This window comes from Oryctolagus cuniculus, chromosome 6 (genome assembly GCF_964237555.1).
Source record: "Oryctolagus cuniculus chromosome 6, mOryCun1.1, whole genome shotgun sequence".
NCBI classification, from domain to species: domain Eukaryota; kingdom Metazoa; phylum Chordata; class Mammalia; order Lagomorpha; family Leporidae; genus Oryctolagus; species Oryctolagus cuniculus.
The window spans coordinates 98570994-98715172 of NC_091437.1; the positions used below are offsets into that span (position 1 = coordinate 98570994).

The 144179-nt window shown below is 43.1% G+C and overlaps 2 protein-coding genes and 1 long non-coding RNA gene across 8 annotated transcripts; 1 reads left to right on the forward strand and 2 right to left on the reverse strand.

Moving 5' to 3' along the window:
• Positions 1–13287: 13287 nt before the first annotated feature.
• TERF1 (telomeric repeat binding factor 1) lies at positions 13288–46706 on the forward strand. Of its 6 annotated transcripts, XR_007918625.2 has the most exons (11): positions 13288–13701; positions 17646–17741; positions 19870–19991; positions 21820–21906; positions 23997–24146; positions 25560–25672; positions 30013–30072; positions 32249–32337; positions 33605–33659; positions 39608–39714; positions 46251–46706. XR_007918625.2 is itself a non-coding variant. In XM_002710633.5 (10 exons), the coding sequence occupies exons 1-10, from the start codon at positions 13395–13397 to the stop codon at positions 46425–46427; spliced, it is 1308 nt and encodes a 435-aa protein (XP_002710679.2). In that variant the 5' UTR covers positions 13288–13394; the 3' UTR covers positions 46428–46706. The 6 variants fall into 6 exon arrangements, 4 of the variants coding, with proteins under 4 accessions (XP_002710679.2, XP_051699790.2, XP_017196884.2 ...); XR_007918626.2 differs by lacking the exon at positions 30013–30072; XM_002710633.5 differs by lacking the exon at positions 33605–33659.
• A 15322-nt stretch (positions 46707–62028) lies between these two features.
• On the reverse strand, positions 62029–90724 carry SBSPON (somatomedin B and thrombospondin type 1 domain containing). The gene is made up of 5 exons (XM_008255656.4): positions 90377–90724; positions 76032–76226; positions 67120–67210; positions 64667–64843; positions 62029–63684 (listed from the first exon to the last, which is right to left on the reverse strand). Exons 1-5 carry the CDS (start codon positions 90588–90590, stop codon positions 63567–63569), a joined length of 795 nt encoding a protein of 264 aa, XP_008253878.2. The 5' UTR covers positions 90591–90724; the 3' UTR covers positions 62029–63566.
• Positions 90725–91388: 664 nt separating this feature from the next.
• On the reverse strand, positions 91389–111363 carry LOC127490583 (uncharacterized). The gene is made up of 4 exons (XR_007918627.2): positions 111268–111363; positions 95957–96011; positions 94647–94798; positions 91389–91580 (listed from the first exon to the last, which is right to left on the reverse strand). It is a non-coding gene; the product is annotated as an uncharacterized lncRNA (long non-coding RNA).
• Positions 111364–144179: the final 32816 nt, after the last annotated feature.

A 144179-nucleotide genomic window follows, 5' to 3' on the forward strand; every position in this document is an offset into this window, starting at 1 on the left:
CCAAATATGCTATTTAGAATTGGTAAGGCCCAGGGCCAGTGCCATGGCGCAGTAGGTTAATCCTCTGCCTGCGGCACCGGCATCCCATATGGGTGCCAGTTCTAGTCCCAGCTGCTCCTCTTCCAATCCAGCTCTCTGCTATAGCCTGAGAAAGCAGTAGAAGATGGCCTAAGTCCTTGGACCTGCACCCCCCATGGGAGACTGGGAAGAAGAACCTGGCTCCTGGCTTCGGTTCTGCGCAGCTCTGATCTGTTGCGGCCAACTGGGGAGTGAACCAACAGAAGGTAGACCTTTCTGTGTCTCTCCCTCTCACTGTCTAACTCTAACTCTCAAATAAATAAATGAAATCTAAAAAAAAAAAAAATGGTAATGCCCAATCGTACTCTGAATATTTTTATTTTTAAAGCAGTTAAGTGAAACATTCTGAACTCATGAAGTGAACAATATTATACACACAAGTCTGCCACCAAACCTGCTTAAATCATAACATTCTATAATATTTACATCAAATCTTTTTTTTTAAGATGTATTTATTTATTTGAAAGGCAGAGTGAGAAAGAGAGAGAGAGAGAAACAGTTAGTTCCTCTATCTGTTGGTTCACTCCCCAAATGGCTGCAACAGCTGGAAGCTGGGCAAAGCCAAAGCCAAGAACTGGAAATTCAATCCATGTCCCCAATGTGGATATCAGAGACCCAAGTACTTGAGTGGTCTGCTGCTTCCAATGTGTATATTAGCAGGAAACTGGATTGGAAGCAGAACTAGGACTTGAACTCAGGTGTTCAAGTATGGGATGCACGCATCCTAAGTGGTTTCTTAACCACTGGCCCCCAATCATTTTCAAAGTCACGAATATGTCATCTCTCATGTCTCTAGTTTGGAAAATGGCTGTTGAGAGTGTGCAGAGAATTTCCACAAATGAAAGGTCCCCAAAAAGTTTGTGGAAAATGTGTATTATTATAAAACCATGTAAGGATTTCAAAATTTTCTTACACCAAAATAAATTCATCCTTTTTAAAGAGTCATTTAATTTATTTACAGAATGAGAGAGAGAGAGGGAAAGAGAGATCTTCCATCCACTGGTTCACTGCTCAAATGCTGGCAACAGGCCAGGCCGATGTCAGGGTCCTCCACATGGATGGCTGAAATTTATTTTTTTGAAAGGCAGAGGGACTGGAGGTGGAGATATGGGGAACTCCCATCCACTGGTTCACTCTCCCAAATGCCCACAATATCCAGGACTGGGCCAGGCTAAAACCAGGAGCCTGGAACTCCACCCAGATCTCCCATATGGGTGGCAGGGACCCAGGTGTTTGAACCATCACCTGCTGGGTACCCACCAGCAGGAAGCTGGAACAGAGTGCTGAGTCAGGATTCAAAACCAGGCACTCTGAAGCTGGATGCAGCTTGTCTGCTGTGCCAAGTGCCCATCCCCTCACTAATTTTTTATATTGATTACATATTTAAATAATAATATTTTAAATATATTGGATGAAGTAAACTAAGAAAGTGGAATAAATTTCACCCATTTCTTTTTACTTTTTTAAAATATACCTTCTAAGCTGGCGCCGCAGCTCACTAGGCTAATCTTCTGCCTGTGGCGCCGGCACCTCAGATTGGGGTGCCAGATTCTGTCCCAGTTGCTCCTCTTCCAGTCCAGCTCTCTGCTGTGGCCCAGGAAGGCAGTGGAGGATGGGCCAAGTGCTTGGGCCCTGCACCCGCATGGGAGACCAGGAGGAAACACCTGGCTCCTGGCTTCGGATCAGCACAGCGCGCCGGCCGCAGTGCGCCAGCCATAGTGGCCGTTTGCGGGGTGAACCAACAGAAAAAGGAAGACCTTTCTTTCTCTCTCTCTCTCTCTCTCTCTCTCAATGTCTAACTCTGCCTGTCAAAAAAAATTTTTTTAAATAAAATATACCTTCTAGAAAATTCAAAATAGCTTATGTGGTTCATGTACTGCTTTGTTAAGCGGAGGCTGTCCACAGTTTTATTTATTAGTGCTATTTTAGTCAAGGTCCCTGATTTTTCTGTATGAGGGTAAATATATCACCAGGATGCACTGCTTCATCAGAGGTTAGTATACTTCCAGGGGGTGAAAGATAGGGAGACAAGATTCTTCCCCCAGCTCCCCAGCTGTTTGCCATCATCTTCTTATACTCCCACACAATGCTTCATTTTTACTTTTGGCAGATGCATTTTATTAAAAATATTGACTAATCAGTGACTTATTAAAGGCATACACCAGAAGGTATTTTTCTTAAATAAAACAGTAAAATAAAATATTCATGGAGTCAGTAAGGACATTCTGGTCAATGATGAACCACGGAACAGTGTTCTCATAAAATTATAATGGAACCAAAAAATTCCCAACCTCCGGTGACATTGTGGCTCATGTGTTTGTGGTGATGCTGTAAACAGACCTACTATGCTTCCAGTAGTCTGAAAGAGCAGCACATACAATTAGGTAGAGTAGATAATACTTGATAGTGCTAATAAGCTGCTATGTATGATAACATGCTGACGGATGTATTTACTATGCTATACTTTTTACTATTATTTTAGAGTATACTCCTTCTACTTATCAAAGAATTACTGTGAAACTATTACACTGGCAGCAGCCTCATACATCCTGTTTATTGAGCCTCTCATTTTGTTAAATTTTTATTTATTTATTTTCTCTTATTTGAAGGGTAGAGAGACAGACAGAGGGAGAAGTTCCATCTGCTGATTTACTTCCCAAATGGCCAAAATAGCCAGGATTGCGTCAGGCTGAAGCCAGAAGCACAGAACTCCATCTGGGACTCCACCAGGGTGACAGGGACCCAAGTATTTGAGCCATCACCTGTTGCCTCCCAGAGTAAGCCTTAGTGGGAAGCCAGATCAGAAACAGAGCCAGGATACAATACATGCTCTCTGATATACAATGCAGGATCCCAGGTGTCCAAACCACCGTGTCAAAGGTCCACCCTACTATGTCTATTGATTACATCAAGAAACCATGCCAAGTGATTGATTTACACCCTCTAGGTTTGGGTAAGTATACTGCATGATATTCAAAGAATAATGAAATTGCCTCAAGACAAATTTCTCAGAGCCTGTCCCTGTCATTAAGCAATGCATGACTGTAACTGCATTTCCTTCCAGAGAGAACCAGAATAGTGCCTGTAATCTGTGAGAGCCATGTTACACGCTCATTGGGCAACATTTCCTTAAAAAATTTCAAGGGACAGGGTCAGCATTGTGTTGCAGCAAGTTAAGCAACTGCTTGCAATGCCGGCATCCCATATGAGGGCTGTTTTGAGACCCAGCTGCTCCACTTCTAATCCAGCTGTCTGCTGCTAATGATCCTGGGAAAGCAGCAGACTATGGCCCAAGTGTTTGGGCCCTTACCACCCACGCAGGAGACCCAGATGGATTCCAGGTTGCTGGCTTCACTTCAGCCTAGGCCAGGTCTGGCCATTGCAGCCATTTGAGGAATGAACCAGCAGATGAAATCTCCCTGCCCCCCGCCTTCTCTTTCTCTCTCTCTCTCTCTCTCTCTCTGTAACTCTTCTTTCAAATAAATAAATCTTTTTAAAAAACTATAAAAATACAAAGACCCACAAAAATTTTCTTTTAAATAGTTTAAAAGATATAAATGTTTACATTATCTAATATAATGTTTTCCATCCTGAAATCTGCCTCATTTTAATTCAAAACATTCCTTTAGTCCTGGTATCAAAACCAAGTTTTCAGCCCTAATGCCTTTGATTTGGACTTTATCAGGCCTCAGTCTCCCTCAGCTTGCAGTTCCTCTATTCCACTTTAATGTTTGTAAGTCAACTCCTTATTAAATTTAACTCACTAAATTAAAGGATTGGTACAAGGATTGCCTGGCAAGATCCTGAATTACAAAGACACAGAATTCAATGATCATCTCTGTAGTTAACATTCTAATGCTAGACTCTATTTTTAGAGGCTTCTCAAGAACTCCAAGTGATGATCAAAGACATAACCAACCTACCCGTAGACCCCAGACAGGCCAAAGTCTACTTGGCCATCACAGCATTTTCAGAGAAACTCACCTGCTTCTTATCACTGATCATTCAAAGGCTGGTCATGAGTATAGTGGACCAACCAGAGACTCTCACACAAGCTGATACCACACTGCTGTATCCTGAATTTAATCTGTAGGAGTCATCATCCTGATCCCTTGGGGAGCCTGGGAATTGAGCAATAGCTGCCTTCAGCTGCCCAGTTCCTTGCTCTGTGCATTGCAACATAAACTCCTGCTTTCCTATACCACTCCAATGTCAGTGATTCACTTGCTGAGTGTCAAGTTTTTGGCTTTTTTTTTTTTTTAATAAAGGCAGAGAGAAAGAGAGCACGTGCAGGCTCACATCTGCTGGTTCACTCCCCAAATGGTAGCAAAAGCCAAGACTGGGCCAGTCAGAAGCCAGGAGCTAGGAACTCCATCCCAGTCCCTGACCTGCGTGGCAGGGGCCCAAGCATTTCCCAGGCATATTAGCAGGGAGCTGTATCAGAAGCAGAGCAAGCAGGACTTGAACCTGACCTCCAATATGGGATACAAGCATCGCAAGCAACAGCGTAACTGGTTGTGCCACAGTGCTGGCCCTTAGATCCAGGGTTTTGTTCTTGCTAGGTTCTATAACAATGTTAGTTTATTGATTCTGAAAGGGGAAGAAATCTTCATATCTTTGTATTTATTTACCAATATATATTGTGTCCTTAAGTAAAACAGTTCTTCCTACCATGATCTCACAATACAGCACAGCTTCTATGACCAAAGCTATACAAGGTTTTCCCTACACACCAAGCCCCCAATACTAAAGCCACCAAGGTTATCTGGTGTCCTCTAGTTCAGTTCTGTCACTATCTGTCTGGAGATCGCATCATATACCACAGATTGAGGTTTCAAAATTGCTTCCTGTTCTAATGCCAATCATAAACACCAGGTTATTTTTTGTTTTACCTATGCTTCTGACCACCTGCCTGTAAATCGGGCTTCCCAGGACTCCCTCCTCACAAATAAAATAATTCACAGAACTCAGGGAAAATACATTTACTGGTTTATTGGAAAGGATTTTTAAAGGATACACATGAACAGCCAGGTGAACAGGTACATATGGGAAGATCTGGAAGGGTTGTAGAACACTCTCCAAAACTGTTGGAACAATTGTTATAGAACCCCTAGAACTGGGTCTGCTTAGCTGACTGCAGCAAGCTAGCTCTTGACAGCAAGGATGGTGGCAGTAAGCAGGGATTTATTTTCAATTCTCTGAGCAAGGAGACAGGCAGTGAAACTTACTGTTAAAGTAGGAGTTGAGGCCGGTGCCGTGGCTCACTAGACTAATCCTCTGCCTTGCGGCACCGGCACACCAGGTTCTAGTCCCGGTCAGGGCACCAGATTCTGTCCCGGTTGCCCCTCTTCCAGGCCAGCTCTCTGCTGTGGCCAGGGAGTGCAGTGGAGGATGGCCCAAGTCCTTGGGCCCTGCACCCCATGGGAGACCAGGAGAAGTACCTGGCTCCTGCCATCGGATCAGCGTGGTGCGCTGGCCACAGTGCGCCGGCCGCAGCGGCCATTGGAGCATGAACCAATGGCAAAGGAAGACCTTTCTCTCTGTCTCTCTCTCTGTCCACTCTGCCTTTCAATAAAAAAAAATAAAATAAAATAAGTAGGAGTTGAGCAGTGCATGCTGGACTTGTATGGGGCCTCTGGTTGGTCCACAGCGTATGTGGCCGTCCTCTGATTAGTCAGTGATTGGAGTCAGTACGTTTCTTTTGAGATGGCAAAGGTGGACTCTGGTCTATCTGGATCAAAGTAAATTGGGCATCTGCTTGATCAGCACTTGTAAGTTCCTGCAAAGCTATCAGAATAGAAGCCAGCATTGAGATGTTATCTATAGTGGCAATCTGAGTGTTTGTGACTGAGGGTCTTGGCTATGGATTTACCCTTGTATTACTCCCTTAATTTAATGTGTTACTCTTTACAAAGGAACTGAAAATTGAGGGAGAGGTATTGGGGTCTAATAAAGTCAACATTAAAGGCATTGAGGAGACCAGCGCTGAGGCATAGCAGATGAAGCCACCGCCTGCAGTGCCGACATCCCATATGGACACCGGTTTGTGTCCCGGCTGCTCCACTTCCTATCCAGCTCTCTGCTGTGGTCTGGGAAAGCAATAGAGGATGGCCCAGGTTCTTGGGCCCCTGCACCCATGTGGGAGATGTAGAGGAAACTCCTGGCTCCTGACTTCAGGTCAGCGTAGCTCTGGCCATTCTGGCCATTTGAGGAGTAAACCAACAGACAGAAGACTTCTCTCTCTCTGCCTCTGCCTCTGCCTCTGCCTCTGCCTCTGCCTCTGCCTGTGACTCGACCTTTCAAATAAATAAATAAATATTTTTTAAAAACAAAAAAAAAGGCATTGGGAAGAGGCTTCACTTCACAGAGATAGGGCATGTGTGCCACCTTCCCTGAAAATGGGATGTTCTCATTCATTTTCCTGGGAACCCCCCAAATGCAGGCCTTTTAGGTTTTTAGGAGGCTCCATTAAATAGGCATCATTGATTAGACCATCAATGAGCGACTTACCCTTCAGCCCCCTCTTCTCCCTGAAGACAGGCAATGGAGATGTGATTTCCCACCCTCAGAGCACTGGGTTGGTTCCCTTGGCTACCAGAGCTCCAGCCTGTGATAATCTGAGGACTTTCTAAGTATCCCCTCATAAATGCTTAACTCAAATGTGCTTGAAAGGAGCTTTCTATAAATTACAAAACACTGTATTTACTTTTCCTACTCCAGAGCTGCTTAGAGAAACAAAAACCAAGGCCAACTATATTTTAATAAAAAATACTCTTATTGGTCTAGTCATTGGTCATAGGAGCTTCAAGTGGGGAACACTGGGACAAAATCAAAATAATACACTGTATGTCACAACATCACAGTCCACATCTCAAAGTGGAATGGTTTGTTTCATATGAGTGATTTGGTAGCCAATAATTGTGGTTCTGTATTGAAATCATATAGAGAAGATTTGGAAAAAATAAAAAGATGTACTGGGGCTGGAGCTGGAGCATAGTAGGTTAAGTCTCTGCCTGTGGTGCCAGCATCCCTTATGGGCACCGGTTCATGTCCCGGCTGCTCTACTTCTGATCCAGGTCTCTGCTAATGGTCTGAGAAAGCAGTGGAAGATGGCCCAAGTGTTTGGGCCCCTGCACCCACTTGGGAGACCTAGAAGTGGCTCCTGGTACCTGGCTTCGGAATGGCCCAACTCCAGCCATTGCGGCCATTTAGGGAGTGAACCAGCAGATGGAAGACCTTTCTCTCTGTCTCTTAAAAAAAAGATTTATTTATTTATTTATTTATTTATTTATTTATTTTAAAATCAGAGTTACAGAGAGAGAGGAGTGGGGGCGAGGCAGAGAGATATTCCATCTGCTGCTTTACTTCCCAAATGTCTGCAATGACCAGGGCTGGGCCAAGCTGAAGCCAGGATCCAGGAGCTTCTTCCTGGTTTCTGACATTGGTGCAGGGGCCAGACATCTACTGTGGCTTTCCCAGGCACATTAGCAGGGAGCTGGATCAGAAGTGGAGCAGACAGGACTTGAACCTACATCCATATGGGATGTCAGAGTTGCAGGCATCTAGCCCACTACACCACAATGCCAGTCCCCGAGAAGTTTTTTTCAGGTCTTGCCACACAGAAATCTGAATTTTGTGAATATGAAGTTTACCTCAACCAGCTAAGAAAATCTGATGCACAGCCAAGGTTGAGAACTGTTTGGGAGGACAGAAAAACTTGTGTTTTAAGCCCTAACGATGTAGGCAGGGCAGGGAGTCCGGAAGGGATAAGGAGCTAAGAACTGCCAATACCCAGAGCATGTACACCACCCAAATCCCATCCTCTTCCATGTTGATTCAGCATGGCTGAAGACAGCACACCCACCCTTCATCATGCAGCTTAGCCGCTCTCCCTCATGCTCCAGACGCCATGACACCTTGCTGGAGCTGACCACGTGCCCTGCAGCTCCACCTTATATCCCGTCTGCTTTGGATCTTCAGTCAGGGTCTGACCTGGGTGAGCACCACTGCTTCCTTCCCAAGGGATGACCCCAGCCTGGGTGGGGGGCAATTGGAATGCCTGGAGATTGCCCACATCATGTCTTTCTGCCTTTCAATAAATCCTGCTCTTCTGTTCACCTCTACCTATAGCTGTTATATTTTTATACACGGAAAGACAAGAACATGGACTAAGTCTAGCTGGGGGCCTCTCCAAGCCCGGCCTAGGCTCTCCATCTCCATGCCATAATTTGGTGACCCCCATCTCCACAACAACTATAAAACTTTTTTACAAGTCAGTTCCCATGTAGGTCTCTTTGCTTAAACTTCACTGAAACCTCCTTGGTGTAGACTCCCTCCACCAAAATGCCTTTAAAGTTAATGTTAGCATTGCTCCTATTAGCCCAATATTTATATACAATGTGTGTGTGTGTGTGTGTTTCCTGTCTCCTGTATATCAAGAAATCATAAACAAGGTTAAAATGAAGCAAAGACAGTTTTACTCTGGTGATATAAGTTACATACTGCAAATCACAGGTTAGCTAGAGACTGATGGAGTACTCCACCTAGGGAAGGGACTTTGGGACTTTCACAACAAAGAGAAGTTAAGTTAGGAGCAGCTTAGCATTCTTCGGGGGAGATAAGCAGGTTTGAGACAAGTTCTGTGACCAGGGTGGTCATAAATTTTGTAAATCCACTGGAATGTCCAGGTGAGCAAACTGGTATTTTTCAAACTTGCAACATATTGCTAGATCATGGAAAATGTGTTCCTTCTTGTTCCCAAGATGAAGTGGGGGGGGGGGGGGGAGGGTGGATGGCACCATGGAGCAGTAGGTTAATCCTCCACCTGCGATGCCGGCATCCCATATGGGCACCAGTTCTAGTCATGGCTGCTCCTCTTTCAATGCAGGTCTCTGCTACGGCTTGGGAAAGCAGTAGAAGATATCCAAAGCACTTGGGCCCCTGCACCCATGTGGGAGACCAGGAAGAAGATTCTGGCTCCTGGCTTTGGATCGGCTCAGCTCCAGTCATTGCAGCCATTTGGGGAGTGAACCAGTAGATGGAAGACCTCTCTCTCTGTGTCTCTCCCTCTCACTGTCTGTAACTCTACCTCTCAAATAAATAAGGAAATCTTTTTTAAAAAAATGATGTGTGGCAATCTTCTTCCTGTCACAAATCTCCAAGGCCCAGAAAAGGACTTTTGCTTCTATCACTTCCCAACAGGACTGTAATTCCTCTTAAAATTTTTTACTTATCGTGCTTATTTGAAAGACAGAGAGACAGAAGGAGAGATAGACGGAGAGCTACCATCCATTGGCTCAATTTCCAAATGCCCACAACAGCTGGGGTTGGGCCAGGCCAAAGCTGGGAGCTGGGAACTCTATCTGGACCCCACCACTTGAGCCATTACCTGCTGCCTCCCAGTGTGTGCATTAGCAAAATACTGGAAAAGGGAGCTGAACTGGGACTTAGAACCCAGGAAAGGGCCAGCACTGTGGTGCAGTGGGTTAAAGCCCCAGCCTGCAGTGCCATATGGGTGCCGGTTCGAGTCCTGGCTGCTCCTCTTCCAATCCAGCTCTCTGCTAGTCACCTTGGGGCCCCTGCACCCATATATGGGAGACCTGGAAGAAGCGCCTGGCTCCTGGCTTCAGCTCAGCTCAGCTCTGGCCGTTGCAGTCGTTTTGGGGAGTGAACCAGCAGAATGGAAGACCTCTCTCCCTCTGGCTCTGCCTCTTTCTGTATCTCCGTCTTTCAAATAAATAATTCTAAAAAAGAAAGAAAGAAAGAAAGAAAGAAAGAAAGAAAGAAAGAAAGAAAGAAAGAAAGAAAGAAAGAAACAAACCAGGCATTCCAATATGGAATGTGGGAGTCCCAAGCAATTTTAACCTCTGCTCCAAACACCCACCCCAATATATGAATTTTGAAGATACACAGACATTCAGTCTATAACAGACACATTATAAATTTTTGCCAAAACACTTTTTTCACATTATATAATGTTTACTAATCATATAGAAGTCTTCTAGAAATGCCATATGTTTGATTCATCTACTGTATCTTTAAATTAAAACATGTAAGACCACAATGACATTGGGACTTTATGTATTCTAAGTTTTACTGTAACTGCTCTATACTTATGACAGTTGAATTTTCTGGTCAAAGGCATATTGAAGTATTATTTCAGAAGAATAAACCTGCCATCCATCTGGGCAGGCAGTTTTTAATAATTTTTTTTATTTTTTAATATTTTATTTATTTATTTGAGAGGTAGAGTTACAGACAGAGAGGGAGAGACAGAGAGAGAGAGGTCTTCCATCTGATGATTCACTTCCCAGTTGGCCACAACAGGCAGAGCTGTGCTGATCCGAAGCCAGGAGCCAGGAGCTTCTTTTGGGTCTCCGACTTGGGTGCAGGGGCCTAAGCATTTGGGCCATCTTCTTTTTTTTTTTTTTTGACAGGCAGAGTGGAGAGTGAGAGAGAGAGAGAGAGACAAAGAGAAAGGTCTTCCTTTTGCCATTGGTTCACCCCCCCCCCCCCAGTGGCCACTACGGTGCGCGTACCACCCTGATCCGAAGCCAGGAGCCAGGTGCTTCTCCTGGTCTCCCATGAGGGTACAGGGCCCAAGCACTTGGGCCATCCTCCACTGCACTCCCAGGCCACAGCAGAGAGCTGGACAGGAAGAGAAACCGGGACAGAATCCAGCGCCCTGACCAGGACTAGAACCCGGTGTGCCGGCACCACAGGCTGAGGATTAGCCTATTGAGCCGCGGCGCCGGCCTGGGCCATCTTCTACTGTTTTCCCAGGCCATAAGCAGAGAGCTGGATTGGAAAAGCAACAGCTGAGACTTGAACTGGCACCAGTATGGGATGCTGGTGCCACAAGGGGAGACTTAGCTTTCTATACCACAGCACAGGCTCCAAGAATTACTTTTTAATTTCACTTTTATGAGCTACCCCTCTTCTGTCCTGACCCACAACTCAATAAAACTGTATATTATTGATGACTAATCTGTGGGTATAGATTTTTGAAATAACTTTTGTTCCTCATGACCCTGCTAGGCCACTGAGTCTTAATTTTTCCTCATTTCCTCTATTTCCTCTTCAATACAGGAAGAGGACACAGAATGTAGCATGTAATCCCCAAACTGAAATTTTATTGAGGTTTTATTTATATTTTATATTTATTTATTATGATTTAGCCCTAATCAGAAATATACTTTTCACATACATTGTTTTCAATATACACAAAGGTTTACTGTGGGGAGCAACTGGGAGCAACTCGGACTAGACTAAGTTACTGGAATTAAGACTTATTCTATGCATCTGCTCTCCCACAATATGGCGCTGGGAGAGGAGGAAACAGCTTCTACACAGCTGCCTCCAGTTCAACCAATAAACAGTAGGAGCTGCTCCTGATTGGAGGAGAGCAGCATACTCGGCGTGTGGGTAGCAGAGTTGGGATTGGTGGAAGAGGACTATAAAGGAGGAGAGAGACAACATGCACCAGGAACATCTGAAGGAACACCTGTGCAGCCCCCGAGAGAGCCGGCCGGCGGTGTGCCGCTCCCCCGCGGAAGTGGGGAAAGTGGCAGGGGGAACCGCCCTTCCACGGAGGTGGAAAGGATGGTAGCCAACCCGGGAAGAACCAGCAGCAAACCCGGGGAGGGCCGAGCAGACAAAAGAACAGCACAGGGTCCTGTGTCGTTCCTACGCGAAGAAGGGGAGCGACATAATGGTGCCGTGACTTGGATATGAAGCCTAGGCAGGGTTTAGTGTCGTTCCTCCATGAAGAGGGGGAGCGACAGTTTACTTCCCTAAATCTCTCAGTAAATTGCCATGTCAGGAGAATGTGCTAAGCTTATTTTGTGACTTGGAATTGGTTGACGTACCTAAGAATAACTTCTGAAAACCATGCTGGGAAGAGGAGGATAGGCCTGAAAGAAAAAGAAAGGAAAGCCCCATTTGAGAACTTTGGAATGACACCCTCACCCGCACTCACCACCCCCCTCCATCCCCAAAGTAGCAGTCTGGAAACTTGGAGTTGCCTAGATGACTCAGCTCACCTGCTATAACAAACACACCATGGGCTAGGTGACTTAAACAAGGAACATTCATGGGGCCAGCGCTGTGAAATGGTAGGTTAAGCCTCCACCTGCAGCGCCAGTATCCCATAAGAGCGTTGCTTCGTGTCCTTGGCTGCTTCATCTTCCCACCCAGCTCTCTGCTTATGGCTGGGAAAGCGGTGGAAGATGGCCCAAGTGCTTGGGACCCTGCACCCACGGAGGAAGCTCCTGGCTTCTGGCTTTGGATCTGCCCAGCTCCAGCCATTAAGGACATGTGGGGAGTGAGCCAGTGGATGGAAGATGTATATGTGTGTGTGTGTGTAACTCTACCTCTTAAATAAATAAATAAAACCAAACATTTGTTTTTCAGGAGCAGATGCTGCAGGGCAGGAGAAGATCCCAGCACTAGCCCAGGCTCTGTGTCATCACAGACAGTCCTTTGTACATAATCTAGACCTGCAGAACAAACTGGGGGTGGAGTTCAGCAGTCCTGCTTTTTAAAAATTTTATTTATTTATTTGAAAGGCAGAGTTAGAGGGACAGGGGGAGAGAGAGGGAGAGAGAGGGAGAGGGAGAGAAAGCGAGCAGATTGTCCGCTGGTTCACTCCCCTAATGCAAGCAACGCCAGGCCAGAGCCAGGCCAAAGCCTGGAGCTCCACCTGGGTCTCCCACAAGGGTGCAGGGCCCCAAGCACTTGGGCCATCCTCCCTGCTTTCCCAGGCCTTCAGACGAAGTTGGCCGGGAAGTGGGGCAGCCGGGACTCCAACCAGCGCCAGCAAGCTGGGGGTCGCGTTTTAACAAGCCCCCAGCCCTGATTCTGAGGCACTGAAAGGCCGGAGTAGCAGGAGTATCAGTCCATCAGAACAGTCTGGGTTTAAGATCATGCAGTGTGTTGGGTGAATGTGAAGTTCTAAAAGTGCTACGCTTCAATTTCTCAAAATATGTTTCTATTATAACCACGTTGCTGTTCCAAGTCTCCCATTCGAAAAGGAGGAAACAGGAGCCCCGCGAGGTCCCAACCTCGGTCCGCACCCAGTGTGGAATATCCCGGTTTACCGACAGACTGCGAGCCTCAGCCTCCCTGGCGGGAAATTCAGAAGGAAGCCTGTCTCAGCCAATCATAAGTCAGGCTCCAGCCGCTAGTCCGTTCTGGCACTGTGATTGGTGGCTTCCCACCAGCGGAAGAGGCTCTCTCCAGCCGCGCCCCTTGCCCTCCTGCGCGAGCCAATCGTTGCTCTGCTGCCGTCGGGACCGAATCCGCGCGAGCGATTTAACATGGCGGAGGACGCCGCCTCTGGGGCTCCGAGCCCGCGGGGCCGTGCTGATGGGAAGGATGCCGACTCCCCGGAGAAGCGGATGACAGAAACTCCGAGAGACGACCAGGAGCAGTTCGTGTGTCAGGAACTGCTCGAATGCCAAGTGCAGGAGGAGACCCCGGAGGAGGAGGAGGACGCGGGCCTGGTGGCCGAGGCTGAGGCGGTGGCTGCCGGCTGGATGCTCGATTTCCTATGCCTGTCTCTTTGCCGGGCCTTCCGTGACGGCCGCTCTGAGGCCTTCCACCGGACCCGCGACAGCGCCGAGGGTGCGTGCGGGGCGCGCACTTGCCGGGGGACCGTGGCGGGCGGCAGAGGCCTGGTGTCCCCTGTTGTAACCTCCGCGGGGTCAGGGGACGGCTCGGCGGTGGGACTGGGACTCGGGCGAGCTGGGGTTCGAATCTCGGTTCTGTCTCTTGCCAGCTTCGCAGTTTTTCTCCTTGGTAAAGTGAAAAGAAGACCCCCGTTTAGGGTTGAGGCAGGGTTAAACGAGTTAAAAATGCTTGAAAATGCACGCAACCCCGTGGACAGTACCTTTTGTCTCCTTTGTCGCTTGTTTTGGGCTGTCCTTCCTATTCGAGGAGTACTGTGGTGATATTTATTCAGCAGCCCCTGTAGACGCCGGGGAACCCCAGGTATGAGTGTTTTGGGTTCACCCGTGAGTTATGTAAGCCTCATTTGGCCCCAGAATCAAAGTAACTCCCAGAAATCTGCTGTCTGTAATTGATGGATAAAAGACGGCCCCGGAGGGCAGATCCGCGTGGGCGTGTGGAAGATGACAGAAAGTTGGGGTGGTCCTTCGTTCCGAGTCAGCACTGAACTGAACCGTCTGGGTTAATACACCGGGGCTTCAAAAAGCACGTGGAACAGTGGAATTACCAGACAGTGAGGATTTTCCACCGGCTTTTTGACCGTTTGTATTTATAGCCTTAGGGGAGTTCATGGAAAATTGCAACTTTGTGATCATCTCGTGAGTTAGGCCAGTGATTTTAACTTGTAGAGGAGTGAGGTAGCTAATTTAAGGCAGTGTAAGTTAAAGCGGGGTGATCCAGGCCCTTTCCTCTGTATCGCAGATAATCCTGGAGCCATGGATAATAAACAATGATTAGAAAATTCAATTTTGTCATGAAGCACGTTTGCCATTGCTAGAATTGTTAAATAGTTCTCTTTGCCGAGTGGGGTAGAATTATCTGTGTGGTAATGGATTAGAGTTGGAGACATCAGGATGAACTCTTGACTAGCTGACAGAAGTAGAGATGCGTATAGCAACATTTATATATGATGTACAGACGTAGATTAGTATACACAAGTTTCCTTGCTCTATACATAAAAGGGCAAAGCAGCAACCAACTCTAGTAGCAATGAACACAGCAGATCTTGGTTTCTAATACCATTCTCCAACAAAAAAGAAATGGGCTGCTTTTCAAAAAATGACAGAATCTGGGACTGAGACAGAAAATCTGCAAGGTAACAAGATTCATCCTGTAGTGCTAGAAAATAAAAGTACTCAAAAAGAAAGGAAAAGAAAAAACCCACATTCTCAGTGGGGTTATAAAGGGACACCGGAGCTATCTGCAGGAGTTCCCAATGGCCAAAGCTGAAAGAAGAGTAAAAAAATAAACAAGTATTGGTTTATAACCCAGAGTAAGAATAAATGAATCCATACTGATGTAAATGCGTGGTTGATTTAGTAAATAAGGGAAGAGGCAAATCTTCCATGCAGAATTTAATACAATCATTCTATGCTAATGGATTGCACCTGGTGACTTTTCCAAAGAGTAATTTGATAGTAGAGAATCCTTACAAACACTACCTCACCTAGGTAAGTAAAGTCAGTATCAATTAAAAACTAGTCAGTAAGATAGTATATTTCAAAAAATAAAACTCTTTCAAGGTTCTAGCTCTAGACCTGAGGAGAAATAATTGGGCCACCCCTATTGTAATACTAAGGAACTTTTTTTCAAGTTACTGCTAATTCTTGGTGAATATGCAAATTTTGAACATTTTGTTGTCTCTCTTCCCATCTTTTGGGAACTTGTAAGGAAGTGAAGACTTAAAGGGTCTGACTTCCTTTCCTAGAATAGATTAGATCTTTCTTTTGTAAAATATTCCAATACTATGAAGTTGTCCCTGGCTTCCCTTATTCTTTGGTATCCTTGTGGACCTCCCTCTCCTGCTGTATTTTTTTAAACATTTTATTGAAATACAGTATACATATCAAGAAATGCACAAAATTATAAACATAAGTGACATTTTGTCCTCTGAGCACACTCATAACCAACACCCAAATTAAGAACAAAACATTCCTAGTACCCCAAGAGTTCTCTCCTGCCTTAGAAGACAGTATCTGTGCAAGCTGAAGTCCCTTACATAAAATGACCTAGTATATTCATGCTCTCCTGTACACATTAAATCTTCTCTAGATTATTTATAATACCTCATATATTGTAAGTGCAGTAGATAATTGTTACATTGTTCAGGGAATTATGACCCGCCCCCAAAGTCTGTACACATTAAGTACAGACAAATCCCACCCTCCCCCAATATCTTAAGTGTGAACTAGCAGGAACCCTGTGGATTCAGAAGGCCTTCTATACTTGTCCTTTGTGGCGCTCATTAAAATTTTATTCCCTTGCATTAATTTTCTAATAAGAGTCTTAGACTAAAACCTTCATAAGGGACAAGGACTCACTGCTGTCTTTGAGTCCTTTGTTCCTAACACTGGCCAGCAGTAGGTATTTAGTAAATATTGAATGCCTTGTGTTTAAATTTTATAGAAGTTTTATGATCTCTTTAAATCCCACTTAATTCCATTATGGCTATATCTGACCCAGATATTCTCTGTTACAGTTTAAGATTATGGTATTTTAGAATTAAGATTTTATAATTAAGGGCAAATATATTCATCTTACTTTTTTATTTTCTAGGTATTTAAGCTTTTTATATATACCACCCAAGCCCTTGTTGAGATACAGTGCTGTTAGTAAAATCTTCACGTCTTAGCTAAGAGATTTTTTCAGAAAAGCTTTCTCTAACAGCTGTTGCCCTGAAAAAATATTTAAGCATATTCCAAGTTTCCTTTCTTTTGTGCTTCCATGGCACTGTACTTTTCGGTTTTTCACCCATTTTTTACTTTAGTAGTTTAATCATTTGTCTCATTACTGTATAGTTATAAGATCGCTGAGGTGCAGAAGTTTAGTTTACTTACCATTATATGTATTCACCAGCTGGCATAACATCTGGATGAGTATTCAAATATTTGTGAGATTAATAGTAACAAATGCATTTTTAAAATATACCCTGTAAACTAAACAGACTCTCAATTGAAATCTTGACTGAAGTAATATATTTCCGATAAGGTAAAGTTCATAGTATCAAATGTTTCCAACTAGTGACTTGACACATAGTATAATTTTGAACTGAATGAAAGGAGCGGCCGAGAGCCGCCATAAAATGGCCTTAATAAAACAGTCCTGGGAAATGGGGAGTAAACTAAGTTCACAGAGAAAGCAGATAGCTACTAGCCAGAGATAAGGGCTACTACCCAGAGATAAGGGCTACTACCCAGAGATAAAGGCGACAGAACATCCTGGTATGCACCTAAGCCCCCTCCCCTGTGCTTGTTCAAGCTTAACAAAGAAACCGCGAGACACGTAGGGCACGTAGCCACCCCTTTCTGCTCTTCAAGGACCCCCTCCCCTTGTCCAAGCTTAGACACGTAGGGCACGTAGCCCCCGTTTCTGTTCTCTCCTCCTCCTCGACGACCTCCTCCCCTTGTAGTTACCCAATAAACTTACGCCACCCTATGGTATGTTAATTTTGTGGTTTTGCCCCTTAAAAGCTGTGTGAGATAGCTGCTCGGGGCTCCTCTCACTTGCTTGCTGCTTGCAGCAGTAGGGGGCCCATTTGTACAAATGAAATAAATTACCTCCTGTTCTATTGCATCGTCTGGTCCGGAGTCTGTGTTTCTGGGGTCGTCACAAGAGGACACCGCTTTTGGGGTCCTACACTGAATTTTCTTTTTCATTATTAAAAATGCCACCTGTGAAAGTAATTTTAAATATTTGTTATCCTACATGTGTATCAGTTACATTTAACTCTAATCTTGTGATAATTTCTATGAGGTCTTTGTAACCTATTAACAAACCACACAGTGGTACCACTGGATCAAGTTTCATTTTATTTTAATAAAATATACCTTTTTCTTTTTCAGCTATTATTCATGGACTATCCAATCTAACAGCATATCAGTTGAAAACAATATACATATGTCAGTTTTTGACAAGAATTGCAGCGGGAAAATCCCTGGGTAAATATGTGTTTTTATCTTACTTTGAAGCTGAAATCTAATAATAGCAATCTTTAAAATATCTTAGATTTATAAGAAGAAAGGTAGAAGAGTGAGAGGGTTAGGTTATGTCAGTCAAGAAAAACTTAGAGCCGGTGTTGTGGCTGTTTCACTTCTAAGCCTGCTTATGTACCTGGGAGAGCATTGGAAGATGGCCCAAGTGTTTGGACCTCTGCCACCCACATGGGAGACCCAGGTGGAGTTCCTGGCTCCTGGCTTCTACCTGACCCAACCCTGGCTGCTGTGGCCATTTGGGGAGTGATCCAGCAGATAGAACTTGACTCTGTCTCTGTCCTTCTGCCTTTTGAATAAAATGAAATAATTTTTTTAAAAAAAACTACTAAAAGCTAATGCACTGTTGAGTTATGTGGGTAAATACAACAAGGTAGGAATAAGAATACATGAGATTTAGAGATAGGAAATTTCCTAGTCTCTTAGCTGGCATATGGAAGCTATTCCAGAATGAAGTAGAGTTTGCATTATACCTGGAAGGATTGCTAGGTTTTGTCAGAAAGAATACAAAATGGGATTCTGGACAAAACAGAAACATTAGCATTATTTTGAAAATAACCTATAGTTTATCTGGTTAATGGATCTGTTGATTTCCATGCTCAGCTTCCTCAACCTGCTCTTCATCCAGACTTGCTGTGTTTGTAAAATCAGTGTCACTTATCTAGTTCTTAAAACCTGAGAATCCTCCATTTTTTTCCTCATACTGTGGTTCCAGTGCTTTAGCCAGCCTTGTTCTATATTCAAAATAAATTCCAAATCATACAACTAATTGTCTCTTATATCGTTTTTCTGATGGCATGCATCCAGCTTTCCCACAGTTCTGGCAAACTGACTTTTTTCCTGCCCTTTGGATGCCAAATTCTCATCAAGGACCTTTTTCTTCTAGATCATTGTATGACTCTTCTGCTTCACATTATGCTGGTCTCATTTCTCTCACTACCTCAGAAGCCTTTGCTTTTACATTATCTGAAGGAGCTTTCCCTTCCCTTACCAGTCTTGATTCTCAGTACTTCCTCCTTTTCTAACCCTTATTACTCTGAATTGTATTATTAATTTGCTTATTACTTAACCTCTCCCAGTAGCATGCAAGCATCATTAGATTAAGGACTTTGTCTTATTCTTTGAGATACTCTGTTTTTATGCAAGTACTTATATATAATGGATAGTCCATATATATTTATTGAATGATTTGTAGGTTACAGATGCAAGATATTTAAGACATACATAGTGAAGGTTCTTTTATATATATATTTGTTTGTTTGAAAGGTAGAGAAATAGAGAGTGTGGGAGAGACAGAGGAGACAGATAACTTTCATCTGCTGGTTCACTTCTTCAGATGCCTGTAACAGTCAGCTGGTCTAGGCTGAAGCAAGGATCCTGGAAGTCAATTCTGGTATCCCATGCAGGTGGCAGGAACATGAAAAGTTAGGCCATCATCTTTTACTTCCCACCAGCCATATCAGCTGGATTGGATGTGGAGTAGCTAGGATTCAATCCAGCCTCTCATGTGGGGAAGCATGCATCTCAAACGGTAGTGTGATCTGCTGTGCCATATTGCCTGCTTCTGGTGAAGGTTCTTGAGTATCATGTTGAGTTGTGTATAATTTGCTAATTGGTTACTGATGTCTTCATTCAGAATAACCTGATCAAAATTCTTCTTTAGCAAAGTTTAATAATAATATAAATATTCCTTTAATTAATATTTTATAAATCCTGTCCTGTGTTTAATGTAGTTAGACCTATAAACCATTTATAAAAATTCTGTTACTGTGGCACTTTATGTAAAAAAGTTTATTTTAACCCTTAATATCAGTATTTTAGTAAAGAAAAGTTTAAAATACTTTGTAGTCTCATCATGTTTTTCTCTTTTTAATATTGTTCTTAATGAATAAGTTAATATGGAAAATCAGATCACTTCCCTAAACTGGTATTTATGAGAGCCTTGTCTGGCATAAGAGTGTGTACTATTATGGAGTGTGTATTGAAAGTAGTATACACATTAAGGACTATAGAAAAACCTGACAAAGTAAGATTCTACTTAGCTTTTAAATTACGTACTTCTGTTGTTTTTTAAAAGATGCACAATTTGAAAATGATGAACGAATTACACCCTTAGAATCAGCCCTTATGATTTGGGCTTCAATTGAAAAGGAACATGACAAACTTCATGAAGAAATACAGAATTTAATTAAAATTCAGGTATGATTACTCTGTGCTTATAATGATTATTTTGTTAGAAAATGAATGCCTATTTAATTTAATATCTAAAAAAATTAAGAGGAACCTGATGGAAATAGGGCAGTAAATCCAAGTTTTAATGTAATTCATTTTTAGAAATTTGACCTTTGGTTTTTAGTCTTGGCATGAGCAAAAGAGGTTGGAACTTATAGATATGTGTTGCTCCTGTGTAGCAGAGAATGTACCACATCTATTTAAAGATCACCAGGCAACTTGAAAAATAGCATTTGTACTCTCCCAATTTCTGCTTACAGATTATAAATATGAAAAATACAAAAATTCCAAATCAATAAATTAAGGATTTTTGTGATTGAATATATTAAATTTTAATCATGTAATAGACCATTTAAGAATAAGAAGCCAGAAAAGTAATTCAAAGATGTGATAGCAGGGAAAAATATATTTTGCTGCCAGTCAAAGCAAATACTACATGTACAAGGTATGGCTTTTACTTTATTAGTGCCTGCTTTTAATTTGGTCTAAATTAGAGGTAGAATGGAGAGTATTTATTAGTATGAAAAATACTGGTGTGTAAGTGGTAGCTTAACCAGTTGCTTCACAACACCAGCCCCTCAAAAAATTTTATTTGATAACTATAGATAGGAGAGAAAATCCAGGTGGTTTTCCTCAGCTTTCTAAGAATTACTGTTGTGGCTATCAAGTAGAATTAGTCCCCTCTCTCCTCCCAAAAAAGAATTCAACTCAGGGAAAAGCGATTTGTCATATTACCCCAGTCTTTTCAGGCTCTAAAGGAAGCTGGCCTTTTTGTTAACATACTATTATTAAATTGAGTAGATGGGGTGGACATTGTGATGCAGTGGATTAAGCCTCAGCTTGACATACCTACATCCCATATCAGAGTGCCTAGTTCAAGAACTGGCAATTGAACTTCTTATCCAGCTTCTTGCTAATGCATCTAGGCAGGCAGCAAAATATGGTCCAAGTACTTGGGCCCCTGCCACCCACATGGGAGACGAAATAAACCAGCAGAAAATGTATGTATGTGTTTCTCTCCATAACTCTGCCTTTTGAATAAATATAAAATTTTTTTTAAAGATTTATTTGTTTGAAAGGCAGCAATAGAGAGAGGAGGAGGGAGAGAGAATGAGAGAAAGAGAGAGAGATCTTCTGTTCACTGGTTTACTCCCCAATGGCTGGGGCTGGGTCAGGCCAAAGCCAGGAGCGTCTTCCAGGTCTCCCATGCGGGTGTAAGGGCCCAAGCACCTGGGCCATCTTTTGCTGCTTTCTGAGGTGCATTAGAATGGAGCTGAATCAGAAGTAGAGTAGCTGGGACTTGATTTGACGCCCATATGCCACAGCATCAGCCCCAGTAAGTAAATATTTAAAAATAAATCATCCACCTTCCTAAGTTCCTATTACAGATTTTTCAGGAATTCAGCTGGCACATTTTAAATATCCTAAACATCACAAATACCATATACTTCTCTCTCATTTCCCTTTGGCTCAAAATTGGCAGTTAGGGGAGTCCTAAATACATGATACAGCCTCTTATTTATTGGTGACAGCCTCTTATTTATTGCTTTTAATTTTACCTAAATTAGAGATAAAAGGGTGAGCATTTATTAGTATATGTGCATAGGAATGAACATTTTTCATGTCTTTTCAAGCCACGTTTTATCTTTGAAAAAGTATTTTGTATCACTTATAAAATGAAAATTATTAAACTATGTAAAACGTTTAAATGAAGTGTTTTGGACTTACTGAGTTATTTAAACAACTGTTCAGTTTCTTGAAAAGCAGTGTAAGGTGTGTATTTCCTGTCTTTTAGGCTATAGCTGTTTGTATGGAAAATGGCAATTTTAAGGAAGCAGAGGAAGTGTTTGAAAGAATATTTGGTGATCCAAAATCTTATACGGTAACTGATTAAATTGAAATTATAGTATTTTAAAATTGTATAGATTTAAGAAAACTGACAGCAAATTGAAGGAGAAAAGAAATGCTTTATCTTTTAAACAGTATAGGATGACATTGTTCAGTAGAAACTATGCAAGTTACATACAAGTGTGGAATTTCAAGTTTTCTAGCCAGCCATGTTTAAAATAAGTAAAAGATGAAACTAATTTTAGTGGCATTTTAACTTAAAAAATCAGAAAACATTATTTTAATATTTAAATCAATAAAAATATTGAAATATTGCATGTTCTCTTTTTTATACTGCCTTTAAAATCCAATATATATTTTACATGTGCAAGTTCTATATTCAGACTAACCCCATTCAAGGGTTCATTATTTGTGTGTGGCCAGTAGGTACCCTATCAGACAATACAACTAAAGAAGGCAGTATAACTTGCTTATATTTTTTTCTAGAGGGTTCTTATTTGATCATTGGTTTTGTGTGTGTATATATAGCTATGTGTATTTATGTATAATGTTGAGGTAAGTAGGCCTCAATTTTTTAATATTAAAAAGTAACAAGTGAATTAACTTCATTCAAATAAAAAATGGTACATGTTTTAGTGAACTTTTTATTGAACAGCATACCTCTTGAAGAGTTCATGTGTCTTTGTATGTGTCTGTGTGTGTGTACACACACATCTTTTCACAAAAGGAATGCACTTATATGCCAAACCCCTAGATCAATTAATAGAACCTCATCAGTACCTTCCAATTACTTTAAGTGTTTACCTTTCTAAGAGTAACCACTGTCCAGACTTCACCACTGAAAATTAGTTTCAGTTCTTTCTGAACTTTATGTAATGGAATCATATTGCAAGTTTATATTTGTAAGATTGAAACCATATAACCATTGTGGCTTGTGCCAATAGTTTGCATACTACAATTGGTGGACATTTGAGTTATTTCCAATTTTTATTTCAGTATCTTTTTATGTTTTGTAGGATTAATGTATGTATTTGTTTTGAGTATACACTTAGGAATAGAATGGATGAATCATAGGATATAAGCATACTCAGTTTTATTCGATACCACCAAACTATTTTGCAAACTTAGGACAATTCCTCTAAAGTGTAGGAGAGTTCCTGTTGCTCCACAGACCTTATCTGAGATTATTAGCCATTCTGGCAGATAAGTAGTATTATCACAGTGGGTTTTAATTTCTGCTTCTCTGACAAGTAACTAATGAGGGACTAAGCCTAATTGGCGGTGGGTTGCAATTTTGCTAAAGCTTATTCTATCCAGATTGACCATGTTCCTAGCCTCCAGAAATTTCAGCTGATAGCCTGATGTGTGTCTTGTGTTTTCTTTCCCTATGCTTTCTCCTTATCATTGTTAGACTACTAAAAACTCCACTCTGCTTATATCTCACAACAGAGGAAAACTTACTGCCTGTAAGTTTTAAAGGTTAAAAGTCAGTGCTTAATCTCTTAAACTAGTATTTGTTATGAAGATAATACCAAACAATTCGTTAAAATATCATTTGCTGTCCTTCATAGTGGCAGCAGTACCAGCAGTTGGCTCAAACAGTAGAGAAGTGATCCTGCCTGCATAACTTCCTCTCTTAAGTAAATCGATGTTTAAACTTTGGAGAGTATCTTAGCAAAATTTGTAAGCATGCATTCCAGCAAATATCCTAGAATAGCTGTTTTCACTGTCACTGCACATTTTAAAAGCCCGGAAGCTTTAAGACAAAAATCCTAGATCTCATTACAACAGTTGACCTGGGATAGAGCCTGAGAATTTAAGTTTACAGCCAGCATTGGAAGAGTTACTTCTGAGAAAAACTTGTACTATGAACAAAAAGATATATAAAAAAATACTTAGCATTACAGTAATAGTCATATCTAAATCCTTCAACAGGCTGGAAGAATGGATGAATAAATGATTTTTTTGTCAATGTAATACTATACCAGTGGTGAAATTAAGTATTTCTGCAAATAGCACATCAGTGTGAATAATTGTCACAAACATAAACATTTAAAATGTTATGTTACAAAATTTTTTGTAATTTTGTGATTTATGTAACTACATTTTTTCTGTTTTCTTTAGTCTTTAGAAAGAAAGTTGCTTATGATAATATCTCAGAAAGACACATTCCATTCCTTTTTTCAACACTTCAGCTACAACCACATGATGGAGAAAATTAAGAGTTACGTGAATTGTGTGCTAAATGAAAAATCATCAGCCTTTCTAATGAAGGTATACATATTGTTGGAGAGATTCACACTATAGACTTAAGAGAAATTGTTATACTAAAGAAAGAATACTTTAAATAGAAATACTTGAAAACTAGTCAGAATTTTGTAAGGTGGTTTTGTAGAATGTGATAACAATTTATTAGTAGTGAATGTAATTACAGGGTTTATAAATGATCTTCAGCTTTTTTGTAAGTTTCAGAAAGAAAAGTTGAGTGGAAAATATCAGAATGAATTAAGAATGATAAGTGGAAACATACTTAGTTTTAATTTAAGTACTTTTTTTTTTTTAACAAAGATTTATTTATTTGAAAGAGTTATACAGAGAGAAGGAGACAGAGATCTTCATTTGCTAGTTCATTCCCAAAGTGGCCTCCACAGCTAGGGCTGAGGCAGGAGCCAGGAGCTTCATCCGGATCTCCCATGTGGGTGGCAGGGGTCTAAGCATTTGGGAGTTCACTTCTGCTGCTGCTTTCCTGTGTGCATTAGCAGGGAGCTGGATCGGAAGTGGAGCAGCTGGAACATGAACCAGCCCTCATATGGGATGCCAATGTCACAGGCAGCAGCTTTACCCACTATGACACAACGCCGGCCCCTTAAGTACATTTTAAACACATTTGGGGGGGTGGGGGATAAGATTAGTTTAAAGGAAAGCCTTTAAAGTTTTTTCTGAAGAATGTTGTATTCTGTCTTAGCCTCCAAAAGTGTTAGTATGTCATTAAAGTGGAACATCTTGATTAATTTTAATTAGTTTTATTTTGAGATATCCAAAATTTTAATTTATTTTTATTTATTTGAGAGACAGAGAGATTGAAAGATCAAGCTCTTCCATCTGCTGGTTCACTCCCCAAGTGCTCACAACAGCCAAGGCTGGGGAGGCCAAAGCAAGGAGCAGAGAGAGAGAGATAACATTGATCTTCATTCTCTTGGTTCACTCCACAAATGCCCACAATATGTATGGCTGAGCCATACTGAAGCCATGAATTTGGAATTGCATCCAGGTTTCCCACATGAGTGACAGTGACCCAGGTACCTGAGCCATCCAGGTTATATGTTAACAGGAATCTGGATCAGAAACAGAGCTGGGAGTAAAACTAATATGGGGTACAGTTATCTCAAGTGGCAACTTAAGCACTGTGCCACACACCTGGCCCTTTTATCTTAAAATTGTATGGAGAACATAGTATCTATGAAATGTAGGTACAAGAAAGACCATCATGGTATAAACCAGACAGATAGCTAAAGTAGCTGCCAGTGGTGTCATATTACTAAGGGGAAACTAACAACATGGCCTTTTACTGCCCTGTGACTACTTTGTTGCTATAACTATCAAACAGTTAAAAGATTTAATTTAATACTATTTCTTTAAAATGCCTTAATACATTCTTTTCCTCCTTCATACATATCCTTTTTTAAGGCAGCAGCAAAAGTAGTAGAAAGTAAAAGAGCAAGAACAATGACTTCTCAAGATAAATCTAATGGCAATGATGTTGAAATGGAAACTGAAACTAATTCGGATATAGGAAAAAGGTTTGTAAACTGATCAATTACATAATTTTTTGTCTTACGAATGTTCTATCTTTATGTAAAAGTGCAGTTAGTGAGCCATTACTATTAAAAATGTGTAATGGGTATATTGGAGTACTGTAGTTATTTTCTAACATATACAAATTATATATGCTAAGAAAAATACAGAGTGAGAAAATATTCCATTTTGAATAATGTAATTTCATTTGCCATTCTCAGTGAGGGTATGCTTAGGACTAGGGTAGAGATTGGAAACCCGAGTCATCTCTGCTCCTTACTAGCTCTTAGATACTACATGTCCTCAAGTGGTTCACGATGTTTCATTCTACTAGAAGTTATTCTGTATTTTAAAATAGTGTTGGCTGGCGCTGCGGCTCAACAGGCTAATCCTCCGCCTGCAGCGCCAGCACCCTGGATTCTAGTCCAGGTTGGGGCGCCGGATTCTGTCCTGGTTGCTCCTCTTTCAGTCCAGCTCTCTGCTGTGGCCCGGGAAGGCAGTGGAGGATGGCCCAAATGTTTGGGCCCTGCACCCACATGAGAGACCAGGAGGAAGCACCTGGCTCCTGGCTTTGGATTGGCACAGCGCACCAGCCGTAGCAGCTATTTGGGGTGTGAACAAACGGAAAGGAAGACCTTTCTCTCTGTCTCTCTCTCTCTCACTGTCTAAATCTGCCTGTCAAGAAAAAAAAAGTAGTGTTGATGTATCTTTAAGCATAAGCTAACTGCTTCATCTGGTGCTCAGCTAAAGAAATAGTGATTTGCTCCAGTGATGGAGAAAAATTGATGGTGTCAGTCCTGCATATTGAGAGACATTAGTTTTGCCTCCAAAATTGTTTTTTCTTTAGGATTTTCAAGGGTGATTTTTACTTTTCCTTTTTTTAGATTTTTTTATTAATTTATTTATTTGAGAAGTAGAGGTAGCAGAGAGAGGGAGAGAGAAAAGTCTTCTAGCCACTGGTTCACTTCCCAAATGGCCACAATGGCCAGAGCTAGGCCAGGAGTCAGGAGCTTCTTCTGCAAGGTCTCCCATGCAGGTGCAGGGGCCCAAGTACTTGGACCAACTTCTACTGCTTTTCCAGGCCATACCAGAGAGCTAGATCAGAAGAGAAGTAAGGACTAGAACTGGTGCCACAGGTGGAGGCTCAGTCCACTATACCACAGTGCTGGCCCCTACTTTTTTTTTTTTTTTTTTTTAAGATTTACTTATTTTTTACTTGAGAGTCAGAGTTACACAGAGAGGAAAGGCAGAGAGAGAGAGAGAGAGTGTCTTCCATCCGATGGTTCACTCCCTAATTGGCTGAGAACTGCTCTGATCCAAAGCCAGGAGCCAGGAGCTTCTTCCAGGTCTCCCACGTGGGTACAGGGGCCCAAGGACTTGGGCCATCTTCTACTGCTTTCCCAGGCCATAGCAGAGAGCTGGATCAGAAGAGGAGCAGCTGGGACTAGAACGGTGCCCATATGGGATGCCAGCACTTCAGGCCAGGGTTTTAACCCACTGCGCCACAGCGCCAGCCCGGCCCCTACTATTTCTTTAGAAACTAATGAGGAAGATGCAACTCTCCCTTATAAAGATCTTTTTTTCTGTTAAACTCCTGGTCTGTTATCTGTGTTCTTCCATCTTAATCCAAGGCCAGATAGTCAAATCCCTGTGATCCCTGAATAGATGTATTTGATAACAGATGTAATATACTGTTTTTTCTTCGTACCATTACTTAGGTGCTACATGGACCCCATCTTTTTATTTATTTGTTTCTTTGTTTATTTTAAGATTTATTTATTTGAAAGGCAGAATGACAGACTTTCTATCTACCACTTCACTCCCCAATTGCCTGCAACAACCAGGACTGGTCCAGGCCCAAGCCAGGAACCAGAAACTCAATTCACATCTCATGGGTGGCAGGGAACCAAGTACTTTTGCCATAAACTGCAACCTCCCTTGGTGTGCATTAACAGGAAGCTGGATCAGAAGAGGAAGTAGGCTAGAACACCTCAAGAGACAACTGCTGTGCCACAGTGCCCACTCCTGAGGCCCTATCTTAACTAATACTCTAGAGATGGGGATAGGGATGCAAACTGGATGTACAGTAGACCCCACACCTCAGGACTGAGGCTCAGTTTTCTTATAGTGGCCCATCCTTTTGTTTATCAGCATGGCCTGCCACTCATTATTTCATCTTCCCAAAAGCTGTAGTGAAGACTTAATTCTTCATTGACTTTTTTTTTTTCCTAAGATTTTGAGAGGTAAAGATTTAATTTGTATTGACCAATTATTATATTTTGTTTAGAAAATCAAACTGCAGAAGGTATGGCCATAGTGCCTGCTAAGTGCTTAGTTAAAACTCTCTGAAAGACATGAACAGAAAACATGTTCTGAGTTACAGAACCTTGTTGTACTGGAAATCATTGTCCATATAGTGGTCTCCCCTTATCTGTGGGAGACCTCTTCCAGGACCTCCAGTGGGTGCCAAAACCATAGAGAACTGATCTCTATAATTGAACGTGGTATATGGTTGCAGTAAGTTTTGTAGTTTGAGTTGCAACAGCAAAACTAACATGAGTTTCCTTTTCCTTCACAATTTCATAGAAGATGCATTCTTACCATAGGTCTTAGTAACCTCCACATCTGATTGATTTTCTTTCATTATTGAAATGTTTCACTTAAAGGAAGCACTTTATGACATTTTGCATATCCAAATTGCCAGCATCACTCTCTTGCACTTTAAAGCCATTATTAAGTAAAATAATAGAAACTATGACAGTTGATCTTGTAAGTAATCAGGATGGCTACCAAGTGACTAATGGATAGATGGAGATGTAGAATAGATACACTGGATAAAGGAATAATTCATGTCCCAGGCAGGATAGAAGTGAACAAACAGTTCAAGATTTCATCATTCTACTCAGAAGAGCAGGCAATTTAAAACTTGGGTAATATTCCTGGAATTTTCCATTTAATATTTTCAGACAAAACCATGAATGAGGAGTTTCTCTTGTTTCGACTGGAGATTTTGAAAATATGCTGCACAGATAAGGGAGACAATGGTACCATTACATCCCTTAGCATTAATGCCACTTCTTGCTCACATGCCTGGTGATTCCTAGCAGCACAGAACTTCTCACAGATCTTAAAATATTACAGGTTTTTTCTATCTTTGCCTGATTTATTCTGTTTTGAATATCTTTTTTTTGAATTATTTCCCCCAAGGCAAACTCTTACTTGCTTTATGAGGTCTTGCCCAGCTCTCTGAACAGAGTTGTTACTTTTGTGCACTCAAAACACTAAGTCACACCTCTATAAAATGATGTAATTTATGTTTACCTGTCTAGTAGAATGAGAACTCTGAAGGTTCTTAATTAGCTTTAAAGCATCTTAATTAACTTGATATGTTTGGTGCCTAATTAACTACCAAACATTAGAACTTGCAATTCACCAGAGAGCACAAACAAAATTAGAGACAGGGTAAAGATTAACAATCAGGCAAATACCAAAACTATCTTGGAAGCAGAATTAGGGATAAAACATCAAATCAACAGTGTCAGAATGGTAATTAATAGCATGCAAGCAAATATAGAATCAGAAATATGATTGTGAGGTCTGAGAGTACTAAAAAATTGAAATATTATCAAGACTACATGAAATAAATATTTTGTGCTTATGATCTATTTGAGTCAATAAGATTACAGACTTGAAGCAAGTAGTAGCAGACAGTACATTATTCATTGCTCAAGTCTATGCGTAGACTGAAGAAGTTAAAATGGACGGCTTCACAAAAGTATTGTTCTTAAGCAGGGCCTTGAAGAATGGTTAAGATTTTTTACAGGTGGTTGGAAGTGGAAATGTCATTTTAGGGGACAAGAATAGTATCTAGGAAAGCATAGAGGCATAAATGGTCATGTTGTGTTTGTCAAAGCTATTTCAACTACAGCAAAGGGGAATTTAGTTTAAAATTCAATGGTAGGCTGATGGAGAGGATAAGAAAATTGAACTCATCAAATGGTATTAAGTTTGTAGCTTTTAATATATCAGTTGTACCTCAATAAAGCTGGTCTAAAGAAAAACATTTCAATTCATGAAATTAAGGAACCATCAAAGTTTTTTCAAAAAAAATTATGAATGCTTGATAGTAGTATTAACTATTATTTGAGAAGGCTTGATTTAACATACCTCTTGAGCACATCTGGGCAGAAATTAGCCATGTGTAATGGGCTGTATTTGTCCTAATATTACCAGGGTTTCTTTCCAAATATTTTTTTTATAAATTGAAATGACTTGACTATGTGGAAAATACTACCCTTGTGAAAAGTTTTATTTATATTCTTAAAAATTTTTTCTTCTTTTAAAGTGTTAATGACAAACAGTCTACGGTAACTGAATCCTCAGAGGGTACAGTATCCTTATTGAGGTGAAGTAAATTGACATTTTTCTTTTCTGTCTTAAAATCTTTGAAGCAATTCATGCAGACTTAAATATATTATAGTAACTACCATTTAACTGGTGTGATTAAAAGATTATTTCAAAAGACTCACTTACCTCAACCCTGACGTTCCAGATGTAGAGACTTGCTTCTGGAATCCTGAATTATTCCATATTGTTTCTATAAGCCCATTGTTGGAATATACATATAAGGGTACTTCAGAAAGTTCATGGCAAAATGGAATTAAAGGTAAGTATTTTGGTGCAAAAAGCTAACATTTTTTTCATAAGACATTTTCATGAAACTTTTGGATGTACCTCATATGCATAAATTTCAAAATTTTTTACACCAAAATAAACTTATAATTCCTTTTCCATGAACTTTCTGAAAGTTCTCGTATAGGGACTTTTTTTTTAACTTAAAGCAATTGTTTAGTAATTTATTTTTCTGTCAGAGAAACAAAGACAAGTTGCTGGGGCAGGGAGAGGATGGGAGTTGCATTTCTGAAGAGTGTTCCAAATTTCAGTCTTATGAAATTACTGGAACACAGTATTTGATCTACTAGAAATGCTGTAACAGACAATGTAACATGTTCTGAGAACAGAAAGTCTGCATGAATGATTTCAGAAATAGAGCAGCTGGGATGCCAAGTAGAAATGTGGGAAAGGGTGGCTGACTTGGTGTGGAGATTTTTGGAGATGAGGAATTGAGAGGCCAGGATAATATGGGTTGTCTATGAGAACACTGAAGTAATTCATAATGGTATCACTTAAGTATACAGAAAGATCTGTGAATGATGGGAAGTGCTTGGATGGAAAGAGAATGGCTATGAAGAATGATAAAAGGTGATAGACCTCAGATGCATGGATCCTAAAGGGCTAAGGTTTCTATGGAAGCAGGATTCTGAAAGTGGCATTCATTTAGAAATAGAAACTATAAAGATTCATCTCTAGGGTCCTTTATGGAGGGTGGAAGATTAAACCAGTCTCTACTTGATAAAGCCATAAAAGAGAGAAGAATTGTCATCAGAAGAGAATTAAATTTTATACCAGGCAAAGAGGAGCTGGTGAAGGAAGTTGAGAATGGTATTCCAGAGAGCACAATAGAAAATTTTAGAAGGGACAGCAGGGATTAACTGGTACCATGAAGGGGTAGAGAACATTTTTTTCCGCCAAAACCATTTGAATATTTGTAACATTCATGGCCATACAAAATTATGAATTTAAAAAATTAGCCTGCTATAGAGTTACTGAATTTTGAATCCTGAGTTGCCTTGACAGGGCCTGACCAAATGATTTGGTAGATCTTATGTGGCCGGTGGGCCAGATATTCCCCACCGCTGGAATAAAAATAGGAATAAAAATGTAGCTAAAACAGTGCACCTTTTCAGTAGCAATATTAGAGCTGCCTAAGCTTAGGTCTTCCTTTGCCGTTGGTTCACCCTCCAATGGCTGCCGCGGCCGGCACGCTGCAGCCGGCGCACCGCGCTGATGCGATGGCAGGAGCCAGGTGCTTATCCTGGTCTCCCATGGGGTGCAGGGCCCAAGCACTTGGGCCATCCTCCACTGCACTCCCTGGCCACAGCAGAGAGCTTGCCTGGAAGAGGGGCAACCGGGACAGAATCTGGTGCCCCGACCGGGACTAGAACCCGGTGTGCCAGCGCTGCAAGGCGGAGGATTAGCCTAGTGAGCCGCAGCACCGGCCTGCAAACTGCTTTTTTAATCCTACTTTGGTCATTTATAAAATACGAGCTTTGTAAGGCATCAGACAATTATGCCACATCTTGTATCAACAAGGCTATCTACCATCATGTAAAGGGATTTTGGAATTTTCTCTTGGGAAATGGAAGCCATAGGAGAAAATAAAAGTTTAATACTCTGTATTTTGAGGGTTTTTTTTTTTATTTTTTCTCTTGGTCTGGTTGAAAGGCCATAAGAGTCTTGATTTCTGAGTGGATGAAATGAAGAAAATGGGAGGTAGGAGAGAGAGAAGTATGACAACAGAAATCTGGGTCAAAGGTTAAGATGGGGCACTAAGCAAGGAGAGCACCATATGAAGTGGGCCAAAGTAGATTTAAAAGCAGAATAAGATAAATTGTCTACCTTTTTCCTATAACTTTATTACTCTTTCAGGAACCTATCTTAAGCTTTCATGATTTATTTAGGTCTCACAAGAATCTCTTATCTAAGCTGAAATATAGAAGCTGGAGAGAAGACTTTGATGAAGAAGAGGAAAGAGAGGAAACTCTTCAAAGTAAGTACCAGTACTCCAGTTTTAGATGTGCATTTGGTGTGTCCTTGAAAGTGAACCAAATGTTGACTTCACCACTATAACACAAAAATACACACTTCAGAAAATTGAAGCATGAGGAGTTTAAGTCAGCTTCGAAGAATTAGTTAAGGGTGGTGTTTAATTTAGAAAGTTAGCTATTCTGACTGCCTAGCTTAGAGTATTGCTTTTTTACCTTCACTATATTCAGCAACTTCAGATTGTTTTCTGAAAAAAATACAATTAATTCTTGATATTTATAGTAGTTGTGTTCACTAAAACCTTTGAGAGATTTTACTAATTTATAATTCACTATGAATTAGTGAATAGTGAATTATTACTACTGGAAAAATAAAGAGGTGCTTGTAAGCTGGCACAACGTTTTTGTTAACTGATCGATAAATGACCTCATTTTATGTGTGTTTACAGACATTTATTTAATATATATTGATGACTCATTACCACTGAATCACTAACAACTATGTCAGGCCTGATTCGAGCCTGTGTAACACATGTAAGTTTATCATAAGGCACATCATAGCCTTCTTTCATTGAAAGTACTAACAGGTGGGGGCAGTTTTCATCAGTGAAATCAACAAAAATGAAAAAAAGTATTTACTAAGTAAACCTTGAAAAACATACTTGTTTGTAGTATGAGGGCTAAAATGAGACATGTCAATTTGTTTGACCTTAGCTGTGGGATATACACATCCAGCAACTCAGGATTCTTCACTGCTTGCCACATGTCCACCAGTGACCCTAAAAGTACCCTGGGCATTGATTTTGGATTTAGACAAATTTTAGCAGATAGATAGATTTGCAAATAAGTGGAATTTATGAGTAATGAGAAATGACTATATATGTAATCTGTATACCCTCCTTATTGCATTTATGTTCACTTGTTTTATAAAAGACGTTGCTGGATGGAGCCAGCGCTGTTATATAGCAGGTAAAGCTGCCACTTGCAGTGCCAGCTTCCCTTATGAGTGCCAGTTCAAGTCCCAGCTGCTCCACTTCTGATCCAGTTCTCTGCAATGGCCTGAGAAAGCAGTGGAAGATGGCTGAAGTCTTTGGGCTCCTACACCCACATGGAAGACCTGGAAGAGGCTCCTGGCCCCTGGCTTCAGATCGGCCCAGCTCCAGCCATTTGGCCATTTGGGGAGTGAACCAGCCGATGGAAGATGTCTTTCTGCCTCTCTGTAACTCTGCCTTTCAAATAAATAATTCTTTTTTTTTTTTTAAATATTGCTAGGTTTAAAAAGCAATATCCAAAAAAACCATTGCAGGAGCAGGATTTGACATAGCAGGTAAGACACTGCTTGGAATACCTGCATCCCATATTGGACTGCCTATTTTCAAATCCCAGCTCTGCTTCTGATTCCAACATTAGCTGTTGTACACCTTTAGAAGGCATCAGTGATGACTCAATTACTTGGGTCCTTTCTACCCATGTGAAACAAAGACTCAGATGGAGTTCTGGGCTCCTGGCTTTGGCCTGGTCCTGGGTATTAGAGCATTTGGGGAGTGAACTAGCAGATGGATGATCATTCTTGTGTCTGCCTTTTCAAAAAAAAAAAAAAAAAAAACACAGGATCCCACATTGTAGTGCAGCTGTTTAAGCCTCTGCTTGCAGCACTGTCATCCCATATCAGAGTGCTGATTTTACTCTTGGCTGCTCTACTTCCTATCCAGCTTCCTGCACCTAGGAATGCAGCAAAAGAAAGCCCAAGTACTCAGGTCCTACCACTTATGTGTGAGACCAGTATGGAGTTTCTTTTTTTTTTTTTTTTTTTTTTTTTTATTTATTTATTTATTTTTTTTTTATTTTTGACAGGCAGAGTGGACAGTGAGAGAGAGAGACAGAGAGAGTAAGGTCTTCCTTTGCCGTTGGTTCACCCTCCAATGGCCGCCGCTGCAGCCGGCGCACCGCGCTGATCCGATGGCAGGAGCCAGGATCCAAGTGCTTTTCCTGGTCTCCCATGGGGTGCAGGGCCCAAGCACTTGGGCCATCCTCCACTGCACTCCCGGGCCACAGCAGAGAGCTGGCCTGGAAGAGGGGCAACCGGGACAGAATCCGGCGCCCCAACCGGGACTAGAACCCGGTGTGCCGGCGCCGCAAGGTGGAGGATTAGCCTATTGAGCCACGGCGCCGGCCCAGTATGGAGTTTCTGACACTAAAGTAACCCAGACCTGACTGTCCAGCCATTTGGGGAAAATCAACAGATGGAAGTGTTCTCCCCCAACCCCATCACTCTGCCTTTCCAATAAATAAATAAATCTTCCAAAAATTAAATTCTTAAAGGCAGTCCCTAGCTATTTTCAATTATAATTTGATTAAAAATGAGTATATATTCATTTAACAAATACTTACTGACCCTACCTTATATTCTTGATGCTGTACTAGTGCAGAGATTTTTAAACCTTATAAATCCAACTCTAAATATTTATCAAACTAAAAATATTTATAGTGAAATTAGCTTTATTTCTCCTTACTTATAAGGTACCAACTTTAATGCCAGATGCCTAGTAAGTTTTTTCATAACTGGCAGTTTGATGATGTCACTATTAGCTAACATATTTGTAAAAGCATCTCTAAAACATGTACATTCACAAATATTATTGCCATTCCCATTTTAAAAATGAGAAAATTGAGTTTTATCAGTGAAATTATTTGTCCAGCACTGGTAGAGTTCCAGATTGTTTTTTTTTATCTATAGCTGCAAAATGACTAGGAATTATAATTCTAAGCTAGAATACTGTGAGAATTTTCCTGGAATTTTAATGTCATAGTACAAAATTCAAACAGTACACAGTCTTATATATACTCTATACAGTTCATCAATAATTAAACTGCTGAAGATCATGACATCATTACTGAGTGACTTGATATTGAGTGTGACTGTGGAGACTATAAGGTATTATGACAGACCTGTTTTGACATTTTGTTAGATGCCAGTAATGTATATGTCTAAAAAAAAATCCAATTTTCTTAAGTTCTCTTGGATATCCTCTCATTACAATTAGAAGAGAGCTAATTTTTTGTGTGTAAAATTGGCATGTGTTTAGGAGGAAAAAATTCAGTAATTCAGAAATACTACAAGAATACAAATCATCCTAATTCCTTCTACACAGAAAAACTCACCAACATTCAATAAAATTAATATTTGAGCTAAAAGCTTTTGTATATAAACTTGTTTAATCCTCAAAACAGCTTTCTGAGATCAGTAATTCTTTTTAATCTGTATTTTAGATGGAAAGCAGAGACAAAAAGAAGTTAATAAAGAAAATGCCCTCAGTCATACGGTATATACACAGATCAGAACCAGAATTCAAAATAAGAGCCCATTTCCTTAAATGCTGAGATGGACTGCCTCAATAGGAGAATGGATAGATTGAAAACAAAACAAAAATTTAGAAAAATGTGACCAGGTCACCTATGTTACTTTTAAAAACATTTACATTTAATTTAATTTTTTTTTCATTTTATTTGTTTTAAAGAAATAGAGGGAATGAGAGAGAGAGCGCGTGTACTCCTGTCCACCAGTTCACTCCCCAAATGTCCTTAACAACCTCCAGTTGAAGCTGAAGCTAGGAGCCTGGGGGCCAAAGCTGAGAGCCAGGAACTTTATCTGATTTTCCCACATGGGTGGCAGAGACCCAACCACTTCAACCATCACCTGCTATCTGCTAGGGTGCACCTTGGCAAGAAGCTAGAATCCAAAGCAGAGCTGGAACTTTAACCCAGGCTCTCCAATATAAGATTAAGATATCTTAATCTCTAGGCCAGTCACCTTACCCCCTATATTTAATTGTTTTAAAAGCAAAACTGTAGGATTCAATGAATTTTAGAAAAATATTTCACAAGAAATATATCATTAACCGGAATGATTCTTCCAAAATAAAGAATATGAAGTGCTTTGAGAGGTTGTATCAGTAAGTATAAAATTAAACTTTAAACTGTTGATTGATTTTTGGCAATCCTCAACTTTTCTCAGTTATATTTAGTATGTTAAAAGATTAGGAGCATTATTTTCTAGCCATAGTTCCCATACTAGTTTAATCTTTATTTAAATTGATTTAAGCATTTATCTCTAGTCCTCTGGTAGTTCCCTCATTTCTCTCCCTTTTGATTTATTTATTGTTTTGGCTAGATTTTTTTTCCAAGAAAATGTCTTGTAGATACTATGATTTCTAAAATTTTACATGCCCAAGAATATCTATTTCTTTTGGATTAAAAAGAAATTTGACAAATTTAGTACTTTTTAGAATATACATCTTTCTCAGTTTTGCAAGCACTCCTTCATTTTCTGATTTTGACTGTCATTAACTTTTTTTTTTAAGATTGATTTGAAAGAGTTAGAGAAAGACAAGAGAGATTCCATTTTCTACTTTACTCCTCAAATGACTGCATCAACTAGGGCTGGACCAGGCCAAAGCCAGGATCTAGGTACTCCATCCAGGTCTTCCACACGGGGTACAGGGACTCAGGCACTTGGACCATCTTCCACTGCTTTCCCAGGTGAATTAACATGTAGCTGGGTTGGAAGTGGAGCCGGTGGCCATATGAGATGTTGGCATTGCTACTAGCCACAACAATGGCCCCTTAACTTGACTTTTTTTTTTCCCCTAAGATTTATTTATTTATTTGAAAGGCAGAGTTACAGAGAGGCAGAGGCAGAAAGAGAGAGGTCTTCCATCCACTGGTTCACTCCCCAATTGGCTGCAACAGCCGGAACTGTGCTGATCTGAAGCCAGGAGCCAAGAAATTCTTCCGATCTCCCACATAGGTGCAGGGGCCCAAGGACTTGGTCCACCTTGTGCTGCTTTCCCAGGCCGTAGCAGAGAGCTGGATTGGAAGTGGAGCAGCCAGGACCCGAACTGCGCCCATATGAGATGCTGGCACTGCAGGTGGCAGCTTTAACCTGCTGTACCATCTCACTGGCCCCAACTTGACTTTTTGTCTGTATATATGAGTTGCTTTTTCTTCAAAGATGCCTAATATTTCATTTAATATTATAAATTCATTTCTAATCACTATTTTAGTTGTAGTCCATGAATTTTTGCACTTGTTTAAATTCCAAATATTTAAGGATATTCCAGGTATCTAACATAATTTCCAGTTTTGTTCTGTTTCAGTCTTAGAATATGGTTACTAGAATTTTTCTTTCTAACATTTATTTTATGGCTTAGAGTATGATCTGTTTTAGTATCTGTTGATATGCAATTGAGAAGAATGTATTTGTTTATTTTGAGTTTTTTTTTTAAGATGTATTTATTTTTTTGAAAGAGCGACAAAGAGAGAGAGATCTTCCATCTGCTGGTTTTTCTCCCCAAATGGCTACAACAGGCAGAATCTCCATTCTGATCTCCCATTTGGGTGGCAGTGGCCCAAGTGCCTTCCAGGCACATTAGCAGGGAGCTGGATTGGAAACAGCTTCCAGAACATGAAGTGGTACTCCAATATGGGACACTGGCATCACAAGCAACAGTTTAACCCCCATGCCATAGTGCCAGCTGCTCTGCTTTTGTTGAATGGAGTATTTTAAAATTTCAATTTGGTCAGGTTTTTTTAGTGCCATTCAAGTGTTCTGTATCCTTGCTTGTTTCTTGCTGACTTATTAATTATTATGACAATAGTTGAAATCTCCAACTATAATTATGAATTTGCCTATCAGTATGTTAATTTATCATTTCCTTTTTTAGTCCTGCAGCACCCATTTAAGCAATTCTCCCAATGTGTACAGTCTTTCCATTCATAGCTAGTATGGTTTTCTTTTTCCTGACTAGATCACAACAAATATGTAGTGTTTAGGTCTCTCGGTCTCTTCATGCAGTAATACCATATTGTCTCAATTACTGTAGTTTTGTAATAATCCAGTATGTGGTAGGGCAATCACACTGTTTTTCAATGGTACCTTAAATATTCTTGGTGTTTCGGGCTTCCATATTGTCATGAAAAAGACTCAGCCAATAGAAGATTATAAGCAGTAAACCTTCTACCACCCCCTAGGTGCCAAAGGTAGACTTTGTTAGTCCAAGTAAGTAAGACAGTTTATTGCACTATAACAAGGAGCATGGCATCAGCACGGGTGTGGTTGTTTTCCCCTGCCCCAAAGTCCATGAGCAATACAGTGGGTCTAAATAGATGGTATGCAGAAAGTAGGCTGTTTGTATTTCAGCTGAGACACTCAGAAGCAAGGGCCAGCTTTAGCACTTTTTGAGTGAATTATAAAACACTGTAGTAGATGGGAAGACAGTATCCTCCTCCAGTAGAAAGCAGTTGATCATGTTGTGATATCCTTGACCCACTTGGTTGCTTATCAACTCACTAAAAATGTGCAGTATCAAGAGATGATGAATAAGCCTTGATTTTTCAGCAAGAACTTTAAGAGTGCTTAGAGTTCAAGGTGGAGTACCTCTCCTAATGCAGAATTTTAGAATCTTAAATTATACAAATAATTCTGCTGAAATTTTTTTGAAATTGCATTAGGTCATTTCAGAACTGACACAATTATATTAAATCTTCTTATGTATATACAAGATATATTTCTCTCACGTGTTTATACATATACACAAATATATATAGTAAATCTTCCTTAACATTTATTAATGTATTAAAAGTTAACAATTTATTGCATATACATCTTGTACCAGCTGTACTAGGGTTATTCCTAAGATTGTTGTATTTTTGTTGCTATTATATGTAGTATATTTCAGTTTTAATTATTTAATTGCTGCTAATATTTAGAAATCCTGTTGTTTATCACATATTGATCTTATGTCCAACTATCTTGATAAGCTCTTTTATTTGTAGATTCTTTATCGCTTTCTGTCTTTTAACAGCTACATTTCTTATTTCTTTTCAGTTATAGATACTTTTATTTCTTGTCTTACTAAATTTACTATGAAATTTAAAGAAGTGAGAAAAGGGTTATATTTATGTTGTGTTGCGTTCCCATAAATGTTATCATAAGAAATATTTTCCCTTTTTTTATGAAAAGATAGTTTCAGGGAGTTAAGATGACTTTTTAAAAGACACATAAAAGAATCAGACTTAAAATATCCCTCCTCTGGTCTTCAACAGCTGTGATCTTTGTGCCATATTGCTTCCAGATTTGAAAGAAAAAAATTAAAGACTTTTTTTCTTATGATTAGCTAAAAAATAAAAAGGAATTTCATGATGAGCTTTAAAAATATAATTCTTCATTTTTCTTTAATGTGAAGCAATTCCTGATGCCAGTATTTCAACTTTTAGGTGAGAGAGAGAAAACAGAAAGCAGAAGAACCACTGAAACAAACAGAACACGTGTTCCAGAGACTCAACCAGTAACTTACAAAAAACGACGACCTAGGAAAAAACAGGTATTTGTTTTTATTATGTGAATAATGCTCTTGGGCATTAAAGTTATAAAGTTACTTCATCGATATAAAGTGGAACTTAAGTCCACATTACACGCCTTTGGGTTCAAATCTTCCTAAAAGGAATCTAATTTATTATTTTTTTAGTATTTATTTATTTTGATAGGTAGAGTTACAGAGAGAGGGAGAGACAGAGAGTGGTCTTCTATCCGCTGTTTCACTCCCCTAATGGCCACAGCAGCCAGAGCTGGCCCAATCCAAAGCCAGGAGCCAGGAGCTTCTTCTGGGTCTCATGTAGGTGCAGAGGCCCAAGCACTTGGGCCATCTTCTACTGCTTTCCCAGGCTATATTAGAGAGCTGGATCAGGAGAGAGCAGCTGGGACTCAAAACCAGTGCCCTTATAGGATGCTGGTGCCACAGGCAGGAGTTTTAGCCCACTACACCACAGCACCAGCCCCAGGAATTTAAATACAATTTAAATACTATTCTTCTATACTTTGATAATAGTATTTGATGAGAAAATTGTAATAAGATGATCATCTGTGAGATTTCACTTTTGGTCCTGTCATCTCTGAAGCCGTAGTAGGTTGAGGGGAGCACCTGCTGTTGGAGACCAGGAGTGTGTTTCATTCTTCGAAACAGGCTGTCTGAGAACTCTAGGCAAGCTGACTGTGCCCTGTTTCTTCACATATTCTTTTTTAATTTGCACTGATTAATACACCCCTTCAATCTCTATTATCGTTCAGATTTTTCCGTGTTTTTCAGGGTTTAGAGATTTTATTTCCCTTCATGTTGTTTGTGGATGAATTCCCAAAGAAGAAAGGGAAAAATACCAACCTTCTACCACTATATGCAGCAAGTCTTGTGTATTTTTTGTGCTTAATTTTTTGCTGCTTGAATATGACATGTGTAGGTGTACATTTTTTGGCATTTATCTTACTTGATATTCTCAGAGCTTCCTAGATTTATGGTTGTCTGTCACTAATTCTGGAAAATTCTCAGCCATTATTAATTCAGATCTTTTGTTTCTTTCTTATGATATTCCCATTACACTCATATGCGATGCCTTTTATAATTGTTCCACAGCTCTTATACCTTCCTTTCTTTTTTTCATCATTTTTTCTCTTTACTTTTTGCTGTGGGGAAGTCTCAACATTTTCAAGCTCATTGATTCTTCCTCAACTGGGTCTAGTCTACTGATGATCCCTCAAAGGCATTGTTCATTTCTTTTAGTGTGTTGGTGATTTACAGCATTTCCTCTGTCTCTCTTTGTTTTTTTTTAACCCATGTTTTCTTGCACATTGTCCACTGTTTGCATTAGAGCCCTTAGCATTATAATCATACTCATTTTAAATTCCAAATCTGACAGTTCCAAAATGTCTATCATCTGCTGTGAATGTGGTTCTAATGCTTACTTTGTATCTTTAGACTATTTTTAGCAGCTTAGCATGCTTGTTATTTTTTGTTTATAGCTGAACATGATGAGTGGGGTGAAAGGAACTGAGGTAAAAGGGCCTTTAAAAAGTATAAGATCTTATGTTTATCTTTATGAATTACACTGTGTTTGTCGCAGTTGTAAATATCAGAGGCTATTCTTCTATTGTCCTTGTTTTTGTCTCTTACTGTCTTTGGGTTTCCCTAGGAACTTCTCAGAGTCTGAGGCAGCTCTTTCTGCTGTAATCCCGTGATTGATATGGTTGTCAGGTGGAGGATGGGGAAACATGCTGTGTATAGATCTCATTCTTTTTTGTGAACCTGGGCTGTGACCTGCCTAACTGCCATCATCTACAACCCCACCCCGCTGCCACAACTACCCTGTGGGTGAGACAGGAAGACTAGAATGGGCTTGAGTTGTCTATTTCCATAGGTTGGTTAGGCACTGGCACAAGTCAGTTTTAAGTTTGTTTTATTTTTCTTTGAAAGACATTTGTGGGCCGGCGCTGTGGCGCAGCAGGTTAATGCCCTGGCTTGAAGCACTGGCATCCGATATGGGCACCAGTGCTGGTCCCAGCTGCTCTTCTTCTGATCCAGCTCTCTGCTATGGCCTGGGAAAGCAGTAGAAGATGGCCCAAGTCCTTGGGCCCCTGCACCCGCATGGGAGACCCAGAAGAAGCTCCTAGCTCCTGGCTTTGGATTGTCACAGCTCCGGCTGTTGCAGCCATCTAGGGATTGAACCAGAGGATGGAAGACCTCTCTCTGTCTCTACCTTTTTCTGTAACTTTTTCAAATAAATAAAATAAATCTTTAAAAAAAAATTTTGCCATCCACTGGTTCACTGCCCAAATGTCCACAATGTCCAGGGCTGGCCAGGAGCCAGGAGTGCAGCCCAGGTGTCTTCCCAGGTGGGTGGTGGAAACCCAATTAATTTTATTATTTTTGACAGGAAGAGTTAGACAGTGAGAGAGAGAGAGACAGGCAGAAAGGTCTTCCTTTGCCGTTGGTTCACCCCGCAAATGGTGCGCTGTGCCGATCCGAAGCCAGGAGCCAGGTGCTTCCTCCTGGTCTCCCATGCGGGTGCAGGGCCCAAGCACTTGGGCCATCCTCCACTGCACTCCCAGGCCACAGCAGAGAGCTGGCCTGGAAGAGGGCCAACCAGGACAGAATCCGGTGCCCCATCTGGGACTAGAACCCAGGGTGCTGGCGCCACAGGCAGAGGATTAGCCTAGTGAGCTACGGCGCCAGCCGGAAACCCAATTACTTGAGACATCATTGGTGACTCCCAGGATCTGCATTAGCAGAAACCTGTAGTAAGGAGCCAGAATCAAACTCAGGCACTCTGTTGTGAGATGCAGGTGTCTGAAAGGCTAAGCTAAACACCTGCTCCAAATTCAGTTATTTTTGAGGACAGGCATTTGTTAAGGAGAAGAGAATACTCTGAGGGTATTTGAAAATGGAGAGTATTTCAAAATTGCTGCTTTTGTCCTCCCCTAGTTAGAACAGCAGAGGATTTTTGTCTAATTTTCACCCTAAAAATCTAGTGGGGCTCCTGCAGTTAAAACTCAAAATGATGTGTGAGCCCACTAAGACTAGGCCCTGGTGTTTTTAACTCTCAGGCTCATCCACGTTGTGCTTTATCAGTTCATCAGTCACATTAACTGTTCCCACCACTATTGGTACCTGCTGTGAGCTTCTGTTCTGGCCTGTCCCAGTAATTCCTGTGATTCTTATATCCAACTATCTAGTTTTCAGGACAGCAGCTTTCACTGCCATTAATTCTCTTATGAATCTTAGAAGAGCCACTGATTTTCCGTTCAGCTTTTAATTTAAAAAAAATTTTTTTTATTTGAAAGAGAGAAAGACAATGATCTTCCATCTGCTGATTCACTCTCCAAATGCCTGCAACACACAGAGGTGGGCCAAGCTGAAGCCAGGAGCTAGGATCTTAATCCAGGTCTCCCACATAGGTGGCAGGGACATAAGAGTTTGAGCTATGGTCTGTACATTAATAGGAAGCTGGAATCCAGCAGAGCTGGAGCTCAAACCCAGTCACACTGATACAAGATGCAGACATCTCAAGCAGCACCTTAACCATGATGCCAATGCACGCCCCTACTCAACTTTCTTCTTGTGGAAACAGGAGTAATGATTTCCAAGCACTTCACTTGTCAGACTGAAAACCAGGAATCTGCCTCAGACATAATGGATCTTTCCTTGTAATAGTCCAAATGAGACTTCAAGTGTTATTTATAAATACTTATTAAGAAAACAGTTTCTGTCTTTTGTATTCAAAACAAAACATAGGATATCCACCACATAATCTATAGAATATAGGTGATATCTATTACAGTTTTTCTATGCCAGAAAAAATGCTGTGACTGTCATAGGTGTTTAGATTTTTTTGTTGTTGTTGTTTGTTTTCTTTTGGCTTTCTGCTCTTGGCTTTTTGGTGGGACACTTGTTTCAGAAGATAGAAGACGGGCCAGTTCTATGGCATAGTAGGCTAAGCCTCTGCCTGTGGTGCAGGCATCCCATATGGCTGCCCTATTCCAATCCAGCTCACTGCTTATAGCCTGGGAAAGCAGTGGAAGATGGCCTAAGTGCTTGGCCTCCTGCACCCGGGCTCCTGCACCCACATGGGAGACCCGGAAGAAGCTCCTGGCAGCTGGTTTCAGATCGGCCCAGCTCTAGCCATTGAGGCCATTTAGGGAGTGAACCAGCAGACAGAAGACCCTCTCTCTGTGTGTAACTCTGCCTTTCAAATAAATCTTAAAAAAAAAAGATAAATGACAGACTTAATTTTATTTTGATTTGAAATTTGTGGTTCTTTAAGTTTTTTAATTATAGAGTTCCATGCCTAATTGGACAGTTTTCTCCTTACTGCATTTGTTAAACAGTCATGTTTCTACCTGTCTCATCACAATTTAAAGATTAGTGTTCCTTTTTCTAAGTTTATTCTCTTAAGGGAGAAAACTGAATGCCTTTCAGCAATGAGAAATTTACTGAATTGTAATGGAAAGTACTGTAACAGTATTTTCTTTTGCTTTAAATGTTATCAATCTTTTTAAAGATTTGTTTATTCATATACTTATTTATTTGAAAGGGAAAGTGACAGATCTTCCATCTACTGATTCACTTCTCAAATGCCTGCAATAGTCAGGGCCAGGAGCCCAGAACTCTATTCAAGTCTCCCACCTGTGTGGCAGGGGTATAAACACTTGAGCCTTCACCTTGCTTCCTTCCCAGACATAAAGTTGAATTGGAAGCAGAGTAGCCAGGACTCAAACCAGACACGCAGAATGAGATGTGGGTATCCCAAGTGGCTGTTTAACGTGATGCAGGACAATGGCTGCCCCTTGATTTTATTTTTCATCTTTCAGGTTAACCAAAAGATAGAATATAATCAAAGGACATGGGTTTTATATATTTTCTTTCCTGAAATATGTCATCTTAAACTCTTTCTTAGCTATGTGTCATAGTTAATGGAATCCAGTTTATCAAAGAAGTGAAAAGTTTTAAGCACAGGAGTAGACAATGCGATTTTGTTGTCTAATGTTTTCTTTTTGATATGCCACTAATAGGCCAATTGTGTCTGTTCACTCAGTTTCATTTATAGAAGTAAAAATTGGACCAGTGACCAATATGCCTCTTTATGCTTTGAACTTTTAAAGATTATGGTTTCTTTGTTATAAGATTGCTGGTTCTTTGTCATATGATTCTTTGTCATATGATTTTGTTTTTCAAGCCTGTATGAAATTAAGCAAAGACTAAACATACTTAAATGAAACAAAATAGTCATGGTATAATTAACCACAAAGTAACAATATATCAAGCTAAAATATTTTTCATTAGAAGATAAAATGAATTATACTACTTTCTTAAAAGAAAGAGGGCACGTACACTTTATCTGTAAAGGGCCAGACTGAATATTTGTGATACATATACAGTTGGACTTTTTTTTTAATTTGACTTGTAAAAGTATAACAATGATTCTTAGCTTCTGGGCTATAGTAAAACAGCCTTGGGCAGTAGATTGCTGACCTCTGTTGGAGGTGATCCTCTAGAAAGTAATGCTAAAACTTAATTGCATCCAGTAACCCACATAGGATTGAGCAATAACCTACTTAGGATCTGAGCAAAGAATTTGTTATTTCTTGAGAGAAGTGATATAGATTATAAGATATCATCTGTTTTCTATTAAAAGTAATTATAGCTGAGCCGGCGCTGTGGCTCACTAGGCTAATCCTCTGCCTTGCGGCACTGGCACACCGGGTTCTAGTCCCAGTCGGGGCACCAGATTCTGTCCCGGTTGCCCCTCTTCCAGGCCAGCTCTCTGCTGTGGTCCGGGAGTACAGTGGAGGATGGCCCAAGTGCTTGGGCCCTGCACCCCATGGGAGACCAGGAGAAGCACCTGGCTCCTGCCTTCGGATCAGCACGGTGCGCTGGCTGCAGCGCGCCGGCCGTGGCGGCCATTGGAGGGTGAACCAACAGCAAAGGAAGACCTTTCTCTTTCTCTCTCTCTCTCACTGTCCACTCTGCCTGTCAAAATAAAAAAAAAGTAATTATAGCTTAATTAAAAATAAAATATTTCCATATACATGTATGAAATTTATATGAAGACTGCTTTTTAACCTGTAATTTCTAACTTGAAGGCCATGGAATTGATAAGCTTTTTAAGGGGAATTGAGATGATCCCCAAAATTTTATGGAAAATTTTAGATACAGTTTTCTGTGGGATGGATCCATAGCTTTCATAACATTTTCAAAGATATATGACCCCAGACATAACCCATTATTGAAGTACTTTTACTGAATCACCACACATAAGCAAAATTTACATCTCTTGATTTTGTATCAGTTAATGAAAAGTAGCATGCTAAAGCTTTGTAGCTTATATAAAATGAACAATAATAGTAATGACCCTTAATATTATAAGTAAAATCTTACAAAAATAAGAAATGTATAAATTCTTGCATCATTCTTAAACTGTTTCTTAAATTGTAAGCATTATTTTGATTTAAAAAAATTGTTGCATTTATAGTAGATATGTCTTTTTTTAAGAATTTAAGTCTCTGAGTAACTATTCTACATTTTATCAAAAGGCATGGCTTTGGGAAGAAGACAAGAATTTGAGATCTGGCGTGAGGAAATATGGAGAGGGAAGCTGGTCTAAAATACTGTTGCATTATAAATTCAACAACCGAACAAGTGTCATGCTGAAAGACAGATGGAGAACTATGAAGAAGCTAAAAATGATTTGCTCAGACTGCGAAGACTGAATGAGTTTGTGAAAGTTGATAAAAGGACAATTAAGTATTTTGAACGCTACATTTTTTTGAAACTTACTGGTCTTAAAATTTTGGTTTAAAGCATTATTTTTCTGTGAGTCATTTAATAGGAGGTTTTGTGCCATAAGAGTGAAATTATATCCTATCATTGTATTCTTTAAGAATCTTTTTATTTTAATAAGATGTAAATTTGTTGACCCTTGCCACTTTCAATATTCATACCCCTAAATTCTGTTCCAATAAAAAATTAAAGCCTGGTAAGAGAAAAAATATTAAACTATTCTGTGTCTGCCTGATCTCAACCCTGTAAGACACAACATAAAAATAAATTTTCTGGGGCGTCATTTGACACAGCAGTTAAGATGCCACTTATGTCACCCACATCACCTACTAATTGCCTGGGTTCAAGTCCTGCCTCCACTCCCTATTATACCTCCATGTTAATCTGTACCCTGGGAGGCAGGAGGTGATAGCTCAAGTTCTTAGGTCCCTGTCACTCATGATGGAAACCCAGATGGAGTTCCAGGTTCTTGGTCAGTCTGGCTGTTGCAATTATTTGGGGAATGAACCAGCTAATGGAGTTTGTATATGTGTATGTCTTTCTCTCCCTCCCTCCCTCTCTCCCTCTTTGTCTTTCTATCTCATATGCATATGCATGTGCTTTTTCACTCTCTGCCTTTCAAATAGGTGAAATATAAGAAAAAAGACATGTAAAAATAAAAATGAATTTTCTAATTCATTAATAATACTATTTTGACATGAAATAATGACTTGATTTATGGTCTTAATGTATAACTACATAAGACATTTGTTAATGCAGTTATAACATACAGAGTCATCTATAAGCAATAACAAACCAAATTTTCTTTTTAACAGATTGATATAAAGAAAAAAACAAAACTTGGGCCCAGAATTTGGTACAACAGTTAAGATACCACTTGGGATGCCCACATCCCATACTGGAGCCTGGGTTCAAGTCCTGGCTCAACATCTGATCCCAGCCTCCTGCTAATGCACATACTGGAAGGCAGCAAGTGGTGGCTTAAGTACTTGGGTCCCTGCCACACATGTAATAGATCTGTATTGAGTTCTGGGCTGCTGGTTTCAGTTTGGCCCAGCCCTGGATATTAAATGCATTTGGAGAATGTTCCAGCAGATGGGAGCCCTAAGTCTCTCTATGTCTTCCTCTTTCTCTCTGTCTTCCTCTTTCTATCAAATAAGAATAAAAATTAAAAGCTTTTAAAATTTATATTATTAGCTTTGTATCTTATTTAGCAACAAACGTGACTTTTGTGCCAGTGTTAAAACTTTGACTAAGGGGGAGCCAGCGCTGTGGCGTAGTAGGCTAAGCCTTTACCTGTGGTGCCAGTATCCTATAGAGTGCCAGTTTGAGTGCTGGCTGCTCCACTTCAGATCCAGCTCCCTGCTGATGCCTTGGAAAACAGTGGAAGATGGCCAAGTGCTTGGGCCCCTGTACCCATGTGGAGGCCCAAAAGAAGCTCCTGGCTTTGGATCGCCTCAGCTCCGACCATTGCGGCCATTTGGGGAGTGAACCAGTGGATAAAAGATCTCTGTCTCCTCTTTATGTGACTCTGCCTCTCTGGTAAATAAATAAATAAATCTTAAAAAAAAAAAAAAAAAAAAAGAAAACTTTGACTAAGATGGTTTTTTTTTTTTTTATAAATTTTTTTTTCCTTTTTTTTTTTTTTTTAACTTTTATTTAATGAATATAAATTTCCAAAGTACAGCTTATGGATTACAATGGCTTCCCCCCCATAACGTCCCTCCCACCCACAACCCTCCCCTTTCCCACTCCCTCTCCCCTTCCATTCACATCAAGATTCATTTTCGATTCTCTTTATATACAGAAGATCAGTTTAGCATACATTAAGCAAAGATTTCAACAGTTTGCTCCCACACAGAAACATAAAGTGAAAAATACTGTTTGAGTACTAGTTATAGCATTAAATCTCAATGTACAGCACACTAAGGACAGAGATCCTACATGAGGAGTAAGTGCACAGTGACTCCTGTTGTTGACTTAACAAATTGACACTCTTGTTTGTGGCATCAGTAATCACCCTAGGCTCTTGTCATGAGCTGCCAAGGCTATGGAAGCCCCCTGAGTTCACCGACTGATCATATTTAGACAAGGCCATGGTCAAAGTGCAAGTTCTCTCCTCCCTTCAGAGAAAGGTACCTCCTTCTTTGATGACCCATTCTTTCCACTGGGATCTCACTCACAGAGATCTTTCATTTAGGTTATTTTTTCTTCCCCAGAGTGTCTTGGCTTTCCATGCCTGAAATACTCTCATGGGCTTTTCAGCCGGATCTGCATGCCTTAAGGGCTGATTCTGAGGCCAGAGTGCTGTTTAGGGCATCTGCCATTCTATGAGTCTGTTGTGTATCTCACTTCCCATGTAGGATCGTTCTCTCCCTTTTTGATTCTATAAGCTAGTATTTGCAGACACTATTCTTGTTTATGTGATCCCTTTGGTTCTTAGTCCTATCATTATGATCAATTGTGAATAGAAATTGATCACTGGGACTAGTGAGATGGCATTGGTACATGCCCCCTTGATGGGATTGAATTGGAATCCCCTGGTATGTTTCTAACTCTACCGTTTGAGGTAAGTCAGCTTGATCATGTCCCAAATTGCACATCTCTTACCTCTCTTATTCCCACTCTTTGTATTTTTTTTCTTTTTTTACATTTTTTTATTTTTTTAACTTTTATTTAATAAATATAAATTTTCAAAGTACAGCTTTTGGATTATAGCAGCTTTTTCTCCCCATAACCTCCCTCCCACCCGCAACCATCCCATCTCCCGCTCCCTCTCCCATCCCATTCACATCAAAATTCATTTTTAATTATCTTTATATACAGAAGATCAATTTAGTATATACTAAGTAAGGTTTTCAACAGTTTGCACCCACACAGAAACACAAAGTGTAAAGTACTGTTTGAGTATTAGTTATACCACTAATTCACATAGTACAACACATTAAGGACAGAGATCCTACATGGGGAGTAGATGCACTGTGACTCCTGTTGTTGATTTAACAATTGACACTCTTATTTATGGCGTCAGTAATCACCCGAGGCTCCAACGCCGATCTTATTTAGACAATGTCATAGTCAAAGTGGAAGTTCTTTCAAGTATCATTTCCGAAATGAAAAGACTTGAAAGTCACTACTCTCCTCATTACAACAATAATAAGCTAAACAAAACAAATATCAACAGCTTCTCTGGGCACACTAAGGAGTTGCAGTTACAATGCAATGAGCACCCAGGAATCATCAAAGGTCGTAAAGCTGGAATCACAGCTGGGACCTGCTTATCTAAGATGGTTTTAAAATAATGCTTCTTTATAACCTGATGCCATAAATATCAGGTTCTCTGAAACTTTGATTTGATATATCAGTATTGTGCCTAGATAGTATTATGTAAATGCTTAAATTCGTATTAACCATGATCATCTTGGTGTCCGTGATAAACATGAGGAATCTTCAGAAAGTTCATGGAAAGTACATATTAGAAAAAAACTATACATTGATTTCAAATTTTATCACTAAAATAACCTTTCAATTATATTTTTTAAAAATTACTTGAAAGGCATAGTGTCAGAAAGAGGGGAGCAGGGGGAGAGAAAAATCTTCCATCTACTCATTCATTTTCTAAATGGCCACAACAGCTAAGGTTGGGCCAGGTTGAAGCCAGGAACCAAGAACTCCATCCTGATCTAATGGGTTACAGGGTCCCAGTCACTTGGGCCATCATCTGCTGCCTTCCCAGGCACATTAGCGGGAAGCTTATCAAAGCAGAGCAGCCATGGGCCGGCGCCGTGGCTCACTAGGCTAATCCTCCGCCTAGCAGCGCCGGCACACCAGGTTCTAGTCCCGGTTGGGGCGCCGGATTCTGTCCCGGTTGCCCCTCTTCCAGGCCAGCTCTCTGCTGTGACCAGGGAGTGCAGTGGAGGATGGCCCAAGTGCTTGGGCCCTGCACCCCATGGGAGACCAGGAAAAGCACCTGGCTCCTGGCTCCTGCCATCGGATCAGCGCGGTGCGCCGGCCACAGCGCACCGGCCGCGGCGGCCATTGGAGGGTGAACCAATGGCAAAGGAAGACCTTTCTCTCTGTCTCTCTCACTGTCCACTCTGCCTGTCAAAAAAAAAAAAAAAAACAGAGCAGCCAGGAACTGGTGCTCTGTGACTGGATGCATCATGAGCAGCGGCTTAACCCACTACACTACAACACTGGCCCTGAGTCTGTTCTTTCACAAAGTTTTTGAAGTACCTTTGTGTTAATAAACAAGGTTATGTGCATCTTACTAATCAATTTTCAGTTTTCACCAATAATTTACTTAGAAGATTTAATAAACTAACATTTAGAATTGTAAGATATATGTGATTTATCAAGAGACTAAAAATATTGAACTATTGAAGCATTTGCATAAAAGTCAAATGTTAGTGTTTTATAATAAAGTTTACATTAAGACTAATTGTTCCTTGAATTTATAAACATGAATAATTGGGAACTGCTTTGTGGTACAGCAGGTTAAGCCACCTTTTGGGATGGTGGCAAACCATATCAGAGTGCTGGTTCAAGTGTTGGCGGCTCTGTCTCTGATCCAGCTCCCTGCTAATACACGTGGGAAGCACCAGATAATAACTCAAATGCTTGAACCCCTGCCACCTACGTGGAAGATCCAGATTGAGTTCTTGGCTCCTTGCTTGCGCCTTGCCCAGCTCTGGCTTTTGGGCATTTGAAGAGTGAACCAGCAAATAGAAGATATCTTTCTCTGTCTCTCACTATGTTGCTCTGCCTTCAAATAAATAAAATCTTAAAAAAAAAAAAACATTGATAATTACCACATGCTTCCAGATTCTGTCCTGTTATACCACAAATTACTGTCCGTATGTTTAGTGTGGACATTTTGATAATTCGTTCCAAAGCTAACTAGCATCGTGAGTCAAAATGGACTTTCTTTTTAAAATTTATTTGAAAGGCAGAATTACAGAGAGAAGGACCGATCTTCAATCTCCTAGTCCACTCCAAATGGCCGCAACAACCAGGGGTGGGCCAGGCCGAAGCCAGGAGTTTCTGGTCTCCCACATGGGTGCAGGGCCCCAAGGACCTGTGCCATCCTCCATGGCTTTCCCAGGCATATTAGCAGGGAGCTGGATATCAAGTGGAGCAGCTGGGACTCGAACCAGCACCCATATGGGATGCCAACACTGCAGGTCGTGACTTAACCCACTGTACCACAGTGCTGGCCCCCAAAACAGACTTTTTTTAAGTCAGCTTCCTCATTCCAAACATAATCCATAAATCATCAAATTAATTTGCCATTAATTATAAGATTGTTATTATTTGAACCACTGAAAGAGAAAAGTCTGTCAATTATATTATTATTATTTTTTTTTTTGACAGGCAGAGTGGACAGTGAGACAGAGAGAAAGGTCTTCCTTTGCCCTTGGTTCACCCTCCAATGGCCGCTGCAGCCAGTGCACCGCGCTGATCTGAAGCCAGGAGCCAGGTGCTTCTCCTGGTCTCCCATACTGGTGCAGGGCCCAAGCACTTGGGCCATAGCAGAGAGCTAGCCTGGAAGAGGGGCAACCAGGACAGAATCCAGCGCCCCGACCAGGACTAGAACTGGTGTGCCGGCGCTACAGGCGGATGATTAGCCTAGTGAGCTGCAGCGCCAGCCAGTGTCAATTATACTATAGTATTGTGCTTATTTAAAATTTTATTTCACTTGGGACCCATAGTATAGTGGGTTGAGCTGCCACCTGTGATGCCAGCATCCCATTGGGCACTGGTTCAATTCCTGGCTGCTCTACTTCCAGTCCAGCTCTCTACTAATGTTCCTGGGAAAGCAGTCGGAGATGGCCCACATCTTTGGGCTCCTGCACCCATGTGGAAGACCCAGATGAGGCTCCTGGTTTCCATCCAGCCTGGCTCCAGCCATTGTGGCCATGTGGGGAGTGAACCACTGGATGAGACATCTCTCTATCTCTCCCTCTCTTTATGTAACTCTGCCTTTAAAAAAGTGAATAAATTTTTTTAATTTTTAATTTTACTTATTAAAAGAGCTATTTATTTTATTTTAAAGATTTATTTTATTTATTTGAAAGAGTTACAGAGAGAGGTAGAGAGAGAGGACTTAGATCCTCTGGTTCACTCCCTAGATAGCCACACCGATCCGAAGCTAGGAGCCAGGAGCTTCTTCCAGGTCTCCCACGTGGGTCAGGGGCCCAAGGACTTGGGCCATCTTCCACTGCTTTCCCAGGCCATAGCAGCGAGCTGAATCGGAAGAGGAGCAGCTGGGACTAGAACTGGCGCCCATATGGGATGCTGGCACTTCAGGCCAGGTCTTTAACCAGGCTGTGCCACAGCGCTGGCCCCTAAAAGAGCTATTTTAGATTAAACAAGATTTTTATATAGCATGTGGATACATTAAAAAGAAATTACAACTAAACATTTTAAATTCCATATTGTGTATGTAATCCTAACACTCCTCTCCAGTCTGAACCCTCTGAATTCCTTATTGTAATTTTTAAAGAGAGTCAAAGGTAGAATGCTTTATGGTGGGGAAAAGTAGGGAAACTTCAGGCATGCTCTGCTGGTTGACATGAGAAAGCTGTAGGTCGACCAATAAGCTACAGACATCTTAAATGGTTGAGGGAGCATTGGGCTTTGATTGGTCCTGAACTGAAAGTAGGAGCAAAACACTGAGAGGCTGGCCTTCACTGACAAGGTCCTGACCATTCTGAGTGAATCACTGCACTGCAGAGGTTGTGGGCTGGACTTCTGCTGCCCTAGCGGTCCTGCCATTGTCTATATATTCAGATTCTCAGAGTTGCTTCTAGTTCCTGGCTGCTAGGCTCTCACAATTTACATGAACTATAACATTGGAATACTGTAAACTCTTAAAAGTAAACCATGAAAAACTAAGTATAAGTATTGTAATCTCTAAGAGCGACCATTTTATTAAAAATAATATATATAAAATAGCCACTAGATAGATTAAAATGGATTACCAAAAATTACTGAGAGAATCCACGAACTAAAAGGAGAGACAAAAACAAAATGGAAGGGGCTGGCACTGTGGCACAATGAGTAAAAGACACCTCCTGCAGTGCCGCCATCCCATATGGGCACCAGTTTGAGTCCCGGCGGCTCCACTTCTGATCCAGCTCTCTGCTATGGCCTGAGAGGGCAGTCGCAGATGGCCCAAGTCCTTGGACGCCTGCATCCATATGGGAGACAGAGAAGGCTCCTGGCTTCAGATCTGCGCAGTTCCAGTCATTGCGGCCATTTGGGGAGTGAACCAGCAGATGGAAGACCTCTCTCTCTCTCTGCTTCTGTCTCTCTGTAACCCTGCCTTTCAGATAAATAATCTTTAAAAAAAAAATGAAGCAAAAACAAAACCACTAGGATGAACAGAAAAAGTAAAATAGTACATCTAAATCAACTCATCAATAATTACATTGTCAGTTGTCTAAGCCAGGTGATCAGCCAACTTTCAGTAAAGGTCCAGGTGGTAAATGTTTTAGTTTTCATGGACCACAGGCTCATTTGGCTTTAGCCATAGACAATACATAAATAAGTGGATGTGACTGTGTTCTAATAACATGATTTTCAAAAATATCAGGCTAGATTGAAGTTACAGACTAAAACCCTTGCTGTTTACTTAGGGATTTTTCTTTCTTCACAATGTACTGGGCTTTGTTCTGGCAGGCAGTTAAGTTCTGAATCTGTGCACTTTTCACATTTTTTCTATTCCATATTTGAAAATTATCAAGATTAGAATTCTTTTTAAACTAACAGGTTGGTTTCCAAAGCCAGTCTGATGATAAGAATTTAGTCTGCAAATCCACAGCATAGCTGACAGCCAGTTATCTCTTAGGTCCAATTCAACACTCCCACAATACCACAAGCAGAAGGGAGGATTTGGGACTTGAATTTCCAATTCAGACTTTCTCTGGAATAAGTCTTTAGGTGTCTGCCTTTAATCTGCCCAACCTAGGTCTAGTCGTAGGTTTTGACATCTGCACCCTTGCTGAGGAAGAGAGCACAGTGAAAGAACAGTGCTGTTGTAAAAGGGGACCCCTGGCCAGAGTGTCAGGTGGTGCTGAGTGTCATTGCTGGAGGGTAGGGGGTGGATAGGAGCCAGCCTGAAGGCACAACTGGACCTCAGCCACATAGCTCCATGTCCAAGAATGATGAGGAGGACCAGAACTGGAAGAGGACAGTCTTCCTCTTAACAGGCACTCCCCAGCTCTCTACTGAGGAGGCCTTAACATTACCTGGTCAAGGGATGTTTAGATCCCGCTGTGGTGTCCAACTATCGTAATGCAGGGCAAAGGAGGATAGATTTGGAGCTGAGAACAGGTGAATTCGTAACTGGTACATAAAATGCTTATATGTTCCCGACCTACCTTCTCCCTACACATAACACTTTCATATGTCAAAATCCTTCAGTGTCAAAATGAGTCTTCATTTAAATCTATGCTGGGTTGAAAAAGCAAAACTAGAAGATACTCTGTCATTAGAAATGGTTTATTTAATCAACAACAGGAGTCACTGTGCACTTGTTCCCCATCTAGGACCTCTGTCCTTAATGAGTTGTCTATGAGAATTAACAGTAAAATTTTTCTTCAAACTGTACTTTATACTTTGTGTGTCTGTGTGGGTGCAAACTGTTAAAATCTTTACTTAGTATAGAGTTGATCTTCTATATATAAAGATAATTTAAAAATGAATCCTAATGAAGAATGGGATGGGAGAGGGAGTAGGAGGTGGGATGGTTTGCGGGTGAGAGGGCAGGTATGCACGGAAGAACCGCTATATTCCAAAAGCTATACCTATGAAATTTATATTTATTAAATAAAAGCCTTCTTTAAAAAAAGGAAAAAAATGGTTTATATGATCTGAAGCACTCAAAAAGTAATTTTCCAGTTTTTCCATGTTATTTAAAATAGATAATTGGTTTCTTTCCACTTGAGTCACTCAGGTGCTAACATATGTACTAGCCTTTATAGATTTGTGTAGTGCTTTGCTTGGATTATCTCATTTAACTCTTAGAAAACTGTGATGGATAGACAGAATGGTTTTATTAATTGTATGTCATATATGAGAAATGAGGCTTCTTATTTTGACTCGCCCAAACTGCTGATATTCCCAATGAAAACTTTTCAATGCTCAGACAAAATTCTCTTCCCCTTTATTCCATACATGTTGAAGTCCTCATTAGAAAAAGGCCAGGTCATGGAGCAGGCATTTGGCACCACAGTTAAGACACTGCTTGAGATGCCCACTACCCATATCAGAATACCTAGTTAGGGCCTGTCTCCTCTGCTTCCAATCCAGCTCCTTGCTAATGTGCACCCTAGGAGGCAGCAGGGGATGGGTTTCTGCAGCCCATGAGGGAGACCCAGATTGAGTTCCAGACTCCTGCCTTCATCCTGGCCCAGCCCTCGATGTTGCAAGCATTTGGGGAATGAACCAGCAGATGGAAGATTTCTCTCTATCACTCTTCCTTTCAAATAAAGTCAAAATAAATAATATTTTTACATAGGTCAGGTCAGGATCTTGATCCCAGAGAACTCTGCAGCTGTACTAGACCTTAGAACATATGGAAATCTCTCAAAATCACCTCATCATTGAGGTGTTTTTTTTTTTTTTAAGATTTCTTTATTTATTTGAGAGGTAGAATTACAGACAATGAGAGGGAGAGACAGAGAGAAAGGTCTTCCTTTCGGGTGGTTCACTCCCCAGATGGCCACAACAGCCGGAGCTGTGCTGATCCGAAGCCAGGTGTTTCTTCCAGGTCTCCCATGTGGGTGTAGGGGCCCAAGGACTTGGGCCATCTTCTACTGTTTCCCAGGCCATAGCAGAGAGCTGGATTGGAAGAGGAGCAGCTGGGAGTAGGACTGGTGCCCATATGGGATGCCCGCGCTACAGGTGGAGGATTAACCTACTGCACCACAATGCTGGCCCTGAGGTGTGTTTTTCCAGAAAGGTATGTTTTCATTATTTCAGAATTGCTTTTTTCCTCTCTCCAGGTACTCATCATCGATCAGCAGTGACAATCAGATTTACATTTCTTTAATCCCAAGCCTTTCTACCTACCACACCAAGTGGTTAAAATAACTACAGCAACTTTGATAAGCTGTTATTCAAAGGGATTCTCTGATGAGTAATTTCAGGGAAAAAAAATTCTAACTTGCAAATGGAATTTTGAGCAAGAACTAGATCTGTGTTTCATATTTATTACATCCCAGGGCACTCTAAATCATGGTACATTAAGAGCTGTATATGTCAGAAACCCAGCAGGGCAAAGTGTGCTCCTGTTATTTACTTGAGAGGAAGTTACAGAGAGAGGGAAAGACATAGAGAAAGGTCTTCCATCTGCTGTTTCACTCCCCAAATGGCTGCAATGGCTGGAACTGGCCCAATTCGAAGTCAGGAGCCAGGAGCTTCTTTAGGTCTCCCATGTGGGTGCAGAAGCCCAAGCACTTGGGCCATCATTTACTACTTTCCCAGCCCATCCAGGGAGCTGGATGGGAAGTGGAGCAGCTGAGACTCAAACCAGTACCCATATGGGATGCTGGTGCCACAGGTGGATGCTTAACCCACTATGCCACAGTGCCAGCTCCTCCACTCTCTTTTTAAGAGCCCTATCTTGGCTGGTGCCATAGCTCAATAGGCTAATCCTCCACCTGTGGCACTGGCATCCCGGGTTCTAGTCCCAGTCGGGGCGCCAGATTCTGTCCCAGTTGCTCCTCTTCCAGTCCAGTTCTCTGCTGTGGCCCGGGAGTGCAGTGGAGGATGGCCCAAGTGCTTGGGCCCTGCACCCGCATGAGAGACCAGGAGAAGCACCTGGCTCCTGGCTTTGGATCTGCGTGGTGCACCAGCCGCATCGCGCCAGCCGCAGCAGCCATTGGAGGGTGAACCAACAGTAAAGTAAAGGAAGACCTTTCTCTCTGTCTCTCTCTCACTGTCCACTCTGCCTATATTAAAAAAAAAAAAAAAGCCCTATCTTTCCAGATAATTCTCTGTATCCTTGCATTTTTTTTTTAAGGATTCAGAATCACCTTATATGAAGCAAGGACTTCTGCACCTCTTTTATAGAGATGACATCACATTCAACATTTATTAGTTTTAGGTGTTTGAGTAGTCCTCATCATCATTGTCTTTTTATAAATTAATCCATTTTTTTAGGAGTCAGAGAGCTCTCATCTGCTGGCTCACTCCCTCAAATAACCGCAATGGCCAGATCTTGGCCAAGGTTGAAGCTGGGAGTCTGGAATGCAATGCAGGTCTCTCACATAGTGGCAGCAACCCAACTACTCGAGCCATCACGTGCTACCTCCCAGGGTCTGCATTGGCAGGAAGCCAGTCATGGCCAGAAGTGGATCTAAACCCAGGGAACCCGATGTGGCACTCAGCCATCTTACCCAGCAGGCCAAATGCCTGTACCCATCAAAGCCATGCTAAATAACGTGCATATGCGTCCATTCCTTGGTTACTCAACTCTACCAGAAAACTTCTTCCATGACTTGAAGATATGTGTTGATCTTCCTCCCTCCCCATGCTCCCCTTGAGCTTGGTAAGTTTAATCCTTCTTTTTCTGAAGTTCCTCTTAAGGTGTCAACAAGCTAGAATTCCTTGGCTCTGCTATGTACGATGAGGGCACACTCCTGTGCCCCTGCCCTCCCCAGCTTCCCACTCATTCCTTTGTTAGCTATTGCTTTTACATTGTCAAGGGTTTTGTTGGTTTGTTGATTGGCTGGCTGGTTGATTTTGTTTTAGTTTTACCATTCATAGTCTGTCCATTCATTAAAATTAAATATTTTGTGCTTTATATGTGCATTGATTCTAAAAAAATCATAATACATAAACACATTATGTTTATATAATACATGTCTTACAATACTCCTTAGAAATGTGTTTGACTTGCAAAAAAATATAATCCAGTGTCACAAAATTCATATAACTCAAAGAAATGTCAAGGTAAATTGCATATTCTCTTTCTCTGTCTCAAACTATTTCTTTTGTTCTTTCTTTCCATCCTACCCAAGTAGGCCAAACATGCCACCTTTTAGCTTCCTTCATTTTTTGATGTTTTTGTAATTTCTTTTGTGAAACTTTTTTTAAAAGATTTACTTATTTGAAAGTCAGAGTTACAGAGAGAAGGAGAAACAAAGAAAGAGAGAGATCTTCGATTTGCTAGTTCACTCCCCAAGTGGCTGCAATGACCGGGGCTCCGCCAGGCTGAAGCTAGAAGCCAGGAGCTTCTTCTGGGTCTTTCACTTGAATGGCAGTGAGCCACGTACTTGGGTCACCTTTCACTGCTTTTCCCTGGCCATTAGCAGGGAGCTGGATCAGAAGTGGGGCAGCCAGGACATGAACCAGCACCCACATGGGATGCCAACATCAAAGGTGATGACTTTACCCTCTATGCCACAATGCCAGCCCCTCCTGAAACTTTTATTCCATTTTTATTAAAGTCATACAGGTTCATAATTTTAAAACTAAAATAGTTCTGCAAAGCTCAACATGGAAAACATTCTCCTATCACCACCCTTCAGTGATCCCTAAAAGTGACCATTCTCAACTCTTTCAGTTCTTTTCTTAGGTATTGATATACATACATAAAACAGCTCATAATACTGCTCTTTGTTATTTTTCAGTTTGAGGTTTGTATTAATGACCTCTCACTAGGTAGAATTAGGTGTTTGGTCTCTTGCATGGTTCCCCCCTCCACCCCCGCGCTGCCGCCAAACCACACCCTAAGACAAACACACACACACATTTCGCTCATACATGCTCCTCTCTTCCTAGCTCTTCCGACGTATCTGTGTCAAGTTTTGGTTAAGTCATAGCTAGTGTTTATATTAGTGTAACTGTAACTGTGACTTACACCTGAGCGTTGTCATTTCTGTGTACTCATCACTCCCTCATCTCCAGAGTCTCTGTCCAAACTGAAAATCTCTGAGTACCCGAGATTTGTCAACCATTCTACTGATTGCACTGTTTTGTTGGTACCGTCCACCCCCCTCTGCTCCCTGGCAGTCTGGCTGGCTTCCAGAACTGAATCTGTGTGTGTGTGTGTGTGTGTGTGTGTGCTGCCTATTTTCTGGACCCTCTTGTTTCGCATACTCCTGTATCTTTCTAGAAGAGGTGCATAGAATGGAAAATATTTCTTGCGTGTCCTCACATTTGATTAATATCATTGAATGTAGAATTTTAGTTTGGAAAACATTTTCTTTTTGAAGCTCAGAGGCATTGCTCTGCTGTATTATGGCTTCAAATTTTTTTAAGATTTATTTATTTATTTGAAAGTCAAAGTTACACAGAGAGAGAAGGAGAGGCAGAGAGAGAGAGAGAGAGAGAGAGAGAGGTCTTCCATTTGCTGGTTTACTCCCCAATTAGCCGCAATGGCCAGAGCTGCACCGATCTGAAGCCAGGAGCCAGGAGCTTCTTCTGGGTCTCCCACACGGGTGCAGGGGCCCAAGAACCTAGGCCATCTTCCACTCCTTTCCCAGGCCATAGCAGAGAGCTGGATCGGAAGAGGAGCAGCTGGGACTTGAACCGGCATCCATATGGGATGCCAGCACTGCAGGCGGCGGCTTTACCTGCTATGCTACAGTGCCAGCCCCCAAAGGTTGCTTTAGGTCAGTAGTCTGATATGATTCTAATTACTGATCCTTTGCCCGTGATCTACTTTTTCTCTCTGAAAGATTTTAGATTCTTCCATGTATCTGATAATCTGGAATTTCATGGTAATGTGCCTTTATTTGAGTCTCTTTCAAGAAAAAAAAAATGAGCCAGACACTTTGGAGAACTTCCATTATTCAGATGTTGAATCTTTTTGACTGATCCTTTAATTTTCTAATATTTTGCCTCCTAATTGCTGTCTTTCTAAATTTTTTGTTTATTTGCTTTCTGGGGAAAAGTAGAATCTTTTAATCAAAGTTTCTGAGTGTTTGTACCCATGAAAGTCTGTACTTTGCCTTCCCACTTCATTAGTAAGTGACTGGTAGAGAATTCCAGTTTCAAATTTAGTTTCCCTCACAGCGTGTAGGTTTTATTATTAAATGTTAGATTTCAAGTATCCACTGATGATGATAATACCACGGTGATCTTCTCATGGAATCTCCTTTTCCTTAATAGGTATCCGTTTTTCTCTCCCTGAAAGACTTTTGTGGTCCTATTATTTCAAATACATATATTTATGGGGTACAGTGTGTGATAAATCAATGTAGGGTCTTTCTTCTATTGTCGACTGTAAATTTCACAGATTTGTCTCCAAAGATGGGGATTATTTTTACTACTCATGTTTGAGACTCAGAGGGCCCTACCATCCCAGGAAGAATGGTTTTCACGTCTGATTCCACATTTTTCTCAATATGCCCAACCATTCGGACTTTACCCATCAGTAGAATCTCATTTGCTTTCCATCTTCAAAAGATGTCTTCAAAATATCTGGGCCAATTCTGTCCCCCCCACCCACTTCTCACCTATGTTGTAGACTTAATCTTTGGGGGAGTCCTATAAGCTCAGTGAGATTCTAGAAAGGAGAGATTGTAGACATGTGTATCTGTCTCCTTGACCTAAAATTCTAGGTTGCTCATTGTCTGATTGCTTATATCTCAGAATGTCCAAGTCTTTGCTTTTTAGGTCAACTTATGTGTTTGTTTGAACCTTCACTAGAATATTCTTAGAGGGCAGAAACAAGATTTTTCTTTACAGTATTTTTTTGCATACCTAGGGAAAATGTCTAATTAAAATTTTTATGCCAGAAGAAAGCCAAACAATTTAAATGAATGCTATCTACACTTAATTATACCATTCTCTAGGAATAAGTAAAGCCAGGACTCTAAAAAAGTAGTGTGATTACATCTCACCTCGCTCCTTTTTCTGCCCTTTTCCCCTTTTTTCCCACATTTCTCTTCTAAATGATCATTATCCCTAATTCCTTTTGCTTTCTTTCCTGGTGGGTATATTTATTTTTGTTCAAATTGCTTTCCACATGCATTTAAAGAATCAGTCAAATAAGTGATTCTGGAGTTTGTAAATCACTGTAGAGTGCCTGGGGAAAGGACCTTAACACTAGGTACTCATTAAAAAAGAATGCCAAGAGGTCTTAAAAACTTTGATCCTTGACTTTGAAAGTAAAAACTTTTGGTTATCATTAATCACTTGGACTACATGTTTCAGCTCTGAACTTTTCCTTGGCTTTGCTAGATTTAATAGCAAGCTTTTCAAAATCATTATTTAATTGTTATGTGCTAGCCTATGAAATTTTCTCAAGAATAGAAATAACAAAAATATAACTTCAATGTGAAAGTAATTAGTGCCCATGAAAAACTGATTTTTATACAACTCAATTATATTAAATATTATAACACATATTGGAACCATAAACACATCATAGGTTTACTGCTGTTAGTAGTCGTTATAACTATACCTATCAATTCTGAAGGATTTTCTGCTTTGTTTTTGGTGAAAATTTATTCGTTCTCTGACCAATGCAAAAAACTTGGGTTATTTTCTAGTCAAAAAAGTAAAGAGCTTTAATAATTGTGAACAGAAAGTTTATTGACTGGTATGAAGACTTTAACACCTGGAATTACCCAAACATTTTTTCAAAAATCTCATTTTATAAGTGCTAAAAATAGTCTTTAAAATTTTAATACTGAACTTGAAGTTGCTAGCCTTGATGAGATTCAAATGTTTTATTAATTTCTGAAGGATTCAATTTTTTACGAAAACAGTTTTGGCAACTAATTAAGTGAAATAATGTTACTCTCAGTGTTAAGTGTGGGACTCTTTTTCATCCCTGTTAAATTTACTGTTGTCATTCTGTCATTATGTGATAAGTACCAAGAAATATGTATTTTAGTAAATTATCTGTTAGTGAATATTATGTTATACAGCTGAAACAAATGGGAGGGATTTCATGTTATTCAAATCTCAAAGTTCAATCTCCAAAGAAAATATATGGAATTTACAATTTGCTTCAAAAATGAAATGGGCTTAGCTTTCACAGCACGGTCTTTGGCATGGTCAGGCTTTTCAAGAAAGCTGAGTCCTGGATGAGAAGACAGGATTAGGCTCTGTAGCAGACGTGCAGAAGAGTTTGCCATCCCAGCTCCCTAAATATGCCACTTCATCTCTAGTTCATGGATTTTCCTACCATAACATAAACAGACTAATGTTGCTGTGTGTATGAGATCATAACATCTGTCATGCACTCCGTGACCTCACTCATCTCTACCTCTGCTTTCCACCCCATGTATTTAAAAAACGATGAGAAATAGGAAGCTTACTTTACCTAAACTTAAAGTTAGACTCAGGAATTATTTTATTCAGCTCCAGGCTTTACACCTTGGAAACAACTTTAGATGCAAATGGGGATAGAATTTTTGTAAAGTAACTGTTTCATGCATTGGTGCCAGAATTTCTCTTCATGAAAATGATAACCTTTGAAGGAACTTCTTTTGATCTAGAATGAGTGTTTGATCTTTTGAATGAAAATAATCTTCATTTTCAAGAAATGTTTTCTGCATAGCTGTTGGTTTTTCATTACCAAATGCTTACTGAAATTTCAAACAACATACCTTGTTGACAATTATTTGTGCTAATGTGCTTGAAATTAAAAGTATTATTTCAAAATTTATGGAATAATATACAGGAAATTTATATGTGAGCATATATGTGAAAGTGAGAAGCTGTTAAGAGATTATGGAATAGAAAGGAAGACGGCAACACTCAAAGCATGGAATCCTCTGTGTGACAATCTCCTCACCAATAACTGGACCATGTTGTAGAGCCTCTAGTGCAAACTAACATGTATTCTTGACTGGGTGGAAGGTCAAGGACAGATAACCACAGGAGCTTTTAGGGTGGGTCATCAACTTAATGAAAATAACAGTGAAGGCACTGTGTTCCTTGAAAACTGGTCCCTAAATTTTCTTTCTCTACTGCAGAGTATGGCAATGTCATGACTCCAGGGAATTTAGCCAAACTGTTTTTGAAGATTTATCAAGCACTGAACATGACTTGACAGTAGTTAGCATGTTTCCAAACACATTTTGAAGTATTTATATCACAATCTATATAAAAATAAAACTGTGGACAGCTGGACAAGAACACTGGTCTACTCGCCGAACTTTTTTCCAAGTTCCTTGACATCGAGGATTGCCAATTGCTTGCCAGTGGAGGGTTTGATTTCTGAAACAATATTTTGAAAATGTTAGTGATACTGAAAGCAAACCACAGAGAATTCTAACTTGCAGAATTAAATTGAAGTGTTTCTTTAAAAAAAAAAAAGAGAGAGAGATTGATCACACACAGAATTTTGAAGTGTATTACAAATCAAAAAAATGTTTCATGGTCACAAATGGAGTTTCCCTTCTGTAGGTCTGTCAAGGCCAAGTTATCAGTTAATCCTTATTTGGGAACACTCTCATGTTGGAAGATTAATTTGGAGCTCCTTCATTGCTTTCCCCCACTCAATCTGAATACAAGTACAGCATTTTAAAAATGGCTCACTACTCCATGTATATTTAAGTTCAGAGGGTCCAAACCAAATGATCTCTTTTGGTCCTTTCCAATTCTTTGATTCCATAATGAAAAAAATCAGAGAAGTAGAAAGAGTAAAGCCAGGTTATTGAATTTATGATTTTTAAAGACACTGGTACCTTAGCCAGGGTTTAAATACTTTCTTTATGAGTCCAAATTAAATTATAAATTCATTTAATGTCAAAATATAGATGAGGTAGTTAGAAAAATATTAAATCTAAATATTAAGTTTCTATTTGATATGAATTCCTTACCCACTTTATTGTTCATATGTTGCATCCACAGGAGGCCTTTAGGCACAAGTGGCTAATATACATAAATTCACATTATTAAATATTAAAACATACTGCAAGAATAATGATTAACTGGAAAGGTCCATATCTTTTTAATCTGTGTTTTTACCAGTTCCACCTGACATACTTAAAGCCATAATCCCAATGTGACCTAAACTGGACTTTGTCCAAGAGCTGCCTTGCACAAAGCCGACTCTTCTGTTAGTTATGAATATTGTTACCAGATTTAACTGATAAATACACAGAGGACTGGGGCAGATTTGCAGGATGGTGAGGGGTTTAGGAGTCAGTTGTTCTGGAAAACAGGAAAAATCCTTCAATCCATTTCCTTCCCTTACCCATCAGAGTCCAGGCCATCCCCAGAACAACGCAGGCTCACGGAGTTCATGGCTGGAGGCTGGCAGTCCACACACACTGTGTATCCTTCACGGAGATACTGCATCCATCGAGTCAGGGGCCGGTTTTCCAGAGCACAGTGAGGCGTCAAAGACTCGGTCTTGAACTCCATGCAGTATCTAGAGCAAAGGAAGGAACAGTTTCACCTGCTCTAATTAGAGATAGCCGGACCACATAGAGGATCTTGGGAAATCTGCCATCTCCAAGGGCTTTCTCTTCACAAGTGACAAGTCACAGGTGCCCTTAACATTACTCAGATGCTGAACCATAGTAGCATAAAACGACCAACCACAGAAAACCTCTTCATTCTTTTCCAATCTATGATCAAACCATCTGGGCCACATCAATTAGCAGAACTTTGATATCCTGCAACAATATAATCAATCCACTAAGTTGTGTATAAAAACACATATTTTTTAAGAATAATAACCCTAGGCCGGTGCTGCGGCTCACTAGGCTAATCCTCCGCCTTGCGGCGCTGGCACACCGGGTTCTAGTCCCAGTCGGGGTGCCGGATTCTGTCCCGGTTGCCCCTCTTCCAGGCCAGCTCTCTGCTGTGGCCAGGGAGTGCAGTGGAGGATGGCCCAAGTGCTTGGGCCCTGCATCCCATGGGAGACCAGGATAAGTACCTGGCTCCTGCCATCGCATCAGTGCGGTGCTGAACCAACGGCAAAGGAAGACCTTTCTCTCTGTCTCTCTCTCTCACTGTCCACTCTGCCTGTCAAAAAAAAAAAAAAAAAAAAAAGAATAATAACCCTTGATAACTTTGCTGAAGTTTTAAAGAGTTACAAAAATTAAACAAGCACTTACAGAAACCTATTTCCCTTGAAAGAAAGAGTCCAGGAGGCCTTGTCCTTGACACTCAGGCCAGCACCTGCACATTCTGCCCCACAGCAGTTCCTGGGGGGCCTTCCCTGCACTCCCCACTTAGCCCTCCTCCATGATCTGGGGCTGTGAGGATGAGTTTTGATTTAAAGGCAGCATCAGAGTTTTTTAATCAGGCATAACAGACAAAGGCAGAAACGGGGATCTGAGTCATCTTTCTCTGTGACAGAGGTTTTTATCACCTTACACTGTCACACAGCTAACATCATCTTTGACTATACTCAGGGCCCCAGGCCATCTTCCGGACATAGGTGAATATTTTAAAATCTTGTACTTCAAGGCATACAGTTTCCCCATTCTTCAGGGAAACAGTAGAATAGAAAACCCTGAGTGTTATAGAAGAAATTTACTGCATCTTTACCTCAGTGGGCTAATTTCTTAACCCATAGATTTATGCTTTGTCATAAGTTAAATGAAAAGTGTTTGAAGAGCAAAGATCTTTAACAGTAGGCACTTAGCAACTAAAGGTCACCAGCACCTTTAGTATTGAGGTAGGAAATCCTACAACTCAGCTTCTATCAACTTCCAAAAGACAGCATAACCCTGACATGTCTGCAATGCTCTTTCCCCCACTAAATGCTCATACCAAGTCCATGTGCTAGATATTAAAATTAATCCTATTTTAGAAGGCAATTGCTTAGGGCAGGTGTGGTGCAGTGGGTTAAGCAATGCCAGCATCCCCTGTTTGAGCCCCAGCTGCCCTGCTTCATTCAGATCCAGCTTCTTGCTAATATGCCTGCGAAGGCAACAGAACATGGCCCAAGCACATGTTCCCCTGCCACGCACATGGGAGACCTGAACGGAGTTCCAAGCTCCTGGCTTTGGCCTGGCCCAGCCCCTGCCATTGCAGTTATTTGGGGAATGAACCAGTGCGTGGAAAATTTTCTCTCTCTCTCTGTCTCCCTCCCTCTCCTCTCCTTCTCCCTCTCCCTCTCCTTCACCCTTTCCCTCTCACCTGCTCTCCCTCTCTCTCTTCCTCTCTCCCTCTGTGTGTGTGTATCTGCCTTTCAAATAAGCAAAATAAATATTAAAAAAAAGAATAAAATTGCTGCAGTGGAACAACTTCTCCAAGGCCTGTGGCTAGTGAGTGATGGTGTGGGTATGAGAACAGGAAGCCACCTTGTCTCCCCTCTGCAATAAGAAGTGTGGACTTCAGGGGAGCCACTGGTTTCCATAACGAATCCTCTGAGCTAAAGTGGTGCCGGAGTCCATGGTCCCACAAAGACAGTCAGAGGAGCATCCTGAGGTTGACTGATAAAATACTGTCCTCTGGTCGTTACATAGCTTGTTTCTTCTGGGGGATCGGAGCTCAGAGATACAGAGATCTTTAAAGCCCCACAGAAACAGCAGACAAGCACTTCCCCAACTCGTGTAGTGAAGAGTCGTGTTTTACGCAAAGTCAGTGAGCAAGTAACAGAAGAAAAAAGCCAGACCAAGCTGACCTTTCATGCAGACTTCACCGTACAACTGGAAAAACAAAATTCAACAGATAAGCCAGCACCAAATTTACCCAGCATCCTCTGTGCGTGTCGCCCAATGTGGAGATGCAGCTGGTCTTGTCCTCTCCTTGTTGAACGCAGAGGTAGTTATAAAGGCAGGGACTAGAAAAGGGAGAATCACGTTGAACACATGCAGCCCAGGAGCTCGGAGCAACCCTGCCCAACTCTGGGTTTGTGTCTGTCTAAAGGTCCCCATTTCCCAGCCCAAACCAAGGCCAAATGAGAGCATCTCCAGAAACAAATGTAATAAAGATGGGTGTGCATACAGATGGGTAAAGGGGGGTACCACAGGCCTCCCGCAAGTACACTTCCCAGAAGTAATAAAACTGTGGGGAAGGAAGGAGAGAGGTCAGGAAGAACAACCAAGAAGAAACAAAAAGATGAGGGTCAGGGGAAACAAGGAAAAAGGTGAGGCAATAGAGGTTATGAAGAGAATGGGAAGGGACATGTTTAAAAATGAATGGGAGAGAAAGAAGAAAAGGGAAACACCGGAAGAAGGTGAGTGAATACATAGGAAAGAAAGGAGAGGGGAGGAACACAGAAGGAAAGGGAAGGAGAGAACACAGCCAGAGCACAGAACTCAGAAAGCAAAGAAAGCACAAGAAACAAAGAGCCAGGAGATGTGGGTGGGCCCCAGCCTGCTAAGAATGCCCCAGCAGAAGCCTGGTCCCCACGCTTCCCGGAAAGCACAGTCTAGAAGCTTGGCCCTGCATAGAGGCTGCCGAGGGCCAGCAAGCACAGCATCGTCCCTATGCGACCTCATGGAAAGGAACTCTCACAGGGTTCTCTCCCCTTTCTTCTCCTCCCCCAACCCCATTCTGAGGCTCTGGGTCAGAGAACAGAATAGCAGCCTCCTGTCTGTGTTTGTCTCCTTCCCTGCTGCGTCACTGAATCCGCAGAGGCCTCTGTTACTGTACATGCACCTGGAGGTAACTCTTGATTCCACTCTACTGTCGGCTGGAGGAAGGCAGGGTTTCCCACACACATTGAGGACACCCAATAAACCCTCGGTGAACGAAACGGGCCAATGAGTGAATCAAAGAAGACTTGGCCCTGCTACCAAAACACACAGGCCCTACTTCTCTGGGGCCTTCTCGGCCTGTACTGAGCTCACTCAGCTCAGTACAGAAACCGGACAGTCCTAGAAAGGTTACAGACAAGCTGTGTTGGCTTGTGTAATGCCAGAGTCATCACCGACATGAGCAACACAGGAAGAGGGTACTGGTTGCAAAATAGGTGTTTCAAGCCTGCCTGCTGATCTTGACCTGGCTCCTTCCTGCCACAGGATGGCAGCCCTTAATTCTTTTTTAGATGTTCCTAAGGAGGAGTCATTTGTCTCTTTCTCTTACCAGGGAACAGAAGACAAAAGCTGCAGGTAGAGTTCTCGTCTCATGTGGCTTGCTTCCTGATCTCTCCAGTGTGAACACTTTCCACATCTGGAGTAAACCCTCGCATCCCAGCGTGTGTGGCTCACTCTTGCTGCCCTGACTTGTTTTACTATTTTCCGAAGACAGCGTGTCACGCTCTCTAAATGCGACGGCAGCTTTTGCATTCCTAAAATCCACAGACAGAATTAAAAAGGACAAGTGGAGGCAGGTACCTGAGGCTCCTTCTCTGTTTCTTTCAGAACTGCGGAGAGACTAACATCTAAAGGCTTTTGCTTTTGCCACTTGCTGCTTGTATTTCTGTTCTTCTGACACACGGGTAGGTTCTTTCACTGTGTGAAGAATAACTTTACTGCTAAACGCACCCAGCATCAAAGTCAGACTGTGTAATTTTTAGAGTGTGTGTCTTTAGCTCCAAGCGCTTCTGTGATCTTCTAATTTGTACATATATTATTACAAAATTCAGAGGCACTTAATGTATAACTCGGGGGGAAAAGGTGAGGTTAGGATGTGTAAGGAAAGTATTTGACTGTAATTGCTGATATAAAATCCTTAGGAAAAAAAAAGCTATAATGAAAAGCTAACAAGTAGGCACTTCTCAGTTTCCAGGCTCAATGCGAAGTCATTTTTCATGTATTAACTCATTTAATTCTCACATCCATCTTTCCAGAGAGATCCTCTTACTTCTCCATTTTATAGATGAGAAAACTGTGGCACAGGGAGGTGAAGAAATGCATGCAAGGTTCACGTCTACAGCAGAGCCAGGCAGTATCTCCCAAGCCCTGCTCCTCAGGGCCACACGCCTTGCCTCTGTGATACTGCACGTGACACACTTCCACTGTGCCGCATGTTTCTCATGACTATTGAAGTTCTGCTTGAATTTCCCTTACTGCCCCTAACCGCTTCGCTTTGTGTGACGTCAGCATTTGGCACAGCAGTTAAGTCGCTCCTTGGGAACCCTGTACCCTATATAGGAATGCCCGGGGCCGAGGCCCAGCTTCCTACTAATGTGACCCTGGGAGGCAGCAGTGGTAGTTAACGTGCTTGGGCCTCTGCCACTCATGGGGGAGATTCAGACGGAGTTCCAGGCTCCCAGCCTCTGCCTGGCCCCGCCCTGGCTGTTGGGGAGTAACTAGCAGATGGAGATCTCTGACTCGGTCGCTCTGTCTCTCTGCTTTCCAAATAATAAAAATTTAAAACTAGACAGCTAAATAAGGTTTAAGAAGAGGAAGGAGAGACTTTTAGCTCATTGTGTTTCGAGTCTTCTCAGGCCACGAGAGCTGCCGGGAGTGCGGGAAGGAAACCCAGTGGGCACAGATTTACACAGTGGTTCAATGGCCACTTGAATTTTTATTTTACTTCTTTTTTAAAGAAGTGGTTTTTAATTTTTTTAATTCTTATTTTATTTGAAAGGCAGAGAGAGAGGAAGAGACAGGGACAGATAGAAGGACATCTTTCATCTGCAAGTTCACTTCCCGAATGCCTGCAACAGCCACGGTTAGGACAGGCGGGAACCAGGAGCCAGGAGCTCCATCCAGTCTCCCACGTAGGAGGCAGACACCCAAGTGCTCGAGGTGCCTGAGCCGTCACCTGCTGCCTCCCAGGGTGCACATTAGCAGGAAGCTGGATTGACAGCAGAGGAGCCAGGACTTGAAGCAGGCACTCTGACATGGGATGTGGGCATTGGAAGCAGTGTCTTAACTGCTGCCCCAAATGCTCACCCTGATCTTCTGGGTTTGAAACTTTTCTCTCCATGCTGAGCTTCAAGCTTCTGTGGCTCCCCCACATCGCGCAAGCCAGCCGGTTACCTGGGGCCTTGTGTTCTCCTGCCCTGCGGGTTGGTGACACATTCTAGAGGGGCCCCCTGCCCCCTCACGTTGAGTCTGCAGTGGATTTCCCTTACTTGGGAGTGGCACAAGACTCCCAAGAGACTATGTTTGCCTTCGGCCCTACCTCTGCTTATGTGTGGAAGCACACAGCCGGTGCCTGGGACGAAGTTTCTCAGCAAATGTCACCTCCCTTCCTCTGCCCCTTCCTGGCAACAAAATTCAAGTGTAGTATATTTTTCGTTCATAGGCTATTTGCCAACGTGTCTGGAATTCTATCAGCCTACCACTGTTTTCCAACAACTTCCACTTCTAAGAGCACGGCACCCCACGTGCTTACTTTGAACACGAGAGTAAATTTAGTTTGCTTTGAGAATTTTGTAATACTCTCCAACAGAATAGAGGGCCACAAAATCAGGTTCAGAATCAATGGTCTGGAGATACAGTACAGAGAGAATAAATGAAAATTTGACAAATAACACCCACCCAAAGCCTACAGTTTATAATGCGCCTAGAGCTCCTTGGGGGAAGAAAATGCATATAAACATCAGTGATGCACAATCAGTTAAATCACTCACCTTTTTGAATGTTTTATGAGAAACTGTAATCATATGCATTAAATGAAGCAGGGAAAATGTAGTAATGCCATCATAAATAAGAGAGCTTCAGTGATCATATTTTATTCACTGGTTTCATGGGGAATTTCCATTTTGACTCAGTTATGAGAATCTGTAATGACAATGTTAGCTCTAATGATGGCACTAAAGAGCAAAGTAGAGGCAGGCATTTGGTGCAGTTATTAAGATGCTGGTTGGGATGCCAATCCCACAGCAGAGTGTCTGGGTTCAAGTCTCAGCTCTGCTCCTGATTCCAGCGTCCTGCTAACGCATACCCTGGGAGATGGCAGGTTATGGGTCAGGAACTTATGACCTGTCATGCACATGGAAGACCTGAAATGAGATCCTGACTCCCAGCTTCAGCCTGGCCCAGCCCTGGCTGGCACGGACATTTGGGGAGTGAACCAGCAAACAGGAGAATTCTATCAGTCGTTCTTTCAAATAAATAGATAATTTAAAAAAAAAAAAAAAAGAAAGACAAGCAAAACATTATCAAATGGGAAGAACCCACAAGGTTTGGAGCCATGAAGTCCATATTTAATCCCTTCACAAGTGCTGTCACCTCTCAGAAATCCAAGAATGACGATCTTATCATACCTTTCTGTGGTAGGCAGAACAGTGGCTCCCCAAGGATGTCCTTGTTCTAATCCCCAGAACCTGTAAATATGCCCTGTTACTTGGCAAAGAAGAATTAAGGGTACAGATGGAAAGAAGGGAGATTGTCCTGGATTATCCAAGTGGACCCAGCGTAATCACAAGGTCCTTAAAAGGAGTCAATCAGAGGGAGATGCACCCACAGAGGAGAGGCACAGAGAGGTGTGATGTTTTTGATGGTGAAGGTGCAGGAAGACGGCCGGGAGAAAAGCAATGTGGACAGCCTCTAGAAGATGGAAATACAAGGATGCAGATTCTCTCTAGAGCCTACAGAAAGGAATGGAACCCTGTGGACACCTTGATTTTAGCCCAGTGAGACCCATGTCAGACCGCTGACCTACAGAATTATAACCCAGCACATCTGTGTTGTTTAGGTTAGTAAGTTTGTGCTTTGTTCCTCCAGCTTTCTGAGATACTAGCAAAGGTTATAGGGTCACAACCTCAGTCTAGAACATGTTTTCCTGAAAGTACATCTCTTCATTTCAATGTCCTTTTCCATTTTGGTAGGCTGAGAATTTCTCAATTGCTCAAGTCCTGATTGCATTAAGATTAAATGGTCTTCCTTTAATCTATCACTTACCCCTCTTGTTTTACTATAACAGCAAGAAGAAACCAGGCTGCACTTCCAACACTTTTATCTTCAGCTTAATATCCAAGTTCATTGCTTACAATTACTCTCCACACAATTACGGGGCAAATCTAGGAAGCTTCCCACCTCTTTATATCAAGGCTCCCCTGTTCTACATAGAAAGGCAAAAAATTGGATTTTCCCCTTGAGCCTTCAGAAAGGAACACAGCTTTGCTAACACCTTGATTTTAGCGTAATGAGACCTGTGTTGGACATCTGTCTCACAGAACTGTAAGATAATAAATTTGTTATTTCAAGCCATCAAATTTATCTGTTACAAAAGCCATAGAAAACTAATATACCCCCCCTTTTAAAATATTTATTTATTTGAAAGGCAGAGTTACCGAGAGGGTGGGGAGAAAGATCTTCCATCCACTGGTGCACTCTCCAAATGTCTGCAATGGCTGGAGCTGGGCTGGTCTGAAGCCAGTAGCCAGGAGCTTCTTCCAAGTCTCCCACGTGGGTGCAAGGGCCTAAGGACTTGGGCCATTTCTGCTGCTTTTCCCAGGTGTAATATCAGGGAGTTGGATCAGAAGTGGAACAGCCAGGACTCTCTACCTGCTGGCACTGCAGGTAGAGACTTCACCTGCTACACCACAGTGCCAGCCCCAATACACCCCCTTGTAGGATTACTATGAAGACTAAATCAATAATGCCTACAAAATCTCTCTGCCATGCAAATGTGAGGGATTCCTGTGTCATACAACAAAGCCCTGTGCTATGTGACTGGCAAGTCTGGTGGGGGTAAGGGGAGCTAGTAACAGGTACACAGGTGCCCAGTCTGGTGGGGGTGAGGGGAGCTAGTAACAGGTACACAGGTGCCCAGTCTGGTGGGGGTGAGGGGAGCTAGTAACAGGTACACAGATGCCCATGCAGCAGGACAGATGAGTGGACATCTCCAGTCAGAGAAGAGACCCACCACCACCACCACCACCATGGAGGCTAGATGTGGACACAATTCCCCCAGGACCACACTATCCTTTGGCTGACGGCAGTCACACTTGTTGGTGTCCAAGGCCCGGGTTCCATTACGTCCCTGAGCCTCCTGCCCCCTGCCCTTTCCATGGGGCCTGGAGGAGACGTGCAACAGCCTGATGCAGCACGAAAGAGTCTCCTGTGCTGAGGAAACGCTGGTCAGTAGCCAAACACTGGAAACACACATGAGCACTCCCTTCACCTGATAGGTGGGCTCTAGGTTTTAAGAGCCATCAAAAAAACAAAAAACAAGCAAAAAATAATCAATAATGTCACACAGCCACCTCCCCCTGAGGCCTGTGTTTCTGCAGAGTGCCAGAGCTAAATGTGATTTTATTCCATGTCTGCTTCTGTGAGCAATCACTTTTGAAGCCCTACTTTCCCTGTGACTCTAGCATGGCCACCATGTCAATGACAGGCTCCACTCTGGCCTGGCTAATAGCCACCCCAGCACCAGAACAATCTTCAAATCACAGATCTGATGACATTGGCCCTGGCAGACCAGGATCCTAAACAGAGTGTGCCTGCACCAACCTTCCTGTGGCTTCTCAAAGAGACCTTGGGCCTCGCTGGTGTGACATAAATGAGCCAAAGATGGTATCTGGGTTATGTATTCACTGCAGGTTGAGACCAATTAGCTTAAAAGCTTACTGGCGGGCCAGCACCATGGCTCACTTGGTTAATCCTCTGCCTGCAGCTCCAGCATCCCATATGGGTGCCAGTTTGAGACCCAGCTGCTCCTCTTTCAATCCAGCTCTCTGCTATGGCCTGGGAAAGCAGTAGAAGATGGCCCAAGTCCTTGGGCCCCTGCATCCCTGTGGGAGACCCAGAGGAAGCTCCTGGCTCCTGGCTTCAGATCGGCACAGCTCCATCTGTTTCGGCCAATTGGGGAGTGAATCGGTGGATGGAAGACCTCTCTTTCTCTCTGCCTCTCCTCTCTCTGTGTAACTCTGACTTTCAAACAAATAAATAAATCTTTTAAAAAAAAATAATATATAGGGCGGTGCCACGGCTCACTAGGCTAATCCTCCGCCTGCGGCGCCAGCACACCAGGTTTCAGTTCTGGTTGGGGTGCTGGATTCTGTCCTGGTTGCTCCTCTTCCAGTCCAGCTCTCTACTGTGGCCCAGGAGTGCAGTGGAGGATGGCCCAGGTTCTTGGGCCCCTGCACCCGCATGGGAGACCAGGAGGAAGCACCTAGCTCCTGGCTTCGCATCGGTGCAGCGCGCTGGCCACAGCGGCCAATGGAGAATGAACCATCGGAAAAAGGAAGACCTTTATCTCTGTCTCTGTCTCTCTCTCTCTCTCACCATCTACTCTGTCTGTCAAACAAACAAACAAAAAGAATATAGATAAAGGACACCCAAACAATCAGAGTTTTAACCCCTCGGGGCCTGCCTGCTTTTCTTGCCCATGAAATGCTGCCCAGTTTCCACGCTACTGATATGACGGAGGCTTATGGTCCTAAGACCCAGACTGCCACTGCTCTGCTGAGTTCTCTGACCCAGAGGCTCCATTCTGTGCTGCTGGGTGACACCTCCTAGACACACAGGACACACGGCCCCTGCAAAGTCCCATGCCCTCCTCCCCTTCCCAATGGTACCCACCCCTCCAGTGCCATCCATCCTGAGGTTGTGGACAGCCTCATGCTATGTGGACCACCTTTCTGGGTCACCCTGTCCACATTCTGCCTAATAAATCTTGCCACGTTACTGTCCCTCCTGGTCACATCTCTTCCCTTGATCAGCCCTCAAATCCCTCAAACTCTGACCCACTGTCAAGTCTAACCACGGGGCAGTCTGGCAGGGCAGCTCTCCACGGCTCAGTCCCATCCCAAGGGAAGCCCCTTTCCCCTCTCTTCCCTTGATCATACCCGCTCATCGCTCCGTGCTTCTCTCACCCATTTTCTACCAGTTACACCAGTTCCCAAGGCTGTAAATTGCTGGAGTTATCTGATTCTTGCGCCCCTCCCATTAGACTGTGCATCCCCTCCAGCTTTTCCCCCTTGCAACCCCAGCACCTGGGCTTCAAGTAGATGCCTGGCATCAAGCAGATGCTCAGTAAATAAATATTTTTATGTGGAATAAGAAGAGGAGCAAATTGGCTTGATGAGGATGGTGCTGCCATGGAATTTTCCACATCCCTACGACAAGTGAAAAGCGTACGGTCTGTCTTATCCTGAGAAGTCAGCGTTTCACCCTATTGGATTCAATCCTGATTGACACTTTGGCCTTTCGGTTCAATTCTTTCTGAGCTTCACTGGGCTCCTGGCTTTTTAAAGAGCTGACTTCTGGCCCCTCTGCTGGCCACTCCTCACCCAGAATGATCTTTTTAAGTCTCAGATCTGATTACACCAGCAGAGGGAGATGTCTTGAGAAAACCACCTCATCGTTATTTAGAAATGTGCAACCATTCTCCTGTTTCCCCACGTGTGTGAATGTACATGATGAACAGGAATTACAGTGCAAGGTGTAATAGCACAGTCCATACTGGACTCTGGCTATCCTGGGTGCAACAGCATCACCCTACTAACTGGCTGGATTGAGTTCAACTGCACACCTTGTATGCGTGATTCTTTTATGACTGAGCCCATGCACAATGAGACTGGGCCTTTGGGTTGTGCCCACTGAGCCTAGCGAGGGAGGGGAGGCGTTTGTGCAGCTGGCCATGAATTCCTTTTTAAGCATTTCCTGAGCTTCCTGTCTACTCTGGGCACAGCGGCCCATCCCACTCCCTGCAGCGCATGGAACTTTCCGTGCCTAGCACAATGCCCTGCACAGGATGAAGTGGCCAAGTAAGCCATGAAAGATAACAGGCAGCAGCCATAAAAGCACCAGTACCGAAGGCGTGCCCGCAGTCCTGGCCCTGTGGCGTGGAGTATTCCAGGCAGCCGGCTCTCTCTTCCAGGGGTGGGCAGGGCGCACCGCCGTTCTGAGGCTCCTGCTGCACAGAGCGCGTGCGCACGCGGGTCGTTGGCTTGCACTGGTCTGCACAGGCACTCCAGGGGCTCCACTCCCCCACGGAGCACGGACGAGCTGCAAAAGAGCACAACAGGACACTCACCGCAGGAAACCCAGCCAGCCTGCTCCCACCAACACCAACAGCACGATGTAGCCCCATGCAAACGTCACCTTCACCTGAGCCCTGTATCAAGGGTGACACACAGCCTCAGCACATCCCGGGTGACACTGGCTCCCCCCACCGTGATGATTAACTGAGAGTCACGACCCCTTAGAGGCTAGCGGACATCACCAGGGTCCTGAAGCTGGGTCTGTGCTAGGGGCACATACACAACTACATGAGATGGGTGGCTTCAGGGTACTTCTCACACTCCCAGGGTTAGATCGGACCTTTGCTTTCTTGGTTCCTTAGTGTTAACTTTATCTGCCATGCATTTTTGAGGTACAGTGTGACATTTCACTGAACCTATACAATGTGTAATGATCAGATCTCAGGGTAACTGGCATATCCAATCACCTGAAACATAATTTCTCGGTGTTAGAACATTCAGAGTCTTCTGTTAGATATTTTGAGATATTCAATTAATTGTTGTCCACCATTTTCATCTTAATGTGTTATAGAACACTAGAAGTTATTCCTCCTAGCACACTGTACCTGAACCTGTTAACCATCCTCTCACCAGCCCCTTCCCTCTCCCCATATCATTTTTATTATAACAGTAACACACATGCTTTGTAGGAAGTGTAAAACAAAAACAGAAGCATAAAAGAAGAACATGAATTTCACCCACCAAGAATTCCATCACCTACCCAGGTCCGTCTTTATTAGCTGGTGGGGTTTAGGGCCACATTCAGAGAGGGTCCCTATACTTTAGGCTGTCCCTATTTACTCCGTTCTCATCCTCCATGGCTCACCCACTCAAACTGTGAGGGTGCATGCTCAGACATGCGCATCCGAGTCCCAGAGAAGTAAGGAGGCCCCGTGGCCATGCAGGAAGGTGTGGTCAGACTCCAGAGTCTTGTTCTTTCTTTTAGTCTGCTTTCCTGCACACATTTCATTCCTCGGAGCTCAGCTCAGCTGGCCTCTCAGCTGCCAGCCATGCGCCCTGGGATCCAGCAAGGATTCACCTAACAGACCAGCCAAGCCAGTTTCTTGTTGATTATGAAGTCCGTTTCCCAAGTCACAAGATGGAATACTGAATTCAACTTCCTCACCAGGACTTTAAAATCAGGGTGGTTTCACATTTAACTTTCCCATTGAAATTTTTCTCTCTTTTTTTTAAGATTTTATTTATTTGAGAGGTAGAATAACAGAGAGAGGGAGAGATAAAGGTCTTCCATCCACTGGTTCAATCCCCAAATGGCCACAAAGGCTGGAGTTGAGCCTATCTGAAGCCAGGAGATTCTTCCAGGTCTCCTACATGGATTCAGGGGCCCACGCACTTGGGCCATCTTCTACTGTTTTCCCAGGATCCAGCAGGGAGAGCTGGATCAGAACTGGAGCAGCCAAGACTCAAACCTGTGCCCATATGGGATGCCAGCACCACAGGCAGATGCCTAACCTTCTATGCCACAATGCTGGCTCCTCCCACTGAAATTTCTAATAAGTCTCTTAAAAGGACAGTAGTGAGTTTTTTTTTGTTTGTTTGTTTTGACAGGCAGAGTTAGACAGTGAGAGAGACAGAGAGAAAGGTCTTCATTCCGTTGGTTCACAACCCAAATGGTCGCTAAGGCTGGCGAGCTGCGCCGATCTGAAGCCAGGAGCCAGGTGCTTCTCTTGGTCTCCCATGCGGGTGCAGGGCCCAAGCACTTGGGCCATCCTCCACTGCACTCCCGGGCCACAGCAGAGAGCTAGACTGGAAGAGGAACAACCGGGACAGAATCCAGCACCCCGACCGGGACTAGAACCCGGGGTGCCGGCGCCACAGGTGGAGGATTAGCCTAGTGAGCCACGGCGCCGGCCAGTAGTGAGTTTTTAAATTGAATTATTTCAGGACTTGATAGTAAATGTCAGAAAAGAATGAGAAGATAGAAGGGGCCTACAAACTAGAAACCAAAACTTGTTTTTCCCCACAAAGTAGGACCCACTTTTCCTATTACCCTCATACTTCAGGGTGTTTTCAACAAGAAAGCATTTTGGGGGCAGGCACTTGGCCTAGCAGTTAAGACCCCAGTCAGAATCTGCATCCCATATCGGAGTGCCTGGATCTGAGTTCCAGTTCTACTCCTAATTCCAGCTTCCTGTCAGTGCAGACCCTGGGAGGCAGCAGTGATAGCTCATGTTCACTGGGCTCCTGTTACCCACTTGGGAGATCTGGATCTGGACTGAGTTCCCAGCCCCCAGCTTTGGGCCCAGTTCCAGCCGTTCCAGGCATTTGGGAACCTATGGTTGAGAGCTCTGTCTGTCTCCCTGCCTCTAAAAGAAATAGAATAAGTAAGAAAGCTTGGTTTTTCTTTTTGAGAAAGCATTTTGAGTACTTTGTAAGCCTGCTTTGGACTTTTGACAGTTTGTACCTAGAAACTTGTTTTGCCAGTACATTCCAGTTTAGGGTTTTTGGAGGACATATTAGGCAGTAAACTACTCTGAACATGAAAAAGGTCACACAACATAATACTTGTCAATAATTCAAAAGTTGCAATATTTTTTAAAACACATTCTCATCCAAGTTCTAAAAACCTGGAGGCATCACAAATCCACTCCCTAAAGTATGAACCACACTAGCGCTCATTCCCAATGTCTACCAGGTCACTTCCCACTCTTGTTGCCTCTTATTGACCCCTCCCTTTTGCTAGTCCTAATACCATGATTTCATTGGTGCATCCAACCAGGAATCATCAAAAGAAACCCCCGGGCTGGGAGCAGGTTGAGAAGGACACCTCCTGGCCTCACTCTCTGAATCTCTCTCTTCCTCTTTCAGACCATTTCACCCCTGGTCTAACATCCTGCCCTTGGTGTGTTGGACTCAAACAACACTTAATAATACACTTTTTAAAATATATATTTGTTTCGGATATTTTGTTACTGTGGTGTAGTGGGTAAAGCTGCCACCTGCAGTGCCGGCATCCCATATGGGCACCAGTTCTAGTCCTGGCTGCTCCACTTCCATCCAGCTCTCTGCTATGGCCTGGGAAAGCAGTAGAAGATGGCCCAAGTCCTTGGGCCCCTGCACTGGCATGGGAGACCCGGAGAAGCTCCAGGCTTCTGGCTTCAGATCTGTACAGCTGTAGCTGTTGCAGCCATCAGGAGAGTAAACCAGTGGATGGAAGATCTCTCTCTCTCTCTCTCAGCCTCTGCCTCTCTGTAACTCTGCCTTTCAAATAAATAAATAAATCTTTTAAAAAATCATGTATTTGTTTCAAAGGTTAATATGTGGATACCATTCTAAAATAAAATTTTGCCATGGTGTTAACTAAGAATTTAGTAATATGGCCTTGTGTTAGACTCCATCCATATGGTAAAAGACAACGTTGCAGACTCTTCTAACTGATTTAGTTTCTCAGAATTTCCTCAACATTTGTGTGTCATGTTCACAGTCTGAATTTTATTTGGGTTGGTCCCACAGTTAAAGTCCTCAAAATCACAAAATCATTACATCGGTTGTTGTTCCTATTGATTCAGACTTGTCCTTGGCAAAATGCTATTTCCTGTTTTCAGTCCATGACTTTTAAAGGCCTATACAGATAGTCAGAAAGTTCCAGGGTTTAGGACAACAGCTCAAAGTCTTAATTACAAGATAAAATGAAAAAAAAAATTTTCATAGAATTATATGAATTAAAAGGCATTCCACAAAATATTCAGTGTGGGAAAATTGAATTAGGTGTTTATCCCTATTCTGCACCCAAAGAGTCTATTCTTGCCTCGCTGGTGAACTTTTGATTCTTTGGGTTGCAAACCATCATAGATCATATGAGATCTTTGGTCACAGAGGTTAGGGGAAGTACAGGAACTCCTAACAGATTTATTAGAAGTCATATATTACAGCTGCGTGGCACAAATTTCCTTTGAACTATTCTGTTAGTATCCTTGTCCCTTTTCCCACTAAAGCTTATCTAATTCACATCAGCACACAGGATAATGGAGTATTTTTTCTTAAAAACTGACTTTTTCAGTCTTCACACGTAGTTTCACCAAGCCAGTTGTCACCAAACCGCGTCATGCAGTGAACAGAATGATCACCGTTGCTGCCAAGCCCATCACAGCTTCTCAAAGGCTTCACAGAGAGGTGGTGATGACATCAACCCACCTCTTGCAGGGGGAGGAAACCTAGACTTAGTGGGAGACAGGAAGCTTGCCAAGCTCTTTCTTTTCTTTGTTTAAACTCAACCCAGTACTCAGGTTGCATCTCTCCATAATCCACCCATGGACATGAATTTGAATATAAGCAATTTATTTGGGGTGAACCCAAGAAGCAACATAAGGGAGTGGAGAACAGAGATAGAGAAGAAAACACGAAGAGAAAGAGACATGGAGAGGACATTTCAGTTCCCACTGTTGGCCCAGTTGGCACCTCTGGCTCTCAGCTCACTGAGATAATGGATCAGAGTGTAAGGTATCAAGTCTGGCCTGAGTTATCAACTACCTACCCCCGCCCCCCTTCTCAGGAGCTTTCCGGTTGTCAGATATCCCTCCCGCAGCCCAGGAGAGTGGCCAAGAATGGAAAAGTAAGTTACACACGTGTCAGTAAGGAACACACACACAAAAGCAGAGTACATTTTCACCTGTCCTAAAAGAATGGCCAGTCACGTCCAAGGACAATTACTTTAAAAATAGATCACTAGAGGTTTTTTAATTTTTCATATTTTTTGATTTTTAATTTTAATTTTTTAAATTTTCAATTTTTCTTAAGGTTTAATTTTATTCATTTGAAATGCAGAGAAACAGATAAGATGCAGAGAGCTCCTATCCACTGATTTTCTCCCCAATTGCCTACAACAACCAGGGCTGGGTCAGGCTGAAGCCAGGAGCCTGGAACTCAATACCGGGCTCCCAACTGAGTGCCTTTCTCTCCCAGCATAGGCTCCTCACGTTGATGGCTGGGACTTTGACACCCCCTGTCTCAAAGTTACTGCTGGGCTTTCTCCAGGGCCACTCACAGCTTGGCAAGTTGTGCCAACCAAGCCTGGACATCTTATTCTCAACCTTTAGGTATAACAGGTAATTTAAAAATGTTTTCCGAAGTTTTCCTCGATACTGCCAAATGCCCACACACCCAGAGCAACAATTTAAGCGGGTAGCCAGAGCCCTTCCTTTCATAAATATTGTTTGTGCTATTTCTTCTATGGGGAGAGGCCGTTCTTGTTTTCACGGAGCAGGGTCTCCTAGGTTAAGCACAGAGACTTGCACATTCTCCTTTGTAATCTAGCCCTGCCTGCTTGGCTCTTTGCCACCTGCGAATTTAAGGCCACCCACGATCAAGCGGTTTCCATGTTGTGTTAAGTCCAAAAGTTCAAATCATTCCTAAGGAAATGTTCTTTCTGCACTTGGCCCATAGCAGTACCCATTTATGCTGAGCTATTGTTTCTTCTTCTTCTTCTTCTTCTTCTTCTTCTTCTTCTTCTTCTTCTTCTTCTTCTTCTTCTTCTTCTTCTTCTTCTTCTTCTTCTTTTAATATTTTATTTATTTACTTGAGAGGCAGAGCCACAGACAGAAGGAGAGACAGAGAGAGAGGTCTTCCATCCTCTGGTTCACTCCCCAAGTGGCCACAGTGGCCAGAGCTGGGCCAGTCCAAAGCCAGAAGCCAGAAGCTTCCTCCAGGTCTTCCACATAGGTGCAGGGGCCCAAGCACTTGTGCCATCCTCCACAGATTTGCCAGGCAACAACAGAGAGCTGGATAGGAAGAGAAACTGCTGGGACACGAACCAGCGCCCACATGGGATGCCAGCACCACAGGCAGAGGATTAGCCCACTATACCACAGTGCCAGGCCTGCCTGAGCTATTGTTTCTTAACATTCTATGGAAGAAAAATGAGACAGTCCTGTCCCCTTGATGACCGATTTTAACTGTCATCTGCCCTTTCCTGTCCTGTATAGATATCATTTTCCATGAAAGCTCCTCTGAAAGTCAAATGTGACTCACCTGACCCATGTGCCTATTGACCCTTCAAAAGGTCCCAATAAAATGATCAAGGATTATTTTTTTGCTCTTGCAGAAATCAAATTATCTGGGCCCCTATGGGGTGTTTTTCCTCTTATGTGACAGTAACTGGACTAGTTCATGAAAAGCTAGGAAGACAATGAAATGGGCTATCTCATTAGGTAAATAGACTTTGACACACCGTGTCAACCCAAAAAATATATATATACAATTTTTTTAAACGATGCATTTTATTTTCTGGGTAGCAGGTTTCCAGGTGAACTGTCGTATGTTTGTGTGTGAGTGTACATTATCTGTGTTTTCCAAATTATCTACTCCAACCACTTACTTTGTAGTCAAGGAAGGAAAATGTTATTTTAAAAAGGAAACACACTGGTGGCAGTGGCCTCCAAAGCCATGAACAGTGCCCCATGGGTGGAATGACTGTTCATGTTCTTTCAACAAACACTTCCATTTTTTTAAAAATGGATTTTCATTTTATTTTAAAGGCAGAGAAACAGAGAGACAGATGGAAAGAGATCTTCCATCCAAAAGTTCACCCCCAAAATGCGGGCAACAGCCAGGGCTGAGGCAGGTTGAAGCCAGGAACTTGGAACTCAGTCCAGGTCAAGCATGTGTATGGCAGGGACTCACACACATGAGCTATCACTGCCACCTCCCAGACTCACATTAGCAGAGACCTGGATCAGAAGCAGGGGAGGGGGACTCAGATCAAGCACTCGGATATGGGACGAGGGCTTCCCAAGCTGCGTCTTAACCCCCACACAACCCCTTAACAAACATTATTAAGTGGCATTGTGATGACCACTAGGAGATTACAAACAGGACACATTCTGCCCTTGAGGAACACAGAAGTGATAGAGATGGCTGCTTACTCTACCAGTCTTGGTTTATTTGGGGCCTACCCTGCAGGCCCACAGCTTTTCATAAAGGCCCAAGTCTCTGGGCAGAAAAACACAGATTTCCAGGTTTCGAATCTTGCACTACCATTTATTAGTGATGTGACTTGGTGCAAATCACCTGACCTTTCTGTGTCTCCATTTCTCTCCATAAAATGAAACTACAATAAGAAAGCAGCTTGAGCAGGTTGTGAGGCCCAAGTGAGTGAACTGCCGGGCAGTGCTCAGGGGCGTGCAGAGCACAGAGTATATGGCAGGCGAGTGTTAATGACTTCACCCTCCTGCACTGCACATTTGGCTGAAGCCAAATCCTACTAAGTCCAGCCATGCTGGACACTAGCTCCAGGCTCTGCTCACTTTCTCTACCGAGGCAAAGGCAAGGGAAGCCGTATGATGACTCTCGCGCTGTGCTGGCTCCCGTCGAGCCTCAGCTTCCTCAGTCATCACATTCCTTCCTTTGGGTGAGTTTGGAGCTAACTTTTCAAGCACAGTGCTCCTTTTCCCTCTAGATAGGATGCCATGTTTTGAGCCAGTCTGTTTCCTGAATTCCTCATAAATCTAAAAGACACTGGTCCATGGAGGCTACTCAATTTTTGTCCTGCTCCACCTGCCTTACTTATTAGCCTTTCTTAAGTTGTCATCAATGCAATGCAACCTACTCTCTCTATGACCGTAGAAGGCAGACCCTAAGAAGCCAACTGATGAACTAGAGATCAGGATGTTACAGGTTTGAAAAGCAAGGCTTCCTCGAAGTTCTTCCAAGGTGGGATGGCTTGGATCTGTTCCCCAACTCGACCTCTCCCCATTCTTGGCCTGGCTCAGCTAATAGAGAATTTTCTATCCCTTTGCAGGGTGGGGTAAGGGGGAGTTGTGATATATTATTGGTGTTGAAACCTATCCAGCCTCATAGTGAGATTTTCTAAGATAACTGAATCAGAATAGATTTGTTTGTCTGTTTAATAATGGCATACATCAAAATTTTGATTTTTACATGAGTAAAGTCCAAACTGTCTTCTCAGAAAAAGAAATGCCAGTGCTTCATCTCTCAGCCATACCCAAAACGTGCATTTATCAAGGTGAAAAATATCAGAAAGAATACAAGTGATCATGTTCAGCCATACCAACGCGGTTCCAGTTTTCATTCAGATTGATTGTAGTAGCAATGGTTAGCAACAATAGGTAACACGAAGGGCTTCACAAAGTTCACAGAAATGTGTATCACAGAAAAGACTGCATGGATTTCCAAAAAATTTTAGCACCAAAATACATGTATTTAAAAAAAATTGAAAAGGGGACAGTCCTGTGGCATGGCAGGTTAAGGTCCTGGCCTGCAGTGCTAGTATCCCTTATGGGTGCCAGTTCATGTCCCAGCTGCTCCGCTTCCAATTCAGCTCCCTGCTAATGTGTCTGGGAAAGCAGCAGAGGATGGCCCAAGTCCTTGGGCCCCTGCACCCATGTGGGAGACTCAGAGGAAGCTCCTGGTTCCTGGCTCCAGGTTGGCTCTACTCCAGCCATTGCGGCCATTTGGGGAGTGAACTCTCTTTCAAATAAATAAAATAAATCTTCAAAAAAAATTGAAAGGCAAACAGAGCAATGGCTCACTCCTTAAATGTCTGCAAGAGTCAGGGCTGGGCTGGATCAGAGGGAATCTAGACCTCAGTCTGAGTCTCCTACAAGGGTGGTGGGGACACAAGTACTTAAGCCATCACTGCTGTCTCCCAGGTGTGCATTAACAGGAAGCTGGATAGGAATCAGCGCAAGAACTTGAACCCAGGCACTTTGATATGGGATGTGGCCTTCTTAAATGACATCTGTACCAAAAGACAGCCCCTAACCTTGTCTTTGAATTCCACTTTTCCATGAACTTTCTGAAACTGCCTCATATACCATTGGGTAAGGAGAACTGATTCTAGGCAGCAGAATGGTTCTATGTAGGAAGAGTAACTGGGGCACCACTGTGCTCGACCTTGGTTTATCTAGGCATGAAAAATAAATAAGAATAAACCTATTTGGGGCTGGTGCTGTGGCACAGATGGTTAAAGCCCCAGCCTGCAGCACTGGCATCCCATATGGGCAACTGGTTCGAGTCCTGGCTGCTCCACTTCCAATCCAGCTCTCTGCTATGGCCTGGGAAAGCAGTGGAAGATGGACCAAGTCTTTGGGCCTCTGCTCCCTCATGGGAGACCCAGAAGAAGCTCCTGGCTCCTGCTTCAGATCAGCACAGTTCCGGCCATTGAGGCCATTTGGGGAGTGAACCAGAAGATGGAAGACCTCTCTCTGTGTGTCTACCTCTCTCTGTAACTCAATTAACTCAAATTAATAAAATAAATCTTTTTTAAAAAACCCTATTTGAATTGGCAAAAACAGGTGCGGCTGACAGGCAGTCGTGGGTTCAAGATCTCAGCTCTTCAGCTCATTTATGTTAACCTGAGCGATGAGAATCCCGAAAAGGCTCAGCTTCTGCATCCGTAAAATGCTGATGTGGGTCACAAACACCATCTCCCAAACCCTTGAGGAAGTGACTTTCAGAGTTCAGGACCACCTGGATTCTAGAAGGGAATCTTACGTTGGATGTGCCCTCTTCCTACAGTGTCTCAGACAGCCCCTTTCCAAACATATTTTTATTTCCAAGGCCAGATATATTCGCACAAAATGGAATAACCAAAGACTATCAATAATCTTCCATCAACTCAGGTCAGGTAGGATGTTTGCTGCCAAATGAATCACCAAAAAAAAAGACCCTTTAGAATTTTACAATTTTTTAAAAAAGGTATTTATTTTAAAAGCAGAGAGAGGGGACAGAGAGATCTCCCATCTGCTGGTTTACTCCCCAAATGCCTGCAATAGCCAGAGCTGAAGCCACGAGCCTGGAACTCCATCCAATCCTCCCACATGGATGTCAGGGACTCAAACACTTAAGACCTCGCTTGCAGCCCTCCAGGGTGTGCATTAGCAGGAAGACGACATGGGAACAGAGCTGGGATTCAAACAGAGGCACTGCACTAGGGGATACAGGCTTCTCAAGCAGCATCTTAACTACTATGCCAAGCCTCTGCCTCCAGAATTTGAGCCCTTTTTGGATTTTTGGATTGTCAATCAGGAATTGTGGTCCAGACCTGCCTTTCTTACAGAATTGCTGGAAGAATTAAATGAGACAAAGTGTATATGTACTTGGCACATGATGGGAATTCAATAAAACGTTTTTGTTTTAATTTTTAAAGAGTTCTTTTAAAGATTTATTTATGTACTTGAATGGCAGAGTGACAGAGAGAAAGAGAGTAAGAGGCAGAGAGAGATTTTTCATCCATTGGTTCACCTCCCAAATGGCCACAACAGCCACGGCTGGTCCAGGCCAAAGCCAGGAGCCTGGAACTTCACTGGGTCTCCCACATGGATGGCAGGGGCCCAAGTACTTGAACCATCTTCTGCTTTGTTCCTTCCCAGACACGTTAACAGGGAGCTGGATCAGAAGCAGAGCAGCTGGGACTTGAATTGGTACTCATATGGAATGCCAGCATTGCAGGCAGTGGCTTAACCCACTGCTATACAATGCCAGGCCCCAATAAAGGATATTTATGACTTAACAACAACTCATAGAAATCACTGTAATATATCATCACAAACCATTGTGCAAATATTCAATCATAAAATATTCCCCAGTGCCAACCAACAGTACATTTGCTACTTAAGTGCCGACCTGAGCGCCTGGATTTCCAGGCATTATCTCCCTCCCTCCACTCCTCCACCAGTTGCACCTGGTGCTTCTGGGCCCCAGAGGCTGACACACAATCTGCAAAGCCAGTGGTTGGCAGCATAAAGGGTGAACCTGACATCCTCTGATCTGAAGGGCAACATGGAAGCATTCAGATTACTTCTGGGAAGAAAAAAATTCGCACGTCAAAAGTAAATACCAGGGAGGCAGACTGTGCGAATGGAAGCCTGCATTCCAGGAGCTGCCTGGTCAGCTCTGGGCAGGGGAGGCAGGGCCAGGGCCACCGGGCTGTGCGCCCACTGTCAGCACAGCTGTGGCGCTTGTGCAGGGTGGGGGACACAGAGCTCTTCAATGCACTGCGCCCTCCCCTCCCATCCCTGACAGCACCCACAGGCTGGGGCTGGCCAACAAGCCACTTCTTCCTGCCTCTGTTTTCCCCTCTACACCCACAAGAAACTCCAGGTGCAGAGAACTGACAACCAAGGAGCCCTGTGGACCCACAAATGCTGCTTCCGAGGCCTGCCAGGTCCTCTCCCGATCCCGGCGGGGGTCCTGAAGATGCTCCTCTGGCAATGCCATTAGACACCACTTCCTGTCGGCCACTCCCAGCCCTTCTCCCAGCACGTGCCTCCTGTGGTCTCTTTCTGCCTTCTTCCCAAGGAGGGAAAGCCATCTCATGTCTTCCACACTTACCCAATAAGCCCCCGCTCCCAAAATAGGCTCTTTGTTTTACCCTTTCTGCTCCTAGACTGAAAATCAACAATTTCTTTTTAACCAAATAAAAGCCGCAGCTCCCTGCTGCGCCGTGAGGTCTTTTGAAAGCAAGTTCTTCTCATAACTCTCACCTGGTCTTTCCCCTCTCCTAAGTGCAGGAATCCCTCCAGAGCTAGCTGAGTCCTCCATTTGTCCCGTGTACCACTGGATCTTTAGGGCCCAGCACATCAGCACAGACAGGCTGATGCCCACAGTAACTGCCGCCCTCCTCTGGCCCCCTTCTCCTGGAGACCCTTGCTCACTCTTCAGGACTAGGTGGCCCACGACTTCCTCCAGGAAGTCTTCCTTGAGGTCCTCAGCTACTTAAAGTTTCTGCTCCCAGACCACCTCTTGGATCTCCCATCTCAGTAGACTAGTCCCTCTTTATCCAGGATTTCATTTTCCACAGTTTCAGCTTCCCAAAGTCAACCATGACTCAAAAATATTACATGGAAAATTCCAGAATGCACAGCTCATAGTTTGAATAGTGCCCCATTCTGAGTAGTGGGGTGAACTCTTGCTCCATCCACTCCAGGACATGAACCATCCCTTTATCCATCCTAGCCACACTGTAGATGTCACCTAGAAGCTGTCTCTCTCACCAGATCAACCTCTTACTGTCGCAGGGCTTGTGTTCAGGTGAGCCTTATTTTACTTAATAATGACCCTAAATGCAAGAACAGTCGTGATGCAAAGGAGGCACCAGGAAACAGCTCATGGAAGAACTGATCTGGTGCTACGTGACCACGCTCCAGAGCATCTAGGAAAACATATGGTCTGTACAGGGTGTACAGGGTGTGTACCATCCACACTTTGAGGCATCCACTGGGGATTGGAACGCGCCTCCCCGGGATGAGGAGGGTGACCGCACTGAGCACATTGCGTGCAGTTGTACCTGGTATGCTCAGCTGAACCAGGAACCCCCAGGGCACAGAAAATGCATCTTTCTCATCTCTCCATCCTGCGCTTGCCACAGATCCAACACACTCTCTGGACTATGTGAATTCTGTAATTACCTCTAACATACAGGCAAGCCCCTCATGAGAGACAGTGAGGGAAGCTTTGCTTGAGTTATCCAAGTAAGCGGAGCAAACGGAGGGTCAGGATGCTCCGGGGAGGGGCTGGGGACCCCTGGCTTGCAGGCCCTGTCTATCCTACATAGCTGACTCTTCCACCTTACTTTAATAGTAAAATACCCAGGCCTTGCAGCAGGCAGAGGCAAGCAGCTTATCAAAAACATATATCGCCTCTCATAGGTAAATCATTAGCTTGCAACACCCTTCTGGTCCAAAACTGGCCATGGGCTGGGGGCCCTTTCAAGAGAATTAACTGCAAAACTTGTTCTCAAATAGTACTTTTTACGTTGTGTGTGTGTGTGTGTGTGTGCCAACTGTTGAAATCTTTACTTAGTATAGAGTTGGTCTTCTGTATATAAAGTTAATTAAAAGTGAATCATAGACCGGCGCCACGGCTCACTAGGCTAATCCTCTGCCTTGCGGCGCCGGCACACCAGGTTCTAGTCCCGGTCCTGGCGCCAGATTCTGTCCCGGTTGCCCCTCTTCCAGGCCAGCTCTCTGCTGTGGCCAGGGAGTGCAGTGGAGGATGGCCCAAGTGCTTGGGCCCTGCACCCCATGGGAGACCAGGATAAGTACCTGGCTCCTGCCATCGGATCAGCGCGGTGCGCCGGCCGCAGTGGCCATTGGAGGGTGAACCAACGGCAAAGGAAGACCTTTCTCTCTGTCTCTCTCTCTCACTGTCCACTCTGCCTGTCAAAAAAATAAAGTAAAATAAAAGTGAATCATAATGAAGAATGGGATGGGAGAGGAAGTAAGAGGAGGGACAGGAGTTGGGGTGGGAGGGTGGGTATGAGGGGGAAAACCACTATATTCCTAAGTTGTACCTATGAAAATTGTATTCATTAAATAAAAACTTTAAAATAATAATAATAAAAAAAAGAAGCAAAGAGGCACCCTGTTCCAGGGCTATGACACAGCCCTTGGGTTCCTCTCCCTGGAAGATGCTGAGAAGCCCACACATGGGTCCTTGACCTTGAACCCTAACCCAGATGTGGTTTGGGAGGCAATGTGATTGACAGAGCAGGACTACTTTTGTTTCCAGACCTGGCTTCTCTCACATCACCGTGCTTCTTCCCTCACCTTTTAATTCATTTAAGCCATCCTTTATTGACCCTTCACCAGAGCAAGGCACCAGTGAGACACTGTGGAAACTCTGAAGATGAAAAAGACTGACCCTAGGGGCTGCCATTTGTGGTACAGCAGGTCCAGAGGTGAGGACAACCCCAGTCCTCCAAAAACTTGCTCTCCGGAAGAAAGCAGCCTCCCAAAGCAAGCTCTTGGCACAAGGTGAGATAATGACAGCTTCCTGCCCTCCTCACCTGTCGCTGAGCTCCATAGACCCCTCAGGGTCAACAGGTGAGTGGTGGAGCCCGGCCGGGGCATGCCCCTGAGACCTGACCCTGCAGATGGTGGAGGCCCTATCCAGCAGGGGTTCCTGGGTCCCAGAATTCAAGCACAGAGTGGCCCCACACTCCGCCAGCAGTCCTGCCCTGATTTGGGGGGGTGGGGGGGGACCCTGCAGCCCCTTCCAGCCAGCTGTGGTGGGAGGGCTGCGTTGGAACAGGCTGCGATGGAGGGGCTGGACACGCAGCGATGGAAGGGGTTGGGGGGTGCTTGGCGCAGCACCCTACCCTGCGCAGATTGGCTGAGGGCAAACAGCTGGCGCCCCACCCTGGGCCCAGCCACCCACCTGGGCACGCCCTGGCGTAGTCGAAGCAGCAGTCGCCGGTGAGGCGGCAGGCTTGGTCGCAGAAGCAGGTCCCAAAGACCCTGTCCAGCCTCCAGCCACGGACGAAGCAGGCAGGGTCCCGGCCGGGGCAGCAACGCCCGGCCTCGGCGCAGCCGCCCAGGGCCCCAGGCCACAAACGCGCCAACGCGCACAGCGCCATCCACAGGGTCCTCATGGCCAGGGCTGCTGGGCGCCTGCGACACCGCAGACCCCCGGGGGCAAGTGTCTGCTCTTCGGAGAGCCGCGGCCCCGGAGCTGCCCGGGAGCCCAGCGAGGCGCAGCCCGGCCCTGCCCCGCGCCCGGCCCCCGCCCTCGCGCGGCCCCTCCCCAGCCCTGGCTGCGCGCCCGTCGGGGCTCCGGGCGGGAGGCTGCGACTGCCCCTGCCCAGGACGCGCACTTCGGGCACCCGCCCGCGCCCCCGGCCCAGCCCGGAGATCGCCCCCCGGGAGAGCAGAAAGGCAGGTGCTCCAGGGTCGAGGCGCCCAACCTGGAACCTGGCCAAGGCGGCCACATTTCCTGGTCCCAAACTCTGCTTCCTGACCTCTGGGGACACGCTAGCGAGCGGGTGTTTTGACTCTAATGCCGTGAACCAGCGCTTGGTGTACGCCCAAGGGGTATGAGCAGCACCCCGCGCGCGGACTCCCGGGGGTAGCCCGGGAGAGCCCTAGCTGTGTCTTTTCCAGGGCAGCAGCTCCCCAGCCCTCGGAGTGCCCCCTAGGCATAGAGAATCAAGCAGCTAAGGGCAAAGACTCGTGCTATCTTTCTGCTGCGTTTTATAAAGGGACTTTTCTGCCCCCAGGAAATTGCTACTTTGCTTCATTTAACAGGCAATTAATGAACTGGGGGAAAAGATAAATAAAATACAAGTGACTCTGCTTTCTGTTAAAGCCGATTCCCCAAAAGAAATCCTGTTCAGCGATATTTTAGAAATAACTTCCACTGTATTTTTTTTTAAATATTTTATTTATGTATGTATTTGAAAGGCAGAGTTAGAGTGAGGCAGAGGTAGAGAGAGAGTCTTCCATCCGCTGGTTCACTCCCCAGGTGGCTGCAACAGCTGGAGTTGTACTGATCCGAAGCCAGGAGCTTCTTCCTGGTCTCCCATGTGGGTGCAGGGGTCCAAGCACTCGGGCCATCTTCTACTTTCCCAGGCCATAGCAGAGAGCTGGAAGAGAAGTGGAGGAGCTGAGACTCAAACTGCTACCCAGATGGGGTGCCGGCACTGCAGGCGGAGGTTTTACCCGCTAAGCCACAGCGCTGGTCCTATAACTTCCACTTTAAAGAGGCTCTTGCCTAAAGTATAAACATGTCTCCTTCCCCTTTCTATCAAAATGTATCCCATTTTCCTGCACTTCACTCCTTTTGTTTGCTGAAATTTATCCTGGACTTTCAAGTATTTATTTTTATGTTCTTAAATCATTTGAACTAATATAGTTTTTGTGAGAAACCAGGAATATGTTTTCTGCATCTATAAACTTAACATATCAAATCCATTTCAGAGACTAATTTTCTTGTTTTTTCCTACAAGGACTTCTCGAGGAATTTCCCTTATTCATCAGAGAGAAAAGTAACAAAAGAAAAAAAAAATACTGCCTTACTAAAAAAATAGTAAAATAATAAAGTGATCAAACACACACACACACAAAAACATGCTGCGAAATGAAAAAGATCTAATGTATTATGGGGTGGGCACTTAAAACAGTGGTTCAGACACCGGTTGGCCACCAGCAGTCCATATCCTAGTGCCTGAGTTAATGTACTGGCTCCACTTCCTATCCTGCTTCCTGGGAGACAGCAGGTGAGGGCTTAACTACCTGGTCCCTGATCCCAAGTGGGAGATGCAGATTGAATTCCAGTCTCCTGGGCCTGGCCCAACCTTTACTATTGTGGGCATTTGGGGAGTGAACCAGCAGATGGTATATTCATTTCCCAACCCCCTCTGCTCTCTTTCTCTCTCCCTCTTTGCCTGTCTGCTTTTCAAATAAAATGAAAGCAAATAAAAATGTTTTATAAAGGTTGGACACATTATAAGAATTGTATCTTATAAACTCTAATCACAAATAAAAGTTGACCAATATTACTCTGTTGTCCAACAAAAATACATGCTAAAGTAAAAAAGAAATTCTTTCTCTGTGAGTTTACACAAATAATTCTCAGTGTTGGAAAATTATTTTCCATTTTAGGTCAGTCTCTCTTGCTTTTTAAGTTTAAATAAATAATATAGACTTCTTTGTTTTCTATGTAATTTTCATTTTTGGTCATTGGTCTCAAGTAACTTAGTGGGCAAATGATATGCCCTGCCTTTTCCTTGTGTTGCAGGTTTCATGACCAGTGTTGTCCTAACTCCTCCATGTAATTTATCCCCCACGCCTCTCATGTGCTGTCTGCTCCCTAGAAGGCCTTTAGGCAAACGCTCTGTAATGCCATAAGAATCTGGAACTGTTCCAGAAAGATGTGAAGGAAAATAATCCACTAATAAGTTCACTTTCAGGAAAGAAAAAAAAAAAAAAAAAAGAACACCATGAAGTGGTAACTGACAAGAGAAGACAGCTCTGGCTTAAACCAATTAAAGACATAACGTCAAATGCCTGCTCAGGCACCATTCGTCCCACCCCTTTTTTTCTTACACCTAGAGAACCAGAGCCAAAACTCAAAAACCAAAAGTGGGGGGATCTGTGCTCAGGAGGTTCCTATTCTAGCATCAGAAACTGGGTTCCGCTCTGAGTCTCCGATCTCTGACAAACGTCTCTTTGTCCCCAGCTCCCACATGGAAAGCCAGAACTTCCCTGAGGGCCCTGGACACTGCTCAATCAAGCACGGCATGGGCACTGAGGACCTGTTGGGGTCCCACTGTCCACCCACTCCCAATCCATAATTTACCCCTAAAACCAAGCAAAAGACACAGGCATAGCTCCTAATGTACAAAGAGAGTCAAGAACAACCTTACAGAATATAGAGGAAGAAAACCACAAATAAGTGATCACTACTTTAATACCTATGGTCAGTAGCATGGTAAGAAACTCACAATCTCAAGTTAAAGCTAGTATGGCCTTGAAAACATCCAGATAAGCCTGCCCCAGCGGCCACGGCAAAGGCAGCCATTCCTGCAGAGCCAGGCCGCCTCAGAGGACGCTGACAGCCAGCCCTCAGCTAAAGCCAGGGAGCTCGCCTCCTTGCTGGAAGCTTGATGCAGTCAAATGTAACAATGGGTCGCCTTGTTTTCCATGCCTTATAGATGTCTGGAGAACCGAAATCATCCCAGCCATCGGTGGATGAATTTAGGAAGTAATCAAATGCCCCTTAAAAGACACCCTTTCTTCTGAAGTGTTGTCTTTGGAAATGGGCCAAGATTGGTAAAATTGCAGAGGGGAACAGAGGCCTACCTGTTCATCAGAATACAGAATGTCATCATTTTCAAGGGCATACACACACACACAACTTCATCTGACCCTACATCACAATGAGGGAAATATTAGCACAGGTCAGGGACACGAGGCATGTACTAATTACTGACAAAATGGGGCTAGAACTGAAATTACTGTATTCTTTCCAAAACGCTGCAATGTTCTCCCCATTATTTAAAGCTGGAGGAAGGGGGAGATGGAAATGGGAAGTAAAGATGAGATTAAGCATTGCATTCAGTACTATAACAAATGTAACAGGCCATCAAAATACAAAGGATTCCTCCCAAAGATTTGGAATACACTTAAAACACACATTATGTATTTTTAAAAAGTACTTATTTATCTATTGAGAGGCAAAGAGAGGAGACAGACAGACAGATAAAGAATTCCCAAATTTTGGTTCACATCCCAAATGCCAGGATCCTGGAACTCAATTCAAGTCCCCAGCGTGGGTGGTAGGGACTGAACTACTTGAACCATCACCTATTGCTTCCCAGAGGCTGCTGGAGTCAGGAGTGAAGCTGGGTATCGAACCCAGGCACTTTGAAATGGGACAGGGCTGTCCTAACACCAGGCCAAATGTCCTCCCCTAGCTTTACATTTTCATCTGTCTAAGACAGATGGTGAGTTATTAAAGGGATCCTGGATATTATGGGGACAACAAAATCTCTTGAGGTTGACAAACTGAGCAGTTGACACTTACCTTGAAATGCCCTTGGGGGCATTTGTCAGAGAATTCTACATGGCTGTCCGTATCATACTTCACTGAATATCAGACACCCTTGACTGTAAGATGTGCCACTGCGGTATTTTATGTATGCACTTACTGTTAACCTGTCCATTTTGTCAAAGGGGAAATTAGGATGAAGGAAAGGATCCAGGCAGTGTCCTGTGGCTCAAGTCCTGCCCACTTGTCAGAGCTGGTGCTGATCATTTGGTCATGGGCATTGGTCCTCCTGAAGTGAGATGCTGCTCCTGCCTGAAGGTCAAAGACAAAGTGAAGGTCAAAGATAGTAAAACGAATGCTCCCTTCAGGAGACTAGGATCTAACACAGGAGCCAGATGTTAATGACGAGTGACTAAAGGTACGAGAACATGTTGAGATACTGACCCTGAGGCTGGGCAGACAAGGAGGAGTTTTGAGTACAGGTTCTAAAGATCTGGACTTGGTTAGTACTTGCTCCTTTAGCTTCTCCCTGGAAAGCACTGATTCAGACACCAAGAAAAGCTCCAATAACTTTTAGGAAGGTCCTGCCTTGACAAGCTCATACCTACTCACTTAATAATGCCAAACCGTGCAGACAGGTGTCCAGAGATGTTTGTATCGGGTGGGTGTGCCTGCTGCACTGAGTGATTCTTCCCCTGTCATGGTAGAGCTGGTGGGCAAGAATATCACTACCAAGGGTTATGCTGCCAATTCTCTCTCTTTGATCATGTTGATTAAGTAAACATGAAGTAGATATACAGATGATAAAGTCAGTTCATTGGTCACATGTAAAACGTGGGTACTATGGCACAGTGGTTAAGCTACCACTTAGGACACCTGCATCCCATATTGGAGTGCTGGTTTGGGTCCCTGCTTCTCCACTTCCAGCCCAGCTTCCTGTATCCTGGGAGGCAGTAGGTGATGGTTCACATGTTTGGGACCCTCCTTCCCACATGGAAAACCCAAATGGAGTTCCTGGCTCCTAGCTTTGGCCTGGTCCAGCCCTGGCTGTTGTGGGCACTTGGGAGTGAACCAGCAGATGGAAGATCTCTATCACTCTGCCTTTCAAGTAGATGGGGGAATAAACCACATTCTTCCCTTTGTTTCCTAACAGCTGTTAGATTTTCCTTCCCAAAGAAAGCACCCCTTTCTCCCTTCTTAGCACGCCTAGCTCTAGGGATGGACTTTGAGGATTAATTTCATGCTTAGTCCATGGACCCCTCAGTTATGGATCAGGATGCTTGTTTGACTGATGTCCTGGTTTCACCTTGGCCCTTACTGGGGAGAATGAGGATGCAGGTGCCCCTGGAAGCCAGCCTGAGATCTGAGCAACAGGCCAGGGAAGACAGAGCTAGGGCATCATGGGGTTCAACTGAAGGACCCTTGAAATCACACTGCCCCTTCTCAGACCCCAGCCCCATAAATCCTTACTGTAGTAGGTGCCAGTCTCGGTTGCAATTTCAGCATCTTGAAGCAAATGCACCCCCTAGAGAAGATACGGAAGTGAAAAGATTTCAGGTTTCAATGAGAAAAGTAGATTTGAACTGTGACTCCACTGTGGCCCTCCATCTCTTCACCTATAAGTGGAGATAAATAAGGATCAAATTACATAATTTATGCATGTCTGGTATAGTTCCTGCTATGTAACAATGAGTTGGTAATTAATAGTAGTTATTATATTTGTGCCCTGGACTTCAACACAAAAGGTATGCTTTAATTAGGAGTAATTTCTTACCCATAAACTATTGTGTCAGACTGTATGGTGCAATTGAAAGAGCCCTGTAGTGGGAGTCCAAAGACACGACTTTGATTCTGCCGGTGCGGGATCTTACAAAGCTTGTTTAGGCTCTTTCGCCTCAGTCTCCCCCATTCCATGGTGTGAAACCAAGAAAATCTCTAAGGATCCTTTTAGCTCAAAATGAATAATAGTCAATTTAAGTAGCAACATAAGGCACATGCGTGAGGTCTCAAAATACCTTCTTCTCTCCCTCATGGTGAGCCATAAGAATGGCAGCTGAGAAGTGAGTTTGCAAAGCTGAAGGCTCTCCAGGTTGAGGTCGAAGATCTAATCTGGAGACAGACGTTTATGTCCAGAGAGCAGGCTCTTCCTCGATGCTGGCACGGGTGTGTGTAAGCCTTGGTGCTTATTGGAGCAATGACACGGCTTTAAAAATTCTGATTTCAGTGTTACAGTTTTGTCTCCAAAAATATTAAATTTCTTTGTGCTCAGAAGCTCAACTATAGAATGGAGGACCTTGAAAAGCTCTTCAGAGTCTCTGGCAAATCCAACACTGATTCTATGAAAATCCCCATAAAGTCCTCGAGCTCAGAGGTAGGTGAAGTATGCTTATTTTTGCCTGGTCTGTGAGCTAAGAACACTTTTTTTTTAAACATTTGTTAAATGGTAAAGAAATCAAAAGGAGACTATTACCTTATGTCATGTGAAAATTAAATGAAAATCAAATTTCAGCATCCATAAATGAGTTCCATAATTATATAGGAAGGCAACTCCATCCATTTGCTGACATATTACCTACGGCTGCTTCGTGCCACCGGGCAGACTTGAGCATTTGCTGAGCACTGAAATAAAAAGACCCCTGAAGCATAAAATATTTACTGCCTGAGCCTTTACAGAAAGTCCACTGACTCCCTAGTCCATGGTCTAAAATTCTGTGAACTAATCCGATACATTAAACACTTTGTAAACCACGTAGCATTCATCCACATGAGCACGTAAGGGGTTCATATAAAGGAGAACTCTGAAATTAGAAAAGCACCCCCAGAACCAACAAGCCCAGCAACGCTCTCTGAGGTGGTGAACGGTGCCAGGATCAATCGCACGCTGCAAGGCAACATGGAATTATAAGCTAAGCTTAAAAAATAGGAACGAGAAAATCATCTGGATGACATTAAAGGAGTCGTCATTGTGCTCCTTTTACAGTCCTCCAGGCTTCCCTGGTCCACAGCAGGGATCTTTACAGCAAGTTGTTTTTTCTTCCTACACAGAAAGCTCTGACTGTGCCAGTGACGGCACGAAGCCCTGAGAGAAGCCGCCGGACAGGCCGGAGAGAAATGTGCGCCTTCGAGGGCGAGGGTGAGGAATGTTCCTACTCCATTTAGTTCTGACAAGTAAGTGGGAAGGGAGGGCACTCCCTGACCAGCCCGCAGCCCTGCGTGGGTGTGAATACAGTCATGGCTGCATATTACCACTTTGACCTTGATCTTAGACATTTGCTTGAGAAAATTTGCTCTATGCATGCTAATCCTCTCTTATTCATTGGGGCTATTTGGCCTTAATAAACACTTAAACAAATCTCATCTCATTGACGCTTATAAGGCAGTTCAATAAATTGATGTTTGATGATCTTAAATAATTTGGCCGGGCAAGAGACATTCAAACCAGTTCTGCACAATTCCAGGAGTCCAGACTTTTTCTACTCAGAAAATTAATTCCAGTCCTCTGTTGGTATCCATGCCAGCACCACTGTGGACACCCAGATCTGCAGACGCTCAAATCTCTTAGAGAAAATGATATCTATAACCTACACATGGCTCCCATATACTTTAAATCATCTCTGGATTATTTACCCTACCTAATACTACATAAATAGTTGTTATACTGTATTGCTTAAGGAATAATGACAAAGAGGGGGGAAAGTCTGTACATGTAAGTCCAGATGCAATTTTTTGCCAGTTTCATTTTTAAAAAATATTTATTTATTTGAAAGAGCAACAGAGAGAGAGGGAGAGATCTTCCATCTGCTGGTTAACTCCTCAAATGGCCACAACAGCCAAGGCTGGACCAAGCCAAAGTCAGGAGCACAGAATTCCATCCTCATCTCCCACTTGGGTGACAGGAAGCCAGGCTGTCATCCACTTCCTTCCCAGATGCATTAGCATGAAGCAGAGTAACTAATTTCAAAGCACTGCTCCAAAATAGGAGGTTGGCATTACAAGGAGCACTTTAATCCCCTATGTCTCAAAGCCGGCCTCTTTCCAAATAATTTTCTATCCATAGTTGGTCAAATTCATGAATGCAGAACCTGGCAATAGGGAGGCTGACTAAATGTAAGTAACAATTGGGTTTCCATGACAATTTTTTGAACTTTTAGTGATTGATGTCTAGACAAATAGGGTAGTTAGTCTGTTAAAAATAGAAGATATAAGGTGCTGGCGCTGTGATGTAGCAGGTAAAGCCGCCACCTGCAGTGCTAGCATCCCATATGGGTGCTGGTTTTAGTCCTGGCTGCTCCACTTCCAATCCAGCTCTCTGTCATGGCCTGGCAAAGCACCAGAGGATGACTCAAGTCTTTGGGCCCCCACACCCATGTGTGAAAGCAGGAAGAAGCTCCTGACTCCTGGCTTCGGATTGGCTCAGCTCCAGCCATTGCAGCCATTTGGCGAATGAACCAGCGGATGGAAGATCTCTCCCTCCCTCTCTGCCTCTGCCACTCTGTAACTGTGCCTTTCAAATAAATAAATAAATCTTTAAAAGAAGTTGAAGACATTAAGTGGTATTATTTTCTAGTAACAGTTTCTCAGATATAGTGATTTGGAGGTTGAAAGAATCAAGTTTTGTTTTTGTTATTACTTAAGCTCTATGAGCCTCAATTTTCCTCATCTGTAAAATGGGACAGTAAAATCTGCCTTGAACATACCTCAGAGATATTGCAAGTATCAAGTAAAACAGTTTATAAGAAAGTGCTTGTAAGTACTTAATTATATTTCTTGATCACCATTGGATTCTTTTTTATCAAATTTTTTTTAATCCAATGTTACTATTCTAAGAAGGAAACAGATGGATACTTAAGATTTAAGTAGACATAAATGCAAACTGGGTACGTATTATTGGATGAAAAATGTAATTTTAACAAATGGATGTTTTGGGGGCCAGTGCTGTGGCATAGCAGGTAAAGCCGCTGGCTGAAGTGCCGGCATCCCATATTGGCACCAGTTCTAGTCCTGGCTGCTCCACTTCCAATCCAGCTCTCTGCTATGGCCTGGGAAAGCAGTAGAAGATGGCCCAAGTCTCTGGGCCCCTGCACTCTCGTGGGAGACCCAGAAGAAGCTCCTGGCTTCTGCCTTCGGGTTGGTCCAACTCCGAGCGTTGCAGCCATCTGGGGAACGAACCAGCAGATGGAAGACCTCTCTCTCTCTCTCTCTCTGCCTCTGCCTCTCTGTAACTCTGCCTTTCAAACAAATAAATAACTCTTAAAAAAATGAATGTCTTCTTTTGGTAAGCTTTTGGATAAAATTATCATCCTAAAGAAAAACCATTTTCTCACTTTGTGTAAGATGCTATGCACCCAGTGGAAAGAACAGGTAATCAAAGAAGGAGGTACTTTCTCTGAAGGGAGGAGAGAACCTCCACTTTGACTATGACCTTGTCTAAACAAGATAAGAGTCGGAGAACTCAAGGGGCTTCCATAGCCTTGGAAACTCATGACTGGAGCATAGGGAGATTACTGATGCCATAGACAGGAGTGTCAATTGGTAAAGTCAACAACAGGAGTCACTGTGCACTTACTCCTCATGTAGGATCTCTGTCCTTAATGTGCTGTGCATTGAGATTTAATGTTATAACTAGTACTGAAACAGTATTTTTCACTTTGTGTGTCTATGTGGGTGCAAACTGTTGAAATCTTTACTTAATGTATACTAAACTGATCTTCTGTATATATAGAAAATTGAAAATGAATCTTGATATGAATGGAAGGGGAGAGAGAGCGGGAAAGGGGAGGGTTGCGGGTGGGAGGGAAGTCATGGGGGGGAACCAATGTAATCCATATTCTGTACTTAGGAAATCTATATTCATTAAATAAAAGTTAAAAAAAATTGGAAGGACTCCATAAAATAAAATCTATGAAACTCCGTAAAAAAAAAATAAAAAAGAGAGATGCTATGCAAAGAGGGCAACACAGCCGCAATCACAAACTCCCTCCAAGTTTGCAATGCAGTTGGATGTGGCACAAGTTAAGTTCCATGCCACGTACCATACTGTACATGTGCACTCCCGCCTGGGTTGCAACCACCATAAACAGTTCCCACGAGTTCCGGCTTTCACAGTCTCCCAAGAACGGCAGGGGCTGCTGGCCCACAGCATGGCGATAATCTGTGTCCACATGCTGGCTCCATGGCTACTCCACTTACAAGTGTCTGACACACTGAAAAGACCCACCCCTGTTCTCATGCTTCCCTCACCCAGCCCAGGAACTGAACCACCGCCTCTCAGCTTCCTTCTTCCTCACAGCTATCCTCTCTTGCACACGTACACACAGGTGCTCTTTCATTCCCAGGTTAGTGTGCTAGGGCTGCCCTGACAAAACACCACAGACTGGGTGTATGACCAGGAGTATAGTGCCTCAGGGTTCTAGAGGCGGGGAGCCTACAGTCCAGATGCTTCCTCTTAAGGGCTGTGAGGGCAGGGTCTGTCCTGTGCTCCTCACCGTGGCTCCTCAATGGCTGTCTTGGTATTCACATGGCATGCTTCCTGTGTGTGTCTCTGTGTCCAGATTTTCCCTTTTTATGAAGACAACAGTCCGATTGGAGGAGGACCCTCCCAGCTGAATTCATTTTAATTTAACTAATTACATCTGCAACCTGATTTCCAAAGAAAGTCACATTCTGAGTCCCTGGGAGTTAGTTCTTCCATCTATGAATTTGAAGGGAACACAAAATCCAGCCCATACCAGCTCCCTTTCTTCCTCCTTCTTCCAACATGCTCACATCTCTCCAGGCAATCTTTTACTCTCCTTCCTTCTCTCACCCCCCTTGGCCTCACTCATCAGCCTGGAAATTATCCCACAGGGGAGGGGAACATACAGGAATGGTCATATCCAGGATTGACCTGGACCTGGCTGGAGCAACCTCTGCAGGCACTCAGGAGGTGAGAGCCCCTCCAGAATGTCCCACCTGACTCTCTTCTCTTTCAACCAGCTGTCTTATCTTCAAACACCATCGTTCAAGGTCAACATTTCCCACATGGCATTCTTTTATCTTTATCACAAGGATTCAAATCGTATTGTGTTCTGTTACACTCTCATTGCCAATGTGTGTTTTTGTATAACTGTTATAAAAAGTTGAAATAAAAGTCTCTGTGAGATGGTAACTATCCCTCCTCCCCCCACTTCCACCTTCCACTCTCATAGTCATCACTGCAATTCTTTCTCTAAGTATTTATTGGGGACCAATTATGTGCTGAACACTGCGGTGAAAATGGGAGACACAAACGTAAGGGAGTCATGATGTCTGCTAGAAAGAGGCACACACAGCTAGAGGGATAGACAGATATATCTAAGTCTCTTAATCTTAACAGAGTAATATTTGTGAGATGATATGGTAGCACAGAAGATGGAGTGATTAATTAAGCTTCAGGAACCAGAAGTTATCAACCCCCATGCATCTGACAGAGCCCAGCTTTCTTGGGAAAGGTAAGATTTCTTAGACAGTTGACTGATCAGAGAGAATGGCTGGCCTGCAGAAGGAAAGGGCGTCCCAGCACATTAAGGTTGAACTGGGAAGCAGAAGGGGCATGCAAGTGAAACACCGCATGAGAGGACTTCTGAGCAGCCTTGCTTCCGACCATTCTGTCTACTGCAGTGGATTAGTTTCAATGTGTTGAAGTTCTTGGTATGTTAAAGTGATGGATGCCACCTGTGACCTCAGGGACATGCACATGGCTCAGTGGAAATGAATGAAGTGTTTCTGAACCTGCTTTAAAAACTGCAATTCAAGCTCCTTATCAACTTACAAGAGTCCTTGTAATCACCCAAGCAAGGCAATTGTTGACACACTATTTCATCTACGCTCCAGACCATTATTAGGAGCTGCACCATGGCCAGTCATCCACAGAAACTTTTCATTTTCTCTTGGTAGTTAGTTTCACATCATTTCCGCTTGCACTTGGGACTGGATTATTCCAGCATTTTCCATATATTCACGAAGCTAAAGCCTAGATGCATTCATCAGCAGACTTTAAAATTGTTCTTTTGCAAGAAAAGTTCCCAGAATCCCAATTTCCCCTTGAACCATTTGAATGTGTCATCAAAAGCCAGGAGTGTAACTGTGTGTTGTCCATAACACCAAGATTTGTTCAGCTCTTGCACACTGACATGTTTCACATCCTGTTGCCATTGATTTTTCACTTTTTATTTCTCATCAGCTAACAGTGGGTGAATGTGTTCATGACTTAGGCTCCAGCCAAATCCTATTCCTTGTTCTGGAATGGATTTTGCTCCCAAAGCTTTGGTGCAGAATGAAGAAATGTCAGAATGTTAAAACTGAGAGAATTTGTGATCATATTATCCCCTGAAGGCACTTCATTTTTTTCCTTTTTTTTATTTTTAATTATTTATTTGACAGGTAGAGTTACAGACAGAGAGACAGAGAGAAAAGGTCTTCCCTCCGTTGGTTCACCCCCAAAACGGCCGCCACGGCCGGAACTACGCCAATCTGAAGCCAGGAGCCAGGCGCCTCCTTCCCGTCTCCCTTGCGGGTGCAGGGCCTAAGCACCTGGGCCATCCTCCACTGCCCTCCTGGGCCACAGCAGAGAGCTGGACTGGAAGAGGAGCAACAGGGACCAGAACCCAGTGCCCATATGGGATGCTGGCACCGCAGGCAGAGGATTAACCAAGTGAGCCACGGCGCCGGCTCCCCCTGCAGGCACTTTTATGGTGAAGACACTGAGGCCAGAGAAGTTACAAATTGATAAGAATATGCAGAATCCAAACCAGAACCCAGGTCCCTAGAAATTCCTATTTTTTTCTCTGTCCCCATCCTTACTTCTCTCTCCATGTGAGTCATGTCAAAGATTTTGAACCCTATCTAACAAGAGAGAGGATCAACTGAAGGTTTGTAAGTTGGGGTAATTATGATCTGATTTAAATATGCATTTTAAAACTCCCTAGTGAGGGCCAGTGCTGTGGCACAGAATGTTAAGCCTCCTCCTGCAATGCCGGTTTGAGTCCCGGCTTCTCCACTTCCAATCCAGCTCCCTGGGAAAGCAGCAGAGGATGACCCAACAATTTGGGCCCCTGCATCTGTGTGGGAGACCTGAAGAAGCTCCTTCCTCCTGGCTTCAGCCTGGCCGAGCCCTGGCTCAGTCCTGGCCATAGCAGCCATTTGGGACATGAACCAGTGGATGGAAGATCTCTCCCCGACACCTCAGTTACCCTGAATGAGTGATCAAGGATTGAACCCTAGGAATCTGTATTCTTTTATTTTTTTTTAATGCCTAGATCGATTCCAATGACAAGCCAGTCTTGGGAACCACTGCTCTAGCAAATTTGAATTAAAGTGGTTTGGAAAGAATTCTCAGCTGTGGTGGGCACTGGGCCAGGGGTGTTATAACACTAAGACATGGGACCATTTGGAGTTACATTCCAAGTGAGTGATTAGAAAATATTGCTTCCAGGCCGGCGCCATGGCTCACTAGGCTAATCCTCCACCTGTGGCACCGGCACCCAGGGTTCTAGTCCTGGTTGGGGTGCTGGATTCTGTCCCGGTTGCTCCTCTTCCAGTCCAGCTATCTGCTGTGGCCCGGGAAGGCAGTGGAGGATGGCCCAAGTGCTTGGGCCCTGCACCTACATGGGAGACCAGGAGGAGGTGCCTGGCTCTTGGCTTCAGATCGGCACAGTGCACCAGCCGTAACAGCCATTTGGTTGGCTCTCTCTGTCTCTCTCTCACTGTCTAACTCTGCCGAAAGAAAGAAAGAAAGAAGAAAGAAAGAAAGAAAGAAAGAAAGAAAGAAAGAAAGAAAGAAAGAAAGAAAGAAAGAAAATATTGCTTCCAGCTCTCTCCTGGGAAAGCAGTAGAGGATGGCCCAAGTCCTTGGGCCCCTGCACCCATATGGGAGACCGGAGGAGGATCCTGGCTCCTGGCTTTGGACTAGCGCAGCTCAAGCCGTTGCAGCCATCTGGGGATTGAACCAGCAGATGGAAGACCTCTCTCTCTCTCTCTCTCCCTCTCTCTCTGCCTCTCCTTCTCTCTCTATGTAACTATGACTTTCAAGTAAACAAATACATCTTTAAAAAAAAAAGAAAGAAAATATTGCTTATGGTATAGAGGAACTAAAGAGACAGAGAGGCAAAGAAGGAAGAGAAAGACTGCTTTTGATTTCCCAACTGTCTAAGATCTGCTAGGGTTCTAGGGATATTGGATCCTTACAACAATCCTCCCTCCCTCTGTGTGTGTGTGTGCAGTGGAGTGGTCTTGGTCCATGTTGGAGGAAGTACATGGGCTCACAATCTCTCTCCTCCCTTCACTCTCTATTCCCGGTTATTCTCTCCCGCCCAAACCTATACCCTTGTCAGTCTTCTGTCTTCCCAGGAACTGATGATCTAATCCGAGTTAGTGTGTTACTAAATGCCTGGTAAGGACTTGGTGTGGTGTCTGTAAGGAGACACAGCTTCATCTGAAAACCTTCCCAGAGTTCCTGTAGCACAAAGAACAACTGGTTCTTGAAAAAAGAGTAGGAACCAGAGACTAGGGAGGAGGGCAGTTTATGAAGGAGACATTAGGGTCTACCTTGCTTCACACTTTTATTTTCTAATTTATTTGAAAGGCAGAGAGAGAGGGAGAATATCTTCCATAATTGGTTCACTCCCCAAATATCCACAATACTTGGGACCTTGGGACGGGCCATGTCAAAGCCAGGATCCCAGAACTCAACCTGCTTCTCCAACATGGGTGGTAGGGACCCACTTGAGCCATCACTGCTTCCTCCAAGGGTGCACGTTAGCAGAAAGCTGGATTGGAAGTGAAAGACCTGGGACTCGAACCAAGCACTCTGATATGGGAATTGGGCATCCCAAGTAGCAACTAACCACTGTGCCAAATGTCTACCCTTACTTCACACTTTTCAATTGTACCTTAAAAAAAGATTATTTATTTATTTGAAAGAGCTACAGAGAGGGGGAGAGGAGATAGAGATCTTCCATCTGCTGTTTCACTCCCCCAAACAGTCACAAGGGCTGTGGCTGAGCCAGGCCAAAGCCAGGAACCAAGAGCTTCTTCAGGTCTCTCATGAGGGTCCAGGGGCCTAAATATTTGGGTCATCCTCTGCTGCTTTCCCAGGCACATTAGCAGGGAGCTGGATTGGATATGGAGCAGCCAGGATACAAACCAGCACCCACATGGGATACTGGCATTGTGGGCAGCAGCTCTACCCAATACACCACAATGCCAAACCCTCAATCATATCTGTTGATAGAGATCAGAAATGTTCACAGAAAGAAAGTTTTTATATCAGCATCTCCCTGGATGCATGAAAATTCAACCACAAATTACCCTCATGTAAAGAAACTTAATACTGAATTTCTCAGATAACTATGTCCAGAAAATCACACATGGTCTAAAAGTTAGATGAAACTAGATGAGGGAAACAAATGGAAGATTTAATTTAATGTATGTTTTAATTTATTCAAGAGTCAGAGAGAGAATGAGAGAGAGAGCACTCCCATCCATTGGTTCACTCCTCAAATACCTTCAATGGCCAGGCCTGGTTTGTTCTGAAGCTGGGAGCCAGGAACCCAATCCAGGTCTCACACATGGGTTGCAAGGACCCAACTATTTGGATCATCACATGTTGCCTCTCACAGTCTGCCTTAGAAGGAATCAAACCCAGATACTCCAGTGTGGGACATAGATAACTTCATGGCTAAGCAAAATGCCTGCCACAAGATTCTATTTAGAATTGGACCAAATTGAGGGAAATGAGTGTTGTCATCCTCAAAAATCTTTCTTCTGAGGGCAGCCATTCAGCCGAGTGGTTAAGAAACCCATATCTCACACTAGAGTAACTGGGTTTGGTTCCTGACACTAGCTTCCTGCAAATGCAGACCAGCAGAGACAGCAACGATGAGTCAGGCAATGGCGTTCTTGCCACCCTCATGGGAGACCTGGATTGAGTTCCCAGCGTTGGCCTTGCCTAGCGCCAGCTGTTGTGTACATTTGGGGAGTGAAGAAGCAGATGGATGCTCTCTCTTGCTTTCTTTCTCTTCCTATTCTCTGCCTTTCAAATAAACAGATTTTTAAAGAAATAAACTTTATTGCTAGTAGATAAATTATTGATGTGCAAATATACAAACTGAGAGAGAAAGAATGGAAGACACACAGAGAGAGAGAGGGGTAGATGGAAATTTTGTATCACCAGAATGTTAATTGAGATTAACTTTGGGGCCGGCGCCGCGGCTCACTAGGCTAATCCTCCGCCTAGCGGCGCCGGCACACCGGGTTCTAGTCCCGGTTGGGGCGCCGGATTCTGTCCCGGTTGCCCCTCTTCCAGGCCAGCCCTCTGCTGTGGCCAGGGAGTGCAGTGGAGGATGGCCCAGGTGCTTGGGCCCTGCACCCCATGGGAGACCAGGAAAAGCACCTGGCTCCTGGCTCCTGCCATCGGATCAGCGCGGTGCGCCGGCCGCAGCGCGCCGGCCGCGGCGGCCATTGGAGGGTGAACCAACGGCAAAAGGAAGACCTTTCTCTCTGTCTCTCTCTCTCACTGTCCACTCTGCCTGTCAAAAAAAAAAAAAAAAAAAAAAAAAAAAAAAAAAAAAAAAAGAGATTAACTTTGGAAGAACAGATTCACATGTTTTTGTTTTAATTTTACTTTTGTTTATCTGCATTTTTCTGGATGTTTTGTAATGAACATTCACAATACTATCGCATTAGTATTGTAAGAATTTTTTTCTAAGACAAAAGAAAAAGAAAGGAAGGAAAAGAGGAAGGCAGGGAGGGAGGGAGGAGGAAGATGCACACACTTGGGAATGGCGCTGTGTTGGTTTAGACCCCGCAGTCCATCCTGGTGCGCATTTTGCCAACCTGCTCTAGAGCACGATGGGTTTCCAGGCTTTGTGTGTGAGATGCGGAGGCCAGGAGCATCCTCAAGAAGAGAAGAACAGAGGGAAACCATCTGGACATGGAGAATCTCCTCTACCAGAGGATTTACCCAACAGTGCAAGCCCTTTGTTTCAAGTTTCAATTATAGCCACAGCAATATTGCAAACCTGATGAAAGCATCGTTTAGGTCAACTTCAAAGCCAAGCTGGGATGTAGGCTCTGTCAGGGGAGAGCCAGCCACACCTCCACCTCCACCTCCTCACTGGGACCCACCCAGGGCTAGGACTACAAACAGGCCCAGCTCACACTGGTCTCCAGGGGATGTGAGTGATGGACTCAAGATGGGAAGACTTCAAACACAGCCCTTTGCTTTTCTCTCCTCCTCTTCCACCCCTTGTTTAGTTCCTTGTATCTGTTTACCCTGTAGAGAAATCCTCCAACCCACTTCCCCCCCACCTCCCTTCCTGTCCCTCTCCTTTCCCAGAACCTAGAATGCAAAGCTCCTAAAATCGGGAGCTTCCTGGCTGTGAGGACACAGGGCTGTGATGCTGAGTCCCTCGTTCATTGCTGTCGCACACTTGGTGTCTCTTGGGTTTTGGTTCCTGGCTAAGGGCAGACCCAGAGCCAGCTTCTCAGTAGAGTGATCACAGAATCATTTAGGTTCAATAAGAATCCTTTTAGCTTTATTTTTAAGATTATTTCAAGGATCCCTAAGGGCCTTCACATTTTTCTTGAGAAGAAAAATTCATTTATTTTAATATTTTAGATGTGGGTAAGCCTGAAGTGATACCAAACAGGTCAGATTAAAGTAGCATTATAATTACCACGCTGCAATTTAAATTCTGGGCCTCAGAGGCCAAATTTCATAAAGGGCACTTCCTTTGTCTACTAAAAACAGTAATTAGCAAGTGCGTACAGGGCATTTTTATATAATCTTAGGTGAACCTCTCTAGAACTCCGTGAAAGCAACAGGACAAGTATGGGAAACAGACGGGGGAAGTCATGTTGCCTGTGGAAGAAGGTGTTAGCTGGGAAAGAACGGAGGCAGCTGTTTGGCCCAAGTCTGGGATTTTCTCCCACACCCACCACAAGGCAGCTCCAGTCCCAAAGAGAAAGAAGTCCTTTGCCTGGAATTTGCCTCCCTGCCCTACCGCCACACACCAAGGTTAGACTGCCACTGGGGGAGAAGTTGGAGGATTCCTGGAATAAATTTCCAATACATTTTTTAGGTTGAATAATTATTCATTAGAAATTTTAATACATATGTCATTTTGACTAATCAACTCTTAAAAACATTTGATAACTCATTCCAGAATAATTTTTAATAGCTATAGACTTAGACACAAAGGAAATCAAGACATATTCATGAATATTTTTATTGTAGAAAATTATAAGATTGTTGGTAGAAACTTTCAAGAACATCCAGATAATAGGATAAAAGCAATGGGACAAGTGAAATGGAAATGCAAGTTCAAGAAGAAAAACCAGCATTGCAAACTTTCCCACCTTTAGAGAAGAGCTTTCCCATAGACTATGTGTGGATGACAATACGTGTACACTATTGCAGTTCTGTGGATACACTTGAAAGGGTAATATAGCAGTGTTTTTATTTAATTACTTATTTACTTGAGGGAGAGAGAGAGAGAGCGCTCTCAATCTCCAGCTGAAGTCATAACTGGGAGCCAGGAACTCAATCCAGTCCTCCCATGTATGTGACAGGATCCCAACTACTTGAGCCATCAGTGCTTCCTTCCAACATCTGCATTAGCAGGAAGCTAGAATCTGGAGCCAGAGACGGGTATCAAACCTAAGCACTGATTTGGGATGCAGGCATTTTAATCAGCTAGGTCAAATGCCTACCTTAATAACATTAGTATTAAGTGCCAATGATTATAACACAATAGAAATTGCATCCTTTGCATCAGATGATATCAAACATTAAAAAAAATCTTAATGGCAATTTTTTTAAGTGTGAGGGGTACCGAGTTTTTTGACATTCTGTGAGGGAGAGCATCAACAAATATTTTGATGACCACTGAGTTAGACAACCTGTATGGTCTCATCTGAGGTTGAGAAGAGCAGTAAATGGCGCATTTCAAAATAAACTTATAGGCGATAGAGATTGTGAAGGGCCTAACACAGGGAAATCACCAAACTGGATATTCATTGAAAACTTCATTTTAGATTACACTGAACACACTTCACGTAAAACTACAAGTGATCAGAAAACCATGGGATGGCAGAGGCGACGGGGAGGTTCAGAATAGTTTAAAAGGCAACGAGTGGATAAAATATTGAACTGTTTTGTGTTTGTGATCAACTACTTCTGACCATTCAATAAACCACTCATACAACATCTTTCTACCAAAATCACCAAACTTCTTCAATTACTTCAGCTAAGCGGTGTGAATGAACTAAAGAGAACTTCTGTGGGCTGCCTGTAAATCGCGGTAGCTCCCCTTCAGTCTGCATGCTCCCAGGAAAGGGGAGGGGAGGACTGCACGTGCTTCTCTGAATCCAGTATGGAGAGGCCCCACGGCATTCCAGTAGAAAGGGATTCCAGTAGGAGAGTCCCCATGGTATTCGTTGAGGAAGCAGGATAGGAAAAAGTAAGGAAGAAGTAAAGGCTGCACAAACAACAGCTACTACAGTAATTATGGTAGTGTTTACCAGCTACTGTGTGGTGAGAACCTTACATACATTAAGGCTGATGCAGTATGAAAGATTAGAGATGGGCAGTATCTTTCTTTTGTGAAATGGAAGAGACAGGTGTGAAAAGCAAGGCGGGAAGTAAGATTCTCCTAATGACAAAGATATTCCATAGTCAATTTCACCCTCATTTTACAGAGGAGAAAACTAGGGTTGTAGACAGGGAAAGAGCTTGCCTGAGGATAGCCTGTGTAACTGTAGAACTTAAACTAAGATCCACATTGCTGTGATTCCCAAGACCATGTCTTAACCATGCAAATACAGGAAAAGAGACCATCCTTGGCCTTTATTAACACCAACGGTGTTTAGGTATGGTGCTCCAAGAGTCGATGCCTTTTTATCCCCTTTGCCTTCCTTTGTCCTTCCCACCCATTCACTCTCCTCAGTCTTTCTCTTTTTGCTCTTCCCATTTTTCTTTGTAATGTATCAATGCCTTAAGTCTTCTAAAGGCAAGCACCAGCATTGCCTCATTTCTCCTGGGGCTAACAAGCTCTGTGCACAGTCTGTGGGCAGGATATTCAGGATTTGGACCTGTTTCTAAGGCTGCATTCCATTCTTGGACCACTTTTTTCCCACTGATGCCCACACATAATAATTATTATCAAATAATAAGACAAGTTATTCAATAATTAACACCTGGAAAGAAGCCAGCCAACTGGCATCAAAGCCAGACTCAGTGCAGTTGGGTTTCATGAGCTGGACATATAATAAAGAAAGGAAGATTTAGTCAGCACTGGAGTATTTGGGCTATAGCAGCTTAATAAAAGCTGGACAATCAGCAAACAAACAAAAAGAGGCGATAGGAAATGGAAGCAACATGGAGTAAGAATGTGGACAAGGGCAGCTAAATTGATGTGACACATGAGTTGGAGAAGGGATATAGTGGAAAAGATTATGTGGTCCACAGGCAAAGGAAGGCTTTATGTGATTAAAAACCACTGATCTTGACTGAATTGTAATAGTGTCCATGGTGACAATTAAAAGAAGCATTTGGAATGGCTCAACAATCATTCTAAAATCAATTCTATTCTAACAAGGCTGGCTATGCAAAAGAGCATGATAAGTGATGGGATTATTTTGTATGAAATCAGCAGAGAGCTCCACCCTCACAAATGTCATCTTCATTTGTCAGTTTTTCATTACTTTAAATAAAATACCCGAGAAAAGCTACTGCAGAGGGAAGAGAGTTTATTTTTGCTTACAGTTTTGGGGGCTCACAGTCCAAGATCAAATTGTTCCCTTAGTCTGGCATCTGATGGCAGAATGTGTGCAGAGGAAGGATCAGGAAGCAGAAAGGGACAGGAAGCATGCTTTCCCTTCAGATCCAAGTCTCTAGAGCCACAGTGATTGGATGCTAGGGCCCCACCCTAACAGCTGAAGCCAATCTAATCCCTTTTCAAGGCTATACCTCAGACACCATAATTCAATTAAGGTCCACCCTTAATCCATTAATGCAAGACTCTGGGAATCAAGACTTTAACACATGGGTCTTTGGGGAAGCACCCAAATGATTTTCCGAACCATAACACCATCCCCATTATCCACTGCTCAGCCACGATGCTTCAAATTCACCCCACTAGTTCCACTTCTAGATTGAGGCACTTGAGCACACGATGGCAGATTCTAGCAAGAGAGCCAATTCCTCTCTTTTCACTGACGGCAGCTACCTTCCCCTTTCCAGTTAGATTGCCCTCTCCCACCAAGCAGGCTCTTTCACAACTTTGTGCTTTGCCTGGAAGGAGGGCACACCAACCTTCCCAGGCAGCCACAGCAACCCAGGCCATCACAAGAGGGACCACATACACGCTACTCTTCGTGACATGGAGAATGCAAATTTCCTCTGAAAAGCCACATAAATTCTGAAGTTTACTATCAGTTTTGTTTTGGATTTTTGATTGTCAAAGATTGTATTTCCTCAAATTATTCTTAGGTCTCCTGGAACACCTTAGAGAATACCTAGACAACACACCTTCCATTTCAATGGAGGATTGAATGTCCTGAAAAATTACCCTCCCTGACAAGTGAATGATTCACTTCAGCTTTTTTTTAATTGAGGCAAAATTCATATAATATAAAATTAGCCACTTTAATATGAGTGATTCAGCCAGTGGCATCAAAGCCAGACTCAATGCAATTTGGTTTCATTGAAGTGGATAAAAAAATGAACAGCGTTTAGTCACTATCAGAGTACTGCAGCTGTAGTGGACTAATAAAAGTTGGACAACAGTGGTGTTTCATGCATTCACAGTGTTGTGCAACCACAACCTCTATCCAGTTCAAGGCATATTCATAGCCTCAAAAGGAAACCCTGTACCTACTAAGCATTAATTCTTGATTCGTCCCTTCTCCTAATCCCTGGCAACCATGTCTGTCCTGTTTCTGTGGATTTATTTACCCTGGTATTTAATATGAATAGGCTCAGACAATGTGTGGCTTCTTGTATCTGGCTTCTTCCAAGTAGCATAACTTTGTAATATTCATCCACCTTGTAGTACTTATCAGTAGTTCATTCTGGTACTTTGTCCAGTTAATATCCCACTACATGGATATGCCACATTTTCTTTATTTTTCTCATGGATATCTGAGTTGCTTCCACCTTCTGGTTATTGTGAATAGTGCTGCTCTGAACATGTATGTAAATATATTTGTTCAAATATCTGCTTTCAAGTCTGCAGTATCTACCTAAGAGTGGAATCATAAGGTCAAATAGTCACTCTATGTTTAACCTTTTAAGGAACTGATAGATTGTTTTCCACAGCAGCTGCACTGTTTTACATTCCCATGAACAATGTGCAAGAGTTCCAATTTCTCCATAATCTCACCAACACTTATTTCCCCTTTTTTCTTTTTCATTATAGCCATCCTAATGGATAGGAAGTGATTGTGGTTTTGATTTGCATTTCAATAATGACTAGTGATGCGAAGTATCTTTCCACATGCTAGTTGGCCATTTGTACATCATCTACAAAGAAATGTCTATTTGGGGCTGGCGCAGTGGCATAGCGGGTAAAGCTACCACCTGCAGTGCCAACATTCCATATGGGCACCAGTTCGAATCCTGGCTGCTCCACTTCTGATCCAGCTCTCCGATATGGCCTGGAAAAGCAGTAGAGGATGGCCCAAGTCCTTGGGCCCCTGCACCCATGTGGCAGACCCAGAAGAAGCTCCTGGCTCCTGGCTTCAGACTGGCGCAGCTCCAGCCACTGCAGCCAACTGGGGAGTGAACTAGTGGATGGAAGACCCCCCTTTCTCTCTCTGCCTCTGCCTCTCTATAACTCTGCCTTTCAAATAAATAAATAAATCTTTAAAACAAAAACAAACAAACAGCAGCAACAAAAAAGAAATGTTTATTCAAGCAGCTAATTCTGTGGCACAGTGGGTTAAGCTGCTTCCTATGCCATTGGCATCCCATTTTGGAGTGCCAGTTTGAGTTTCAGCTGCTCTTTCCAATCCAGCTCCCTGGTAATGCCCCCAGGAAAGCAGTGGAAGCTGGCACAAGTTCTTGGTCTCTCACATAGAGTTCCAGGCTCCCAGCTTCTGCTTGGCCTGGTCCCAGCTGTTGTAGCCATCTGGGGAGTGAACCAGTAGATGGAAGCTCTCTCTCCATTTCTCTCTCTTTCTTTTTCTCCTTGTCTCTATCACTTCGCCTTTCAAATAAATTTTTAAAAAACTTCTAATGTCTTTTCAAGTCCTTTGTCTATTTTTGAATTGTTTATTTATTTCCATATACTTGAAAGCAAAGAGACAGAAAGAGAGAATTAGAGAGTTCTTCCCTCCACTGATTTACTCCCCAAATGAGTGCAATAGCCAGGGCTGCGCCAGGCCCAAGCCAGGAGCCTGAAAATCCCTATCTCCTAAGTGAGTAACAGGGGTCCACGCATTTGAGCCATCTTCTGCTGCCTCCCAGGATGCATTGACAGGAAGCTGGATCAGAACTGGAGTGGCTAGAACTCAAACCAACACTCCAATATGGGACAAGACTATCCCAAAAGGTGGTTTCATATTCTGTGCCGTAATGACTGTCTCCACCCCTTTTTTAATTGAGTTGATTGTGAGTAATTCACTCTGAAAAGTGGTGTTTATTGCTTCATGAAGCCATCCATAGTTGATGTTTTTGAACTTTGGGGGGTTATGAGGATCAGCATCCTGACTCATTCTTGTCATATCTCTGACTCCATTTCAAGAGAAATGTTAAGAACTTTCTTTCGATGCTCTTCTCACTGTCTTAAATGCTTTTACATTTATGAGCTCATCTGATCCTGTGACAACTCTATGAAAGACATTTCATAGAAGGAAATAGTGACACACCTTGCTGTAAGACTCACAGCTAGAAAACAGAGGCACTGGCATATAAACTCAACTTGGATAGGCATCAGGATAGGCAAAGTAAAACTGGATTGAAGCAGTCCTCAGCTGAACCTTTTGTCCTGTTAAAACCCTTGCAAGATTATTTTTGTTTCAATTCGTATTCCAGAGATCCATAAAGGACAAGGACGTGAGCTGCTATGTGCAAAACTAAAAGGGGTCAAGGGAGAAGCAAGCATGCTGAGAGTTTTTTTTAAAGATTTATTTTATTTATTTTAAAAGGCAGAGTAGCAGAGAAGGAGTGGAAGAGACAGAGAGAGAGAGACAGCAAGAGAGAGAGAGAGCTTCCATCTACTGGTTCACTCCCCAAATGGCTGCAAAAGCCAGGGCTGGGCCAGACTAAAGCCAGGAGCCTGGAACTCCATCTGGGTCTCCCATGTGGGTGGCAGGGTCCCAAGTACTTGGGCCATCTTCAGCTGCTTTCCCAGGTGCATTAGTAGGGAGCTGAAAAGCAAGCAAGGGAGCCACAATTTGAACAACTCCGGTATGGGATGCTGGCATCACAGGCTGTGGCTTACCATTCTATGCCATAATGCCAGCCCCATGTTGAGAGTCTTAAATGATTATCCACACAAATAAAGAACTGACAATAAGCACCCCTAGAAGTGAAATGGACAAGTGTCAATGAAAAGATGTATGAATTTCTGCTAACAAATGGGCCCAGTGATGGGGGAGACATGCGGATAGGAGGGAAGCTCGTATAAGTGCTAAGATCAAGAGCTCACCGTGGACTGTGCATTCCCTTCATTGGGAAGATGAGTGATCAGGCTGATGGCTCATGGATGCATCACCAGATGTAAACTTAATGAAAACCAGGATACCCAAGTGCTCTCCAGGGAATTTGTTTCAAAAGCAAAAGCTCAGTGGTCTAGTCTACATTTTCACACAGAAGTCATTCTCATTACACCAAATAAGCTTTTGTTGCTAACCAGTTCATTAAGTATAGGATGTGCCAAAACTTCTTCCTCTGAAAGCATATTAAGAGCTCTTGATGATGTTATTGGCTAAAAGAAACCTGAAAACGTGAATATGATTTAACGTAAGTGGGCCCTGAACATGATCCACTCACACTATGTCCCTCCAAAGCCTTCATTTCACTCTCCACTCCCATCCCTTTGTTTACTTCTTTTAATTCATTTTCCCCACAAGAAATTACCTATAAACTACAGCCAGAATTGATATGTAAGGAAGCTATTCAAAACTGGAGAGCTAATTGCCAGAAAAAAATAGACTCTTGGAAATAAAATTGACTTAGAAGGGCCGGCCAGTTCTCACAGTGGTTAAGACTTTGCTTGGGATGCTTGCATCCTATATTGGAGTGCCTGTTTTTGAGTCCTGTATCTGCCTCCTATCTAGCTTCCTGTTAATGGACATCCTGAAAAGCAGCAGATGGTGGTTCAAGTACTTGAGTCCTTGGCAGTCACTTACTTGGGAAACCTGGATTGAGTTCTAGGGACCTGGCCTATCTCTGGCTATTTTGGGGGAGTAAACCAGCAGGTGAAAGGTCTCTCTCTCTGTGTCTCTCTCTCTCTCTCTCTCTCTCTCTCTGTCTCTCTGGCTTTGAAACAAATGAAAATAAATTAGAAACAATTTTAAGTGATTTACAACAGGGAGCAGTCAACAAATTATAAGAGGGAGAGCAAACTGCCCGGGGGACTGGTTTGATTCTGTGATGCACCTCTGGTATTCAATGGGCTTTGTCAATAGGCAAATCACATACTGTATGGATATTAATCACTTCAACTGTCAGTAGATATAAAATATGTCGATGTTTGACCAAGCTAAATATGAGAGGCAGTTTGGAAATTCACCTGTGGAAATTATATCCTGTGCAAAAGCAGCTCAGAAAAGGCGCTTGAGATCAGGGAAGCTTTTCCTTGCACGCAATGAAATTACTTATTCCTCCGCTGGTTGTCTTATCAAAGAATGCTCTTTTCAGAATCTGTTGATCGAGCAGTGGGTTAATTTGACATGGGAATGTTGCTGGAGGGAAGAGAGATCACTAGACGGCCAGTAGACAGTAGAGGAGAGACACCAGACAGGAAAGACATCCCTGGGGAACAGGGTTTGGAAAAGGTTCTGTAAGAAACAGAGGGGGTGATGGGCAGGAAGGCCGTGGGAGGCTTTTCAGCCGGGGTGGGGGCAGGGAACAGGGCCATCTCCAGGAACATGAAAGAGGCCAAGAGAGAGTCCACTGGGACAAAATGAGAGGGAGCACACAGGCGAGCCGGGAAGGGAGCTGACTTGGGAGGAGGAAGGATAGTTGTGGCTGGGTCAGAAAGCCTGGAAAGTTCAATTGTTCTGGGAGCAGCATTTTGACTTCAAAAACCAAGAGCGCAGTGCTGGTAAGAGCAGGAGTGAAACGCTGCCAGCAATCCTGGCAAAGTCTCATCTTTGGAAGCAGACTTTGGTTTTGATGTTTTGGCTCAGCAGGAGGGGTGTGAGACAGGGGAGCCACCTTTGTGGAATGTTGGAAACCTTTCATACAACACAGATCCGCCCGGGCTCACTAAGCCATTGTTCTCATCACCATGATCTCTTTGGTTGGCAATAAGGAGAGTAAAATGCCAATATGTAGAGCAGTGGTTCTCAACTGGAGGTGGTTTTGCCCAGGGGACATTTGACAATCTCTGCAGACACTTTTGTTGTCACAACAGGAAGGGAGGGGGTGGGTCCTACATCTACTAGGTACAGAACGTCTATGGAGGGGAGGCAGCCCCCATAATAAAGAATGATGCAGTTTGGAGCTGGCGCTGTGGCGTGGCGGGTTAACGCCCTGGCCTGAAGCTCCAGCATCCCATATGGGCGCCAGTTCAAGACCTGGCTGCTCCAGTTCCAATCCAGCTCTCTGCTATGGCCTGGGATATCAGTAGAAGATGGCCCAAGTCCTTGGGCCCCTGCACCCACATGGGAGACCTGAAAGAAGCTCCTGGATCCTGGCTTCAGATTGGCACAGCTCCAGCAGTTGCGGCCAACTGGGGAGTGAACCATCGGATGGAAGACCTCCCTCTCTCTCTCTCTCTCTCTCTCTGCCTCTCCTCTCTGTGTAACTCTTTCAAATAAATAAGTAAATCTTAAAAAAAAAAAAAAAAAGAATGACACAGTTAGTTCAAGATGGCAAAAGTGCCAAGGGTGAGAAACCCTGGTATAGATCATCCATTATTTCTTTTCCTTGTGCTGCATGCCAAGAACACACATACACACACACACACACACACACACACATCTATGAACACATGTATACAAATATGAATGAGCATGCACCCATGGGTGCACACAAGTATGCATACACTCATGCATGCCTGTGCAAAGACACACCACACTCACACATCCAGGTCTGGGCCTGAGGTGCCAAGGTGCTGGGCTGCTATCTGGAGGCTTAGAGGAACTGAATAGCAGCCATAGAAACCCATGCTGAGTGTGGTGTGCTGGGCGCCACACTTCATTAATCTCTCCTTCAATCCCTTCGGCAGCTTTGCAGGTTAGGGATCTTCAGTTTGATTTCACGGAGGAAGAAACTAGGATTCAGTGAGATAACTTACCCAGGGTCACAAACCAGGACCTCAGAGAGCTCAGCCAGGATTCAGAGCCCAGTTCTGTAGACTCTGAAGCTACGTTTGGTGGTCTTGTTTCGAGACAGAGCTACAGATAAGCAAGGTGAGCTCCCACCTGCTGGTTCACTCTCCAAATCCCTGCAATGGCCAGGACCGAGCCATACTGAGGCTGAGAACCAGGAACTACAAACCAGGCCACTCCAGTGAGTGGCAGGACCCAATCACTTGAGCCATCAGCTGCTGCCTCCCCGGGTCTGCATTCCCAGGAAGTTGGAATCGGGAGCCAGAGTTGAGACTCCAAAGCCATGTTTTTGATGAGGCTGCTTTAACATCCACTGTGATATTCAAGTCAGGAGCATTTGGCTGTGGTTGGTTTAAGCAAAAATGCCTTTTTGGCCTGTTCTAGACCCTCACTTTTTTGCCTGAGTGAGGCCCAGGGGGTTGGCGGAGGGAGGGGAGAGAGGAGAGGCTCAGAAATATCTGTCACTTCAGGCTTTATGAGGTGGTGAAAATACAATGACATGAAATCTGCCTCCCTTTCTCCCATACTACATGTCCACATTTCTTCCATCAGATGTCATCTTGTGGGGGGGGGGGGGGTAGGAGGGGAGGTGGGGAGGTGGGGAGGAGAGGAGGGAGGCGGCTTGCTTTTTTCTTTCTTTTTCCATCTGCAGCACAGACTTCTACCTTCCTGACTTCTCCTGTCCCCTCCCCATTCTCTCTCAGCACTGTGTACATCATTAGCTCCATGATGCCATGCCCTTGGCAAATGTTTCTAAATGTTGGCTGTTATTACCATAATCTCTTCATCTGTGTGTGTGTTACACTGAGAGGCTGCATTGCCCACAGTTCCATCTCGTCCTCAGGACTGGCTCCTCCTACAAGGCAGACACTGGGTCTTTCTCATCTCCGAAGGCCAGCCCCCGGCATGGGGTTGGCACTGAATATTTGTTGAACGACTACTCTATTGAAAAGCAGGTCTCAAATAAGACTTTGACCACATAGGGGGCCTAGCTGGTGCAGCACTTCCGTTCCTCAACACTGTGGGACAATCCTTCAAAGCCTCACCTCTACAGAGACACTGGGTATCGTTACTTAACATGTGGCACTTAGCCATAGGGTCTGGCAGAGGTAAAGAGAGCCAAGGTGTTTGTCAGAAGAGGGTCTGATAGAGACACACTTTTCTCTCATTTGGGTATGATTTTAATTTAAAATTCAAAAAACTAAACCCTGAAAATTAATTTTACATATTATAATACTAAAATAAACATTGATTAAAAATCCAATAAAGAAATGGAGAAAGGGAAGAAAAGACAAAAAAAAGGGAGTGTAGCCTTAACTGTACTATTAACCCATTGTTTCCAAAGAATGTGAGAAAGTTGATGTTGGACTTGAAAAACAAACAAAAGATGTTATTGAGCCAGTAAGTGCAGTTTTTCTTTTTTTGTGTGTGTTGATTCGTACGGGTATAGTGCAAATGAAAGAAAACTGTTTTTGGAGTTCTTGGCTTGATAATCATCATGGAAAATGATGTTGGAATGTTGGTGATTGCAAGAGATTGTTTATTCCATTACTTTTACTCTGACCCAGCCCACATCTTTCTCCAAAGTATGTCTTATTTTTAGCGTTTATAAATCAAACATATTGTAGAGCCGGAATGCAGCATGAAATGCAATCACAAGCAAAAATCCAGCCTTATTCAGCAGTCGCTACACAGGATAAACAAAAGTGTAGCCACAAGACTTTTCTCTCCGTCGTGAAGGCCTCTTCTGGAATGTGATAGTGTTCTTTTTTAAAATAAATAAATAATATTAGAAACCTACCTTTACGGAAAATCAGGCTACTTCCAGTTTGTCATAGGGAAGACAGAAAACAATGCCTATTTTTTAAAAATGTCTATTTGAGAGGGGGAAAGAGAGAGACCAGTGACAGAGACTGACAGGGGAGAGATCTCCAGCCTGCTGCTTCACTCCCCAAATGCCCACAACAGCAAGGACTGAGCCAGGAGCCAGAAACACAATCCAGGTCTCCCACATCAGTGACAGGAACTCAATTACCTGAGCCATCACCACTGCTTCCCAGGATGTGCAGTACCAAGAAGCTGAAGTCAAGAGCAGAACCTGGCATAGCAGCCAGTTACTCTGATAGGACGTGGGTGTCTTAACCACTAGGCAAAACACCCACTCTCATTACTTAATTCTTATTGATTTCAACATATAAAGGCATGAGTTTGGGCTGGTGCTGTGGCACAGTAGGTTAAGCTGCTGTCTACAGTACTGGCATCCCATTTGGATGCCGTTTTGAGTCTCCACTGATCCACTTCCAATCCAGCTCCCTGCTAATGCACCTGGGAAAGCAGCGGAAGATGGTCCAAGTGCTTGGGCCCCTGCACCCACTTGTGGGACCCAGAAGAAACTTGGCTCCTGGCTTCAGCCTGGCCCAGCCCTTTTGGGGAGTGAATCAGTGGATGAAAGATCTCCCTTTCTCTCTCTCTCCCTCTCTCTCTGATACTCTGTTACATAAGTAAAAATTTTTTAAAAAGCATGAGTTTTTATATATTTAAAGCCCACTGGAGATAAATGAATACTTAAAATGAGTGTGAAGGTGAGAAGAAGCAGAATAATAAGATTGGCCATCTCATCTCTGTGCCCTTGGTGAATGGCTTGTCCTGGCTGGGTCCCAGGCCCCTCACTGAGAGATGAACAGGTGGAGCCAGATGACTGAAGGTCCCTTTCCAGCCTCACATACTCTCATCCCACCCTCCCCAAGTCTGTTAACCACCTCAGTTCCTATGGGGAGCCTTAATTCTGCTTGATCATGGAATGAGCTTTCAGGAGGAGCCCAGCTGCTCACAGAAGGGCCAAGTTGGCTGTGCTTTACCACTGATGAATTGGCACAAGGTCCATGATGCAAAAAGTGTCCCATGTCCTTGCCCACAGCATCTGGTGCCTAAAGATCCTCTGCCCTTTACCCCTCCCAAGAACCTCAGCTCCCGGGACACAGCCATCTCCGTGCTCCCACTCTGAGTCTTGGGCTCACCAAAACAGATTTGCTTTCTTGCCCTCCTTATAGCTCTTTGAGAGACCTCGCTTAAAACTCATTGCACGGCTTTCCCATAGACCCTTGGGACCTTATTCCTCAGAAAGCTTTTTCTTATTATCATTATTAGTTGAAAGGCAGAAAGACATAAAGATTTCCCATCTTCTGGTTCACACCCCAAATGCCCGCAGTAGCTGAGACTAGAGCTGGGAAGTCCATCTAGGTCTCCCACATGGGTGGCAGGGACCCAAGCTCTTGAGTCATCACTTTCTGCCTTCCAGGACATGCATTAGCAAGAAGCTGGAATCAGAAAGAGAGCCTGGACTTGGTGGATCCCAAGTGATACTTTAAGCTCTGAGCCAAACACCTGCCCTGCCCTTTTCCTTGGAAAGTTTTTAGGTCTAGTAGTTCACTAGATGCTTGAAAATGGTCAAAAAAGAGCCTTGGAACATCTGATTTTAAAGCACAGCCCTACTATCAAAGAAAAACACACTGGTATGTTTCACTGTGCTTTAATTTGCTCATCTGGAAAAATGGGGTATAGTCACAGCTTTTGCTTCCTTCTTCAGATACGCTAAAGACAAAATGAAATACATATAATGAAAAGAAACTTGGTAGGAAGCGTTGGCTTGGACTGAGCTCTTGCTCTAGGTACAACAGACCAAAATGAAATGGAGTTTACTCGTGCTGAAGTTCTACCTTGTCAAGCTGGCACTAAGGACCTTCCAAGATATCAGGGGAGAGAGGGTAGGGGGCACTAGCTAGCCAAATCCCCAAACAGGCCAGTTATAGCTTCCAGGGTAAGGATGCTTTAACTCTTAGAAAGTTCCTTTGAAGTGACTGACACACTTTTTGTTCCCTGTCTCTGCTTTCCTCAGCTCTTTCTGTCTGTGGAGCCACCTCCTCTGCTCTCGTCGGAGCACTCATTCCGTTTTACAGGATCAGGTGTTCCCCAATTCTGCAACTAAAAAAAAAGCCAGTGAAGAGCTTTAAATTCATTGTAACGTTGTCTTCTGACAATGAGTGGAAGAGGTCTGAAAAGTTTCTCGTAGGCACAATATCAACATAAAGGAACGTTCCACGATGAAATTGATGCTAAGACAATCCCCGAGAAAGATTTTCAAATGTGTGTGACACCTCTGCATGTTGGGTGCCTGATAAATTACAGCCTTCAGATCCAAGTGAATAGAGTGGTGGGAAAGAATCCTTCCTCTCCCCATGGCTCCCACCCCCTCCTTCCTCCTTGCCTGAAACATCTGGCAGCCCTTTGTAGTTCTGGATGATTTGACTTGGAATTCATTAGTAATAATTGATGTGCTTTCTGGAATTTGTTTAAACAGTTAATCGTGTGATGGGTGGCTCAGCCAAAAAGAATTGTTCAAATGGAGCCTGCCAACCTGGTAGAACTGAGATGGGCAATAACGGAGTATTTGGTGAAAAGCGCTTTGGAAAGCACCCGACTCCCCTGCCCCTCACCCATTTGGGGAGTAAGGGAGCTGCCTGTCCCCAGTTTTCTTTAAGAGCTCCCTTTTGGCAGAGGGATGAGGACTGCGGCCAACCAAAGACATTTGCTTCTTGACTACCCCAGGTGAAGAAACCACACAATTGTGTTGATCTAGGAGTTAGAACTTGAGGAGTTTCAAATATAGAGAAAAGAAGTGTTCATGTTTTACTCTTTTTTTTTTTTACTATAACAGAATGCCTGAGGCTGAGAATGAAGATTTATTTAGATTCAAGGCTTTGAAAGCTGGGATGTCATCGTTTGCTTGGTTCTGGTGAGGGCTTTGTGTGGCTTCAACTCAGGGTGAAAGAGCAAGTGGGTGGGTGAAAGAGAATACCATGAGAAGCAGTTGCATTTTTTAGCCACTAACCAAATCAGTCGCTCACAACCCCTTCTTAGAGGCCCCACCTCCCAACACCGCCACAAAGGCATCGAATTTTAACATGGGGGGACACACAAAATTCAAACCATAGCAGTCTACACAGGCAACTCTAAGTAGAATGGGAAGGGTTACTCTAGGTCAAGAGTTCTTCATCTAGATGAAAGCTATTGGCAGGTGGAGTATACAAGGGCATGAATGCTTCTATGTGTGGTGTGTGTGTGTGTGTGTGTGTGTGTGTGCAATCTCATTTGACATACAACTTCAAGGAATTCACAGGCCACCCAAAAGTTCACCCAAGGACCCAGGTCAAGAAGCCCTAGAAACAGGGATGGTAAAATTATAAATATCATGTCAGCTATGAATCTTTCTGTGATAGGTAACACATTTTTTTTCTAAGCCCCAGTTTTAGAATTGTTGATTTGATGGGCATAAAATCTCTCTGTCAAATTGCTATGAAGGTTCTCTATGTACACTGTCAAATTCTGCACTGAACTCACTGAAGACAAGTAACAAACTCTTTGTGAGCTGGCATGGGCTCATGGCCACTCTGAGTAGCTGGCCCTGCACCAGGTCATAACTCTTCCTGCCTACTCAGGGACATTATTCCAGAAATTCTCCCCACTTCTCTCCTGAATCATCAGTTTTCCCCCTCTCAACTATATAATCACCATCAGCATCCAAACTTACTGTTAAGAAAACTCAATTCAGCCTGACTTAATCATGCAGGGAATTTATTGATGGTTATTTATGAATAATAATCTGTTGAAGAATTTAAAAAGCTAACTACTTGCGCATCCCTTTCTTAAAATTAAGGGCAGCTTTTTACATAACCACAATGCTAACATCATACCTAAGACAATGTAACAACAATTCTTTCATGTCATCCAGTATTCTAACTTTCCCAAGTACCCCCATAACGTTTTTGTTTGTTTACTTCATAATTCATTTGCTTTAATCAGGACCCAAACAATGTCCACACATTGTATTTCTTTGCTTTGTATCTTTAGCCTCCTAATCTGCAACACACAGGCTAGTTTCCCATGCCATTGATCTGTGGAAATGATAGGTCAGGTGCATTGTAGAAAGTCTCACATTCTGGATGTCTCTGCTGGCTTCTCTCAATGATGGTTAATCAGTTTTTCTAGCCCTTGTATTTCCTATAAACCGGAAATGAGGTCCAGTAGCTTGATCACATTTTGATCCAAGCTTTTGGGCAGTAATAGTTGGTAATGATGCAATAGATTCATAAGGATCACAGTGGAGGAATCTTGCCTTATCTTTTCACTTTTATTGAGAAAAAAATTGATCTCTGTAAAATCCACAAATCACCCTTGGGTTGGTCAAAGTGCACTCAAAGCTTGAATAAGTCTACCTTGGCAATGGTTTCATGCAAAGCAATGATGGCTGTTAGAAGCCAGTATTTCTCAGGTTTTCTTGTCTCATTCTTATTTATGATTTTTCTTCCTTTTCATTTCTTTCTCCCTCCACCCCAATAGAACTTCAGAACGTGGTTCCACGTGTTGCTAGCCAAACATCACCAGGGTGATGTATTTATTAGGGACCATGTGCTTCCTGTGAGCTCACAAATCCATGGGTCGTATTAGGCAAGGATTCGAAAAATCTGAGTTGATCCTTTTTTAGGAGGGCACCTCAAAAGTTCACGGAAAATGGTTATCTTCTAACTCCATTTCCCTCATAATCATTTTAAAGTGTCTTCATAGTATGTACATTGGGCAGAGGCAATTGTGTTTGGTTGGCATTTGCTCCATTTGAAATATTTCACATCTTTTGGAACTCTGAAAACATACTCATTCAATTATGTAAAATAATACATGGCAATGGCAACTCAGATTCTTGGCTTCCAATTGTGTTACCAAAATAGATTTTTTTTTTCAAAATAGAATTCAAATGGGAGTATTAAAGATTTGAAACTTAGGCTAAAAAAAACCAGAACATTATAAATATTTAATAAACCTCCTTTCAGATGCAGACAATGACATTTCTGAGGTTTTCTAAATACATTAAAACAATAGTCTAAGTTTTGAGAAATCATAAATTCGTGGCCTCAAAATATCCCTCTTATTGACTCCTGCACCCTCACCAAAGAAAGAACTGAGTGATCTCTACTTGAACTCTCCCCCAAGGAGATCTACTCTGCCTTGAGCATCAACTATTTACTTAATTTTAAGGTTAATTGATTTATTTGAAAGACACAGTTACAGAGAAAGAGAGAGATACAAAGAAGGAGAGAGAGAGAGAGGGAATCTTTCCTCCTTGGGTCTACTCCCCAAATGACTGCAACAACCAAGTCTGGGCCAGGCTGAAGCCAGGAGTCAGAAGCTCCATCTGGGTCTCCCACATGGCTACAGGGGTCCAAGCACCTGGATCATCTTCCACTGATCTCCCAGGTGCACCAGCAGGAAGCTGGATTGGAAGTGGAGCAGCCGAGACTTAAACTGGCACTCACTTGGGGTGCTGGTGTCCTAGGCAATGGCTCAATCCACTGCCCCACAATGCTGTCTCCAATCCCCTACTTGCTTATTGAGAATCTGAAAGGGGCTAGGTGTTGTGCCAGGGACCTGATTACCTCGAAAAATATCCCTATGTGAGTGCAGTGAATAAGTGTATACATGAGAAATAAGAAAGAGAACTTAAGCAGGTGAGGTGATTTTGGATACTAAGAGTCAAAGCAGAGTCCTCCAAGATGCGGAATAGGGAGGGAGCGCATTGATAGTCCGGGAAAAGATAGTTTAATAAAAGTGGAGAAACTGTAGTTTCAGGGAAGAGTTAGGGAAAAAACTGCAGAGGAAACTCTTCCGGAACTAGTGGGACACAGTAGACCTACGTGGAGGGCACAGGCACCCATGGCTCGGCACCTCAGCCACCGAGTCTATGCACCAGTGCTGGAAAGGGAGGTGAGATGAAACTTCAGTAGCCTGAGACACTGGCGGGAAAGCGGCAGGAAGAGCCTAGAGGGAATGAGGATTGAAGCCCCATGGGGGAAAGTTCACCAGGCTAACTAGAGGAGAGGAAAAAAAATAAATAAAAGGGACCGGTATGGACATGATTCTCTCTCTCCATTCACCTTACAAAGGCCAGCAAGACAAAGAGCAGGCACCATTTTGGACATACATAAAAGCTGCGCCACCTCAGGGCTGTGCCTGCCCTCAGCCAAACAGAAAAACCTGACTCTGGTGGGGAGAAATAACAGGAGGTTAAGACCTAGTGAATGTGTGGAGCTTATGAACTGAGACTGTGAAAAAAAAACAAAACTGAGGGTGTGTGAGAGAACTCATGGAGTACCTGAGATGTGAGTACTCAGTGGGAGACACCACAAACTTAGTAACCTTGGCAACCTGGTGGGAGATTGCAGGGGAATCTGAGCTTACACTGAGGACTGCATAGATGCTTTGTGTGGTTCTTGGGACAGAGCAGACGAATATTATACCCACTGGGGCCAGCACTCAGACACTGACTGCCTTCAAGGAGAATAGCTCAGCTGAGCGGAATTACTTCCCTTCTGAGAATTTAAGGGAATTACTTCCCTTAAAGAGAGAGAGAGAGTGAGAGAGAGAAGATTTACCATGACAGACCTGGGTGTGTCACCTTTGGCACACCCTTAACCCTGAAGAACTGAACAGAGCTCTCTGGCCACACCCATCACAAACCTCTAAAGATCCACCAAAAGCAGACAGTCCACTTAATCTAGAGTCATAGTATAACGAGAAAAGCCATCACAGCGAGGGAAAAAAAAAAAAGAAGTAACCAAAGAATATCTCCACAATGCCAAGCAACAAATACAGAAACTGAGGAAACAAGAACAAGGAAGACATTATGATGCCCCCAAATGAACATCACACTCCAATTCAAGATTATGAAGATGATGAGATAGAAGAAATGCAAGATACGGATTTCAAAAAATTTATGATAAAAACATTTAGAAGTTCTCAAAAACAAATTCTTGAACTATAGAAATCCTTACTGGACAGGATAGAAAATCTCTCTCGTGAAAATGAAATCTTTAGGAGGAATCAAAATGAAATGAAGAATCTAGTAGAACATGAAATTGTGATATTGAAGAGAAATCAAAATGAAATGTAGAATTCAATAGATCAAATGACAAATGCATTTGAGAGCCTTAAAAGCAGAATCAGTGAAGCAGAAGAGAGAATATTGGACTTAGAAGACAGAGCATAGGAAAGTATACAGTCAAACCAAAGAAAAAAAGAGGAAATTAGAAATCTAAAAAATATTGTTGGGAGTCTACAAGATACTATTAAAAAACCCAACATTCGGGTTCTAGGAGTTCCTGAAGGCATGGAGAGAGAGAAAGGATTAGAAGGCCTTTTTAGTGAGATACTAGCAGAAAATTTCCCAGGTTTGGAGAAGGACAGAGACATCCAAGTACAGGAAACTCATAGAACCCCTAATAAACATGACCTAAAGAGACCCTCACCACGACACGTTGTAATCAAACTCACCACAGTGAAACATAAAGAAAATATTCTAAAATGTGCAAGAGAGAAACGTCAGATTATTCTCAGAAGATCACCAATTAGACTCACAGCAGACTTCTCATCAGAAACCCTACAGGCTAGGAGGGAATGGCAAGACATAGCCCAGGTGCTAGGAGAGAAAAACTGCCAGCCCAGAATATTATATCCTGCAAAGCTCTCTTTTGTGAATGAAGGTGAAATAAAGACCTTCCATAGCAAACAGAAATTGAAAGAATTTGTCACCACTCGTCCAGCCCTGCAAAAGATGCTTAAAGATGTGTTACACACAGAAACACAGAAACATGGCCATCAATATGAAAGAAGGTAAAGGAAGAAAAACTCCCAGTAAAAGACCACAGGAAGTTCAAAGCATACACTAGAAATATCTTTGGGAAAATGGCAGGGCAAAGTTACTACCTATCAATAGTCACATTGAATATTAATGGCCTCAATTCTCCAGTTAAAAGACACAGACTGGCTGAAAGGATTAAGGAACAAAACCCATTTAATTGCTGCTTACAAGAAACACATCTCTCTAACAAAGATGCACGCAGACTGAAAGTGAAAGGTTGGAAAAAGATATTACATGCCAACAGAAACCAAAAAAGAGCTGGCATAGCCATCTTAATATCAGACAAAATAAACTTTAACACAAAAACTGTTAAGAGAGACAAAGAAGGGCACTGTATAATGATTAAGGGATCAATTCAACAGGAAGATGTAACTATTATAAATGTATATGCACCTAATTACAGGGCACTGGTTTATTTAAAAGATATATTAAGGGACTTAAAGGGAGACTTAGACTCCAATACAATAGTAGTGAGGGACTTCCGTAATCCACTTTCAGAAATAGACAGATCAACCGGACAGAAGATCAACAAGGAAACAGCAGACTTAATCAACACTATAGCCCAAATGGGTCTAACAGATATCTACAGAACTTTTAATCCTACACTTAAAAAATTCATATTGTTTTCAGCAGTACATGGAACCTACTCTAGGATTGACCAGATACTAGGCCATAAAGCAAGTCTCAGCAAATTCAAAAGAATTGGAATCATACCATGCAGATTCTCAAACCACAGTGGAATGAAGCTGGAAATTAGCAACTCAGGAATCCCTAGAGCATATACAAACACATGGAGACTGAACAACATGCTCCTGAATGAACAATGGGTCATAGAAGAAATCAAAAGAGAAATCAAATCAATCCGGTCAGGGCGCCGGATTCTGTCCCAGTTGCCCCTCTTCCAGGACAGCTCTCTACTATGGCCCGGGAGTGCAGCGGAGGATGGCCCAAGTCCTTGGGCCCAGCATCCGCATGAGAGACCAGGAGAAGCACCTGGCTCCTGGCTTCGGATCAGCGCAATGCGCCGGCCGCAGCACGCCGGCCGCAGCGGCCATTGGAGGGTGAACCAACGGCAAAAAGAAAGACCTTTCTCTCTCTCTCTCTCTCTCTCTCACTGTCCACTCTGCCTGTCCAAAAAAAAAAAAAAAAAAGAAAAGAAAGAAAGAAACAATTGGGATTGCATCAAATTGAGAAGTTTCTGTATGGCAAAAGAAATAGTCAGGAAAGTGAAGAGGCAACTGACAGAATGGGAAAAAATATTTGCAAACTATGCAACAGATAAAGGGTTAATAACCAGAATCTACAAAGAGATCAAGAAACTCCACAACAACAAAACAAACAACCCACTTAAGAGATGGGCCAAGGACCTCAATAGACACTTTTCAAAAGGAGAAATCCAAACGGCCAACAGACACATGAAAAAATGTTCAGGATCACTAGCAATCAGGTAAATGCAAATCAAAACCACAATGAGGTTTCACCTCACCCTGGTTAGAATGGCTCACATACAGAAATCTACCAACAACAGATGCTGGTGAGGATGTGGGGAAAAAGGGACACTAACCCACTGTTGGTGGGAATGTAAACTGGTAAAGCCACTATGGAAGTCAGTTTGGAGATTCCTCAGAAACCTGAATATAACCCTACCATACAACCCAGCCATCCCACTCCTTGGAATTTACCCAAAGGAAATTAAATTGGCAAATAAAAAAGCTGTCTGCACCTTAATATTTATTGCAGCTCAATTCACAATAACAAAGACCTGGAATCAACCTAAATGCCCATCAACAGTAGACTGGATAAAGAAATTATGGGACGTGTACTCTATAGAATACTATACAGCAGTAACAAACAATGAAATCCAGTCATTTGCAACAAAATGGAGGAATCTGGAAAACATCATGCTGAGTGAAATAAGCCAGTCCCAAAGGGACAAATATCATATGTTCTCCCTGATCAGTGACAACTAACCAAGCACCAAAAAGGAAACCTGTTGAAATGAAATAGACACTATGAGAAACAGTGACTTGATCAGCCCTTGTCCTGACTGTTCATGAACAACTTACTATTTTATCCCTTTTATTATCTTTTTTGTTCTACTTAATACTATTGGTTGAGCTCTTTAATTAACACATAATTATTCTTAGATGTTTAAATTTAACTGAAAAGTCATCCCTGTTAAATATAAGAGCGGGAATAAGAGAGAGAGATGTACAATTTGGGACATGCTCAATTGGACTTGACCCAAACGGTAGAGTTAGAAACTTGCCAGGGGATTCCAGTTCAATCCCATCAAGGTGGCATGTACCAATGCCATCTTACTAGTCAAAGTGATCAGTTTCAGTTCATAACTGATCATAATGATAGGATTAAGAGTCAAAGGGATCACATAAACAAGACTAGTATCTGCTAATACTAACTGATAGAATTAAAAAGGAGAGAAAGATCCAACATGGGAAGTGGGATACACAGCCAACTTATAGAATGGCAGATGTCCTAAACAGCACTCTGGCCTCAGAATCAGCCCTTAAGGCATTTGGATCTGGCTGAAGAGCCCATGAGAGTATTTTAGGCATAGAAAGCCAAGACACTCTGGCAAAAAAGAAAAAAAAAACTAAATGAAAGATTTCTGTGAGTGAGATCCCAGTGAAAAGAACAGGCCATCAAAGAAGGAGGTACCTTTCTCTCAAGGGAGGAGAGAACTTCCACTTTGACTGGCGTTTTCTATATAAGATCGGAGTCGGCGAACTCAAAAGGCTTCCATAGCCTTGGCAACTCATGACAAGAGCCTAGGGTGATTACTGATGCCATAAATAAGAGTGTCAATTGTTAAGTGAACAACAGGAGTAACTGTGCACTTACTGCCCATGTAAGATCTCTGTCCTTAATGTGTTGTACAATGTGAATTAATGCTATAACTAGTACTCAAACAGTACTTTATACTTTGTGCTTCTGTGTGGGTGCAAACTGTTGTAATCTTTACTTAATATATACTAAACTGATCTTCTGTATACAAAGATAATTGAAAATGAATCTTGATGTGAATGTAATGGAAGAGGGAGCGGGAGATGGGAGGGTTGCAGGTGGGAGGGAAGTTATGGGCGGGGGTGGGGGGAAACGCCTCTGTAATCCAAAAGCTGTACTTTGGAAATTTATATTTATTAAATAAAAGTTAAAAAATACTTATAAAACCAAAATAAAGAGTTAAAGCAAAACACAATCTCAGAACATTTGCCCAGCATTTCTTCTTTTCTTTCTTCTTATCTCCTAACCTGGCCATACTGATGATTGTTACAGCTTAGTTACCTAGGTAATTTTGGGTTTCCATTCTCTGCTCTCAGAAATATCACTAGCACTGTGGTTAAGGCTTGTTTGACACCTGCATCCCACATCAGCATGCTCTGGTTTGAGTTCCAGTGTTACTCCCAATTTCACCTTCCTGCCAATGCACATTCTAGGAGGCAGCAGGTTATGGCTCAAGAAATTGGGTCCCTGCCACCCAGGTGGATTCAGTTGACAGTTCCTGGCTTAGGCCTGGTCCAGCCTCAGCTGGAGGCCATTTGGCGGTGTGAACCAGCATATGGGAGATCTCTATTTCTCTCTCTCTCTTCTTTCTCACTCTCCCTTTCTCCCTCTCTCTCCCTCTCCCTCTCCCACCGCCATCTCTCTCTCTCAAATAAAATAAAAATAAATACTTTTAGGAATTCTTCCTTTTAAAAAAAAATCATTTCAGCATTTTGAGCATCTTTACATTAACATACATAAGCTGTAATAAATCTTGTAATTGTCAAGTTGACACTGAAAAAAAAAAGCAGTTGCACATCAGTTGCTGTTTTCTTATCTCCACCCAGTCTTATCTTACTCTAGGTTCTTCACAGTTTTGCAGCAGCGTGGGGCTTTCGAGAGCAAGCAACAGTCTGCTTGTCTGTGTTGTGTCTTAGGCCTCAAATCCCCTGCTATAACCTGAGGGTGGCCTGGGGACAGCACAAGATAGCCTGCAGATGAGTAATCTCTCCACATGGCTCTCTTAGATGCCAAAAGCATCACCAAGGGAGAAGAGAAGGGGAAAGAGGGGAGAGGAGCTGAGCCAAGCTCCTGTCACTCAAGGAGAGGGGATGGAGCCAAGGGGAAAGGAGGTGACAACTGCTGTCTATGATCCCAGTCTCTCTGCGACACCACCACTTCTCTAGAGGTTAGGATAGTATTGCTGACCTGTGCCCCAGGGCAGAAGGATCCAACTCCCAGCAACCTTTGGGGATTTCAGGGTATGTTTCTTTTCTTCTTTCTTTCTCCTTTCTTTCTCTCCTTAGTCTTCCTTGTCCTTGTTTTCTTTCCCTCCTTTTGTTTTCTTTCTTTCTCCCTTCCTTCCTTACATCCTGATTTTTTTTTCCTTTGACAGATAGAGTTAAACAGTATGAGAGAGAGACAGAGAGAAAGGTCTTCCTTTTTCCATTGGTTCTCCCTCCAAACGGCCGCTACGGCCAGAGCTATGCTGATCCGAAGCCAGGAGCCAGGTGCTTCTCCTGGTGTCCCATGTGGTTGCAGGGGCCCAAGCACTCTCCCTTCCTTCCTTCCTTCCTTCCTTCCTTCCTCTCTCTCTCTCTCTCTCTCTTTCTTTTTTTCTCTGTTTCTGTATCATTGTCTCTCTTTCCTTCTCTGTCACTCTCTTTATCTCTTTAGTTCTGTTCCTGTCCCCTTCCTCTTCTCTCTCTCTCTCTCTCTCCCTCTCTCCCTCTCTCTCTCTCTCCCTCTCTCCCTCTCTCCCTCTCTCCCTCTCTCCCTCTCTCCCTCTCCCTCTTTCTCTCTGTTTCTTTCCTCCTCCATGTCCTTCCCTGGTTGTATCTCCCCAGTAGCTGGAAGAACATTCTTAGCATAGATCTAGAAACTTAGATAAGAGTTTTGCAGGAACATGAGGCAGACAGAACATGGGGCCAAGGTTCAGGAAACCTGGATTCTCTTCCTGGCTTTGTCATTAATATCTGTGACAGACAGCATGAGATGAAAGACAGGAATGTGCTTTGAAAAATTACACAGAGTACAATTGTCTAGTCTTCCGGAGTTACTACTCTCAAAGGGAGCTTGAGAGGGCCCAACGACAATAAGAAATAGATTCAATCCCTCTGCTGTTGTGCCTTGCATTGGGTCAGAGACTCCATATAACACACAGAACTCTTTTTGAGCTCAAAATGCCCCATTTGGAGGAAAAAAATCCTGAAGAATTTGTGTAATACCAGGCGTGCAGTGAAACTTGAGACCACAATAATTTCTGAGCTCAGCTTAAAATCAGGATCAATGCTGTCATTCTGAAGTCACTGTTCCTTTTAGCTGCATGCCAAGGATCACTGCCACACTGACTGATGGGAGCCATTGGATACAGCTGCAGACCAAAAATCCAACCCATACAGATGTCGTTGTCTCTAATCATGTGCTTTTTTAAAGATTTATTTATTTGAAAGGCAGAGTGAGTGAATGAGAGAGAAAGAGAGAGAGATATCTTCCATCCACTGTTTTGCTCACCAAATGGCCACAATAACAATAGCCAGGGCTGGACCAGGCTGATTCAGGAGCCAGGAACTCCATCCAGATCTCCCACATGAGTAGCAGTGGCCCAGGTACTTGGGCCATCATGTGCTGCCTTCCCAGGTACATTAGCAGGGAGCTGGGTCAAAAGATGGGAGAGTAGATGGCAGAGTAGATGGGACTCAAATTGGCACTTGGCTATCGGGATGCTAGCACCCTAAACAGAAGCTTAATCCACTGCACCACAAAACTCACCTCTCTAATCACATTCTTAGCTGGGCCTCTGCTGGTCTCTCTCTGATACAGGCTCATCTCCTTCACATGCCTTTTACAAACTGCTGTGTGCCTACTTACGGAGACCATTGCTTCGTAACACTCACACAGCCAAGTCTTCTTTTCACCTCTGGGCTTCTCAAGCCAAAAGATGTGAAGAAGAAGAAGGTCAAATGAGTGAAATGGGACACTTGAGAAGCTGCGTGACCTGCTGCAGTTTCAGGTTTCCATGAGAAAAAGCAGAGATTCTCCCAGTGTTGTCCTCCACACAGCACTTCCTGAGAGCTTGTTAGAAATGCAAGTTCTCAGGCCTCACCGAAGATCCACAGATCCAGAAACTTTGGGAGAGAAGGGAGCATAATACTCCAGGTTTTAAGAAGCCTTGCTGGTGTTTCTGATGCACACTCAATGTATTTATATCACTGCAGTGACATAGGACCATCAACTTCGGGGATTAAAACAACACTGATGGGTTCTCTTGCAGTTCTGTAGATCCGAATTCTCACAAAGGCCTCCCTGGGCCAAACGCATGGTGTTGTCAGGACTGAGTTCTTTGCAGGAAACTCTAGGGCAGAATCTGTTTTTCCACTTCCTCCCGGCTGCTTCCATCCCTTGGCTCATGGGCTCTTTCCTCCACTCCAAAGTCAGCAGCAGTGGGTCCATTGCTCTTCCCACTGCCACCCCCACTCCTCTGACCCTTCTTCCACATTATATATATATATATTTTTTTTTTTTTTAAAAAGACTTATTTATTTTTTTTAAAGTCAGAGAGAGAGAGAGAGATCTTCCATCTGCTGCTTTGCTCTCCAGATGGCCACAATGGCTGGTGCTCAGCCAGGCTGAAGCTAGGAGCCAGGAGCTTCATCCAAGTTTCCCATGTGAGTAGCATGGGCTCAAGCATTTGGGCCACCTTCCACTGCTTTTCCCAGACCAACAGGGAGCTGGATCAGGAGTGGAGCAGCCAGAATACAAACTGGAGTCCATATGGGATCCTAGTGTTGCAGGCTGTGGTTGTACCCACTATGCACAGCACCATCCCTCTTTCCACTTTCAAAGACTTGTATGCTTAGACTGGACCCACTGGGATCATCCAAATTCATCTCACCATCCGTCAGCAACCTAGATGCTTCTGCTGTCTGAATTCTCTTTCTCTGTGTTGTGTACATAATTGCAGGTTCTGGGCATTCAGAAGTGGACACCTTGAGTGGCTGAACATTCCTCTACCCACTAGCCCTCAAAGAGTCCTATCTGCAAAATGCTTTAGCCCTATCCATGCCTTTCAAAGTCTCATCCACTAGCAATGCAAGGTCCAAAGTCTCATCCGTGCTAAAGTCCCAAATCTTATCATCTAACTCATCTAAATAAGGATGAGCCACTGCCAATAACTCATCCAGGGCACAATCTCTCCCCTCCACCCCATCCCATGCCTGGGCTTGTGAAGTAAGGAAACAAGCTATCAGCTCTGAAAATCCTAGGGCAGAACAGTAGGGATAACAGTTACAGACATTTCTGTTCAAAAAAGGAGAAAATAAAAGGGAAAAGGGAAATCAATTTCAAAGTCCAGTTAGGAAAATTCCATTTGGGTTTAGGACCCAGGAATAATCTTCTCTAACTCACTGCTTTTCCATGACAGGAAGTGGAGTCATTTTATCAGCCTGTGTCCCAAATTTCCGAGGAACAACAAGTCTTTCATTTTGGACTTTCTGTCCCTTTCAGTCCAAACCGAAAGTGTGTTTGCTGATATGAAGTCCTCAGGAGCGTGGCAGGTCTCCCTTGTAAGCTGTGGTGAGTCACTCTGGTACCCAAGAGGGTCTAGGTTTCATCAGAGGTGGCTGATGGCCTGTAGGAGCCACCCTCTCGACCTCTGCTAAGAACATTTTGGGGACCAAAGACTCATGAAAGAGTATTATTAATTGTGTAAATGGATTGTTCTTAAAGAAAGAGAATAAATGTAAGAGACGATTTCAACACACAACATCTCAGGTCATATTGTTTATATAATCTCTTCTTTTAAAAAAATCTCTTTGCTGAAACCCAGGTATCCAAAAGATAAATTAACACAAAGAACACAAAAATAGATAAGCTGTAATAAAAGGACTGCTGTTGAATTTTGTGCTATTTAAATACAGAATCAAGATTAACAATTGGGAGTATTTTGAGTTGTAAAATGGAATGTAAATATTATGAATTCTGCCTAACAAGGTAAAAAATAATGTAAATTACAAAATCTGGAGATAGGCCTTGAGAAGAAAGGACAATTTTCATAGTAAAGCAGTCATTTAAGCAGTCATCTGCCTAAAATATTTCAATGTAATCAAAAATAAAATAAGAACTCATATTCTGAGATGTTAAGCATGTTTTATCAGATCTACTTATAGGTGTGGAACATGCTTGAGGATATTGAAGATTCTGAGTAGCCACAGTAAAGAAAGAGCCCATAATTTCTCAAATCACAAGCAGAACACTTTTTCACATGATGTAGCAAGGGACGCAGTTTTGAGAATTCAGCTCTAGTCACCACAGGTGGAAACTGAGAACCTTCCAGAATTTTACAGAGAAATGCGTGTCTACTCTATGTAAAAAGGGAGAAAATTGGAGTAACTGGTAACCATAGCCTTCAAAGACAGTTGTCCCTTGTTATCAGGGGGATTGGTTCCAGGACACCAAAATCCCCAGATGCCGAATGTCCTTATATAAAATGGCATAACAGAAGTCAGCATTGTACTGCAGTGGGTCAAGCCACTGCTTGCAATGCTCACAGCCCATATTGGAGTGCCTGTTTGAGTCCTGGCTGTCATGGATATTTGTGGAGTGAACCAGTGAATGAAAGTTTGATCTCTCTCTCTCTCTCTCTCTCTCTCTCTCTCTCCCCCTCACTCCCTCCCTCCTCCATCTCTCCCCAATAAATAGATCTTCTAAAAAATGGCATGATATTTGCATATAACCTGTGCATATTTCTGTCTATACTTTACATCATCTCTAGATTACTAATAATATATAATACAATGTAATGCTATGTGAATATTTGCTATACTGTATATACTGTGTTGTTTAGGGAATCATGAGAAGAAAGCCCTGTATTTGTCCAGTACAGATGCAATTTTTCCCAGATATTCTTGATCCATGGTTGATTGAAACCAGGTGTGGAACAACATATCTGAAGAGCTGGATGAGTATGAACAGTTATAATAAGTAAAAAGTATCCTGGTGGTCTGTCTGTACATGCACTAATAAGACAAGCAAAAGCTGCAAGTATTTTTGATCAAGTATTTCTTAAACATTAACCATGAACTCAGAACAAAGTGAGCACCATGTGAAAGAAAAGACTCACCCTTGAGACATTGCTTCTGGGAAATAAATGAACCTGGTGAGATCACACAGAGGTGTGCTGTTAAGCATTCCAGTTTGTAGTGAAATAATGATGCAGCAAAGACTCTGGCTGTGGGGATTGGGGAGGGAGAGCGTGGGCACTGGTTGTGAAGGAGGAGGAACTTAAGATACCGGAAGAATGTGGACAGCCAGAAAAGAGGCGAGGAGGTAGAGGGCACTCCGGGGAGGAAGAAGAGTGGGCTGAGGGTGCAGGGCAACCTGACTAATATACCAAAGATAAAGCCCGAAACGCAAAGGCCATAAGGAGGGACGTACACTCTTGAAGAGCAAGGACTGTATCTTATTCACCCTCATGTCCCTAAAAGCCACTGAAGTACCTGTCACTGAATAGGCACCCAGTAAATACCAGTGGAATGCTAGAAACTTTCTTAAACCTAGGACTTGAGGTGAGTGTTTGGCACAGTGGTTAAGACACCTCTTGGGACACCTGCATCCCCTACAGGGTTTCTGGTGTGAGTCCTGGCTGTGTTTCCAATTGCAGTTGCCTGCTAATTTGCACCCTGGAAGGTAGATGATAGCTCAAGTTCTTTCCTACCACACATATGGGAGACCCCGATGGAGTTCTGGCTTCTGGCTTTGGTCTGGCCCAGCCCTAGCTGTTCAGGTATTTGGGAAGTAAACCAGAAGATGGAAGATTCTTATTCATTTTCTCTCTCTCTCTCTCTCTCTCTCTCTCTCTCTCTCTTATTTCTCTCTCATAAAAAATACATTTAAAAATGAAGAAGCCAACAGTATGACCTCATTTGTTAATTTTAAAACTCTGGAGCTTGCTGGTTTATAAGCTATTAACAAGGAGGTTGTGACAATCAAATCAGTATTTCTTGCATGTCCACAATGTGCTGGGCTTTGGGACAGGTGCCGGGAAAATAGCAAGAGGTAAGCAAGGTTCCTGCCTGCAGGGGGCTCTGTCTTAGTGCAGATGTTGTCTTGGGGAACTGAATATTCCAGACAGGGCAGAGAGAGGGATGAATTAAACACAGCACTGCCTGAAGTCAAAGGGGTAAATCAGAATCTCACCCACCTCTGAGTTCACAGTAAACCGTGGAATCTGGGAATATTCTGGAACTTGGCAGTTCCAGGGTAGACTTTGGCAGCTGAAGGACAGACCCACCCACACTCTAGTGGTGACCCTTGAGCACCCACCCATCAATCACCAAGTCCCCAAGGCAGGCAATGCGGGTTACCATGACCACCAACACCCCCGCATGTATCTCCGAATCCTTTCCCACCACTGAGTGTGAAGGCACAGCCCAAACCAACAGCATCCATTAAGCATGGTGAGGGCCTGACCTGTGCAATTTGTGCTGAGCGTGGAGAGCACTAGTTCCCAGGGAAAGTTTTCCAATTGTTCTCTTTTGATTTAATTAAATATTCAGATCCAAATCAGTGTATGTATGCTTTTTAAGAAACGGAGTAGGGGTCAGCATTGTGGCACAGCAAGTTAAGCTGCCACCTGCAATGCCTGCACCCACATGGGAGACTGGAAGAAGCACCTGGCTCCTGGCTTCAGATCAGCTCAGCTCCGGCCATTGTGGCCAATTGGGGAGTGAACCAGTGGAAGGAAGACCTCTCTCTCTGTCTCTCCCTCTCACTCTCTGTAACTCTACCTCTCAAATAAATAAATAAAATATTTTTTAAAAGGAAGGAAGGAAGGAAGGAAGGAAAGAAGGAAGAAATTGGATGACTCAAGTACGTCAGAAGACCTTAGTAACACATTTACTTTGTACACACACTTTTCCACTAACTCTTAAGCCTGCAGTTAGGTTTTAAGCATAGGGCAGCAACCTGGAGGTGTTAACTTATTATGCAGCCCAGAGAGGTTACCAACTTAATGTGGATACTGAGGGGCTGTGGGACAGCCCCTACAGCTCCACGGTGGCATCTGTGTGGTAACAGCAAGATCTGACACAGAGCAGAAGTGCCATCCTCTCATACTCCTCCACTGAGGCCATATAACATCAACTTTAGCATGAACCAGGTGCTGTTCCATATCTGGCTCAGCCCTCACTGCAGCCCTAAGAGAAAGGTACTTTACTACTAGTGGAACTACTACTAGTACTACTACTACACAGTGGAACTATGCCAGGAAACATGACTCAAAACCTATACTTTTTGTTTTTTAATTTTTATTTATTTGCAAAACAGAGAAACAGCAAGTACACAAGAGAGAAACAAAGACAAAGATCGATCTCCCATTTACTGGTTCACTCCCAAATGCCCACAACAGCTGGGGTTGGACTGGGTTGAAGCCAGGAGCCAGGAACTCAAGCTGGGTCTCCCACATGGATGGCAAGAACTCAAGTACTTTCAGCCATCACCTGCTGTCTCCCAGGGTACACATTAGCAGAAATCCAGGATTGGGAGCTGGGATTTGAATTCAGGTACTATGATATAGGATGCAGGCATCCCAAGCAGAATCTTAACTGCTGCACTACAGACCTGTCTGTCAAAGCATATCCTTGGGGGCCAGTGTTGTAGAGCAGTGGATTAAGCCATTGCTTGTGACACCAGCACCCCACAGGGGAATGACCAGTTCCAGTCCTGGGTGCTCCATTTCCAATCCAGCTTCCTACTAATGTACCTGGGAAGTCAACAGAGAATGACCTGGATACTTGGGCCCCCATGTGGGAGATCAGAATGGAGCTCCTGGCTCTTGGCTCATGCCTGGCACAGACCTAGCTATCATGTTGTGGCCATTTGGGGAGTGAATGAGTAGATGGAAGATTGTCTGTCTGTCTGTCTGTCTCTCTCTCTCTCTCTCTCTCTTTCTCTCTGTTACTCTTTCAAATAAATAACTTTTTATTTTATTTATTTTTTTTCAACTTTTATTTAATAAATATAAATTTCCATAGTACAACTTTTGAATTATAGCGGCTTTTCCCCCCATAACCTCCCTCCCACCCGCAACCATCCCATCTCCCACTTTCATTTAGGTCATTTTTTTTTTTTTTTGCCACAGTGTCTTGGCTTTCCATGCCTGTGAAACTCTCATGGGCTTTTTAGCCAGATCCAAATGCCTTAAGGGCTGATTCTGAGGCCAGAATGCTGTTTAGGGCATTTGCCATTCTATGAGTCTGCTATGTATCCTGCTTCCCATGTAGGATCATTCTCTCTTTTTTAATTCTATAAATTATTATTTGAAAACATCGGTCTTATTTATGTAATCCCTTTGACACTTAATTCTATCTTTTTGATCAATTATGAACTTAAACTGATCACTTTAACAAGTAAATAACAATAAATAAAATTTTTTTTTTAAAGTATCCTTTTTACCACTCTGCCAAGTTATCTTGAATCAAGTGTTGCTTCATGATAAAACAAAATGTTTTGGAGGAAACAAGCCCAATTATTCATGATGTTCCATGCCCTCTAGTCCTTTAAATTTTTTCTTCAAATCTCCTGTATCTGTGTATCGTAGCATAGGTACATCGTATCTTATTATGTGTATAGTGCCACAAATCAGATTGATTATTTCCGTCTGTTGCTTTCTAAGATTTTCACATCAATGACGAATCAGCTCCTGAACATTTGTCCAAGGATTATACACCTTCCAAATCACCCCACTTTCAAGACCCACGTTCTCCACTCATCTGGCATTGGCAAATATGTAGGATCAGAAAGTATAGGCTGGAGAATTTTTAGAAGTAGATTCAGGTTGGTATTAAATCCAGACTGAGAACACTTGGCATCTGAATTCATTAAGAGACTCATGTAGAACTAAATGTTCCAGTTGGGAAAGAGTTTTTAGGTCATCTGAGCCAGCACTGACAGGTCCATGGTGCACCCACCACCAATGCCTCATTCCATACATTGCTCTTTCCCATCATGTCACATGGAACCTCAGAATCCTTCTCAACTAAATGCTCTGGGTAGCTGCTACTGACCAAATAGGCATGAGATATAGAATCCATTCTCCAACCCTAAATCTCAACCAACTCTTAAATTGTATAAATGTGAAAGCTGAGCGCTGAGAAGCTAAATGAACCGCACACAGATCACCATGTGTGGAAACACTGGAAAAGCTGGGGCTGACATCTGAGCCTTCTGATTTCTACTCCCTTTGTCTTTCCAGTGTAACACATGATGGCAACAGTTTTCTAGGAACCACTGTGGAGTGGGGTCAGTCAGGATTGTTTGGAGAATGGGAGCTGTAAGATCAGGGGAGAGGCTGTCATCGCAGTTTTCTAATAAAATAAATGTTTAAGTAAAGAAAAAAAATCTGGCTTAACACATCCAAGAATTGGACAACTAACATCCTTTTCTCTATTATGTGAGATACACTACCACAACTACCCTATGGGTGCAAACAGTGCCCCCTTTGGAGGCAAAGTGTAATGATGCGGGTATGAGCATAGGGCAGTCAGCCTACCAAGTTCAAATCCCAGGGTGGCCACTTTGGGTAAGTTACTGTACTATCCCCAGAGTCACAAGTTCATGAGTGGCAAAGCCAGGTCTGGAACCTAAATCTCTACACTTCACATCGGTTCTCTTCCCACCATGCTACAGTTGGATGCAGGGCTAGGAGGCACTGGGTCACACAGCTCACAGACACCACATAATGACCTTCAGGTCAAGGATAGACCACACATACAATGGTGGTTACACAAGATTTTAAAGAAGAGGTCAGCATTTGGGGCAGTGATTGAGACATCACTTAGGAAACCTGCACCCTATTTTGGAGTGCCTGGGTTCAAGTCCTGGCCCTACTCCTGATTCCAGCTTCCTGCTAAGGGAGACCCTAGGAGGTATCAGGTGATAACTCAAGTATTTGGGTCCCTGACACCCATGTGGGAGACCCAGATTGAGATCCAGGCCCCCAGTCTTGACCTAACCCAGCTCTATTGCAGGCATTTAGAGAATGAACCAACAGAATGGAGCTCTCTGTCTATCTGTATTTCCCTGTTTCTTTGCCCTTAAAATAAATAAAAATAATTTTTTAATAAAACTTGATTTAGCTGCGTGAGTGAATTTCTTGTTTTGAGGATCAGGTTGAAAAGAACCAAACTTTTCTCCCGATCCCTAAAGTCTAAGCTAAATATTTTCAGTTAGAATTTTAAGGCCATTTCCATGGAACTGTTTATCACTTGATTCTGAAGAGCCCTTCTGTTCTCTTTCTTTGAGAAATGTGTGAATACAAAAATGGCAAGTGTCTTGGGCTCAGGAAGAGAGCTATGCCTATGGAAAACCTAGTGCAGGTGTAGCTGGATGGAGAGAGGGCAGGAAAATCAGAAATGGAGAGCCACTATCTATCCAGGCAGGAAGAAAGGGGAAGATTTAATGATTTAATATGAGGCCTTGAAACTAAGATTACAACACTTGGCAGCCTGCAAAGATTTGCTACCAGGCTGCCTCTATGAGATACCCATTAATAAGATAAATGGGATCAACAGTTTTACAAGTTACAGTTCCTGGAGCTCAAATATCACTCACCTAAAGGAATAGTCACCAAAGACTTGTTGCCAGGTTCTAATTACTCTGAGCCTGGAATCAACTGCCAAGGCTGTAAACTGGTCTGGGTGGGAAGCAGTGTTTTCATAAATGATCTAAACCATTGACAGAATGCATGTCAGTGTGGAAATGCTCTTTTGGAAAAAGTGGTATTTTTGTTTCTGTAATGATAGGAACAAGTTATTTTCATCCAGTGACTGATAATATGTGTGGTACAAAAGATTGCAAACCACTGCCCTGACGCCCACCCAGAGAATGTTTTAAATGATCCAAAAAAAAAATCAGTTCTTGGGACATCCCTCTTATCTAAAATAGGGCTTAATTCTGTAGCAAGTGGAAATTTTTAATGCAGAGAGAATTTTTTTAAATGTATTTTAGGGACACAAAGATATGCCGTGGCAGCCAAGGATGGCTCAGGACAAAGCCAGGAGCCTGAAACTCAGTCCAGGTATCCCATGTGGGTGTTAGCAACCCAAGTACTCATGCCATCACCTGCTGTTGTCCACAGTGTGCCTTCACAGGAAGTTAGATCAGACGTGGAGTACCTAAGAGCTGAACTAGACACTCTAATATGGGATGCTGGCATCCTAAGTGGGGACCTAACTGTTGCACCAAACATCTACCCCTCCACTCGGTACTTAAAGTACTTTGTACTTTGTACTCATCAGTCCACTTCAGAATATGGCATCCCCTGACAGAGGACAGGCACCAAATGCCAAACAATTCTAAAATCTGCTGGGGCCTGGTATATACAGGTTTGTTTGTGCATCTTAGTTTCTATTTCTGAAAAACCAGAAAAGCATAAATGAAAATGATGCAGTCATTGAACTCCTTTATTTATTGAGGGACTAGACAGTAAGCAAGTACGTATCAAATTGAATTAATTGTTCAATTTGTAAGCAAAGTTGTTCTTGATATATGTCGCTCCCCCTCTTCATGGAGGAACGACACTAAACCCTGCCTAGGCTTCATATCCGAGTCACGGCACCATTATGTCGCTCCCCATCTTCGTGGAGGAACGACACAGGACCCTGCACTGTTCTTTTGTCTGCTCGGCCCTCCCCGGGTTTGCTGCTGGTTCTTCCCGGGTTGGCTACCGACCCTTCCACCTCCGTGGAAGGGCGGTTCCCCCTGCCACATTCCCCACTTCCGCGGGGGAGCAGCACACCGCCGGCTGGCTCTCTCGGGGGCTGCTTAGGTGTTCCTTCAGATAGATATTCCTCATGCATGTTGTCTCTCTCCTCCTTTATAGTCCTCTTCCGCCAATCCCAACTCGGCTGCCCACACGCCGAGTACGCTGCTCTCCTCCAATCAGGAGCAGGATCAGCTCCTGGAGGTCATCACTCAAGTTGGCAAGAGGCAGCTGCGTAGAAGCTGTTTCCTCCTCTCCCAGCGCCATATTGTGGGAGAGCAGATGCATAGAATAAGTCTTAATTCCAGTAACTTAGTCTAGTCCGAGTTGCTCCCCACAATATATAAAGTGTTATTACTTTATTCATTCAACAAATATTTATTGAGACTCTCCTGTTCATAAGATGCCATGCTAGAGGGCTGGCATCGTGGCACAACGAATTGAGCTATTTGGTTGCGGCTCTGAGACCTGGCTGTTTCACTTCCAATTGTGTTCCCTGCTAATGCGCCTGGGTAAGCAGCTGAAGATGATCCAAGCACTTGGACCTATGTTACCCACGTGGGAGACCTGGATGGAGTTCTTGATCCTGCTTCAGTCTGGCCCAGCCTTGATTGTTGCAACCATTTGAAGAGTAGCAGATGGAAGATCTCTTTCTCTCTCTG

What these genes read in the sequence shown, in the direction of transcription:
- TERF1 (XM_002710633.5), top strand. Translation starts at nt 13,395, where the DNA reads ATGGCGGAGGACGCCGCCTCTGGGGCTCCGAGCCCGCGGGGCCGTGCT. An exon ending in AATTCGGATATAGGAAAAAG is followed by an intron (nt 25,673 to 30,012) that starts GTTTGTAAACTG and finishes CTTCTTTTAAAG; the next exon opens with TGTTAATGACAAACAGTCTA. An exon ending in GGTACAGTATCCTTATTGAG is followed by an intron (nt 30,073 to 32,248) that starts GTGAAGTAAATT and finishes TGATTTATTTAG; the next exon opens with GTCTCACAAGAATCTCTTAT.
- SBSPON (XM_008255656.4), bottom strand. Translation starts at nt 90,590, where the DNA reads ATGAGGACCCTGTGGATGGCGCTGTGCGCGTTGGCGCGTTTGTGGCCT. An exon ending in CTACGCCAGGGCGTGCCCAG is followed by an intron (nt 76,227 to 90,376) that starts GTGGGTGGCTGG and finishes GCTCTTTTGCAG; the next exon opens with CTCGTCCGTGCTCCGTGGGG. An exon ending in ACACGCACAGAGGATGCTGG is followed by an intron (nt 64,844 to 67,119) that starts GTAAATTTGGTG and finishes CCTTTGCTCTAG; the next exon opens with ATACTGCATGGAGTTCAAGA.